A 121,896-nucleotide genomic window follows, 5' to 3' on the forward strand; every position below is an offset into this window, starting at 1 on the left:
CAACTTGGTTCCATTTTCCCCGTCACTTTCAGGCACACCAATTAGACATAGATTTGGTCTTTTCACATAATGCCACATTTCTTGGAGGCTTTGGTCATTTCTTTTTACTATTTTTTCTATACACTTCTCTTCTCACTTCATTTCATTCATTTGATCTTCAATTGCTGATACTCTTTCTTCCAGTTGATTGAGTGGGTTCCTAAAGCTTGTGCATTTGTTATGTAGTTCTCATGTTATGGTTTTCATCTCTATCAGTTCTTTTAAGGTCTTCTCTGCATTGATTATTCTAGTTATCCATTCATCCATTCTTTTTTCAAGGTTTTTAGTTTCTTTCGCTGGTTACATAGTTCCTCCTTTAGCTCTGAGAAGTTTGATTGACTGAAGCCTTCTTCTCTCAACTTGTCAAAGTCATTCTCCGTCCAGCGTTGTTCTGTTGCTGGCGATGAGCTGCATTCCTTCGGGGGGGGGGTATGCGCTCTGATTTTTTGAATTTCCAGCTTTTCTGCACTGCTTTTCCCCCATCTTTGTGGTTTTATCTCCCTTTGGTCTTTGATGATGGTGACGTATTGATGGGGTTTTGGTATGGGTGTCCTTTCTGTTTGTTAGTTTTCCTTCTAACAGTCAGGACCCTCAGCTGTAGGTCTGTTGGAGTTTGCTTGAGGCATTTAGTACTATAAAGTTCCCTCTACACACTGCTTTAAATGTGTCCCAGAGATTCTGATATGTTGTATCTTTGTTCTCATTGGTTTCAAAGAACATCTTTGTTTCTACCTTCATTTATTTATGTACCCAGTAGTCATTCAGGAGCAGGTTGTTCACTTTTCATGTAATTGAGCCATTTTGATTGAGTTTCTTAGTAGTGAGTTGTAGTTTGATTGCACTGTGGTCTGAGAGACAGTTTGTTATAATTTCTGTTCTTTTACATTTGCTGAGGAGTGCTTTACTTCCAACTATGTAGTCAATTTGGGATAAATGTGTTGTGGTGCTGAGAAGAATGTGTATTTTGTTGCTTTGGGGTGGAGAGTTCTGTAGATGTCTATTAGGTCCACTTGGTGCAGAGTTGAGTTCTATTCCTGGATATCCTGTTAACTTTCTGCCTCATTGATTTGTCTAATATTGACAATAGGGTGTTAAAGTCTCCCATTATTATTGTATGGGAGTCTAAGTCTCTTTGTAAATCTCTAAGGACTTGCTTTATGAATCTGGGTGCTCCTGCATTGGGTGCACATATATTTAGGATAGTTAGTTCTTCTTGTTGAATCGATCCCTTTAGCATTATTTAATGGCCTTCTTTGTCTCTTTTGATCTTTGTTGCTTTAAATTCTGTTTTATCAAAGACTAGGACTGCAACCCCTCCCTTTTTGTTTTGTTTTGTTTTCTATTTGCTTGGTAGATCTTCCTCCATCTGTTTATTTTGAGCCTATGTGTGTCTCTGTATGTGAGATGGGTCTCCTGAATACAGCAAACTGATGAGTTTGACTCTTTATCCAATTTGCCAGTCTGTGTCTTTTAATTGGAGTATTTAGCCCATTTCCATTTAAGGTTAATATGGTTATGTGTGAATTTGATCCTGTCATTATGATGTTAGCTGGTTCTTTTGCTCATTAGTTGATCTATTTTTATTGATTAATGTAATAAATTTTTTCACTGCTATAAAAATATCATTGGCAAGTACAAATTTTTATATTAATGTTATACAACATATTATTTTGATACATATAACATTTTTAAATGATTATCATAATGAAGTTAATCAAATATCCAATATCTCCCCTAGTTACCTTTTGTGTGTGTGATTGACATCAGAACACTTAAGAACTATTGTCTTTGTAATTTCAAGTATATTTCAAGTATATAATATATTATTAATATCTATAGTCACCATGCTTTACACCAGGTCTCCAGAACTTATTCATCTTATAACTTGCATCCCCTGACTGACATCTCTCCATTTCTCCCACTGTGCAACCCCTGCTAACTACACTTCTACTCTCTGTTTCTATGGGCTCAGGTGTTTTTTAGATTCCACATATAAATGACATCATGCAGCACTTGTCTTTTTGTGTCTTGTTTACTTCACTTACTTAATATCTGCTGTGTTTGTCAATGTTGTGAAAAAAGGTAGATTTGCCTTCTTTTTAAAGGCACAATTTAATGTGTTGCACTGTATACATGCACTGCATTTTCTTTATTTTATTTAATCACCTTTGACAGAAACATAAGTTGTTCCCATATTGTAGCTATTGTGAACAATCCTGCAAAACACGTAATAGTGCAGATATTTATTTGACATACTGATTTCATTTTCTTTGTTTATACAGCCAGAAGTGAAATTGCTGAATCCTACGATAGTTCTATGTTTAATATTTTGAGGAACCTCTATAGAGTTTTCTACAATGACTGTAACAATCTTCATTCCCACTCATAATGTAAAAGTGTTTCCTTTTTTCCACATCCTAAGAAACAGTTGTCACAGAGCACCAGTGAAATTACTGAAAAATTTATAGAGACGAAACCCCAAAAGAAGTCAGCAGTTGACAAAGAGATAACTCATTTTAGGCAGAGGCAAGACAATGCTAAGAATGAAGCCCACAGCGGCAGATTAGCCACACTAATTTGGGAGAAAAAAATAATTTTGCTCATACCTGGATTAAAGAGAACTGACGATTGAGAGCAGAATTAATAGTCAACACCATAATTAGTTAACCTTACAAGTTCTGATGGAAAAAATAATGTTAAAGCAAAATTTTCATTCAATGAGAGCCAAGACCATTGCACCCAGATGAAGTGTAGTAGACAAGAGAATAGTGCTTTTTTGTTTTTTGTTTGTTTGTTTGTTTTTGAGACGGAATCTCCCTGGATTGCCCAGGTTGGAGTGTTGTGGGGCAATCTCAGTTCACTGGAAGCTCTGGCTCCCGGTTCCCACCATTCTCCTTCCTCAGCCTCTCCAGTAGCTGGGACTTCAGGCATCTGCCACCTCACCTGGATAATTATTTTATTTTTAGTAGAGACGGGGTTTCACCCTGTTAGCCAAGATGGTCTTGATCTCCTGACCTGGTGATGCGCCCACTTCGGCCTCCCAAAGTGCTGGGATTACAGGCATGAGGCACGGCACCCGGCCAACAAGAGAACAGTTTTTAATGGAAAGTGTATTAAACAAGTGGGAACAAGAACCTGAAACATTTCTTCAAAGATCTGTAACAAAAGCTGAAACATGGGTTTATCAGTATGATCCTGAATACCAAGCATAATCGAAGAAATGACACAGCAAAGGTGGAAGTGGTCCAATGAAAACAAAAGCAGAACAGTCAGGCAAAAACATCACGGCAACAGTCTGTGAGATGGCCAAGGCATTTCACTTGTTGAGTTTCTGGAAGGCCAAAGAATAACATATACTTCTTAAGAGAATGTTTTGAGAAAGTTTTCAAAGCTTTAGCAGAAAAATGCCCAGGAAAACTTCATCAGAGAGTCCTCCTCCACCAGAACAATGCTCCTGCCCCTTCCTCTCATCAAACGAAAACAGTTTTGTGAGGATTTTTATGGGAAATCATTGAGCATTCCTATATTACAGTCCTGATTTGCCTTCCCCTGACTTTTTTCTTCTGCCTAATTTAAAAAAATCTTACAAAAGGTACCCATTGTTTCAGTTAATTACGTAAAAAAGACTGCTTAACATGGCTATATTCTCAGAACTATCGATATTTTAGGGATGGACTAAATGGCTTGTATCACTGTTTACAAATGTGTGTTGAACTTGATGGAGCTTATGTTAAGAAATAAACTGTATTTTTTAAATTTTCTTATTTTAATTCAATTTTCCATGAATATTATCAAGTGCCTTTATATATGCATGAGTTTGTTTAGGAGCTTTTAATTCTGTCTATGTATCTTTTTTGTGTCAGGACTAAACTGTTCTGATTATTACAGATTTGTAGTGTAATTTGAAACCAGAGAGCATGATAGTGTGCTGTCTCTAGCTTTTTTCTCTTGTAAGGCTGCTTTAGCTATTTGGTGTCTCTTGTTCTATATTAATTTAATTTTTTTTCCATTTCTGTGAAAGATGTGTTTAGAGTACTGACAATATTGCATGGAATCTGGAGGTTTAAGTATTGAAGACAATTTTATAATATTGATTCTTTCGATCCTTGAAGACAGGACATCTTTTCATTTGTGTTTTCTTCAATTTCTTTAATCAATATTTTCTAGTTTTCGGAGTACAGGACTCTCATCTCCTTGCTTTGATTTAGTCTCAAGTATTTTATTATTTTTGATGCTATTGTAAATTTTATTTTTTTTCAATTTCTTATTTCAATAGTTTGCTGTTAGTGTATAGAAATGTAACTGACTCTGTCTGTAGATTTTGTACACTGCAACTTTACTGAATTGGTTATTAGTTTTAGCAGGGTTTGGTGAAGTCCTTGGGTTTTCTGTGTATATATAATGAGATCATGTCATCTGCAAACAGAGACAACTGTCTTCTTATCCAATTTCCAGGCCTAATAGCTCTAGCCAGAATTTCCAGCACTATGTTGAACAGAAGTGGTGAGATTGAGCCTCTTTGTTTTTGTTTTTTTCTTTTTTTTCTGATCATAGAGAAAAATGTTTCAACTTTTCACTCTTGAGTATAATTTTAAATGTGAACTTGTGATATATAGTGAGCTTGTGATATACAGCCTTTATTGTCTTGGGGTAATTTCTTTTCTGCCTAATTTGTTGAGACTTTTTATCATGAAAGGATGTTGATTTTTGTTAAATGTCTTTTCTTTATCTATTGAGATGAATATACAACTTCTGTGTTTCGTTCTTTCAGTTTGGTGTGGAACAGTAATTGATTGGTGTATGTGTACTATCTTTACATCCCAGATATACACCCCCTTTCATTATGGTGAATGATCCTTTTAGTGTGTTGTGTTCACTTTGCAAGTGTTTTGTTGAGCATTTTTGTCTCTATATTCATGAAGAATATTGACCTATAATTTTTTTGTAGTATTCATGTGTGGCTTTGGTGTCAGTGTGATTTTGACCTCATATAATAAAACTGAGAGTTCACTCTTAAATTTCTTGACAGAATTTGAGAAGGATTAGTGTTGATTCTTTAAATGTTTGCTAGGATTCCATCCGTCGTGAAGCCACTAGTTTTTTTCTCTCTTTTTTCTTGATGATACACTTTTTATTACTTGTTCATTTTTCTTACTCATTACTGTTCTGAATTAATTTTGTATTTCTTTATGCTTCAGTAATCTTAGTGGGTTGTGGGTGGCTACGAATGTGTCTGTTTCCACTAGGTTATCCAACAGTTATTGTTGGCATATAACTGTTCATGGTGGTCTCTTCTGGTTTTTGGTATTTCTGTGTTATCAGTTACAATGTTTCCTCTTTCATTTATAAGTTTATTTGTTTGTTCCTTCTCTTTGTTTTAGTTCAGCTAAAGTTTTGTCAATCTCATTTATGTTTTCAAAAGCCAACTTCAAGTTTTGTGGATCCTCACTATTATTTTTCCAGCCTGTTTTTTTTTTTTTTTTCTGTTCTGTACCTTATTGTTTTTGTTGTTGTTGTTGTTGTTGTTTTTCCCACCACCTTTGGGTTAATTTTTTTTTTTCATTTTCTAGTTTCCAGAGATACAAAGATACTTGCTTTATTGGGATCTTCATGGAGTCATTCATGTCTCTAAACCTTCCTTTAAACTGCTTTTGTTGCATACCATATGCTTTTTAGTATGTTGCTTTTCCATTTTTGTTTGTCTCAAGATATTTTTAAATTTCCCTTTGAATTTCTTCATTGCTCCATTGGTTGTTCAGGATCATGTTTAATTTCCATGTATTTGTGAATTTCCTAACATTTCTTCTGCTGTGGTTTTCCAGTTTCATATCACAAAGCTTAAAAAATTTGTATGTAATTTCAATCTTTTTAAAAATGTTTAAGACTTGTTTTGTGGCCCAACATAAGATCTATATTGGAGACTGTACCTTGTGTACTTGAGAAGAATGTTTATTCTACTGTTGTCAAATGGAATGTTCTATGTAGGTCTGATAGGTCCATTTGTTCTAGCATATAGTTCAAGTCCAATTTTTTATTGATTTCTGTATAGACTGTCTATCCATTGTTGAACGTGGGGTATTGAAGTCCCCTACTATTATTTCATTGTTGTCTATTTCTTCCTTTAGATGTATTAATGTTTGCTTTATAGGTTTCATTGCTCCCATGTTGAGTGCGTATATACTTGCAATAGTTACAATCTATTTGTGAATTGACTCCTTTATTACTATATAATGACCTTCCTTGTTTCTTTTTACAGGTTTGACTTAAAATTTGATTTTAGTTAATGTTAGTATAGCCACCCTGCTTTCTTTTGGTTTCCATTTACATGGAACCTATTTGTTTATCCCTATGCTGTGCTATGGTCTGCATGGTAGTGCCCCTTCAAAATTTGTATGTTACATCCTCATCACTATGGTGATAGTATCAGAAAGTGAGTCCTTTTTAGGTGATTAGGTCATGAGGATCCCACCCTCAGAGACTGGATTAGTCTTTTTACAAAGAAGAGTCATGGAACTCCCCTGCCCTTTCCACATTGTAAGGACAGAGTGGGAAGGCACCATAGCGGGAAGGCACCAGTAAACAGGGAGCAAGCCCTTACAAGACATCAAATCAGTTGGCATCTTAAGCTTGAAAATCTCAGCCTCTAAAACTGTGTGAAATAAATTTCTAGTTTTTATAAATTAGCCAGTTTATGGTAATTTCTTAAAGTGGCCCAAATGTACTAAAACAATTTAGGAATAAATGTATATTCCTAAGTGTTAACACTGCTGTCAACATAACTTGCTAATTATAACAAATGTCCTTGAGGTTTTTGAAATCTGGCTTTCCTCAACTCAAGTAATTTATCTAAATCAGGATCACTAACAAGGGGACAGCCTAAGTATATAAGCCACCTGATTTTACACAATAAGATGTAATAAGGTAGCATTAAATCATATTTGTGTTGTATTTTTGATATCTTTACTTTTCATATAATGGCTTCACCTCCTTTATGAGTTTAAAATGTTCCTAGTCAAAAATGATTTTACCTAACTAGTGCTGATTAAAATGAATGAATATAAAAACTACATTTCAGAACCTTATTATTGAAATTTCCAAAACTCAGAACTCTTCTACTCCAAATATAGTTGAGGCTATTTGATGTTAAGATCATTACCAATGACATCTTTATCATTCTCAACATGCACAGCCTTGCTTGTTAGACTCATTATTTTAAAATAAATTGTGCTTTTGTTTCAAAACTGATATATGTTAAAAGTAGAAAATTCAGAGAATGCTGATATATACAAAGGAATTAAACCATAACGTTTACCCCTACTATCTCTAAACACACACACACACACACACACACACATATATGTATATACACACACACACATATATATATACACACACACACACACATTTATCTATAGTTTTAAATTTACTGGCAATATTTTTTCTAAGACATTAATTCAGGGCAAAAGTATTGTGTTTCCGTGTTTGCAGGTGAGTGCACACAAGTATGTTATAACTGATACTATATTGTTATTTTTTGTATGTTTATGTCATAATATTCATATACCAAATTACATTTTAATTCCTCTTTATGATTAGTTTGCATTATTATGTGTGCTAGATTGACATCTGATAGAAGTATCTACATTTCATCAGTTTTGGTGAATTTATGTATTGATAAATAGTAATTACTTTTATTTTATTTCCAACATGAGTTGAGACTTGACTTGGTTTTTACCTCTTTGTAAAGTTATATAATTTGGAAACCAGAGACAATGATATGTTTTCCATTTACTGTAAAATAATGAGCCTCAGAAGCTATGAAGGAAGCTTTGAGAGATTTAAGAGTGATGAACAGAAATAAAGTCGGAAAAATTGCATCTAATTTCTTGCCACAAAAATTTTATGAACTAGACACAACAGTTAGTTTTCCAAGTTTTAATATGGTGCTTTAAAGATGAGAGCCACCGGTCTCAGATTATAATTACATTTACACAAATTAACCCGAAAATGTACTAATGAATAAAAAGGAGTAAAACAATACTTAAAAAATGAAATTGAGAACTGATTTAATACTAAAGTTCTGAATAAAGGTGTGCATTTTATGATCGATAATGTCTTTTTACACAAGTTGGATACTTCAGTTTCCCATCCTGACATGTTGTTCGCAACGGGTGAGAGTTTGATGAAAGATAATATCCAGATCTACACCTAAATTCAACTGGTTCACCTGTTCTCGAATAAAGTTTCTCTTCGGCTTTCCATTTCAATGTTATGTTATATTTTTCCATAATTTCTGGGGATATAACACATGCATCTGAAAATAGAAAACAGTAAACATAAAACATTAAGTAGTATGCAAATCTTCATAGACTTTCAGGTTTTCAAGTAGTCAGGATGGTTGAGGAATTATTTCTCAAAATACTATCCAAACTGACTATGTAAAAACATCATATTGATTTAAATAAAGTTAAAATGGTAATCGATGTGAAAATGAAGTTCTGTGTTTAATGCTTGAGAATTAGAGGTGTGTTATCAAAGATTCATTACATCAGTTGTCATTTTAGGATCCCTGCATTTTAGAACTTATCATTGATGCTTTTGTTTAATTAAGATATTGGTCAAAGAGTACAAACTTTCTGCTATAATATGAATAAGAACTTGGAATCAAACACAGAGATCTAGTGATATTTATAGTTAATAATATTGTATTGTTTATTTGAAAATTGGTAAGAAAGCAGATTTTAAATGTCCTCACCACAAACACACACACACACATACGCACACACCCACCTGCACCCAATGGCAAGCATAGGTGATGAATAATGTGCTAATTAATTTGACTGTGGTTATCACTGTAGTATAAATATAGCAAAACAGCATATTGTCAAACATGAAAATATATTTTTATATGTCAACAAAATGCTTTAAAATAAAATATAAATATAATAAGAAAAATTATTTTTATTTATTTTTATTATACTTTAAGTTCTAGGTTACATGTGCACAATGGGCAGATTTGTTACATATGTAAACATGTGCCATGTTGGTGTGTTGCACTCATTAACTCGTCATTTACATTAGGTATATCTCCTAATGCTATCCCTCCCCACTTCCCCCACCCCAGGACAGGCCCCAGTGTGTGATGTTTCCCATCCTGTGTCCAAGTGTTCTCATTGTTCAATTTCCACCTATGAGTGAGAACATGCGGTGTTTGGTTTTCTGTTCCTGTGATAGCTTGCTGAGAATGACGTTTTCCAGCTGCATCCAAGACCCTACAAAGGACATGAACTCATCCTTTTTATGGCTGCATGGTATTCCATGGTGTACATGTGACACAGTTTCTTTTTTTCTTCTTTTTGAGACTGAGTCTCGCTCTGTCGCCCAGACTGGAGTGCAGTGGAGGGATCTCAGCTCCCTGCAGCTCCGCCTCCCGGGTTTACGCCATTCTCCTGCCTCAGCCTCCTGAGTAGCTGGGACTGCAGGCGCCCGCCACTTCGCCCAGCTAGTTTTTTGTATTTTTTTAGTAGAGATGGGGTTTCACCGTGTTAGCCAGGATGGTCTCGATCTCCTGACCTCGTGATCCACCCGTTCCAGCCTCCCAAAATGCTGGGATTACAGGCTTGAGCCACCTTGCCCAGCCCCACATTTTCTTAATCCAGTCTGTCATTGATGGACATTTGGGTTGGTTCCAAGTGTTTGCTATTGTGAATAGTGCCCCAATAAACATACGTGTGCATGTGTCTTTATAGCAGCATGATTTATAATCCTTGGGTATATACCCAGTAATGGGATGGCTGGGTCAAATAGTATTTCTAGTTCTAGATCTTTGAGTAATTGCCACACTGTCTTCCATAATGGTTGAACTAGTTTACAGTCCCACCAACACTGTAAAAGTGTTCCTATTTCTCTACATCCTCTCCAGCACCTGTTGCTTCCTGACTTTTTAATAATCGCCATTCTAACTGGTGTGAGGTGGTATCTCATTGTGGATTTGATTTGCATTTCTCTGATGGTGAGTGATGATGATCATTTTTTCATGTGTCTGTAGGCTGCATAAATGTCTTCTTTGGAGAAGTGTCCGTTCCTATTCTTTGCCCACTTTTTGATGAGGTTGGTTATTTTTTTCTCATACATTTTTTGAGTTATTTGTAGGTTCTGCATATTAGCCCTTTCTCAGATGAGTAGATTGCAAAAATTTTCTCCCATTCTGTAGGTTGCCTGTTCACTCTGATGGTAGTTTCCTTTGCTGTGCAGAGGCTTTTCAGTTTAATTAGATCCAATTTGTCAATTTTGACTTTTCTTGCCATTGCTTTTGGTGTTTTAAACATGAAATCCCTACCCATGCCTATGTGCTGATTGGTGTTGCCCAGGTTTTCTTCTAGGGTTTTTATGGCTTTGATCTAACACTTAAGTCTCTAATTCATCTTGAATTAATTTTTGTACAAGGTGTAAGGAAGGGATCCAGTTTCATCTTTCTACATATGGCTAGCCAGTTTTCCTAGCACCATTAATTAAATAGGGAATCCTTTCACTATTTCTTGTTTTTATCAGGTTTGTCAAAGAACAGATGGTTGTAGATGTGTGGTATTATTTCTGAGGCCTCTGTTCTGTTCCATTGGTCTATATCTCTGTTTTGGTGTCAGTTCCATGATGTTTTGGTTACTGTAGCCTTGCAGTATAGTTTGAAATCAGGTAGCGTGATGCCTCCAGCTTTGTTTTTTTGGCTTAGGATTGTCTTGGCAATGCAGGCTCTATTTTGGTTCCATGTGAACTTTAAAGTAGTTCTTTCTAGTTCTGTGAGAAGAAAGTCATTGGTAGCTTAATGGGGATGGTATTGAATCTATAAATTACCTTGGGCGGTATGGCCATTTTCACGATATTGATTCTTCTTATCTGCGAGAATGGCATGTTCTTCCATTTGTTTGTGTCCTCTTTTATTCCATTGAGCAGTGGTTTGTAGCTCTCATTGAAGAGGTCCTTCACATCCCTTGTAAGTTGGATTCCTAGGTATTTCATTCTCTTTGAAGCCATTGTGAATGGGAGTTCACTCATGATTTGGCTCTCTGTTTGTCTGTTATTCGTGTATAAGAATGCTTGCAATTTTTGCACCTTCATTTTGTATCCTGAGACTTTGCTGAAGTTGCTTAACAGCTTTAGGAGATTTTGGGCTGAGACGATGGGGTTTTCAAAATATACCATCATGTCATCTGCAAATGGGGACAATTTGACTTTCTCTTTTCCTAATCTAATACCCTTTATTTCTTTCTCCTGCCTGATTGCCCTGGCCAGAAATTCCAACATTATATTGAATAGGAGTGGTGAGAGAGGGCATCACTGTCTTGTGCCCGTTTTCAAATTGAATGCTTCCAGTTTTTGCCCATTCGGTATGATATTGGCTGTGGGTTTGTCATAAGTAGCTCTTATTATTTTGAGATATGTTCCATCAATACGGAATTTATTGAGAGTTTTTAGCATGAAGGGCTGTTGAATTTTGTCAAAGGCGTTTTCTGTATCTCTTGAGATAATCATGTGGTTTTTGTCTTTGGTTCTGTTTATATGCTGGATTGCATTCATTGATTTGAGTATATTGAACCAGCCTTGCCTCCCAGAGATGAAGCCCACTTGATCATGGTGAATAAGCTTTTTGATGTGCTGCTGGATTCGGTTTGCCAGTATTTTACTGAGGATTTTTGCATAGATGTTCATCAGGGATATTGGTCTAAAATTCTCTTTTTTTGTTGTGTTTTTGCCAGGCTTTGATAACAGGATGATGTTAGCTTCATAAAATGAGTTGACGAGGACTCCCTCTTTTTCTATTGATTAGAATAGTTTCAGAGAATGGTACCAGTTCCTCCTTGTACCTCTGGTGGAATTCAGTTGTGAATCCCTCTCGTCCTGGACTTTTTTTGGTTGGTAGGCTATTAATTATTGCCTCAATTTCAGAGCCTGTTATTGATCCATTCAGGGATTCAACTACTTCCTGGTTTAGTCTTGGAAGGGTGTATGTGTCCAGGAATTTATCCATTTCTTCTAGGTTTTCTAGTTTATTTTTACAGAGGTGTTTAGAGTATTTTCAGATGATAGTTTTTATTTCTGTGGGGTTGGGGGTCATATCCCCTTTATCATTTTTTATTGTGTCTATTGGATTCTTCTCTCTTTTCTTCTTTATTAGTCTTGCTAGCAGTCTATCCATTGTATTTCTCTTTTCAGAAAACCAGATCCTGGATTCACTGAGTTTTTGAAGGGCTTTTTGTGTCTCTCTCTCCTTCAGTTCTGCTCTGATCTTAGTTATATCTTGCCTTCTCCTAGCTTTCCAATGTGTTTGCTCTTGCTTCTCTAGTTCTTTTAATTATAATGTTAGGATGTCAATTTTAAATCTTTCCCGCTTTCCTCTGTGGGCATTTAGTGCTATAAATTTCCCGCTACACACTGCTTTAAATGTGTCCCAGAGATTCTGGTATGTTGTATCTTTGTTCTCATTGATTTCAAAGAACATCTTTATTGCTACCTTCATTTCATTATGTATGCTGTAGTCATTCAGCAGCAGGCTGTTCAGTTTCCCTGTATTTGAGCAGTTATGATTGTGTTTCTTAATTCTGAGTTCTAGTTTGATTGCACTGTGGTCTGATAAACAGTTTGTTATAAATTCTGTTCATTTACATTTGCTGAGGAGTGCTTTACTTCCAACTATGTGGTCAGTTTTGGAATGAGTGTGATGTGGTGCTGAGAAGAATGTATATTGTGTTGCTTTGGGGTGGAGAGTTCTGTAGATGTCTGTTAGGTCAGCTTGGTGCAGAGCTCAGTTCAATTCCCAGATATCTTTGTTAACTTTCTGCCTCATTGATCTGTCTAATGTTGACAGTAGGGTGTTAAAGTCTCCCATTATTTTGTGGGAGTCTAAGTCTCTTTGTAAGTCTCTAAGGACTTGCTTTATGAATCTGGGTGCTCCTGTATTGGGTGCATATATATTTAGGATAGTTAGCTCTTCTTTTTGAACTGATTCCTTACCATTATGTAATGACCTTCTTTGTCTCTTTTCATCTTTGTTGCTTTAAATTCTGTATTAATAGAGACTAAGATTGCAACCCCTGCTTTTTTTGTTTTCTATTTGCTTGGTAGATCTTCCTCCCTCCCTTTATTTTGAGCCTATGTGTGTCTCTGCATGTGAGATGGGTCTCCTGAATACAGTAAACTGATGCATCTTGACTCTATCCAATTTGCCAGTCTGTGTCTTTTAATTGGAGCATTTAGTCCATTTACATTTAAGGTTCATATTGTTATGTGTGAACTTGATCCTGTCATTGTGGTATTAGCTGGTTATTTTGCTCGTTAGTTGATGCAGTTTTTTCCTAGCATCGATGGTCTTTACATTTTAGCATGTTTTTTCAATGGCCAGTACCAGTTGTTCCTTTCCATGTTTGGTGCTTCCTTCAGGAGCTCTTGTAGGGCAGGCCTGGTGGTGAAAACATCTCTAAACGTTTGCTTCTCTGTAAAGGATTTTATTTCTCCTTCACTTATGAAACTTAGTTGGGCTGGATATGGAATTCTGAGTTGAAAATTCTTTCCTTTAAGAATGTTGAATGTTGGCCCCCACTCGCTTCTGGTTTGTAGAGTTTCTGCTGATAGATCTGCTGTTAGGCTGATGGGCTTCCCTTTGTGGGTAACCCGACCTTTCTCTCTCACTGCCATTAACATGTTTTCCTTCATTTCAACTTTGGTGAATCTGACAATTATGTGTGTTGGAGTTGCTCTTCTCAACGATTATCTTAGTGGCATTCTCTGTATTTCCTGAATTTGAATGTTGGCCTGCCCTGCTAGGTTGGGGAAGTTCTCCTGCATAATACCATACACAGTGTTTTCCAACTTGGTTCCATTCTCTCCGTCACTTTCAGGTACACCAGACAGATGTAGATTCGGTCTTTTCACATAGTCCCTTATTTCTTGGAGGTTTTGTTCATTTCTTTTTACTCTTTTTTCTCTAAACTTCTCTTTATTTTTGTTTTTAATGAGATGGAGTCTCATTCTTTCTCGCAGCCTGGAGTACAGTGGCACCATCTTGGTTCACTGAAAGCTCTGCCTCCTATGTTCATACCATTTTCCTGCCTCAGACTACTGACTAGCTGAGACTACAGTTGTCCATCACCATACCCAGTTATTATTATTATTTTGTATTTTTTAGTAGAGACGGAGTTTCACCATGTTAGCCAGGATGGTCTTGATCTCCTGACCTCCTGATCTGCCCACCTCGGCCTCCCAAACTGCTGGGATTACAGATGTGAGCCACTGCGCCCAGCCTTAAAGAGAAAAATTTCTAAACTTTACTTTCTAACATAAATATTTGGTAGGCAAGCATTCAACAGAATGATTGTTCAATAATCTGTGATTATTTTGTTACAAAGAGTGAAATTTCAGACTCATCACATTGATTTTTCCTGGGTCCATGTGGATATTAAAGTACTTACGTAAGCATTTTGGTGGATCTGACCATTGTCCGTTTCTACATGTTATTCGCTTGTTACCCTCAAGTTGATACAAGTCCTGGCATTTGTACTCAACTGATGAATCTGGAGCATATACTGACAATGGGAATGAAGTAGTGTCTCCATTGTCAATAGGTGGAGGGGGCCCACATTTTCCTGTAGAATCTAAAAAACATCATTTCATCATTTGATTTATTATGAGAGAAAATCAAACTATGAGTTCAAGTAAGGCAAATACAAACACAGCACTTTATATAATATCAACAGTTTTATGATTTCTGGTGAAAGAAATGAATCCTGGAAGAAATTTTAACCCTTGAAATTGGAAGTAATGTATTTAAGTTCTTTTCTCCTTACTGAAAGAACACATACAATATTACCAAATATTGCTGCTTACAGTAGAAAAGGATTAAGAAATGTCTTTCTGAATGAATATATGTTAAACTAGAAAACTATGACAGAGGAAGTTTCTTATTTTATATTCAACATTCTTTGGAGTAACACTAAAGGACAGAGGTCTTTAAATTGATAATGGTTTTTAAAAATCCCATATGAATTATAAAATGGAAAAGTATGTTAAACATTCTTTAAAAACAATGAATATACTTAATAATACATTGGGAGCTGACAGCCAAATAAATCTGTGAACTTGAAGAAAGAGCAATATACAATTCCTGCTCCGAAAATAGACTGAAAACAAAAAACTGAGCTGAGACAGTCAGAAAAATACAAAAACAAATAATGCAGATGCAGAAATAGAAGAGAAAGAATATTGGGCTGGAAAAATGCATAAATAAAGTGATGCCTGAAAACTTCCCATTTTTACCATAAGGCATAAACTTATATTTAAGAAGTTGAGTGAACTCCAAAGATTATAAACACACTGGAATTTATAGCAGCATACATTTTTTTAAAAACTACTTAAAAAAAGAAAAAAATATTGAAAGCAACTATACAAATCCATGCCTTTCCTTGAGGGGATCAACAATTACAGTGATGGTGAGCTTTTCATCTATAACCATGTGGTACAGTTTTCAAGTGTTTAAAGAGCTGTCAACTTCAAATTTTATATCCAGTGACACTATCCTTTACAAGTAAAGGGGTAAATACAGACATTCTTAGAGACAAGGAAACCAGGAGAATTTGTCTCCAGTAGACCTGTGCCTAAAGATTAATAAAGGAATTCTTCAAATTAAAATAAAATGATAAAAATAAGAGCCTGAGACTTTAGGATACTGAAAAAAATAGAATATTACAATGGATAAAAAGAGGAGTCAATATAACAGGATATCTTTTTCCTCATAAATTTTTTCCATTATGTTTGATGTTTGAAGCAAATGAGTTTAATATGGTGCTCAACGTATGTACAGAAAATACTAATGGCATTTATACTTAAAATGTGGAGAGTATAAATGGATCTACATGAAAATATGGTTTCCATATTCCAATTGAAGATTTTAATGTCACTACCAGTAGAGAGTAATATATTATTACATGTATATAGTATTAGCTAGAGCAACAATTTTTTAAAAGGAAGAGAAAAGCTATACAGGAGATACAATCAAAAACAATACACAATACATATGAATCAAAATTAATCTCCTTAATAATTTTCCCCGGACAGAAGAATAGGGAAATAGAACTGAAACTGAGAGGAAACACACAGAAACAAATAAATGACAAGGGCTTAAGTCTTATGTATCAATAATTATTCTAAGTGTAAATGGTCCAAGTTCATCAGTTAACAGATGATGAATGGAAGACTCACTTCAATATAAAATATAGGTAGAGTCTAAGTAAAATAGTGAAAAAAAACCCAACATTAATTTTAAAAAATAAAAGTGGGTAAGATACAATTTCCTTTGTTGGTTTCCCTTACTTCATGTCTACATATTAGAATGACCCAGGAATGTGTGATTAGACTTTTTTTTTTTATAAATACAGTCACACACCTTGAAATAAAATCTATATACTGAAGATGCCCATATTTATATCACAATCTATGATCTCTCTTCAACTGCCTATTCCATATCTTAGAATGCACACCACTTATGACTGTCAAATGCACATAATGTATCTTTTATTACATGTATTCCTGAGAAGAGCTAAGTGTTGTAATGCTTAAGATACTTTTTTTTTCAGGTTCCAAGTCTTTTAATTTGGCTGAATCTTTCTCGAAAATAATATACGCTATTACTTGTGCTCTGTTCACAAGAAGAATTGAATTTTAAGCACCATCAATCATTTTATTTGCATTTGAAAAATCTATTAATAAAAATTACCTCTTTTTATTTAAATCAACATATTTTAACCTTGCTATACTCCCCCAAAATATTAAAGGAAATATAATACTCTACCTTTGCATTGAGGTGGTTCTGTCCAGTTTCCGTTTACGCACATCACTTCTTCATCCCCAAACATTTCATAAGGGCTCCTACATTCATAACGTACTCTCTCACCAGATGCATATTTACTCATCTGTCTCGACACTATATGAGCATTTTTTACTGAGGGCGGATCCACACAGGAAGTGTCTGAATAGGAAAAAAGAAGTGGTTCCACCTCGTGTTCGTTTTGAGTAGCCAATCAACTAATACAATTACAAATATATTTCAAGATAAATTTAAAATAAGTAGATAATGTCTTATCAAATATTTTGTTGATTTTGATAAATTTAAATGTAACATTGAGGAAGAGACATAAAACTATTTTTTGTAAGGTACAAGCTTTGATGTTTTAAATTTCTTCTTCATCCTATGCTAGAACATTGTTAGACCTTTTTTTTTTTTCCTTCTGGAAACCTGTGTAAATTAAAGTTTTCCTGGATATCTCTCTTTAAGTTTGAGTACAACAAATATTATCATTTCTATTTATTTAACATTAATTCATAAAATGCAAAAAAAGTCAGCATATACAGATTATGTGGTATTGGATTGTGCTTTGCAATCATCCTGCTTATACATTTTAGCCTCTTAAAAATAAACACAAATAGACATTTTCTTAGCGAATAAGCAAAGAATTAAAAACACATTTTGAAAATGACCCAAGTTAAAAGAGAGGAAGGATGGTTAATCAAAGGATCTAAATTGGAGATGTGGAAAAGTAAAAGAAAATACTTCTACAATAATAAAAATAACTTCAGATATTTTAATTGCCAATGAATAAGGATACTATGCTGAACAATGCAAAATTCATCAGAGAGTTTCATGTTCATGTGTAGTAATAACAGGCTATAGCAATGCTTTTCACACAGAAGTGTGCATAGAATTTCCTCGAGGGGTTGGTAAAACAGTTTCAGGGTTCTATTTCGAGACTTTTGATTCTGTATGTCTAGAATGAGCTCATGGAATTTTACTTTCATTTCAAACAATCTCCAAGAAGATGATGATGCCACCGGTTTAGCAACTGCACTTTGAGAATTATTGAGCTAAGATTAATCATCAAATACTCAGTTCCATCTTTTTATTTTTAGGCATATGCCCACTTTGTCCTGCCCTAAAAAACTTAATTTATGTCCATTTTAACGATGTTAGAGGCAATTCTATATTTTATTGCCTAAGACAGTCTATGTAAATAAATTGTACTTATATATTTATTTTTATATGTATTTATTTTTTGTAGATGGAATCTCGCTCTGTCACCCTGGGTGGAATGTAGTGGCGCAATCTTGGGCCACTTCAGTCTTCACCTCCCTGGTTCAAGTGATTCTCCTGCCTCAGCCTCCTGAGTAGCTGGGACTTCAGATGTATGTCACCATGCCCCGCAATTTTTTTGTATTTCTAGTAGAGACGGGTTTTCACCATGCTGGCCAGGCTGGTCTTGAACTCCTGACCTGAAGTGATCCACTCACCTTGGCCTCCCAAAGTGTTGGGATTACCGGTGTGAGTCACTGGGCCGGGCCCATGCATTACATAAATAAATTTTTAAAATTCATCAAAGTACCTCTGCATGTTGGCCTTCCTGTCCATCTGCTATTAATGCATGTTACAGTACTGGGTCCATCCATTTTGTAATTTGTTGCACAAGTATAAGTCACTTGCTCACCAGACTTATATGAATCCTTCTTCTCTCCCATGGGTTTGGCATTTTCAAAGCTAGGTAAACTGAGGCAATCTGTTTCTGAAATAGGAAAAATATGTATTTATTCAGTAAATCTTTAAAAACAGGTTATATACAATGAATGTAATGTATTCTAATAATAGCGATATATAGAATCAATGAATACTGTACAACATTTTTCTTATAACTTGAGAAAATACACTAGCCATTTTCTCTTAATTACATTAAATTCTTCTAAATCTATTAAAAATACAAGATAGGAAGGATATTAGAAGCCTCAAGAGATATTGGTAGCCGTAGCACTTGAGATTACACATTTTTTGTTTCACATTATTTTTTGTCCATACTTGCCACCTGATATGGTTAGGCTTTGTGTCCCCACCCAAATCTCATCTTGAATTATAATCCCCAGGTGTTGAGAGAGAGACCTGGTGGGAGGTGATTGGATCATGGAGGCAGTTTCCCACATGCTGTTCTCATAATAGTGAGTGAGTTCTTACAAGATCTGATGGTTTAATAAGTGTTTGGAAGTTCCTCCTTTGCTCACTCCTCTCTCTCCTGCCACCTTGTGAAGAAGGTGCTTGCTTCCCCTTCAATGGTAATTGTAAGTTTCATGACCCCTCCTCAGCCATGCAAAACTGTGACCAATTAAAATTTTTTCTCTTATAAATTACCCAGTCTCAGGAAGTTCTTTACAGCAGTGTGAGAACGGAATAATACACCAATTATGCATGTATTGTATGTATTATTTCCAAATGTTTTGCTCCTGTCAAATGTGAAATACTTATAATAATTTTGTAAATATTTTAGAAAATATACTTATAGGGAGATTGTTGATAAACTGACAGAAGATTGAAGAATGATGAGATTGATGAGTAGAGGCAGTTGTGCCCTAAGAACAGAGATGAGAAGTCTGAGACTATACATCAGAGGATGCTTAAAGTTCACACAAGATGATGTGAAAATGAACCAATTTGGCTTATGAAGTCAAATGTTTTAATTACTAGACTTATAATTTCCCACAACAATCTAGAATATTCAAGAAAACCTTATGAAATTCTAGAGTCACTGTTTTCTTTCTTATTGGTAAGACGTACACTTTGAATGAAGAATATTTATCGTATATATAATAAACTCAATACACCATACTTATGCATGATGGAGGGTGAGACCATTTTTCTCCTAAGCATTTTGCAATTGGAGGTCCATCAATTCCAAAACCTTCAGAACATTTGTACGTAACTTCTTCTCCATACTGATAACTGTCTGAGGTGTGAGCTACAACACCATGAGAAATCTCAGGTGGAGATTTACAAGGAAGGCCTAAAAAATAAAAAACAATGAATTCAGGTTTCACTAACTCAGAAATTTAATTTTATGTGCCTGTTTTTATATTAAGTAGTTTCATTTGAAAATATACAATACAGGAGCTACTAAGACATCACAGAGAACTACACAAATGTTTCCTAAAACCAGCCTTCTGGTGTCTGTCTATCTATCCGACTGTCACCAACTGAGGAAGGACTTGAAACTAAAAGTAGCAATATATTTCAGAAAGATATCTTCAATGCCTTGGTAAGCAATGCCTCTGTAAACTTACTAGTGATAATAAGATACATATTGAGGTTTAACGGTTCCAGGTAAAACATAATGTATTGTAGAAAATCAGAAGGGGCATTGTGGGAAGAATGTAAAAGAAGTTTTAAAACATAGTGGCAAAGCAAACATGACAACTTGCAGAACAGGTTTAGGTGTGTCCCCACTCAAATCTCATCTTGAATTGCAATTGTCATAATCTACATGTGTTGTGGATGGGACCCGATGGGAGAAAATGGAATCATCAGGGCGATTATTCCTCTGCTGCTGTTCTCATGATACTGCGTGAGTTCTCCTGAGATCTGATGGTTTTATAAGGAGCTTTTCTGTCTTTTCTTTGCACTTCTCCTTCCTGTCATCATGTGAAGAAGGACATGTTTGCTTACCCTTCAACCATGGTTGAGAGTTTCCTGAGGCCTCCCAGCCTTGTGGAATTGGGAGTCAATTACACCTCTTTCCTTTATAAATTATGCAGTCTTTGGTAGTTCTTTAGAGCAGTATGGTAACAGACTAATACAGTAAATTGGTACTGCAGAGAGTAGGGTGTTGCTGTAAAGATAACCAAAATGTGGAAGCAACTTTGGAACTGGATAACAGGCAGGAGTTAGAACAATTTGGAAGGGTCAGAAGGAGACAGGAGAATGTGAAAATGCTTGGGACTTCCTAGGGAATTGGAGGCCTCAGAAGACAAGAAGATGTGGGAATGTTTGGCACTTCCTAGAGGCTTGCTGAATGGCTTTGACCAAAATGCTTATAGTGACATGGACAATGAAGTCCAGGATGAGGTTGTCTCAGATGAAGATGAGGAACTTGTTGTAAACTGGAGTACAGATCACTTCTGTTATGCTAAGAGACTAGTGGCATATTGCCCTGCCCTAGAGATCTGTGGAACTTTGAACTTGAGAGAGATGATTTAGGGTATACAGCAGAATAAATTTCTAAGTGGCAAAGAGCTCAAGAGGAAGCACAGCATAAAAGTTTGAAAAATTTGCAGCCTGTAAATGCAATAGAAAATAAAACTTCATTTTCTGGAGAGAAATTCAAGCCTGCTGCAGAAATTTGCAAAAATAATAAGCCAAATGTTAATCACCAAGACAATGGGGAAAATATTTCCAGGGCATGTCTGAGGCCTTCATGCCACCCCTACCCATCACAGACCCAGAAGCCCAGGAGGGAAAAATGGTTTGATGGACCTGGATCAGGTCCCAGCTGCTCTATGCAGCCTGAGGACATGGTGTCCTGTATCCCAGCTGCTTCAGCTCCAGCTGTGGCTAAAAGGGGCTAACATGCAGCTTGGTCCTTTGCCTCAGTGGGTGAAAACCCCAAGCCTTGGTGGATTACATGTAGTCTTGGCCTTGTGGGTGCACACAAGTCAAGAATTGAGGTATGGGAACCTACAACTAGGTTGCAGAGGATATATGAAAATACCTGGATGTCCAGGCAGAAGTTTGCCGCAGGGTTGAGCCCACATGGAGAACCTCTGGTAGGCCATTGAGAAAAGGAAACATGGGGTCAGAGCCCTCACACAGAGTCCCCACTGGGGCACTGTCTTGTGGAATTGTGAAAACAGGGGCACAATTTTTGAAACCCCAGAATGGTAGATCTATCGATAGCTTGCACTGTGCTCCTGGAAAAGCCACAGACACTCAATGCAAGCCCATGGAAGCAGCTGGGAGGGGGACAAACCACATCTGCCCAAGGCTGTGGGAGCCCACCTCTTGCATTGGCATGACCTGAATGTGAGACATGGAGTCAAAGGAGATAATCTTGGAACTTTAAGGTTTAATGACTGCCCTATTAAATTTCAGACTTCCATCAGGCATGTAGCCACTTTATTTCAGCCATTTCCTCCCTTTTGGAATGGAAGCATTTACCCAATGTCTGTATCCCCATTGTACCTAGGAGATAACTAGCTTGCTTTGGTTTTACAGGCTCATGGGCAGAAAGAACTTGCCTTGTCTCAGATGAGACTTTGGACATGAACTTTTGAGTTAATGCTGGAATAAGTTAAGATTTGGCGGACTGTTGGGAAGGCATGATTGTGTTTTGAATTGTGAGGACAATAGACTTGGTATGCGACACAGTGGAATGATAGGATTTGACTGTATCCCCAACCAAATATCAATTTGAATTGTAGTTTCCATGATCTCCACGTTTTGTGTGAGGGACCTAGTAGAAAATACATGAATAATGGGAGCAGTTATCCCCATGCTTCTGTTCTTGGGATAGTGAGTGTGTTCTCATGAGATCTAATGGTTTTATAAGAGGCTTTTCCCTGTTTGGTCAGAACTTCTCCTTCCTGCCATCATGCGTTTGCTTCTCCTACCACCATGATTGTAAGTTTCCTAAGACCTCCTCAGCCATGCAGAACAGTGAGCCAATTAAACTTTTATATATATATATATATATAAATTACCCATTATTGGGCAGTCCTTTATGGCAGCATGAGAATAATACAGACAAGTTTAATTTCACTAGATATTATTTTTTAATGACAGAATAAAGAGTGACTCTATCATGAACAAATAAAATTAACATAAATAGAGTAGATTCAATCATGCAAAAAGTATTTTAATGGCATAATGCATAAATAATTTCATATAGTCAGTAATCTCAATTATTCTTTCCCCTCATTTGATAACAAGAGATTATTTTTAATGAATTCTACTGTAAGCAGAAATTGAGTATTCATATTGTCCTAACCTTCACACTGAGGTGGAGAACTCCATTTTCCCATGTAGCATGTTATTTCATTTTCTTCAGATAGCCAGAAACCATATTCACAAGTATAACTCAATTTAGTCCCATGTGCATAACTTTCTTGTGAAGACCTGGATGAATTAATTGTTCCATGTTCTATCTGAGGTGGTTGTGAACATGGAATTTTTTCTAAATGAAGAATGAAAATCAAAGGGTCAAAAACAAATAAAATACTTAAATTGAAATATAAAATCAAACACTATTTTGGATTCTAAAGTGAGTATAATTTGAACAAATAAAATTATTTAAAAACAAAAACTTATTAGAAACTTGCAAAGATATATTCCTCTACCATATATATGTTACCATCCTCTTGTTCAATAATCCTCTTCATTCATGTCTTGTTCATCATGACAATTGAAATATGCATGAATGGAAATGTTATCTGATATTTACAAAACATTCCAAACATTTGGCTGTATTTTGTTCAAAAAACTGAAAGAGTGGTGATTGATTAATGTGCCTAGGTCCTAATTTATTTTGTCAGGATAAAGTAACAGATATAGAGAAAGAACTTCTCTTGTTTACATGAAGCACAAGAGAATATTAACCTCATTTGAAAGAATTATGTAAAACAAATTACACACTACTGACCAACACAGTGTGGTATTGACTGCCATCTTCCATCTTTGCATGTAATTTCTTCTCCTTCTTTAATTAGATAATTTTCTTGGCAAAGAAGAGATACTTTTTCTCCATCCTGATAATTCAATGTGGTTGTCATATTGCGAGAATTGGGAATCTGAGGTGGAGGTGGGCATAATTGTATTTGTGCCACTAAAAAATATTAAAAATATAATTAATTTTATAATAAAAATTAAACATAAAAATATTAAAATTAGGCTTTTAGTTTAAAAATAACAATTTATATGATTAAAATAGAATCAATAGAAAAATTCAATAACTGTTTCATAAATCATCACATATTAATTATGATTTTCTTGTATGCAGATATTATACTTTTCAACTGTGTAACAGTTACATTAAACAATAGAACTTTTGGCTTGTATTCTCATAGACTTTCTTGTAGTTTTTTTGTATATTTTTTGTTTAACAAATTTTTTATAATTTATGTAATATTGATTTAAATTATTTTGAGCCTTTAGAAAGTTTTAATAGAATTACACCCTCTTAATTACATGCATTAAATAAAAATTGATATATATGATCAAATACATTAGTATTGCATTAAAACCCTCACAAATTTTCTGCCAATGGAATCTTATTAGCCAGAAGTAGAATTATATTTAGTTAATAATCAATTTGGTACTGACACTTGGCCAATATAAGCATTAAATATAATCATTAGTATTTATAGTGTGCTATTTAAAGCTTGAAACTCCAATAGAATTTTTATTTTCTAGCTTATCTGTACTGTTTAGGGATATTTAAATGGATGTTATGCACCCACTTTAATGCATTGCACAGCCTGGCTTTAGCTATATAATCACATATAAAGACACCTTTGTAAGCTCACAGTTAAGCTCTTGTTAAACTGCGATACATCAGAAATATCTTATTTTTTCATAATATGAAAATGAAGCATGTCCTGCTTGACTGACGGGGGAGTTTAGAAGCATCTGGCAGCATTCAGCACTTTATTATCCCTTGATCTTACTTTCTCCTATTATAGTGTATGCTCTACTTCACCTAAAGCTTTCTGTCAGCATACTCCAGGAAATCATGGCAATGATTTCAAGAGTCTGACATTTTGTTATCAATTCATGGAGATGTTTGGGTGAATAAAACTTCATTAAAGGTTATTGGTAATGTCAAGTTTTCTTTTTTCACCTATGATAATTAAAGTATTTCATATTTATCAAAAGTATTTTGCCTATTTCTATTTTTCAATATTTTAATATGTTTTCAATATTCTCATCAATTTATTTTTCTTAAGATTAACGATCAACTATTTATGCTTGTATGATTCTTTCCTTCTATTTTTGTTAAGTGTATGTTCCTGTCTATCTTCTAGATCTCTGTTTCAGCTGTATCCCATTGATTTTAATGTGTACCGCAACCATTATTATTTAATTTAAAGTATTTTCTGATAGTAGGCAATTGAGAAAGAGATTATTTAACAAATTTGTGAGATGGGCAAATAAATTTAAAGAACATTGTGACCCAGTATAACCTAATTCTACATTTAGTGTATATGCATATTTTTATTTGTAAATAGAATCATCAGCAAGGTAGACCATGTGCTGTGCAATGAAAAAACTGAGTGTTTCAAAATATTGAAAATTTCCCAGTATTCTTTCACACAGCATTAAACTAGAAACCAGAAAATAATCACTTATCTAGATACAACAAATATTTTGAAATTAAACAATAAACTTCTATATAATTGATCATCAACAGACAAACCACAAGACAAATGAGAAAATATTTCAAATCAAATAAAAATGAACTCTCTCTCTCTGTCTCCCAACACACAGAACATACACACACGCGCACACACACACACACACACACACACACACACACAGAGACGTGTAACATTTTGGAACACAGCTAAAGCAGTGCTTAAAAGGTTGGAGCTTTAAAGTTTTATATTTTCAAAGTATGATATTTTATGACCATGTTTTCATTTTTTCACCCTAAGATAGAGAGAAGTGAAATTAAAATTGAAATCATTAGAAGGAAGAAAACAATAAAATCAGTGAAGAAGAGAAAACGGACAAAGAAACACAGAAAAGGGAGAAAATTAACAAAGCTAAAATCAGTAAAATATAAGAAAGCTAAAAAATAGAGAGCAATGGAGAAAATTTAAAGGTATTAAAACTGGTTTTTGAAAATATTAATAAAATTGAGGACAAAGTAAAAACAATGACCAAGATTTTTTAAATGATCAATATTGAGTATGAAAGAGGGCAGTGACATCAGCAAGATGGCAACATAGGAGTCACCACTCTCCCCCGCACAGGCACACTGATTCAATGACGACACTGGAACCAATTCCCTTTATGAGAAGTCAAGAAACCAGGTCAGAGCCTCTGTAAACCCCTAAAGTAAACAGAGACCAATATATTTTGGCTGCTTCTCCCTCAGAGAGGAAAGATAAGAGTTAACTAAGTATTTATCATCCTAGCTTTTTGGGGAGCATTCTAAAGTACTGGTTTCTCTCTCGCTTCGGTAGGAGCACTTAATGATACCTGCAACACTCTAGTTTCCTGGGAGTAAAATAAAGAGCTAGGCATGGAGTGATGTCAGCAACATGGCAGAAGTGGAAGCTCCTGACTCTTCTTCCATCCAAGAATGTCCTAAACAGATATCTATTCATGAATGAACTCCTTCTGAAAGAAAATCAAAGACCAATAAAGGGACTCCTACTTACCAGGCAAGGAAGAAAACATTCACATCGAACAAGTAAGAAAAGTTACAACACAATGGAGCATGGACCCCAGCCTTGTTCATTGCACCACACAATTAGAAAAGGAATCTCAAAAAACCCAATTTCTCCTTGTGGAGAGGAGTTTTTGGATCTCACATAAAGCATCCAAAGTTTAACTTTCCTTTTCTTTGGCCTTTAATTCACTAATTTTGGAAGCAGAGGAGATTAGACACATGAGAATCCCTCTAGATCACAGGAAAAACAGTGGTATGATACAAGTGCTGAAGAACTTCCAGGAATTTCATTCCTTAATAGCAGTTCAGAGAAGGGGCTGAAGTCTGAATTCTAAAAAAGTTGCAGTCTGGATTATAACGAACTTGCATCAGGCACTTCTTTAGCTAGTTCCCATGGCTCACCCCCAGTGACAAATCCAGGTACATTAATCACTCTTAGAACAAGTTTGTCCACACAAAACTTGAGTGCTCTAACTTTTACAACTTTCATTCAGGGACTGTATTCTAAAGCTCTTAGTTCTGGGAGTAGAAGACACAAAATATATTCAGAGTCTATCTAGAACACAGAAAAAAGAAATGGCAGTTTTTTATGGGTTTGTCAGCACTTCCAGGAGCTTCATTGCCCAAGAGCAGTGCAGAGAAAAAGTTTTTAAAATGCAGCTCCCTGTTTATCCTCAAAAAGGTTTATGTCATCCATCAAGTGCTGCAACCTTTACAGTTACCTCTAAAAGCACTCCTCTTAAAACTCTTAATTCTCACAGCAGATGATATTAGAAAAATACCAGTCTCCATAGATCATAAAGCAAATAGGTAGTCTTAAAATGCTATGTAAAAACTCCAGGCACCATGCCAAATTGGAGCAGAGCAGAAAAGGGAAGAGAAAGTTCAATTTCCACTTCTCTGTAGAAACAACTTAGGGCACATACTTCCACTGGCTACTTAAGGAACTGGCTTCTAGCGAGCTTGCACAGGGCATCTAACGATGCAAACAAACAACAATCTTCCTGCAGCCAAATCCAAAGTTTGGCACTTCATGAGTCTCACCCCAGTGATAAAATCAGATTTATCCATTCTTCCCAGACCAAGTTTAGCCATGCAGTCAAATGTCATTACTTCTATAGCTCTGACTCAAGAGATTGTCTCCTTAACAAACTCACACAGGGAGATGATAGATATTTGCATTCCTGAAAGGCCCTACATCTCAGAATACAAAAAGCTGATAATACAATGGACTCATTTCAAGCAGCTACCTCTTCAGGATCAGAGTATGCAGCCTGAATATTAGTACAGGCATTTGCCACAGATTCTTTACTTGGTGCAATACAGAGAGAGTGGGAGATTAACATGCACATTCACTTTCACTATGAAAGTAGAAAGAAGTAAATATACAGCCAAGTCCTCAGTATTTTCAGCTACATCTAGACAGCCTGGCTCCTAAGTTATTGGTACCAAGTCCTGAAAAGATGTGGTGCATTCTAACCTCCAGGGTGGCACCAAAACTAAGAGACAGCAGTCTGAACAAAGACTTGAGAGGCACATGAAAATCTCTGGCTGGAAAAATTAGTGAGATCTTTCTCCTATATGAAGCCAGTCTGATGAGACTGAGAAAGGCCATTGTCTCATCTATTGCGTAGAAACACTGTGAGTTAAAGGAAATAAAGAAATAAGAGAATATACTCCAAACAAAAGAACAAGATGAGTCTCCAGAAATTAACCTGAGGAAAGTGGATATAGGTGTTTTACTCAAGAAGGAATTCAAAATAATGGTCATAAAGATATTCACTGAGACCAAGAGAGCAATGCAAAAACAAATTAACTACTTCAACAAAGAGGTAGAAAGTATTTTTTAAAGTACCAAACAAAAATCACAAATTTGAGAATACTATAACTGAATGGAAAAGTTTTAAGGAGGTATTCATCAGCCGATCAGACGAAGTAGAAGAAGGAATTAGTGGACTTGAAGGCAAATTACTGAGAATCACCGAATCTGAGAACCAAAATAAATAAATAAATAAATAAATAAATAAATAAATAAAGTGAAGACAGCTTAAGATCCAGATGAAATATCACCATGTGGAATAATATATGCATTATCAGCATGTTAAAAATAGAAAGAGACACAAAAATATAGAAAATATATTCAAAAAAACAATGATAGAAAACTTTCAACAACTGGGAAAGAAATAGAAACTGACATCCAGAAATCTCAAAGGATATCAAGTAAGTTTAATAAAAGATAGTCATTTAAAGACATAACACAATAAAATTATCAAAATATATAGATGAAGTGCTGAAAAAAGCCAATGAAAAGTGAATGGTTACATAAAATGGAATTTCCACAAGACTATTAGTGGATTACTCAACAGAAACCTTGCAGGTCATAAGGATGTGGAATGATATACTCAAAATTCTGAAAGAAAATAACTGCCAACCAATAATTCTAGATTCCACTATTCTGTCTTAAAAACAAAGGAGTGATAAAGGCTTTCTGAGATTGAAAAAAGCTGGGAGCACCCAAGATGGCCGAATAGGAACAGCTCCAGCCTCCAGTTCCCAGCATGAGCAACACAGAAGATAGGTGATTTTTGCATTTTCAACTGAGGTACTGGGTTCATCTCACTGGGGTGTGTCAGACAGTTGGTGCAGGTCAGTGGGTGCAGTCGAACCAGTGAGAGCTGACACAGGGTGAGGCATTGCCTCACCTGGGAAGCCCAAGGGGGAAGGGAATTCCTTTTCCTAGCCAAGGGAAGCTGAGACACACAACACCTGGAAAATCGGGTAACTACCACCCTAATACTGTGCTTTACCAAGGGTCTTAGCAAATGGCACACCAGGAGATTATACCTCATGCCTGGCTGGAGGGTTCCACGCCCACAGAGCCTCCCTCATTGCTAGCACAGCAGTCTGAGATCTAACTGCAAGGCAGCAGATAGGCTGGGAGAGGGGTGCCTGACATTGCTGAGGCTTAAGTAGGTAAACAAAGTTGCCAGGAAGCTCAAACTGGGTGGAGCCCACCGCAGCTCATGGAGGCCAGCCTGCCTCTGTAGACTCCACCTCTGGGGACAGGGCATAGCTAAACAAAAAGCAGCAGAAACCTCTGTAGATGTTAATATCCCTGTCTGCCAGCTTTGAAGAGAGCAGTGGTTCTCCCAGCACAGAGGTTGAGATCTGAGAATGGACAGACTGCCTGCTCAAGTGGGTCCCTGACCCCTGAGTAGCCTAACTAGGAGACATCCTCCACTAGGTGCAGACCAACACCTCACACCTCACACAGCTGGGTAAACCTCTGAGATGAAGCTTCAGAGCAAGAATCAGACAGCAACACTTTCTGTTCAGCAATATTCTATCTTCTGCAGCCTCCGCTGCTGATACCCGGGCAAACAGGGTCTGGAGTGGACCTCAAGCAAACTCCAACAGACCTGCAGCTGAGGGTCCTGACTGTTAAAAAGAAAGCTAACAAACAGAAAGGACACCCACACCAAACCCCATCAGTATGTCACCATCATCAAAGACCAACGGCAGATAAAACCACAAAGATGGGGAAAAAGCAGTGCAGAAAAGCTGGAAATTCAAAAAATCAGAGTGCATCACCCCCTCCAAAGGAATGCAGCTCATCGCCAGCAATGGAACAATGCTGGATGGAGAATGACTTCGACGAGTTGAGAGAAGAAGGTTTCAGTCAATCAAACTTCTCAGAGCTAAAGGAGGAATTATGTACCCAGCACAAAGAAATTAAAAACCTTAAAAAAAGAATGAAAGAATGGATAACTAGAATAACCAATGCAGAGAAGTCCATAAACGAAGTGATAGAGATGAAAACCATGACATGAGAACTTGGTGACAAATGCACAAGCTTCAGTAACTGACTCGATCAACTGGAAGAAAGAGTATCAGAGATTGAAGAAGAAAGGAATGAAATGAAGCGAGAAGAGAAGTTTAGAGAAAAAAGAGTAAAAAGAAATGAACAAAACCTCCAAAAAACATGGGATTATGTGAAAAGACCAAATCTATGTCTGATTGGTGCACCTGAAAGTGACAGGGAGAATGGAACCAAGTTGGAAAACATTCTGCAGGATATTATCCAGGAGAAATTTCCCAACCTAGCAAGGCAGGATAACATTCAAATTCGGGAAATACAGAGAATGCCACAAGATACTCCTCAAGAAGAGCAACTCCAAGACACATAATTGTCAGATTCACCAAAGTTGAAATGAAGGAAAAAATGTTAAGGGCAGACAGAGAGAAAGGTTGGGTTACACACAAAGGGAAGCCCATCAGACTAACAGCAGATCTCTCGGCAGAAATTCTGCAAGCCAGAAGAGAGTGGGGGCCAATATTCAACATTCTTAAAGAAAAGAATTTTCAACCCAGAATTTCATATCCAGCCAAACTAAGTTTCATAAGTGAAGGAGAAATAAAATCCCTTACAGAGAAGCAAATGCTTAGAGATTTTGCCACCACCAGGCCTGTCCTACAGGAGTTCCTGAAGGAAGCACTAAACATGGAAAGGAACAACAGGTACCAGTCATTACAAAAACATGCCAAAATGTAAAGTCCATCGATGCTAGGAAGAAACTACATCAACTAACGAGCAAAATAACCAGCTAATATCAGAATGACAGTATCAAGTTCACACATAACAATATTAACCTTAAATGTAAATGGAGTAAATGGTCCGATTAAAAGACACAGACTGCCAAATCGGATACAGAGTCAAGACCCATCAGTTTGCTGTATTCAGGAGACCCATCTCACATGCAGAGACACACATAGGCTCAAAATAAAGGGATGGAGGAAGATCTACCAAGTAAAGGAAAACAAAAAAAAAGACAGGGTTGCAATCCTAGTCTCTGATAAAGCAGGCTTTGAACCAACAAAGATCAAAAGAGACAAAGAAGAAGGCCATTACATAATGGCAAAGGGATCAATTCATCAGGAAGAGCTAACTATCCTAAATATATGTGCACCCAATACAGGAGCATCCAGATTCATAAAGCAAGTCCTTAGAGACTTACAAAGAGACTTAAACTCCCACACAATAATAATGGGAAACTTTAACACCCTACTGTCAACATTAGACAGATCAATGAGACAGAAAGTTAACAAGGATATCCAGGAATTGAACTCAACTCTGCACCAAGCAGACCTAATAGACATCTACAGAACTCTCCACTCCAAAGCAACACAATATATATTCTTCTCAGCACCACATCGCACTTATTCCAAAATTGACCACATAATTAGAAGTAAAGCACTCCTCAGTAAATGTAAATGAACAGAAATTATAACAAACTGTCTCTCTGACCACAGTGCAATCAAACTAGAACTCAGAATTAAGAAACACAATCAAAACTGCTCAAATACGCGGAAACTGAACAACCTGCTGCTGAATGACTACAGCGTACATAATGAAATGAAGGTAGCAATAAAGATGTTCTTTAAAACCAATGAGAACAAAGATACAACATACCAGAATCTCTGGGACACATTCAAAGCAGTGTGTAGAGAGAAATTTATAGCACTAAATGCCAACAAGAGAACACAGGAAAGATCTAAAATTGACACCCTAACATCACAATTAAAAGACCTAGAGAAGCAAGAGTAAACACATTCAAAAGCTAGCAGAAGGCAAGAAATAACTAAGATCAGAGCAGAACTGAAGGAGATAGAGACACAAAAAACCCTTCAAAAAATCCATGAGTCCAGGAGCTGGTTTTTTGAAAAGATCAACAAAATTGAAAGACGGCTATCAATACTAATAAAGAAAAAAAGAGAGAAGAATCAATTAGACACAATAAAAAATGATAAAGGGAATATCACCACCAACCCCACAGCAATACAAACTACCATCAGAGAATATTATAAACACTTTTACGCTAATAAACTAGAAAACCTAGAAGAAATGGATAAATTACAGGACACATACACTCTCCCAAGATTAAACCAGGAAAAAGTTGAATCCCTGAATAGATCAATAGCAGGGTCTGAAATTGAGGCAATAATTAATAGCCTAGCAACCAAAAAAAGTCCAGGACTAGAGGGATTCACAGTCGAATTCTACCAGAGGTACAAGGAGGACAGCTACCATTCCTTCTGAAACTCTTCCAATCAATAGAAAAACAGGGAATCCTCCCTAACTCATTTTATGAGGCCAACATTATCCTGATACCAAAGCCTGGCAGAGACACAACAAAAAAATAGAATTTTAGATCAATATCCTTGATGAATATTGATGCAAAAATCCTCAATAAAATACTGGCAAACTGAATCCAGTAGCACATCAAAAAGCTTATCCACCATGATCGAGTGGGCTTCATCCCCGGGATGCAAAGCTGGTTCAACATACACAAATCAATAAAAGTAATCCAGCTTATAAACTGAACCAAAGACAAAAATCACATGATTATCTCAATAGATGCAGAAAAGGCATTTGACAAAATTCAACAGCCTTTCATGCTAAAAACTCTCAATAAATTCAGTATTGATGAAACGTATCTCAAAATAATAAGAGCCATTTATGGCATACTCACAGCCAATATCGTACTGAATGATCAAAAACTGGAAAAATTCCCTTTGAAAACTGGCACAAGGCAGGAATGCCCTCTCTCACCACTCCTATTCAACATAGTGTTGGAAGTTCTGGTTAGGGCAATTAGGCAAGAGAATGAAATAACGGGTATTCAGTTAGGAAAAGATGAAGTCAAATTGTCCCTGTTTGCAGATGACATGATTGTATATCTAGAAAACTCCATCGTCTCAGCCCAAAATCTCCTTAAGCTGATAAGCAACTTCAGCAAAGTCTCAGGATACAAAATCAAGGTGCAAAAATCACAAGCCTTCTTATACATCAATAACACACAAACAGAGAACCAAATCATGAATGAACTCCCATTCACAATTGCTTCAAAGAGAATAAAATACCTAGGAATCCAACTTACAAGGGATGTAAAGGACCTCTTCAAGGAGAACTACAAACCACTGCTCAGTGAAATAAAAGAGGACACAAACAAATGGAAGAACATACCATGCTCATGGATAGGAAAAATCAATATCGTGAAAATAGCCATACTGCCCAGAGTAATTTATAGATTCAATGCCATCCCCATTAAGCTACCAATGACTTTCTTCACAGAATTGGAAAAAACTGCTTTAAAGTTCATATGGAACCAAAAAAGACCCCACATTGCCAAGACAAGCTTAAGCCAAAAGAACAAAGCTGGAGGCATCATGCTACCTGTCTTCAAACTATACTACAAGGCTACAGTAACCAAAACATCATGGTACTAGTACCAAAACAGAGAGATAGACCAATGGAACAGAACAGAGCCCTCAGAAATAATATCACACATCTACAGCCATCTGGTCTTTGACAAACTTGACAAAAACAAGAAATGGGGAAAGGATTCCCTATTTAATAAATGGTGCTGGGAAAATTGGATAAGTAAAAAGCTGAAACAGGATCTTTTCCTTACTCTTTATACAAAAATTAATTCAAGATCAATAAGAGACTTAAATATTAGACCTAAAACCATAAAAGAACCTAGAAGAAAACCCAGGTAATACCATTCAGGACATAGGCATGGGCAAGGACTTCATGTTTAAAACACCAAAAGTAATGGCAACAAAAGCTAAAATTGACAAATTGGATCTAATTAAACTAAAGAGCTTCTGCACAGCAAAATAAACTACCATCAGAGTGAACAGGCAACCTACAGAATGGGAGAAAATTTTTGCAATCTACTCATCTGACAAAAGGCTAATATCCAGTACCTAAAAGAACTCAATCAAATTTACAAGAAAAAAACAAACAAACCCATCAAAAAGTGAGCAAAGGATATGAACAGACCCTTCTCAAAAGAAGACATTCATACAGCCACCAGACACATGAAAAAATGCTCATCATCACTCGCCATCAGAGACATGCAAATCAAAACCACAATGAGATACCATCTCACACCAGTTAGAATGGCAATCTTTAAACCGTCAGGAAACAACTGGTGCTGGAGAGGATGTGGAGAAATAGAAATACTTTTACACTGTTGGTGGGACTGTAAACTAGTTCAACTATTGTGGAAAACAGTGTGGCGATTCCTCAAGGATCTAGAACTAGAAACACCATTTGACCCAGCCATCCCATTGCTGGGTATATACCCAAAGTATCATAAATCATGCTGCTATACAGACACATGCACATGTATGCTTATTGCGGCACTGTTCACAATAGCAAAGACTTGGAATCAACCCAAATGTTCATCAGTGACAGACTGGATTAAGGTAATGAGGTACATATACACCATGGAATACTATGCAGCCATAAAAAAGGATGAGTTTGTGTCCTTTGTAGGGACATGGATGCAGTTGGAAACCATCATTCTCAGCAAACTATCGCAAGAACAGAAAACCGAACACCGCATGTTCTCACTCATAGGTGGGAACTGAACAATGAAATCACTTGAACACAGGAAGGCGAACATCACACACCGGGGCCTGTTGTGAGGGGAGGGGCATGGGGGAGGGATAGCATTAGGAGATATACCTAATGTAAATGATGAGTTAATGGGTACAGCACACCAACATGGCACATGTATACATATGTAACAAACCTGCACATTGTGCACATGTACCCTAGAACTTAAAGTATTAAAAAAAAAAAAAAAAAAAAAAACAACTGAGAGAGCATAAGTACGCTTTTCTGCCTTACCAGAAATGTTAAAAGGAGTTCTTGAAGGTGAAAGAAGAGGATGCTAATTAGTAAGATGAAGTTGTTAAAGTATAAAACTTACTGGTAAAAGTAAGTACAACATGAAATTCAAACACTCTAATACTGTAATGGTGATGGGTAAATATAGCTAGCATGAAGGTTAAAAGGCAAAGGTACTAAGAACAACTGAAGCTACAAACTGTATTAAGAGATACCAATGATTGAAAGATGCAAAGTATGTGATCAAAGACAAAACATGGAAGGAGCAGAGTAAAATTTAGAGATTTTATATGTAATCAAAATTCAGTTTCTATCAACATAAAATAGCCTTTTATAATATATGTTATGCAAGCCTAAGGATAGCCACAAAGCAAAACCTCTAATAGATACACAAAAGATTAAAAGAAAAAATCCTAAGCATATGGCTACAAAAGTCATCAAACCATGAATAAAGCAAGCAAGAGAGAAAGAAACAATGAATTTAAAAAACAACCAGAACACAATTAACGAATTGCCACTATAAATCCTTACCTACCTAAAATTACTTTACATAGGAATGGAATATATTCTATAATCAAAAGGCATAGAATGACTAAATAAATTAAAAATTAATATGCAATTATAAACTGCTTACTTAACTGTAAGGTACATTCATAGATTGCAGTGAAGGCATGGAAAAATCTATAAAAAGAAAAACTAAAAGAGAACGGGGTAGTTATACTCATTTCAGACAAAATAGACTTATGGGAAAAATTGTATAAGGGTACAAAGAAGGTTATTATATAATGATAATGTGGTAAATTTGTCAAGATAATACAACTATTTTAAACCTATATATGCACTCAACATCAAAGCAACTAAATATATAAAGGAAACATTTAGCAATCTGAATGGAGTTGTGGACTGCCACATAGTAATAGTAGGGGATATCAATATTTTACTTTCAACATTGAGACAGATCATCCAGACAGAATATCAATAAGGAAACATTATACTTGAACAATAATTTATACCAAATAGATTGGACAGACACATAAAGAACATTCCACATAACAACAAAACACATATTCTTCTCAAATGCACACAGAATATTCTCCAGAATATATTATATGTTAGGCCACAAAACAAGTCTTATCAAATTCAAGAAGACAGAAATTATATCAAGTCACTTTTCTGACAACAAAGGTATGAAAGGAGAAATCAATAATAGGAAGAATTATGGAAAATTTTAAATTAGGTGAAAATTAGACAATATGCTCTGAAACAATAATAGGGTCAAAACATTTCAAATAAATTTAAAAATATTTTGAGAAAAGGAGAATGGAAACAAAACGTAGCAAAACTTATGGGATGCAGCAAAAGTAGTTATAAGATGGACGTTTTTAGGAATAATTGCCTACATCAAGACAATGGAAAGAACTCAGATAAACAATTTACTAGTACACCTCAAAGAAGCAGAAAACCATGAACAAACTAGTCAATTCCAAAATTAGTAGAAGGATAGAAATCATAAAGATTAGAGTAAAGTAGAGCCCCCAAAGCAGTACAAAATATCAATGAAAGAATAGTTTTTTTAAGATGATAAAAAATTGACAAAGCTTTAACCAGAATAACTAAAAAAGAGAGACATGGCTTAAAGAAACACACAATTGGAGATGAAAAAGGTGACATTACAACTGATACCACAAAAATATAAAGAATAATGAGAGACAATTATTAGCAATTATACACCAACAAATTGGATCATCTAGAAGAAATGGATACATTTCTAGACACACACAGCCTACTAAGATTAATTCAGAGGAAATGGAAAGTCTGAACAGAGTAATCATGAAGAAAGAGATTAAGTCAGTAATAAAATGTTTCCCATCAAAGAAAATCCATGACCCGATGGTTTCATTGCTGAATTGTAACAACATTTTAAAAGAGCTAATACCGACTCTTTTAAAACGACTCCAAAACTTTTAAGAGATCATTTCTCTAACTCATTGTAGTGGCCCAATATTACTCTGAAACCAAAACCAGACAAGGACACAACGCAAAAAGAAAACTACAGGCAAAATCCCCTGATGAACATAGGTACAAAATCCCTCAACATTATACTAGGAAAACAAATCCTACAGCACATTAAAAAGATAATTCACTATGATCAAGTGAGTTTAATCCAAGGAATGTAAAGGTGGTTTAACATAGGCAAATCAGTAAAGGTGATGCATCACATTAACAGAAAGGACAATAACCATACGATCATTTTAATAAAGCTCTATAGAAGTGCTAAAACTATAAAACTTCAAGAAAAATCTGTAGAACATGTACACTTCACTGCATGTATATATTATTTGCTTCTTTAAGGACTCTAAACATATTGAAATGTCGATAGTAGATTAGTTTTTGTATTGGTTGTCAATGCTTTCTGTTTTTCCTAGACTGGCAGATACTGGTAAAAATATTGAAGCTAGTGAGGAAAGGAACACCACAATTGGAGAGCAAAATACATGCATCAAATGTGGGAAGACTGGAATAAACCCTACACTATTCAAGTGAAATTGTATGTGTCAATATGACTAACTTTTCAATATAGATAAACAATAAATTAATAGATAAATAGATGATTAGGTAGATGAACAGATAGATGAATAGAGAGATACATTAAATAAATGAATCAACGGAAATAAATATAGATACATACATAAATACACACATACACAAACAGATACATAGTAGTTATTGGCATAAACAGAGGTATAGGCACAGGAACATTTGTTGACAAGGAAAGGAATGAGAAGCACTGGTCCTCCAACAGTAATTATGACATGAAGTGCCTGATTTGTGTGTGGGCGTGTGTGTGTGTTTTATACTAAAGGTAACTAATTCACATGGCACAGTTAGTATTAGGAACAATGTTTTCATTAGTTTCTAAATTACCTGCCTTATTCAGGAGCATTTGTAATAATAAATAGTTAAAATTTTTAAGACACACATACATAATACTTTTCCAAATGAGAAATAGAATACTTTTCTGAAAACAAAATAAGAGCTTACTTGAGCAGGTCACTTCCGGATCCCACCTTCCATTTATGCAGACTGCGTGTAGGCGTTCTCCTTTTCCTCTACATCTGTACCTCATGGTAGAATTATGATCGAATTCCTTCTTGCTTGTTAAATTTTCCACAATTACAATTGAATTTGGTGATTTGCACTTCTTAAGTTGATCTGTTGCTATAAAATAAATATATTTTTATGAAAATTCAAATTATAAAAATAAAACCAACTATCACATAAAAATAGTTACAAAGTAAATAGTATTAGCATCATAAAATTATGAGTTATCATTATAAATTTCACCAAGTTATTCCTGATTACATTGCATCAAAATGCTATTATGTAAAAATATAAGCCCTGCATTCTGTCGCTGAAATGTTAGAGATATCTATCATAAGACATTTTGTTCTTTGGGAAATACAAAATATTATTGGATATTTCATTGGATGAATAAGTACGACTGGACATTTAGGACTCTTAGAATTAGGACCCAGGAAAATTTAGGAAATAACTCAGTTTTAGAGAAAAGTGAATGAGGGTCCCCAAGATCCTCCCGGTTAGTCATCAAGGAGGCAAAATGATTTTAAAGATTGTAAATCTCAAGTCGCACTGTAAGTGAATCACCTTACCTTCTTGCTGATCAAGACATGAGACTTACAGTGTGAAGTCCATCAATGAGATTTACGTCCTGACTCAGTCTCTGACTACCTCACGTCACTTAGCTATATCACTGACATAGAGGGCCTGTGGCCCACCAACCCTGCAGCACATTAACTTATTTTGGTTGATATGGAACAAACTGAAAAATTATTGCTTTTGGAAGCTTTAAGAGAGAAAAGAATCCTATGGGAGAGTAGTAAGTAGATATTTTGTCAACTTTGTTTCTTTGCTTTGCAGTGCCAAAAAGGAGTACCATATAATAACAATAATATTTTCATTTTATATAAAACAGTTATAATTTCTCAGTAATAGTACTCATATTTAATCATATGACAAATTTTTAATATTTTAATTTTTTAAAGAAAGAGTCTTCCTCTGTCGCCCAGGCTGGAATGCACAATAAAGCTCACAGCCATCTCGAACTCCTGGCCTTAAGCAATCATCCCTCCTCAGCCTCCTGAGTAGCTGGATTACAGGCATGCACTACCATACCTAACTAATTACACGAATTTTTTTTATAGAGATGGGCTTTTGCTATATTGCCCACACCAGTCTCTAGCTCTTGGCCTCAAGCATTCTTCTTGCCTTGGCCTCCCAAAGTGTTGGGAGTATAGGCGTGAGCAACCACCCTGGCCTAACATGACAATTTTATAAATAAAATGTTGCTTCATGCTTTTAAATATAAACAATACTGATATCAGAGGCAGAAAGAGTCATAAAATTATATTGCTAACTTTATTTTTTCTCTCTAGACACACGTTGAATTATAAACAATATGAGAAAGATTGGTTTCATTATATTGAAGACTGGACATTTTGAGCCATATCTGTAAATTTCAAAAATTCAGTTGCTAATATTGTTTTTACAATAAAAATATTAAACTTTATTAAATGTTGATTTAAGAGGTGTATTCTCACCCACACACTGAGGAAGTTGGGTCCATACTCCATGAATACACGTAATTGATCTGTGCCCAATCATTGTAAATGATTCTGAGCAATTGAACTCCACTGAATCTCCATAGTAATAAGGAGGGGAAGAAAGCTCGGAATAGCCGTGTTCAAGTTCAGGTATATCTCCACAGGTACTCTCCTCCTCTATGTAAATTTTACAAAAAAAGTTTATTGTGAAAACATGATTTATGTGTTTTAGATACAAAATACAAAAGTTTTGACGAGTCTAAATATTAATATTTTATACATTACCGATACACACTGGCAAAGTTGTCCACGCTCCATCAACACATTGAATTTTATTAGGTCCCTTCAGTAGAAATCTAGGATTGCAATAATATTCCACCACTTCACTGTGTCTATATTCTTCTTTCGTTTTTTCCTTAACATTCCCATTGAGGAGTTCAGGAGGTGGACCACACGACTGTACTTGCTCTATAGTAGAAATACTATGTAAATAATGGTTAAATTGTCTGTTTTACAATATAAAAATTCAGTAAAATGGAAAGACTTTCTTCTTTTATTCATGTATTCTTCATTATGTAACTTATTACAGCATTGTAAACAATCAAGAATGGTGTTCATATTGTATTACTTATACTAAATTGTCATATTGAAGGTATGATAAAAGGTTAAAATATACTCAGACTTCCAGATATCTTAAAGATGCAAGAAAATCAATTAGCAAATGTGGTTATGAAAATCATGTTAATTTTTACCTTTCACGGAAACATTTTGTCATAACATTTTGGAAAAATATCATAACTGAGGCAACATTTGATCAACATACTTTAAGTTTGACTAATCAATACAAGCAACTGAATTGAATACAAACTGCTTAAATATTGTTTAGACACACTCAGTGAAACTTAAGTTACAGCTCACACTATATAAAATGTCCAAAATGGATGCTGACATTTCAGGCAAAATGAAAATTTACAAAGAAATCCCTCCATTGTCAGCCATGCTATGGTTTAAATGTTTGTCACTTCTAACCCCATGTTGAAACTTCATCCCAAATGTTTCAGGCGGGGCCTAATGGGAGATGTTTGGGTCATGGGTATGGATCTCTCATGAACAGATGAATGCCCCCACTCAGGGAGAGTTCTCATTCTATTAGTTCCTGTAAGAGCTGGTTCTTACAAAGAGCCTGTCACTGCCCTGCTCTCTCTCTTGCTTCCTCTCTCATCATGTATTCTCTGGACACACTGGCTCCTCCTTCCCTTCTACCAGCATTCTGTGGCTCTCACCGAATGCAGATGCCCAATCTTGAATTTTATAGTCATGAGAACAGTGAGCCAAATAAAACATTTTTATAAATCATCCAGCCTCAGTTATTCCTTTATGGAAACATAAACCTAAAGTAGACTAAGACTGACAACACCTGTGTGTCTAAGAACACTTCTAGTACACCGTTCAAGAAACAATGGGGATTAATTTAAGTAACTGAACCTTAGGTATTCAGTACCCAACACATATCCTTCGCAGGCAAATATTTGACTTAATTCATTAGACAATAGAAGCCCAAAATAAATAAAGAAAAAAATATTTGGTATTCAAAGTTCTAATTCTTATTTCAGCAATTGTAAGATAAGCATTCACCTTTACATGTTGGGAGATCAGGAGATAATCCAAAGTGGTAGCACTGAACTGAATTCGGTCCAACTCTTGTAAATCCTAGTTTGCAGGAGAATTTCAACACCTCTCCAACTTTATACTGGTCTTTCTTGGGATCAGGAAGTAAGTGTACATCTATTTTAGGAAGTTCACATTCTCTTTCTGAAAAAAGGTAAAATAATTTCATGAGAATATACAATTAATCGTTGCCAAAGTAAATTTTACATGTGCCACAATAAAGCCAGGTTGATACTGGGTATACAGAAGGGCATCAGATAAATCCTTTTCCCTGTAAAGAATGCTACATATTATGTTTTATATACTGTCTAAATTGAAATGGAACTTTATGATAAATGTTACGGTATTGAAGTGTATCTGTTCTAAAAATTAATTTGTAAATTCAACTTATTTACAATGAAATTAGTTTTAATCACTGATATTTATGAAATTTAATATTACTTTTTTTACTCAAAACATGAAATTACTCTCTCATATTAAAAAAGACTAATTTGGCCTGGCGCGGTGGCTCAAGCCTGTAATCCCAGCACTTTGGGAGGCCGAGACTGGCAGATCACGAGGTCAGGAGATCAAGACCATCCTGGCTAACACGGTGAAACCCCGTCTCTACTAAAAAATACAAAAATCTAGCCGGGCGAGGTGGCGGGCGCCTGTAGTTCCAGCTACTCGGGAGGCTGAGGCAGGAGAATGGCGTAAACCCGGGAGGCGGAGCTTGCAGGAGCTGAGATCCGGCCACTGCACTCCAGCCTGGGCGACAGAGAGAGACTCCGTTTCAAAAAAAAAAAAAAAAAAAAAAAAGACTAATTTACAATTTTAAAAGTGCATATAGACCAGAATTGGGGCTTTTTAAAAACAAGATGGCTAAGGAGTTTGGACACCAGTTCTTCTCAGAAAGAAGAACCAAAGTTACAGGAAAATGATCATAACTTGAAAAATATCAAAGAGACGGTGCAGGAGCGTCATAGAGAAATCATGGAGAAAAGCCAAAGCATGGAAAGAGATAGAAGCAAGAGCCTCAAAGGTTGACTAGGATCCTGTGGGACTTCATAGGCAATGTAGGTAGGAGTCTTTTGGACTCCCTGCAGCTCACCATGTGGATCCAAGCTGTCGAGAGCTCTTCTGCCTTCATGAACCCACACACTGGTGTGAGTGGAGATTTGGGAACTTCTTGAGGGCATTACACCAAACTACTAGCTTGAACAGGGTCATTTGCCTTCCCCTTGGACCTAAGATACAGTGGTAGGTTTCATGCCTGTAGTGCACTCATGTGGGGACTGTATCCTACACAGGAACCTCAGCCCTCTGATCCCATAACACCAGAGCCGCACAGATATTCCCTGGCACCTGGTTGGATGTGGCAGTCCCCCATAGCTGGTTGGACCCAAGGGAGTTACAGCATTCTCAGTAGTTTAACCATCAGGGACTGCCATTCCTAATGGAAACTGCAACAAAGGGACACCCCTTTTGACAAAGAAGACTGTAGCATTCACTTTCCCGTGTGCAAGAGCAACCTGCTTGTGGGCTGAAAATGACTACACCACTTCCAGCAGACCCATAGACGCGGTGTTTGGCTCTGCAAGGGAGGAGTATAGATCCATCTCAGGGGCCCAGTGGTCCCAGTGCTTGGGCACAGATGTAGAGAGGGGGACATCTCCCCTCTGCCCAATTCTGTGGACATAGCTGTGGTCACTCGCAAAGGAGACTGGTGCAGACACACCAGAGGACAGACATTCTAGGTGTATTAAGGGTGGCTACATCTCCATTGGTGATGTGCCCAGTGAACCCAGGCTTGCAAGAAAGACAAGCTAGGGATATCTCACCAGGGTCTTCCCCTGACACCCCTGTCAGGGCTGGTGCTTGTGCTCATCCTTGGAGCATCCAAGGGTGAGCTTAGTGGTTCAGATCCACCCCGTTTTGTCCCCAGCTCCTCAGACCATTGTACCTTTCATAGATCAGTCCATTTCCTGGGGCAACAGAGAGTTTCTCCCATAAACAATGACAAGCACAGGCTCAACTGCTTCTGCTGCAGCTGGCTCTTGCCTGTCCACGCCACCTACTGTCCTGAATGTTAAACTGCACAGCCCAATGCAAAATGCTGACACTAGGGCATGATGCTGGAGAACGAAGTTAGTTTTCTGCGAAGTCTTCCATACCAGCCCTTCAGGAGGCAGTAAGCCTCGTCATGCACCCAGTACATAACTACTACAACCAGCAATTAAGAAACCCATCACACAAAAATTGTCGCTAACCAATGTACTCATACAGCGTCTTTACCATGGAAAGAACCCAGAACCTAAACCAAATAACTCTATACAACATACATCATAGTCATATTCTCAAAGGGAAAAACAAATCCTATCTATTGGAAACTACAGTCAAAAATAAGAAGAGATAGTTCATCTGGATGAGAAGAAACCATTGAAACATTTCTGGAAGTATGATTTAAAAGAGCATATTACAACACTCCCAAAGGATCACACTAACTCTTCAGCAATAAGTCCTAACCAAAATACAATCTTTGAAATATCAGATAAAGAATTTAAAACATTTATTTTAAAGTAGCTAAATGGAGTCCAAGAGAAAGTTGAAAAGCAACACAAAGAAATTAGAAAAGAAACTCAGGATATGACTGAAAAATGCACCAAAATATGTTTTAAAAAACAAACAGAACTTATGGTAATGAAAAATTCATTGAAGAATTACAATATATAGTTGAAAGATTTAATTACAGATTATATCAAGCAGAAAAACTTGCTCTCAGAGCTTGAAGACAGGTCTTTCAAATTAACCCTGTCAGACAAAAATAAATAGCAAATAGCTTTTTTTTAATGAGCAAAGGTTTTGAGAAAAATGGTGTTCTAAAAAAAAGAGAAAACTTAAGAGTTATAGGTATTCTTGAGGGAGAAGAAAGAGCTAAAAGTTAGAAAACCTTTCTGAGGAAAATTTGTCTCCTCTTGCCTTCTTGGTAGAGATATAGATGTTTGTACACTAGAGGCTCAGATAACACCAGGAAGATACATTGTGAGATGAACTTCTACAAACATATAGTCATCAGGCTATCTAAAGTCAATGTGAATGGGAAAAATTATAGAATCAGCAAGAGAACACATCTAATCAACTATAAAGAAAATCTCATAAGACTAACAGTGGACTTCTCAGCAGAAACTTTACAAGCCAGAAGAGATTGGTGTCCTATTTTCAGAGTTCTTTTCAGAAAGATTATTTCATATTTCTTGAAAAAACACCTATTAGAGTTATATTTTGTATTTTGCTAAACTAAGCTTCATAAATGAGGAATACATAAAATCTTTCCAAGACAAGCTAATACTAAGGGAATTCATCACCAGTAGAAATCCACTTTAGGAATTCACCCCACAATAAATGATCCAGGTTGTTCTGAACATGAAATCAGATGGTCAATACTCACCATCATAAAGACATGCAAAAGTACAAAACTCACAGGTCTTATTAAATAATTACACAGTTGAGACTACAAACCAGCTAGGTAACAACTAACATAATGACAAGAACAAAACCTCACATGACAATATTAACTTCTAACATAAATAGATTAAATGTTCCACTTAAAAGATACAGATTTGTGGGCCAAATTTAGAAAACAGAAACCAACCACATGCTGCTCACAAGAAACCCACCTAACTGAGAGTATCTTATACAAACTCATGCTAAATGTATGGAAACAGGTATTTTGAACAACAGAAACAAAAAGTATTTGGTATAGATATATTTATATATAAAAAAGACTTTAAATCAACATCAGAAAAAAAGACAGTGAAGATCATCATATAATGATAAAGGAAGCATGAAGATATAATAATTCTAAATATATATGCACTCAAAACTTCAGCACCCATATTCATAAAGGAAATGCTACTAGAGCTAAGTGGAAAGATAAATGGCAATATAATGAGGGCAAGCAAACTCCACACGCCCAATGACTGTACTAGCCAGATTTTCTGGAAAAAAAATAAACAAGGAAACCTTATACTTACATTGGACTCTAAAACAAATGGACTTTACAGGTATTTAAATGACATTCCACCCAGCAACCTCAGAATATATGTTCTTCACACCTGTGCATGGAACATTCTCCAAAATAGACCATATGCTAGGCTACAGCCACAAAGCAAGTTTCAAAAAACTTTAAAGCTTAGAAATAATAACAAGTATCTTATCAGAACATGGTGAAATATAACTAGAAATTAATGTCATAAATAATTTTCAAAACTATCCCTATACATGAAAAGTAAATGACTTACTTCTGAGTGATTTTTGAGTCAGTGATAAAATTAAGATGGAAATTAAAAAAAAATTAAAACAAATGAAAATACAGACACAGCATACGAAAACCTCTAGGATATGGCAAAAGCAGTGCTAATAGGAATGTTTACAGTGTGAAATGCCTGCATAAAAAGATAGAAAAGTCATAAATTAACCTAACCTTGCAACTAAAGAAACTAGAGAAAACAGAACAACTAAACCCAAAACTAGCAGAAGAAAACAAATTTTAAAAAATCATAGAAGAACTAAGTAAAATTGGGACCAAATAAACAATAGAAGATCAAAAAACACAAAGTTAGTTTTCTGAGATGATAAACAAGATTAATAGACCACTAGCAAGACTAATTGGGAGAAGAAGAAAAAAGGTTACAATAAACACAAGTACTTTACTTCCACACAAGTAGAAATAAAAAATAGAAATGTTGCAATTGATACCACAGAAATAAAAAAATCACCAGAGAATCTAGAGAAAATGAATAAATTGATTAGAAACATACAACCTTCAAAATTGAACAAGGAAGGAATAGAAATACTGAACAGATCAATACCACCAATAACAAGCAGTGAGATTTAATCTGTCATAAAATCTCTACCAGTTAAAAAAATATAAAAGCCCAGTGCCAGAAGGATAAATGGCCAATTTCTACCAGACATACAAAGGAGAATCAATATCAATCCACTGAAACTGCTCCAAAAACATCAAGGAAGAGAAAATCTTCTCTAACTCATTCTATAAACCCGGCCATCGACAACAGAACAAATAAACTAGTGTTCAGTATCCCCATTGAGAATACCTGCTAAATCCTAAACGAATACTAGAAAATTTAATCCAACAGCATATCAAAGTGATGATACATCCCAATTAAGTGGCTTTTATTTCAGGGATGCAAAATTGGTTCAATATAAGGTAAATCAATAAATGTGACTTGCCATATAAACAGAATTTTTTTAAAAATTAGATGATTATTTCGATAGATGCGGAAAAAAATTGATAAAATTCAGTATTACTTCTTAATGAATATAGTCAAGACACTAGTCGTGGAAAGAACATATCTCAAAATAAAAGCCATATATCACAAAAACCTACAGCCGACATTATACTAAATGGAAAAAGTTGAAAGTGTTCCCCCATAACAACTAGAATAGGATAACAATGCCCAGTTTCTCTGCTTTTACTCAACATAGTGCTGGAAGTCCTAGCCAGAGTAATCAGGCAAGAGAAAGGAATACACGGCATTCATATGGAAAATGAGGAAGTCAAATTCTCTCTGTTCACTGATGATATGATCTTATACCTAAAAAATCCTAAAGACTCCTCTAAAAATTCCTAAATTATGTAAATGAATTTAGTAAAATTTCAGAATACAAAATTGATGTACAAAAATTGGTAGCATTTCTGTACATCAATAATGGCCAACCTGAGAACCAAATCAGAACTCAATCATCTCATTTCCAGTAACCATAAAACAAATTAAATATCTAAGAATGCAATTAACCATGAGAGTGAGAGATCCCTGCAAGGAAAACTACAAACACTGATGAAAGAAACTGTAGAGGAGACAAAAATATGGGAAAACATCCCATGATCATGGAATGGAAGAATCAACGTTATTAAAATGGCAATACTGCCCAACACCATCTATACATCCAATGCAATTCCAAAGAAAATGGCAACATCGATTTTCACTTAATTCAGAAAAAAACTGCTCTAAAATTCATATGAAACCCTAAAGATCCCAAGTAGCTAAAGAAATTCTAAGCAAGGGCATCACGTTACCTGACTTCAAATTATACTACAAGCCTGCAGTGGCCAAAACATCATGGTACTGGTATAAAAATGGACACACAGAAAAATGGAACAGAATAGAGAATTCAGAAATAAAATCACAACTTACAACCAACTGAACTTCAACAAAGTAGTCAAGAACATACACTGAGGAAAAGAGGCACTATTCAGTAAATGGTGATAAGAAATTTGGATAGCCACATGCAAAAGAATGAAACTGGACTCCTATCTCTTGCCACATAAAACAATTAATCCCAAATGGATTAAATAATTTAATGTAAAACCTGAAACTATGAAAATCATGCAAGAAACCTATGGTAAACTCTTCCGGACATTGGATTAGGCAAAGAATTTACAATTAGGACTTCTAAAGGAAATGCAATAAAATCAAGTACAGACAAATACATCTGAATTAAACTAAAAATCTTTTGCACAGCAAAAGAAGTAATAAACAGAGTAAACAGACAACCTCAGAATGGAAGAAAATATTTGCAAACTATGAATCTGAAAAAGAACTGATATTCAGAATCTACAAAAAACTGAAACAACTCAACAAGAAAAAAATCAGGTAATCCCATGAAAAAGTGGGCAAAGGATATGAAGAGACATTTTGCAAAAGAAGACATAAAAATGACCAAGAAACATGAAAAAAACTCAATATCACTAATAATCAGAGAAATGAAAATTTAAAAATGATTATCATGTTATATTAGACACAACGGCCACTGTGAAATACTCAAAAAATATTAAATGTTGGTGACAGTGAGAAGAAAGAAGAATGCTTATACGCTGTTGGTAGCTATATAAATTAGTACAACCTCTATGGAAAACAGAACGGACATTTCTCAAAGAACTAAAAACAGAACTACGATTTCATCCAGCAATCCCACCGTGTATCTACCCAAAGGAAATAAATTATCATATCAAAATGATAGCCGGACTCATACGTTTATAGCTTCACTACTCACAGCAACAATTATATGGAATCAAACTAATGGTCCATCAACAGATGATTGGATAAAGAATATGTGGGGGGGGGTGTATATATATACACACACACACATATATATACACACACACACATACATACACACACACGTATATATATATACACACACACGTATATATATATGCCATAGAATATTACACAACTTAAAAAAAAAAAAAAAAAAAAGGAAAAGAAAAGAAAAAATCATGCCTTCAGAAGCAACATGTATAAAACTAGAGGCCATTATTTTAGGTGAAATAATTCAGATTCAGAAAGTGAAATCCTGTGTATTGTCACTTATAAATGGGAGCTAAATAAAGTGCACATACGGAGAGTGCTGAATAATAGACATTGGAGACTCAGAAAGGTGGCAGGATAGCAGGAGGGTGAAGAATAAGAAATTACCTACTGGGTGCAATGTTCACTATTCGAGTGACGAATACACTAAAAGTACAGACTTCACCGCTAGGCAATACATCCATGCAACAAAACTGCATTTGGACCCTCTAAACATATAAAACATAGAAATTAAAATTTAAAAAAGAAAAGAACGCATCATAAAACACCATGGGAATATCTTAAGAAGTTAAATTTATAATAGAACTGGAGAGGATCCTGAGAATAATGATGATATAGTATCTGTCATTGCAGAGTCAAGGATACCTTTATTTAACTGAAACTAAACCACCTTCAAATAATTCCTGGTCTCGTCATGTTTATAATTCTTGGTGATTGACATATACATCACAAAAAGGTAAATTATCATCAAAGATTTATTAGTGAAGATGTATGCACTAAGAAATTAATTAAAATTGGTATTTTTGTTTACTGTAATCAAGGAAAAAGAACCCAAAATAGCATTTCTAATATATTTTAAGTTAGAAAAACATAAAAATCACATAATTAATATATTACAAATAAAGAAAACAAACTAAGATATATTTTCAAGGTCACATGGAAAGGCAAATTCTAGGTATCCCGAATATTTATGCTAACATATAACAATTTGGGGCTGGGCGCAGTGGCTCACACCTGTAATCCCACCAGTTTGGGAGGCTGAGGCGGGCGAATCACAAGGTCAGGAGATCGAGACCATCCTGGCTAACACAGTTAAACCCTGTCTTTACTAAAAATACAAAAAATTAGCCGGGTGTGGTGGCGGGCGCCTGTAGTCCCAGCTACGGGGGAGATTGAGGTAGGAGAATGGCGTGAACCCAGGAGGCAGAGGTTGCAGTGAGCCGAGATTGTGCCACTGCACTTCAGCCTGGGTGATATAGCAAGACTCCATCTCAAAAAAATAAAAATAAAACAAAGTAATAATTTTGTTATATCTACTATTTATATCAATGTTTAATAAATTTGATAATTATTCTGATTCAAATAAGAAATGTGTAAAATTATCTCTTACATGTTTATAATTTTTAAAAACCAGCAACATTACCAAATATTATCCAAAATACTGTTTTTCTTATTCAGAATCCTCCTTTCTTGCTTGCTTAGAAAAGTACAAGCTAGAATTCAAAAATTAGAATCATACTAAAAGGAAAATTAATTACATCATAATCCCAATTATTACTATATAATTACAAAATTAGATTTAAACCTATTCTTAAAAGTAATGTCACAAAATAATAACTACAGAAATTTGCTTTTGTGTTTGTTTTAACGAGTTTTGCAGATTATTTCAGAAAATCACACTTGAATGAGAATTAACGGGATTTCTCTCCTAAAAGTGTATACCAATCTTCTACATAGCAATTCTTTTATTTGTATGGGTGTTTATTTACATTTTTTGTTGTTAATTTTCTATAAATTCTCTCTGTAATAATACTGTGAAAAGCATTATCTTAAAAAGAAAAGGTAAGATCTTGATTATTGGGTATTATTCAATTGCTGTATTTAATATAGAGGTAATAACTTAGGAAACGTGATTTAGAGAAGAATGTGAATGGACACTCCCTGAATTAGAAATATTTTTCTTCATCTAAAACTCAAAACCCTAAGTCCTAGTACTAGATATGTGAAATATTAGTATGAATTTTTAACTCTGAGGTATATACTCCTTGAAGATTATAAAACTTATTTAGCTTAAGTGCTCTGTAATAACACTTGGAATAACACTGTGGAAAATTTTCAACAAAGAGAGACCTCCTAGGACAGTTGAAATGCACTCAGATGTCTGTCAATCTGTATGCAGTTTTCTGTTACATGGCTGAGAGAAGAATATTTGAAACGAATACTAAGCTGGCATTTCTTCATTTAATGTTTGGAGGCTTGTACTACACTAGCAAATTCCTAGTTATGTGTTCAAATGATCCTAAGTCTTTGTACAGTTTGCAATAGAAAGCCATTTTCTACATCAGCTTCTACTGCTATGTCCGCCACTCCAACTTTCTCTCCTTTAGGTTTTCATTTCATGTCTGGTGATTGGAAAGACTATTCAAATAATATATTCGCGATTTTGTGTTCTTTTCTGAAGAAGACCCCTCAAAATTGTAAAAGCTTCTGGCTTCATAAAACCTAAATTTACCTATCATAACAGAAAAGAAACTTATGATTCTCTTAAATTAAGCCTCCCTCTCTCAATTAGAATAAAATTCAAACTCTTTATGATCCACGCCTACTCTTCCAGTGTTATCAAATATCTCTCTCCTCCACTAAATCCAGGATTCAGATTTTACAATCTTTGAATTTTATTAAAAGGTAAAGTTCTTTCCTGCCTCAGCTGTTGCACATACCCTTCTCACTAAATGAATGGCTTTCAACCATTCTTTGCATAGATGACTTCCTATGTAAAACAGATCTCCAGTTCCTTTCCTACTATTTTCTATCTCAATCATTGGATTTTCTATTTCTCTGAACCCAGTGATCTATAAAATATATTTTAAATATTTTTATTACTTGGATATTTGGCTTATTTTTGTTTTGTTTTGTTTTGTTTTCCACTCTCTTATATTAGAAAAAAATCTCTGGACAGGTAGACCTGTGCTTGTGTTTTCACCATTTTCTACTGTCCTATGATAGGTATTTACATCTGGAATGACTCAAATTTAACTGGGCCTTTGACACTGTCGTTCATCTATAATTTACTCATTCTCTTTCTCAGCTGCGACTATTTCAAAACTTTTCTATTCTACCTAGTACTCCTCTTCCTCCTTCACCCACACACTATTCAATCTCAGATGACCATGTCTCATACTTCCCAGAATCCATCAGCTTTTACCATTTTCCAACCTTCCTGCTCATTTTCCTTCCCATCTCCTGTCACAAAGTTGTAAGCAGTCCTGTGGCCACCTGTCACAAGGTTGTAAGCAGTCCTGTTGCCACCAAAGTACAATAACTCCACAGTAGCTCTGAATCCCTTCCCCTTGAATTTTCTCAGGGCAATATGTAAGTCATGTGTTCAGCCTTTGCAGCTTCCCTTCTGTTGTGTCTGCTCTGGTGTCTTCCATCTTTTTTTTTTTTTTTTTTTTTTTTTTAATCTTCCTTCAGTGCACAACTTTCCTCTAGCTATATTCTGAATTTCCTATTTGATGAACAGCCAGAATCTTGAAAGAGTTATGTCCGTAGTCTGTATTAAATATCTTGCTCATTATTTTATTGACAGATCCTACTTAGGATCTGTCTTTTCTACTCTATTAAAAACCATTTTTGTTACACTTGCCGTTGGCCTGTACCTTACCTAATCCATCACAATTTCTGAACAGAACATAATAACTAAATTAGAAATATTTATCACTTTGATAATGATAAGATAATTAAATTACAACTTCCTTGACTTTATTATACAAGACACTATGGCAATAAATATTTATACATATTTTAGTCTGCTAACCAAAACAATCCTTTGAAATATTAGAACTGTTTGTAAATATTGTGACATTTTACCAATAAGAAAGAGTCAACAAAGCTTCAAATAGACTTGCTGTGTTGACCAAAGATACAGGCTTAGCAAGTAGTGGAAGTAGAATTCAGACAGGATGACTTCTTAAGCAATCTGTTACACTCCCTTTTCATTAATAATTCCTTATTTTTATGTCTATGGCAACATTCTAGATTTTTTCTCCTGTTTCTCTGGGTACTTCCCCTTTTTTTCCATTTTCTTTACTGTTTATTCTTCTTCTGCCTTATTTTGAAATGTTGTAATGTTTCAGGGCTGCGTCTTGAACTCTTCGCTCTTATCATTCTGTATTCTTATCCAATTTAGTGTCATCATTTATATGATGATACTCCGAAATGCATATCTCCTCGCTAGATGCATATCCAACTCCACAGTTCACATATCCAGTTTTGATTTTCCATTGGCAACTGAACCATAATGTGACCAAGTCAAAAGTTGCAACAGCCCTCTCAAAATGCTTTCTCTCCAGTCAGTACGATTTTCCAAAATGGTATTCCCATTTACCTACATACTTGTGAGAAAACAATTAAAAACAAACACATGAGTCCCTTGATCTCACTCTTTTTCACACCCAACGTTTAGTAACATCACCTGTACTTTCCAACACCAAAATGTTTTCCAAATCAGCCTTCCACTCTGCACCTCTTCTATCATCACTCGCTCTCAGTCCCCACACTTTCTCATTCTACCTGGACTCATTGTGTCGCCTCTTGCCTACAAAAAGTACAGCATCCAGGAAAACAATTCAACAAAACTAGAAATCAAATTATACCATTTCTTTTCTTAAAACTCTTTTATGGGCTTTCATCAGTCATAAAATGAATCCAAATGATAGGATGCCCTGAGCTGATCTTGACAATTGTTTCCTTGCCTCCCATCTAGCCTCAGCAGGCTAGACTCTGCTTTATCACCTTGAAATACATTGTTTTGTTTTTACAGCTTTGCACGTATTTTTCTTTGCCTTGGAACACTCTATTTATACACTTGTTTTCCTACAGAGTCGATCCTTCTTCTAACCTTGAAAAATAGATGGCTGATTGGAAAACATAAATGAGATTCATGTAATAGTTCTCAGAACTTGTTAAAGTTAGAAAATAAAGAACTACGCTCAGAAAGTACAGAACTTAACACAAAAGATAGTAGATGTAAAATAGAAATTAAAAAACAAATTAGCTGAAGAAATTGTAACAAATTATAATTTTGGTAATGAGTGCTAGGTTCTAAATAATTTGAAAGCTTTTATTTAGGGTAACAAAAGCAATTGTACTATAATCACAAATCTGGAAGGTAGGTGGCCCATAGGAAACATTAATTTAATGCACTATTTTAGAAATATTTTCAAAACCCCCCTTCTTTTCCCAGTTTATGTTAAATCAGGAGATACCTTGATTTTAGTCAACATTCCTTAAGAATTTCTCTATATAATTCAAATTTTTAAAATTGGAACACAGATTTATTTTCATTTTGAAAAATGAATTTCTGAAAAACCAGTACTTACCATAACATACGGGTAAATCAGACCAACCATTGTCACCGCACACTATGGAGCTAGTGGTGCTTCCAGTATTGCTTTCATAACCATCATGGCATTCATAGTCCAATGTGTCATTCAGCTTAAACCATGTGATGTTATTTTTAGCTCTGGCATTCTTAAATACTGGCATATCACAAGATTCTAGTCATAAAAAATTTAGAATATTATTTCTAATGTCATATGATAAACAACCTGAGTATTTCCCATTCTAAGAATAAAAAGCTTCATTGATTAGATACACTAATAAATAAGTACTGTACAAAAATAACCTGTGAATGGTGAGAATTTATTGTCCTAAAATAGTTGCCAAAAGTGAAAGTATATGTTTCTACACAGCATTTTTTTTCATTGCTTAAGCCCCAAAATCTATTTTAGGAACATTTTTCTTAATTCATTTATATAAAGCATTTATGACAATGCTAGTAATAAAACAAGTCACTACAGGTGTATATTACTTTTTTAAAGAAAATCATAACAGAATTTTGTAAATTAAGAGTCCAGACTAATCTGTAGTTAAGACATATGTAAAAAGGAAAAAAAAGATTGAAAAGATGAATTCGCATGTTATACAAGACATTTTCTCTTTCATAATAAGAAAATCTTAAAAGAATAATTAAAAATTTAGTATAGGCCGGGCGCAGTGGCTCAAGCCTGTAATCCCAGCACTTTGGATGGCCGAGATGGGCGGATCTCGAGGTCAGGAGATCGAGACCATTCCGGCTAACACGGTGAAACCCCGTCTCTACTAAAAAATACAAAAAAACTAGCAGGGCGAGGTGGCGGGAGCCTGTAGTTCCAGCTACTCGGGAGGCTGAGGCAGGAGAATGGCGTAAACCCAGGAGGCGGAGCTTGCAGTGAGCTGAGATCCGGCCACTGCACTCCAGCCTAGGCGACAGAGCGAGACTCCGTCTCAAAAAACAACAAAAAAAAATTAGTATAAAATCAGTTTTTTATGAGGAGTAACATTTTTTGTAAACTAGACCTCATATTAAGCATAGACATTAAAAAAATGAAAACAGTGTACATGAATAACCTAGATACTCACTTTACTTAACATGAATATATTAAACATTACTTCAAATATATTACTGAAAGGCGGGCAGATGATTTGAGTTTAGGAGTTCGAGTCCAGCCTGGTAATATGGCAAAAACCCGTCTCTACTAAAAATACAAAAATTAGGTGAGCATGATGGCAGGTGCCTGTAATCCCAGCTATTCAGGAGGCTGAGGTGGGAGAATCGCTTGAACACGGAAAACGGAGGTTACAGTGAGCCAAGATCGCGCCACTGCACTCCAACCTGGACGACGACAGAGTGAGACTCCATCTCTTTCTCTCTCTCTCTCTCTTTCTCTCTCTCTCTCTCTCTACACACACACACACACACACACACACATGCACACACACACACATACATATATAAATGTAACTGAGTGGTTTTGCAAAAAAGTAAGACAAACTGAGCCAGTTGTTCCTAGAAAATCTTCATAAATATCTACATAGTGTGGTAGGAAAATCATGCAATAGAGCAGAAATTGGTACCATCTAGGAATATTTTGTCTCTCTACTACCTATATATTTGCAAAAATTTTCTAAGGGGGAAGATATTCAGAATTGGACATCTCCTACAGTGCCAAATCTACACATTATAGAGTTTAAATTATTTTGATATTATGCACTATGCACCCATATCTTCATTAAAAACATTACTTTTATATCTAGGAGCAAAGACTTTGATATAAAAGGCTAATCACATAAAACAGGTATATATAACAGTCATAAAGGTCTCAGCTAAAGCACAATCAGTTTAAACCAGAATACACATAAAGCTCCCTAACTTGTTTAACACAGAATGCTTTAGAGTAGGAAAAGCCTGAATGGAAAGACAGACTAATATTTGAGTAATTAATATGAAAAGGAAAAAATTGATGTCTGCTATGTTCCTCTAGGTTTCTTTTTCTTATCTTTTCAAATGAAATTATATCAGCCCCCCAAAAGAGACTAAAGTTAGTAAACTTTTGTGTATCATCTGGACAATCAATACAAATGTAATAAATTACTTACTAATGCACGTGGGTTGAGCTGACCATCCATTTTTCCGACAGGTAATTGATCCTGATGTTTCACCATCTGCTGTTATGTATCCTAGTTTGCACTGATATTTCGCTTGTTTATTTAAGGCATATGTATACTGAGATTCAGAAATAAACCCATTCTTAATATCTATACTTGATTTGGAACATGTTTCTAAAAGGGAAGAGAATAAGAAAAAGACAACCAAATGTTCGATAACATTTTATGAGAACTTAAATAATATGTGAATATAAAAAATAGTAAGTCATTTGTAACTGAAAACCTGGGTAATCATAAGCATTCAAATACTTAAGTCAAGGAAAATAAGTTCTGAGTTGCCAAAGATATTATATCAATACTCTTCATCATTTTTTAAAACAAGGCTCTATTTAAGATATCTATAATTCTTTCTAAGAAATTATTGGAAATCTGTTGTCTAATGGATTTGGAATTCTCCAGCATGTTAGAAGTCAATAGACAATGAATATTATTTCTGAGGACTCTTTAATCTTGCCTATTTTAGATCTTTTAGGCAATTCCAAAATTCACTTAGCCAATTGGAGTATCTGAGATCCTGTGATGATGTTAGAAAATCTGCCAAAATAACTGTCATAGCCTTTGGCTCCAAGAATTTGAAATGCCATTCTTACTGTGTGCTTCAAAGTAAATGGACATGCGGAGTTCAAAGAAGATGAGAGACAGTAACAGATTTATTTATCTTGAAAGGCCAAAATGATGATTCCTCAAATTATGTAGAACTTAACTTGAAAGAGTGGAAGTCACTGTTTCTGTAAATGGATGACAGAAATTACTGTCAGTTACTAGGTTGCTTCCCGGAACTCAGCTTCATTTATAAATAACACAGGGATAAGGAGAAAATCAGAAGAGGAAACATTAAATATTTTGAATTGAATGATAATAAGAATATATTAAATAAAACTTGGTGAGATGACACTCAAATAGTGCTCAGAGGGAAATTTATCATTACATAGCTCTAAAAGAAAATAATAACTGAAAATAAATTATGATTTATAATAAATTATAACAAAGAAAACAAAATCCAGCATGACTACAAATTTTAAAACAAATCCAAATATGAGCAGAAATCAAACAGAAATCAAACAGTAGACACAATTTAAAAAGGTAAAAGGCCAGGCAAGAATAATGAAGTAAAACAGAGTTCCAGCCACAAATAAAGAAATGGAACCAAATAGATGAAAATAACATTTTCAGACATTGGAAAACGGGAAGCACCTAATTCCAGAGAAAAAGTGACAATGAGATGAGTTCCATCATCAAAGTGACTTTATGCTGGGAGAAATTTTCCAAATAGCAGCAGAGAGGAGGAGAATTCAAGCAGAAAATGACACACTTGCTGAGTAGAAGAAACAAAAGTCAGTGTTCCCAAAGAAGATGAGGTCACTAGAATCTGCAGAAAAGAAGGGGAGGTCACTAGAAAAGAGAGTGAAAAAAAGAAGAAACTATGGAGTGAAAGGGCTCTACAAATATCCACAGCAACTCCCTGGATTATTTGGCTGAATATTGACACTCTGGAGAGTAGAGCAAAACTCCCCAAGAATGGACCAAGGATACCTATCAGATGAAGAACACTACCAGAGAACAAAAAGGTAAAAGATTCCCAGAGCACACACAACACAGGGAGACATTTAAATGGAATCAATCAGAGTAGAAAGACTCTTTTGAACATCTAGGTCATTTAGTAGATACATCAGAAGTAGCTTAACATTCTGAACAAACTGTCTGCAGGTAAACAGTTTACCTAGAACTGGGACACAGTAGCCTCCCTAAACCAGCCCTTTAAAACCTTAAAAATAAGTCTTGAAAGAACCAAGTTGACCCATAACAAACTTAGACTTAAAAAAAAATTAAAACAAGTTATCTGTGGGGTCTCACAGATGTACAGACTTTAGAAGTTCCAAAGCTGCTTCTCTTAGCTAAAATGCAGAGTGGAGTAAAAAAAAAAAAAAAAATCCACCTTTTGGCAATAATACCCTCTCCCCACCTCCCTCCAAAAACACAGTAAATCTTTTATGGAATACTCACCCTACTCCAGTCAAACACTGATGGATAAACTACACATCAGAAGTTGTGAAATGGCACTAGAGCAGTATGAAATAAATTGGTGTCACTAAATAGTTGGGATAGAAAATGACAGTGTTCCCCTTCAATAATCTTAGCCTCTACAATTAGACATTAGAAAAAATAGAAAAAAATAGTCTCAAAGTAAGCAGAAGAAATACTACAATAAGGATCAGAGATGAAATAATAAAGAAGTAAATATGTATATAAACAAGGAAACCAAAAGCTTATTTTAGATCTCTATAATTGAGAAACCTTTAGACAGACCAAATCAGAAAAAAAGATGACACAAATTGCTTATGTCAGCAATGACAGAAATGATATCATTATGGTTTTTACATATATTAAAAGAAAAATAAAAAATATTCTGAATAATGCCATGTCAATAAATTCAAGAACTTGGATTAATTAAAAAATTACTGAAGCCACAAACTATCATAGCTCTCTAAAGAAGAATTAGGCAGCATTAATAAATTATATCTATTAAACAAATTGAATTTGTAGTTGAAGGATGAAAAACAAAATATGTACTTATAAATCTAATAAAATACAGGATCTGTAGGCTGAAAATCATAAAAAACTAGTGTAAGAATGTGTGATCTTACTAAATCAAAGGATATATAATGTTCATGGACTGAAAAATTTAATACTGTTACATATCAGTTCTCCCCAGATTCATCTATGAATGTGTCCCAGTTCTGGTGAATAGCCAAGCACAATGTTTTGCACATATGGACATGCTGATTCTAAAGTCATATGGAAAGGCAAAGGGGCTAAAACAGCTAAACAATTCTTCAAAAGAAAAGAGAAGTCAAAAGCTCACATTACCAAATTTTAAGACTTAGAAAAAGCTACAGTGAGTAAAAGGATCTCCTGACACTGGTGAAAGGATAAACACACAGAACAATAGAAGAGAAAAGGGTGTCCAGAAATAGACTCGTGCATGGATTGATCCTTTAAATAGCTTCTATTGTATTTTGTTATAACACTATCAGGTTCACAAGTCCACTGTTTAGCAATAGGCCAATACACTGAGACAGTAGGGTTTGCAGCAAAGAAATGCTTTAATCAACACAAGGGCACCAAACAAGGAATTGGGAGGATTGTCAAGCCTCAAATCTGTTCTGGGAAGGGGCTATGTGCTAAAGACTTCAAGGGGATCATGGAGGGTGAGGGGCTAGAAAATTTGGGTTATCAATTGTTCAGGGTGAGGGGGATGAAATCACCAGGATGTGGAACCTGCATTATTTCCTGAGTCAGCTTTTTGCCAGGCTCTTTTGACCAGCTGATGTGTGTGTGTTTGTGTGTGTGCGTGTGTGTGTGTTTGCTTTTTGTTTTTGAGACATGGTCTTGTTCTGTTGCCCAACTGGATTTCAGTAGCATGATCTCTGCTCACTGCAACTTCTGCCTCCCAGGCTCAAGTGGTCTTCCCACCTCAGATCTCCTGAGCAGCTGGTACTACAGACCTGTGCCATGATGCCTAGCTAATTTTTTAATTTTTTGTGAAAATAAGGTTTTGTCTTGTTGACCAGTATGTTGGCAGTTTTTGTTTTTTTTCTTTCTTTTTTCTTTTCTTTTTTTTTTTTTTTGGTATGCAGAACCTGAAAGAGAAACTCATGCAGAAAGATTATCATCTCGCAACATCTTAGATTCTATCTATAGAAAAGAAAAGGTCCAAAAGGTCTTCTGACAAAGGCTTCTTTATCCTAGGGTAGTAAACAGTGACCAGTTACAGACAAGCAGGACAAAGGGAAAGCTGGCTTAATGATTACTGCTGATTGTCCTGAAAACATAGTTGAATTTTTCCCCCTTAATCAATTTTATATAATTTTCCTAGGGACACATTCAATTCCTCCAGGACTTGATCCCTTCTTAATCCTGAGGTGTAACAGCTAATATGGTGTAAATTGGGCAATGGCCATTCTAGCTTCTGTTTGCTGACAAGGGGTACAGAGAATGAGTCAGGATTAGAGGAATGAATCCGTCTTGTAACAACCTGCAAGTTGTTATACCCGGCTGAGGGTGTGGCATGAACATGCTAGTACTTCAGTCTATGGTTTTACTGTAATATTTAATTGAATAGCAGCCTATGATGTAAATTATAAGCCCTATAAACAGAATTGTGAGCTTGAACTTTCAGAGCCCTTGAAAAAAGGACTGGAAAACATGGAGTGTGCAGGGGAAAATCTCAAAAAACTACTCAGACATAGTGTCTGTGGTAGAGACGTATGGTCTCCAGTGAGACTGCTGAAAGATTTTCTTTAGCTTGGCTTTTACTTTACCAGAAGCACTGATATAAGTACAACAGGTGGTATTCATCACTGTACAGACTCCTCTCTGTAAATTCAAGAGACAATCAAGTGTAGTTCTGTTGTCAAGAACTATCTGGGCAAGTAAATTTGAAGAGTTTTCTCAGCCTTAATGTTCTTAGCAGCCTCTTTTGCAATTATGTCTATGGTTGCCAATAAGTTTCTGATCACGTCCCAGTGAGTGTATACTCCATAGCTAGGACTCGTGATGCCTAGAAGGCTCTGCCATCCGATATATTGATATATGCCTGGTAGTCCTTTTTGGAGTCCGTGGGAATCTTTTGTCATTAGCATGAACTGAGAAGTATCTCAATAAGTGAGAGCCCTTAATATACAGGTTATTGAGACACCAGTGGGCTTGTCCTAACAGAGGAGGGTCTGATCCTATGCCACAAAAAAAAAAAACATGTACCAAGGGGGCGCACAGGTAAAGCCCTCAAGGGTGCATTTATTGATGGATTTTTTCATGGGGAATGTAGACAAATGGAATTGAACTATGAATCTTTTTTTATAGGCTCCCCAGAATTTGATATTCCCCACTGTAAATATTTTTGGCATAGTAAGGAGAAACTTTTAGTTGCATTTCCTTTCTCCTGGCTGCGTTTGTCTGCCCAGTATGCCATGGGCCAGGGAGGGCCTATGTAATGGAATGACTTTCCATTTATGATGGGGAAAGAGAGATTGAAACATGGGGTAGTGATTTCTTGGTGTACTACTAGTTGGACCTGGAAAGTAGCCATGGAAAGAAGCTGGTGCACATAGGTAGTCGTATTTGGGGCACCCAGAAGGTCAATGCCAAATATGACTAACAGAAAATGCTTATGTTGAATAGTTTGGGGGAGTAACTGACAGATCGAACATTTTGGTAAGTTTCTTCCAGTGGCAATACCTTGAAACAGTTGAGCTACAGTGTTGTTATGCCTGTCTAGGCATTGTAGTAACAGGAAAGGTATAATTAGAAGTTTTAAAACAAGAGTGACCATTTCTAAATGTTAGAATGTCCAAATAATGAGGGGCAGACTAAGTTAGCATGGCATAGGATGTCTAGCAAATCGGTAAGTCTAACAATTGTAATGACCAAGACAATTATGAAGTAAAATTTATAAATGTAGTAATTATAATGACTTAGGCAATTATAATGACCAAGTAAATATATGGGTTATGCATTCAGTAAGGCAGGGAATAGACAGGAAGTTATCTCACCTTTCTATATAAAATAATTATAATAACGAAAATTCCTATTATGTTCAAAGTAACTATTGTAGTAGTCAAGAGGACATGTGTTTTGTCTAATTTCATTAAAGTTAGTTATTTATCTGATATTTTTCTTCAAAAGATATTTGAGGTCCATCAAAGGATTTACTTATCCATTCAAATAGGTTTGAGACAGTCTCTGAAGTTGAAGACACTCTCTACATTTATTGATAGCTCTAGTGTCTCGCGGGGTGGGTTTTATATGGCTGTGGTGAATCCAGGGTCTACGTCCTTCAAGCTGAAGAGAGAAATGAGTCACCAGTCATGCTTTGCATGGCCTCGTTCACTGTGTTTTTAAATGGTCCTCAAGATGTTGAGTTTTCCTGGTCTTGAGCAGAACCCAGTCTCTGGGTTGGAGGCGATGAAAGAGAATGTCAGCTGGATACCACAATCTGCTGGAACCACAAACTCATTAATAGCAATTAAAGTGCAAGCTAAAGATTGTGTATATTTGATAATATCTAATTTCTTTATGTGTACATTATTGGCATTCCTTAGTCTGAGAAGAGAACAGAAGAATGATCTCCCATATAAAATTTATAAAGGCTTAATTTAAGCCCACTGTTGGGGGCCACCTTTACTCTGAGCAGGGCAATGAACAGAATGTTATTCCAGGCTGTTAGTTTATTGGCAAATCTTAGCTAAAGTTTGTTTTGTTTTTTATAGTATGATTTATCTTTTCAGTTTTTTCAGTAGACTTCAGTCTCCGGGCTATATGAAGATTCCAGATTATGCGGAGAACCTGGAATACATGGTGTCCTAGGCTACAAAAGTGGCAATATATTCACACTGGATGAAGACAGGCCATCTAAACCCGAGAATAATCTTCTCTATGAAGGCTTTCATAACTTCAGACATTCTCTTGGTCTTGCAGGGGAATGCTTTCATTTATCTTGAAAATATATCTACAAATACAAACAAGTATTTAAAATTTCCTGCAACCCTTGGCATCACAGTATAATCAATTTGCCAGTCCTCTGTTAGCCTTGAACCTCTTGCTTAAATCCCTGGTACTTGGGGTGGAGGACCAGTCTTAAGATTGTTCTGGACACAAAGTAGGTATTTAAAAATTATCTTTTGGATCACCTTCTTTAAGTGTGTCCCAAAGACGTAGTCCTGGATCAGTTGAAGGGTGGCATGCCTGCCATACTGTGTGGTATCATGTATGTCTTTGATGATACCTGTCATAGGATACTTGGGTACCAGAACCTTTTCTTCTGTGTTACATATCTACTCAGTTTGGGTTCTTTGATTGGAGTCAAAGCCTCAATCGAGTGATTTTAGATCTTCTTCCAAATAGGTATGGACTTTAGGCTGAAGTTTATTTCAGGGATTAATGGCATTAGCAAAGCTTTGGGCGTTTTTTTCTCTGGTCACCCTTTTAGTGGCCTGGTCTGCCTAGTGATTTATTTTCTTGCTACCAAATTGTCCATCCACTGATGTCCAGGGTTGTGTATTATAGCTACTTTCTTGGGTAACAAGACTGCCTTTAGTCAGGCTAAGATTTCTTTAGCATGCTTATTTTTTTTTTTTTTTAATTATTAAAGGTTAAGAGTCCCCTTTCTTTCCAAATAGCCCCATAAGCATGGACAACAATAAAAAATACCTGGAAGCAGAGTAATCGGTGACTCAGGAGTCTTTACCTAGTTGGGATGCCCTGATTACGATTCTAAGTTCTGCCTTCTGTGCCGATGAACCTCGAAGGAGTGTCTCTGCATCTAGGATCTGTCACAGGGTTACCATAGCATACTCAGCCTCTGTTGTCCATGGTTCATAAAGCTGCTTTCCTCAGTAAATATTTCTAAGTCCAGGTTTTTAAAGGGAATTTTGGTCATGTCTGGTTGAATAGAACACACTTGCTCAATAATTTATATACAATCTTGTATAGGTTTATTTAGCAGGAATTAGAGTAGGAACGGCTCTCAAAGTAACACTAGGATTATCCAGGAGGATGGCCTGATATCTATTCATTCTTCTAGAAGTAAATCAGTAGCTCCACTTCTGTTCCAACAAATAGCATACACAGTGTGGGGTGTGTACTGTGCTAGGTTAACCCAAAGTGAACTCTTCTGCCTCCTGGAGAAGATCACAAGTGTGCCAATGGCTCAGAGACAAGAAGTCCAACCCATCATAACAATGTCCAGCTCTTTTGAAAAGTAGGCTACAGGTCTCATGATATTCCCAAGTCTTGGGTTAGTACTCCTAAACCCACCCCTTCTCTCTCATGTATGAACAAATTAAATGGCTTTCTTAGTTCAGGCAGTCCCAGTAGTCAGGTCCATTAATAATTTTTATTTAATGGCTAGAAACGCCTTTTGACATTCCTTAGTCCATTCTAGGAGTCAAGTGTCTGGTCTTAGGGCTTCATAGGGACATTTTGCTATCAGCCCAAAATAATAAAATAAAATATGGCAACATCCAGCCATACCTAAAAACCCCTCATAGTTGCTGCCATGTCCTGAATCTGGCCACCCTGACAAGAGTTTCTCTCCAGTCCAAAAGCAGATTGCTCTGCTCCTGAGGAAGTTCAAACCTAAGATACGTCACTGAGGGTTTCAAGATTTGTGCTTTTTTCTTGGATACTCTGGATCCTCATCCAGACAAAAAATGTAAAATCAGTATAGTATTCTGGTCAATTTGCCTTAGTTGTGCCGGCTACTAATATGCCATCAACATATGTAAGCAAAGTCTCATTTTTCAACTGAAGGTCCAAAAACTCCTTAGCATGTATTTCCCCCAGATGGTTAGTGAGGTTTTGAAGCCTCGAGGAAGCACTGTCCAACAATACCATCATTCAGCTTTGGTGTCAGAGTCTTCCTATTCAAAGACAAACACTATATGGGACTCTGGACTCAGGGGAATACAAATGAAGGCATCCTTCAGATCCAAGACTGAACACAAGTACAACTCACTGGTTAAAGTCATGAAGAATGTATAAGCATCGGGTATCACCAGATAAATGGTTTTGAAAATTTGGCTAGTAGCCCTCAAATCCTGTACAAACCAATATTCCTCAGTCCCATTTCTTTGTCCTGGCAAGACAGGTATATTTCATGGGAAATGAGGAATTCCTCCTGTATTGCAGGAAGGCTATTAGCAGAGGTTAAATGCATTGCTATGCCTTTTCTCTCAAAGAATACTGCTTTAGATTTGACAGTGCTACTCCTGCACAAAACTTGGCTTGTACTGGAGATGCAGTTTTTGTTTTCCCTGGCCTCTCATCTGCCCATGCTTCTGGATTAACCTTTTGGAGTATCTCTTCATGGCTGCAGACACTTTCATGGATCTCCAGTTGTAGTAATGTGGCCTGCAGAACACATACTTGGTCTGAAAGCACCTGGATGTCCAATCATCCTCAGAGAAAAAGTAATCTTAGCATTTAGTTTGATTAAGAGTACTTGCCCCAACAGGCCGGGGACGGTGGCTCACACCTGTAATCCCAGCTCCTAGTACTTTGGGAGGCCAAGTGAGGCAGATTACTTGATGTCAGGAGTTCGAGACCAGCCAGGCCAACATGGTGAAACCCTGTCTCTACTAAAAATACAAAAATTTGCTAGCCATGGTGGCATACCCCTGTAATCCCAGCTACTTGGGAGGCTGAGGCAGAATTGCTTGAGCCCGTGAGGCGGAGGTTGCAATGAGCCGAGATCGTGCCACTGCACTCTAGCCTGGGCGACAGAGCAAGACTCTGTCTCAAAAAAAAAAAAAAAAAAAGGACTTGCCCCAACAAAGGGATAGGATATTGGCAGATGTACAGAAAAACTCTGCCTTTTTTTTTTTTTGAGACAGAGTCTTGCTCTGTCTCCCAGGCTAGAGTGCAGTGGCATGATCTTGGCTCACTGCAAGCTCTGCCTCCCAGGTTCACTCCATTCTCCTGCCTCAGCCTCCTGAGTAGCTGGGACTACAAATGCCTAACACCATGCCCAGTTAATTTCTTGTATTTTTAGCAGAGACGGCATTTCACTGTGTTAGCCAAGACGATCAGGATGGTCTCGATCTCCTCACCTCACGATCCACCCACCTCAGCCTCAAATTGCTGGGAATACAGAAGTGAGCCACCGCGCACAGCCAAAAAGCTCTGCTTTAAATGATCTTGCTCTAGTTGACAATTCAAAATTTGGAGGAATGACCTCATCAGAAATTTTTCCAAGATTTCAGTCACCTTCATAGTTTCTGAGGAAAGTTTAGACAACCAGATATTTAACACCAAATAGGAGACACCATGTCTACTAGAAAGTCCAGAAGCTGATTTCTCACCATCATCAGGATCTGGAGTCCCATATGTGAAATATGGAGGGTGTTGTTTGGGTCAGGAGAAGTCCCCGGATGCCACTATTTCTGGTCTTTTTCTTCAGTATCTCTCTCAAGCTCCCCAGCTATCCCAGGCATTCGGTGGGCAGAAGGCTGACTCTGTTTAATATTAGGCTTTGTAAGGCGTGGGCAATTTTCCTTTCAGTGTCCCCCCTGTTGCAGTAAGGACACTGCTTAGGACCTGCAATGGGATGTGCCTTTTTATTGGCTTTTGGGGGCCCAGGTGGTTCTACCATAGATGGAGTGTCTGATGGCAGCCCTTGTTGTGGTCCAGGGACTACTAGGGTCAGAGTCACAGCTAACAAGTCAGCTTGCCTCTTCATTATTCCTTATGTTTTGTGATCAGTAAATACATTAAAACCAGTCTTCACTAATTGAGACATAAACATGTCCAAAGCCTCAGCTACATTTTGTAACTTTCTCTGCATAGCTGGGGCACTTTGTTGGATAAACATCATGTTAGCTATCATTAAATTTTCTGGGGCTTCTGGGTCAATATCCATTTATTGCCTGAAAGCTTCAAAGACTTGTTCTAAGAATTCCAAAGCAACCTTCATTAGGCTTCTGTTTGATCTCCTGGATCTTATTGAGGCTGCTTTGCTTGGGCACTCCTTTCCAGAAGCTGATCAAAATGCAGTCTTGATTATGTTTGAGGTTAAATCTATCTCCAGTGTTTATATTCCATCCCAGGTCAGAGGTGGGAACTGCAATCTGAGCACTCTCCTTACTGGATTACTGGGAGAGTGAGTGTGAATAAGATCAGCCTTTTCCTTAGTTTTATCTAAAACCATACTTTGCTTCTCTGAACTCAGCAAAATATTGAGCAAAATTTGAATATCTGCTCAAATAGGGTTGTGGGTGGCAAATACAGAGGAGAATAGATTCTTCATATACTTTGGATCTTTATATATATATATTTTTTTAATCCTGTTCCTTCTGTAAACTTTAGATCTTCTCAATAAACAGGCGTATTAGTTTTCTAATTAAGTAGGTTGGAAGTGGAGAACAGAGAATAAACCAGGATAAATCCTATAGGCTGACCTGTGGCAGCAACACCTCCTATAAGCAGTTGTTATGAGGAAACTGCCTCTCAGAACCAGAGTGACACCCTGGCTAAATGGTGTCTTATACCCTGTTGGGTATAAGAAGCAGAGATCATACCTGTTGCCCTGGATTTGTGACTTTTTGGTGGTAGGGACTCTGGAGAGGTGCCAGTAGTGCTGCTGCAGCTCCCCCATAAGGTGGAGGGGGGTAAGTCATAGGTTCCTTTAACTGAACCACCATAGCATCATCATCTTTTTCTTGTAAATCAGTCCAAACAGTTTTTAATTTCTTGCTTTATCATGATTTTACCTTTTTATACATTGTTCTACTTTTCCAAAGCAACATAAAACATTATACATAGAGGATTTCATCTCATTCCTCTTCCTTCTTACAAAACAAATCTAGCTACAGGATGGTACTGTAAGCATGAGAAACATGCAGGGGCCACCGTTCTCTGAAATCCAGCGGGTATTAAAGTCAAGCTATGCTACAAAATAAGATAATCTTTTTTTGTTTCACAGAATAATAGACAAAGGTCTTTCAATTTTGGAAGCTGTAGCCCATCAGGGTTGCATTGTGGGTTACTTGGGGAGAACTAAGGGACAGCCCTTAGCTCATCGGAACTGAGAAGTCACTAGGGCTTGTCTCTGGGTCTGCCCCAGTGGCAAGGGGGCACTAGGCTGTGAGTAAATGCCCTCAAGGAGAGTGACCTCTACCTGACCTGCCACAAATAGTTATGAGATTGTCAGATTTGTATGCCTGCTGCACAGCAACAGAACAATACACTGAGACAGTGGGGTTTGCAGCAGAGAAAGAGTTTAATAATCTCAAAGCCACCAGCCCCATTGGGCTGCCTGGAGGAACTGAATTAGCTTTTCCCATTCTGGCTGGAATAATACAGACGTAACAAAACACAGATACTAGTCACCATACTCAGGACCCAAGTATTGACCTGGCAAGGCTCAAACTTGGTTCCATTGGCCCTTGTCATCTTTGATCCACTCAAGCTGGAGAGGGATGGCCTTTGATCAGGAGTTCAGTGGGTGAACCCTGGGAAAGAATGAAGAGCAGACGGTTACCCTGAGTTAGGCTTGCTGAGATTCCACTAGCAACTCCTTCAGGACTAACTGAATGTGACTGACCAAACAGGAAGAATTTCCTGAGTTAGTAATTTCTTCCACTGGTAATTTCCTCAGGGATCCCCTCCACAAACATAAAAACATATAACAAGACAAAGACAAACAAAAGACCTTTCCATATAAAGTTTCAGATTCCAAAATCTAAGACCATTTCTCCCAAGCAATGCCCTCTAGTCTTTTTCCATCTGAAGGGAGATCTCCTCAAATAAATCCCTACCTAGACTTAGGGAGTTCAACAAGACCTCAGAAGAGGCCACAAGACCTCTAAAGTTGAAACACACACTCGTGCGCACTCACACACACACACACACACACACACACACAAACAGACACACAGAAGGAAGTGGGGTGCCAGCTGCTCTGAGAAAACTCACCTGAGACTTCTTCTTAGACCAGAAATGGTTTCTCTGCTGCAGACAAGGTTATGTGCTGAAATTCAGCACTGCCCTGCCAACAAAGAAGGCCCCAGCAATGGCCCTTAGCTCATCATAACTAAGCAGCTGTTTGGGCTTGTCTTTGGGTCAGTCCCAGTGGGGGCTTGCCATGAATTTTTTTTTTTTTTTTTTTTTTTTTTAAGAAAGAGTCTCACTCTGTCTCCCAGGAAGAAGTGCAGTGGCAAAATCTCGGCTCACTGCAACCTCTGCCTCCCAGGTTCAAGTGATTCTCCAGCCTCAGTCTCCCAACTAGCTGGGATTACAGGCATGGGCCACCATGCCTGGGCAATTTTTGTATTTCTAGTAGAGACAGAGTTTTGTCATGTTGGCCAGCCTGGTCTCGAACTCCTGACCTCAAGTAATTTGCCCTCCGTGGCCTCCCAAAGTGCTGGGATTATAGGTGTGAGCCAACATGCCCAGTTGCTTGCCATGAATTTTTACAAGATTGTAAGGTTTGTATGCCTGCTGTGCAGCAACAGAACAATACACCGAGATAGTGGGGTTTGCAACAGAGAAATAGTTTACTAATTGCAAGATCACTGAAAAAGGACATGAGAAGAATTCTCAAGACTCAAACTCATTTCACTGAAGGTTTCTGGGCAAGAGATCTTTGAAGGGGGAGTGGCTGGAAAATTGAGGTCATCAATTGATTTGGGCAAGGCGGCTGAAATCATTAGGATATGGAAACTACATTCTTCCCTAAGTTGAGTTTCTTGCCAAGCATTTCAGAAGGGCTGGCATCAGTAGTTTTGTTAGTATGAAGAACCTAAAGGATAAATTCAAGTGGAAAGATTGGCATCTCTTAGTGTTTTATGTTTTATCTAAAGAACAGAAAGAGAACAAAGATTCTAGTGACAAAGATTATGTTATCCTAGATTAGTAATCAGTGACCAACTATAAGGAAGTGGGTCAATGGAAAGCTGGCCTAATGATTACCATTGATTTTCCTACAAACCTAGTTGAATTTTACTTTTTCTTCCTTAACTGTTTTTACAAGACTTTTTTGAGGATGTTTTCAATTTAAAAAAGGAGCAATGACAATTCAATAAACAAAACATAGTCTTTTCAACAAGTGATACTGGAACAGTAAGGCACCAAATGCAAAATAATAACCCTCTACATATTCTTCATACCTCGTACAAAAATTAACTCAAAATTGGTCATATAGCTAAGTGTAAAATGTTAACTTCTAGAACTGAATATGTCTCTGGTTTAGGCAAGGAAATTTTAGGTGACACAAAGAGCATAATCTATAAATGAAAAATTTGATAACATCAAAATTACATATATTTGCTCATTGAAAGGAACAGTTAGGGGAAAGAAAAGTAAAGCTACAGATGCAAGAAAAATATTTGCAGAATATTTATTCATTGAAGGACTTGTAGTCACAATATATTATGTAGTCTCAAAATTCAGTGATGGAAGAAACAACTCAATGAAAAGTGGGCAAAATTTAGACAGTGTTCACCAAAGGGGGTACATAGATGGTAAAATAAGTACATAGAAGACGCTAAGCAGCATTAGTCACTAGGGAATGCAATACTATCACACACGTATTAGAATAGATAATTTAATGGAAAAAAACCCACTATCTCAAAGGCTGGCAAGGTTGAGAAACAATTGGAATTCGCATACACTGAGTATGTGAAGGTAGAACATATGATCACTCAGGAAAACAGTTTGTCTATTTTTTATAAAAATAAACCCACATATTTAGTATGATATTTGCTGTGGGTTTCTAAAATATAGCCCTTATTATTTTGAGATATGTTCCATCAATACTTTGTTTATCGAGTGTTTTTACCATGAAGGATGTTGAATTTTATTGAAGGCCTTTTCTGCATCTATTGAGATAATTATGTGGGGTTTTTTTTGTCATGGGTTCTGTTTATGAGATGGATTACATTTATTGATTTGTGTACGCTGAAACAGCCTTGCATCACAGAGATAATGCCAACTTGCTCATGGTGAATAAGTTTTTTGATACGCTGCTAGATTCACTTTGCCAGTATTTTATTGAGGATTTTCGCATCGATGTTCATCAGGGATATTAGACTGAAATTTTCTTTTTCTCTTGTGTCTCTGCCAGGTTTTGATATCAGGATGATGTTGTCCTCATAAAATGAGTTAAGGAGGAGTCCTTTTTCTATTGTTTGAAATAATTTCCAAAGGAATGGTACCAACTCCTCTTTGTACCTCTGGTAGAATTTGGCTGTGAATCCATCTGGTCCTGGGCTATTTTTGGTTGGTAGGCTATTAATTACTGCCTCAATTTCAGAACTTGTGTTTGGTCTATTCAGTGTTTCAACTTCTTTCTGCTTTAGTGTTGGGAGTGTGTATGTGTCCAGGAATTTTTCCATTTCTTACAGATTTGATAGTTTATTTGTGTAGAGGTGTTTATAGTATTCTCTGATGGTAGTTTGTATTTCACTGGGATCAGTGGGGATACCCTCTTTATCAGTTTTATTATGTCTATTTGATTCTTCTCTCTTTTCTTCTTTATTAGTATGGCTAGTAGTGTACTTTATTAATCTTTTCAAAAAACCAGCTTCTGGATGCATTGATTTTTTGAAGGGTTTTTCGTGTCTCTATCTCCCTCAGGTCTGCTCTGATCTCAGTTATTTCTTGTCTTCTGCTAGCTTTTGAATTTATTTGCTCTTGCTTCTCTAATTCTTTTAATTGAGGTGTTAGGGTGTTGATTTTAGATCTTTCCCACTTTCTGATATGGGCATTTAGTGCTATAAATTTTCCCCTAAACACTGCTTTAGCTGTGTCTCAGATATTCTGGTATGTTGTGTCTGTCTTCTCGTTGGTCTCAAGGAACTTATTTACTTCTGCAGTATTTCCATTATTTACCCAGTGGTCATTCAGTAGCAGGTTGTTCAGTTTCCATGTAGTTGTGTAGTTTTGAATGAGTTTCTTAATCCTGATTTCTAATCTGATTGTACTGCGGTCTGAGAGACTGTTTGTTAAGATTTTTGTTCTTTTGCATTTGCTGAGGAATGTTTTACTTCCAATTATGTGATCGATTTTAGAATAAGTGCTATGTGGTGCTAAGAAGAATGTATATTCTGTTGACTTGTGTTGGAGAGTTCTGTAGATGTCTATTAGGTCTGCTTGGTCCAGAGTTGAGTTCAAATCTGGAATATCCTTATTAATTTTCTGTTTCGTCAATCTGTCTATTATTGACATAGTATTGGAAGTTCTGGACCATGCAATTAGGCAAGAGAAAGAAAGAAAAGGTATTCAAATAGGAAGAGGAAGTCAAGTTGTCTCTGTTTGCAGATGACATGATGGTATATTTAGAAATCCCCATCGTCCCAGCCCAGAAACTCCTTGAGCTGATAAGTAACTTCAGGAAAGTCTCAGGATACAAAATCAATGTGCAAAAATCACAAGCATTCCTATACACCAATAATAGACAATCAGAAAGCCAAATCATAAGCGAACTACCATTCACAATTGAAACAAACAAACAAACAAAAACCTAGAAATACAACTTACAACGGATGTGAAAGACCTCTTCAAGGAGAACTACAAACCACTTCTCAAGGAAATAAGAGAGGGCCCAAATAAATAGAAAAACCTTCCATCCTCATGGATAGGAAGAATCAATATTGTGAAAATGGTCATATTGCCCAAAGTAGTTGATACATTCAATGCTATTCCCATCTAGCTATCATTATCTTTCTTCACAGAACTAAGAAAACTACTTTAAACTTCATATGAAGTCAAAAAACGGTCCCATATAGCCAAGAAAATCCTAATCAAAAAGCACAAAGCTGAGGGATCAAGCTACCTGATTTCAAACTATACTACAAGACTACAGTAATCAAGGCCGGGCGCGGTGGCTCAAGCCTGTAATCCCAGCACTTTGGGAGGCCGAGACGGGCGGATCACGAGGTCAGGAGTTCAAGACTATCCTGGCTAACACGGTGAAACCCCGTCTCTACTAAAAAAAATACAAAAAAAAAAAAAAACTAGCCGGGCGAGGTGGCGGGCGCCTGTAGTCCCGGCTACTCGGGAGGTTGAGGCCGGAGAATGGCGTAAAAACCCGGGAGGCAGAGCTTGCAGTGAGCTGAGATCCGGCCACTGCACTCCAGCCTGGGTGACACAGCGAGACTCCGTCTCAAAAAAAAAAAAAAAAAAAAAGACTACAGTAATCAAAATAACATGGTACTTGTACCAAAACAGATATACAGACCAATGGAACAGAACAGAGGCCTCAGAAATAACACCACACATCTACAACCATCTGCTCTTCAACAAACCTGACAAAAACATGCAATAGGGAAAAGATTCTCTATTGAATAAATGGTACAGGGAAAATTGGCTAGCCATATGCAGAAAACTGAAACTGGATCCTTCCCTTACACCTAATACAAAAATTAACTCATGATGGATTACAGGCTTAAATGTAAGACCTAAAACCATAAAAACCCTAGAAGAAAACCTAGGCAGTACTATTCAGGACATAGGCATGGGCAAAGACTTCATGACTGAAATACCAAAAGCTATGGGAACAAAAGCCAAAATTGATAAATGGGATCTAGTTAAACTAAAGAGCTTCTCCACAGCAAAATAAACTATCATCAAAGTGAACAGGCAGTCTACAGAATGGGAGAAAATTTTTGCAATCTATCCATCTGACAGAGGTCTAATATCAACAATCTACAAAGAACTTAAACAAATTTATAAGAGAAAAACAAACAACCCCATCAAAAAGTAGGCAGAGGATATGAACAGACCCTTCTCAAAACAAGACATTTATGCAGTCAACAAACACATGAAAACAAGCTCATCATCACTGGTCATTAGAGAAATGCAAATCAAAACCACAATGAGAAACCAATTCATGCCAGTTAGAATGCCAATCATTAAAACGTCTGGAAACAACAGGTGCTGGTGAGGATGTGGAGAAATAGGAGCACTTTTACTCTGTTGGTGGGAGTGCAAATTACTTCAACCATAGTGGAAGACAGTGTGGCAACTCGTCAAGGATCTAGAACCAGAAATACCATTTGACCCAGCAATCCCATTACTGGGTATATACCGAAAGGATTATAAATCATTCTACTATAAAGACATGTGCAAACCTATGTTTATCACAGCATTATTTACAGTAACAAAGACTTGGAACCAACCCAAATGCCCATCAATGATAGATTGGATAAAGAAAATGTGGCACATATACACCATGGAATACTATGCAGCCATAAATTGAATGAGTTAGTGTCCTTTGCAGGGACAGGGATGAAGCTGCAAACCATTATCCTCAGCAAACTAACACAGGAACAGAAAACAAAACACCACATATTCTCACTCATAAGTAGGAGTTGATCAATGAAAACCCGTGGACACAGGGAGGGGAATATCACACACCAGGGCTTGTTGGGGTGTGGGGGGAAAGAGGAAAAAATAGCATTAGGACAAATAGCTAATACATGTGATGTTTACAACCCAAATGACGGGTTGATGGGTGCAGCAAAACACCATGGCACATGTAACAAACCGCACATTCTGCACATGTATCCCAGAACTTAAAGTATAATAATAAGAAAACACACACACACACACACCATTTACCCAACAAACCCACTCCTAGGTGTGTATCCATGTTGAATAAATTTGTGTTTATATAAAAACTGTAGATGAATATTTTTCTTACCAGCATGATTCACAAATGCCAAAAACAATGCAAATGGCCTTCAACAAGTGAATGGATTAACAGACCATGATACATGATACAATGGAATAATACTTAGCAATAAAAAAAGGTGTTCTGGGTAGTGTGACAAAATCCTATGCCATTCAGCTCCATTCTCCCCAGAGCATGAATCCTTTCTTGTCTAGTGTATCCATAGTTTATACCACCTGCCTGTTAGTTACTTAGTAGTCTTCCAAGTTATCAGGTGGAAAAACATAGTCTATTTGGGTTTTACACTATTAATCATTTCAAGAATCTACTGGGGAGCCTGGAACATATCCCACATGAATAAGAGGGACTAATGCAGCCTTTTTCTTTCACACGTAAGGAGAGACTACTCTATCTACCTTCAGAAGAATCATTCAGATGGCACTAGTAATTCAAGTTTTACAAGTCAAGAGAAATTTATATTCTGTGATTTATCTGGCAATTCTTTTCTTTAAATGACTATTTTAAAGGAAACTGCAGCCAGTTTGCACTCATACAGGATACACCCCCATATATGTCTACTGTACTCACACAAGTATATTTAATTATTTTTTTCTTTTTTTTTTTTTTTTTTTTGAGATAGAGTCTCGCTCTGTCACCCAGGCTGGAGTGCAGTGGCACGATCTCCGCTCACTGAAAGCTCCGCCACCTCCCGGGTTCATGCCATTCTCCTGCCTCAGCCTCCCGAGAAGCTGGGACTACAGGCGCCCACCACCACACCTGGCTAATTTTTTTTGTATTTTTAGTAGAGACAGGGTTTCACCAAGTTTGCAAGGATGGTCTCGATCTTCTGACCTCATGATCCACCCGCCTTGGCCTCCCAAAGTGTTGGGATTACAGACGTGAGCCACCACGCCCAGCCAAATTTTTTTCTGCATATTTTCACAACATGGTTATGAGGAATTTAGATTTTATTAAATTGAAAAGTACTGTGATTCACTGACAATTGACTGTCCATTGAAAATATAATGTTGATATCTCAATCTGAAGATGAAGTTAGGACTTGTTAATTATGTGACCACTGTAAAGCAGCTAAACAACCTGACTAAAGTACAGGGTCTAGCATGAAGAGTAAAATAGAAACATTCTTAAGAATAACTTGAGCCAGAAAAACTTGGGACAGAAGGAAGGAAGGAAGGAAGGAAGGAAGGAAGGAAGGAAGGAAGGAAGGAAGGAAGGAAGGGAGGGAGGGAGGGAGGGAGGGAGGGAGGGAGAAGAGGGAGGAAGGAAGGAAGGAAGGAAGGAGGGAAGGAAGGAAGGGAAGAAAGAAAGAAAGAAAGAAAGAAAGAAAGAAAGAAAGAAAGAAAGAAAGAAAGAAAGAAAGAAAGAAAGAGAGAGAGAAAGGAAGAGAAAAAAGAGAAAAAGAAAGAAAGGAGATAAAGAAAGAGAAAAAAGAAAAACAAAGAGAAAGGTAAACAAAGAAAGGAAGAAAGAAAAAAGAAAGAGAGTAAAAGAAAGAGAAGGAAAGAAAAAGAAAGAAAGAAAGAAAAGAAATGAAGGAAGGAAGGGAGAAAGAGAAAGAAAGAAGAAAGAAAGAAGAAAGAAAAAAAGAAGAAAGAAAGAAAGAAAGAAAGAGAGAAAGAAAGAGTAGTTGACTCTACAATCAGCTCCAAAACCAAAGCAAGAAGCATAAATCTTGATTGAGTTGTTCAATATCAGGAGAAATTGCATATCTTATCAAGGCATATTATTAGCCTCAATTAATCTATGAAGAAAAAATGAAAGCAATGGTATCATCTGACACTGAATGATGAGACACACAAAAAAACTGATGAAGCAAAAATATTTGGGTGAAAGGTCATTATTAGAGTGAAAAGTCATATCCATACTTATTAAAAACCTATCTTAATTAAAATTCAGGAAGTGGAGGTTGCAGCAAGGCGGAATTGTGACATTGCACTCCAGCCTGGTTGACAGAGTGAGATTCTGACAAAAAATAAAATAAATAAATAAAATTCAACAGAGGGTTACTGCAATGCTGGTTTAAAAATTATTTACTAATAGTGGAGAATATTCAGAATAATAGTCATTGTGTGTGTATATACATGCACAATGTACAAAATATACAATAAAAAATATACTGTATGAGAAAGGTACTACAAAAATTGTTAGGGAAATGTTGAGTTTACCATATTTTATTTAGAAATGAAATACAGCCATTATCATGAATAAAATCAACACAAAATATTTTTAAAATTTGAAAAAAGATAACATATAAACTTTTAGAATAAAGAATAGTATAGTGGCTCTGTGTTTTTGAAATATTCCTTTAAATAGAAACAAAAAACATTCATCATGAAAAAAGATTGACTATTATGTAGTAAAATGAGCAACTTATGTTCATAATGCATAAAAAAGGAAAGAAAAGTACTAGCCACAAAGAGAATGCATTTGCATTACATATAATTAAAAGAGATTTTATATTCAGAATTATTAAGATGATTCCAACTAATAATACCAAAACTCCCAAAAAGGTAAATAAAAAAAAAATCAAACTGCATTTCCAAAGATTAGAATCATTAAATACCAAGTAAACTGTGAATATATATTCTAAACCCAGTTGGTGGTAAAAGAAATGCAAATTTGGGGGCACGCCCAAGATGGCCGAATAGGAACAGCTCCAGCCTCCAGCTCCCAGCATGAGGGACACAGAAGACAGGTGATTTCTGCATTTTCAACTGAGGTACCGGGTTCATCTCACTGGGGAGTGCTGGACAATCTGTGCTGGTCAGCTGGTGCAGCCCGATCAGCGAGAGCTGAAGCAGGGCAATGCATCACCTCACTTGGGGAGTGCAAGGGGGAACGAAATCTCTTTTCCTAGCCAAGGGAAACTGAGACAGACAACACCTGGAAAATCGGGTAACTTCCACTCTAATACTGTACTTTACCAAGGGTCTTAGCAAACGGCACACCAGGAGATTATATCCCACACCTGGCCAGGAGGGTCCCACGACCATGGAGCCTCCCTCATTGCTAGCAGAGCAATCTGAGATCTAACTGCAAGGTGGCAGCAAGGCTGGGGGAGGGGCGCCCACCATTGCTGAGGCTTAAGTGGGTAAACAAAGCCACCGGGAAGCTCGAATTGGGTGGAATCCACTGCATCTCAAGGAGGCCGGCCTGCCCCCTAGACTCCTCCTCTGGGGACAGGGCATAGCTAAACAAAAAGCAGCAGAAACCTCAGCAGAGGTAAATGCCCTTGTCTGATAGTTTTGAAGACAGCAGTGGATCTCCCAGCATGGAAGTGGAGATCTGAAAATGGAAAGACTGCCTGCTCAAGTGGGTCCCTGACCCCTGAGTAGCCTAACTAGGAGATATCCCCCACTAGGTGCAGACTGACAACTCACACGGTGGGGTACACCCCTGAGACGAAGCTTCCAGAGCAAGAATCAGACAGCAACACTCGCTGTTCAGCAATATTCTATCTTGTGCAGCCTCCACTGCTGATACCCAGGCAAACAGGGTCTGGAGTGGACCTCGAGAAAACTCCAACAGACCTGCAGCTGGGGGTCCTGACTGTTAAAAGGAAAACTAACAAACAGAAAGGACACCCACACCAAAACCCCATCAGTATGTCACCAACATCAAAGACCAAAGGCAGATAAAACCACAAAGATAGGGGAAAAGCAGTGCAGAAAAGCTGGAAATTCAAAAAATCAGAGTGCATCTCCCCCTCCAAAGGAATGCAGTTCATCGCCAGCAACGGAAAAAAGCTGGATGGAGAATGACTTTCACGAGTTGAGAGAAGAAGGCTTCAGTCATTCAAACTTCTCAGAGCTAAAGGAGGAACTATGTAACGAGCACAAAGAAACTAAAAACCTTGAAAAAAGAATAGATGAAATGATAACTAGAATAATCAATGCAGAGAAGACCTTAAAATAACTGACAGAGATGAAAACCATAATACGAGAAATATGTGACAAATACACAGGCTTCAGTAACCAACTCGATCAACTGGAAGAAAGAGTATCAGCAATTGAAGATCAAATGAATGAAATGAAGCGAGAAGTGTGGAGAAAAAACAGTAAAAAGAAATGAAAAACGCCTCCAAGAAATATGGGATTATGTGAAAAGACCAAATCTACATCTGATTGGTGTGCCTGAAAGTGACGGGGAAAATGGAACCAAGTTGGAAAACACTCTGCAGGATATCATCCAGGAGAATTTCCCCAACTTAGTAAGGCAGGCCAACATTCAAATTCAGGAAATACAGAGAATGCCACAAAGATACTTCTCGAGAAGAGCAACTCCAAGACACATAACTGTCAGATTCACAAGAGTTGAAATGAAGAAAAAATGTTAAGGGCAGCCAGAGAAAAAGGTTGGTTACACACAAAGGAAAGCACATCAGACTAGCAGCAGATCTCTCAGCAGAAACTCTCCAAGCCAGAAGAGAGTGGGGGCCAATATTCAACAATCTTAAAGAAAAGAATTTTCAACCCAGAATTTCATATCCAGCCAAACTAAGTTTCATAAGTGAAGGAGAAATAAAATCCTTTACAGAGAAGCAAATGTTTAGAGATTTTGTCACCACCAGGCCTGCCCTACAAGAGATCCTGAAGGAAGCACTAAACATAGAAAGGAACAACAAGTACCAGCCATTGCAAAAACATGTCAAAATGTAAAGTCCATCGATGCTAGGAAGAAACTGCATCAACTAATGAGCAAAATAACCAGCTAATACCATGATGACAGGATCAAGTTCACACATAACAATATTAACCTTAAACGTAAATGGAGTAAATGGTCCAATTGAAAGACACAGACTGGCAAATTCGATAAAGAGTCAAGACCCATCAGTTTGCTGTATTGAAGAGACCCATCTCACACGCAGAGACACACATAGGCTCAAAACAAAGGGATGGAGGAAGATCTACCAAGCAAATGGAAAACCAAAAAAAAGCAGGGGTTGCAATCCTAGTCTCTGATAAAACAGACTTTAAACCATCAAAGATCAAAAGTGACAAAAAAGGCCATTACATAATGGTAAAGGGATCAATTCATCAGGAAGAGCTAACTATCCTAAATATATCTGCACTCAATACAGGGCACCCATATTCATAAAGCAAGTCCTTAGAGACTTACAAAGAGACTTAGACTCCCATACAATAATAATGGGAGACTTTAACACCCCACTGTCAACATTAGACAGATCAACGAGACAGAAAGTTAAAAGGATATTCAGGAATTGAACTCAACTCTGCACCAAGCAGACCTAATAGACATCTACAGAAATCTCCACCCGAAATCAACACAATATGCATTCTTCTCAGCACCACATATCACTTAATCCAAAATTGACCACATAGTTGGAAGTAAAGCACTCCTCACAAAAAGTAAAAGAACAGAAATTATAACAAACCGTCTCTCAGAACACAGTGCAATTAAACTATAACTCATGACTAAGAAACTCAATCAAAACCTCTCAAAGACATGAAAACTGAACAACCTGCTTCTGAATGACTACTGGGTACATAACGAAATGAAGGCAGAAATAAAGATGTTCTTTGAAACCAATGAGAACAAAGATACAACATACTAGAATCTCTGGGACACATTTAAAGCAGTGTGTAGAGGGAAATTTATAGCACTAAATGCCCACAAGAGAAAGCTGGAAAGATCTAAAATTGACACCCTAACATCACAATTAAAAGAACTAGAGAAGCAAGAGCAAACACAGTCAAAAGCTAGCAGAAGGCAAGAAATAACTAAGATCAGAGCAGAACTGAAGGAGATAGAGACACAAGAAACCTTCCAAAAAATCAATGAATCCAGGAATTGGTGTTTTGAAAAGATCAACAAAATTGATAGACCGCTATCAAGACTAATAAAGAAGAAAAGAGAGAAGAATCAAATAGACACAATAAAAACTGATAAAGGGGATATCATCACCGACCCCACAGAAATACAAACTACCATCAGAGAATACAATAACTGCCTCTATGCAAATAAACTAGAAAACCTAGAAGAAATGGATAATTTCCTGGACACTTACACTCTCCCAAGACTAAACCAGGAAGAAGTTGAATCCCTGAATTGACCAAGAGCAGGTTCTGAAATTGAGGCAATAATTAATAGCCTACCAACCAAAAAAAGTCCAGGACCAGATGGATTCACAGCTGAATTCTACCAGAGGTACAAGGAGGAGTTGGTACCATTCCTTCTGAAACTCTTCCAATCAATAGAACAAGAGGGAATCCTCCCTAACTCATTTTATGAGGCCAACATCATCCTGATACCAAAGCCTGACAGAGGTACAACCAAAAAAGAGAATTTTAGAACAATATCCCTGATGAACATCGATGCAAAAATCCACAATAAAATGCTGGCAAACCGAATCCAGCAGCACATCAAAAAGCTTATGCACCATGACCAAGTGGGCTTCATCCCTGGGATGCAAGGCTGGTTCAACATATGCAAATCAATAAACATAATCTAGCATATCAGCAGAACCAAAGAGAAGAACCACATGATTATCTCAATGGATGCAGAAAAGGCCTTGGACAAAATTCAGCAGCCCTTCATGTTAAAAACTCTCAATAAATTTGGTATTGATGGAATGCATCTCAAAATAATAAGAGCTATTTATGACAAACCTACAGTCAATATCATACTGAATGGGCAAAAACTGGAAGCATTCCCTTTGAAAACTGGCACAAGACAGGGATGTTCTCTCTCACCACTCCTATTCTACATAGTGTTGGAAGTTCTGGCTAGGACAATGAGGCAAGAGAAAGAAATCAAGGGTTTTCAGTTAGGAAAAGAAGAAGTCAAATTGTCCCTGTTTGCAGATGACATGATTGTATATTTAGAAAACCCCATTGTGTCAACCCAAAATCTCCTTAAGCTGGTAAGCAACTTCAGCAAAGTCTGAGGACACAAAATCAAGGTGCAAAAATCACAAGCATTCTTATACACCAGTAACAGACAAACAGAGAGCCAAATCATGAGTGAACTCTGATTCATAATAGCTTCAAAGAGAATAAAATACCTAGGAATCCAACTTACAAGGGATGTAAAGGACCTCTTCAAGGAGAACTACAAACCACTGCTCAGTGAAATAAAAAAGGACACAAACAAATGGAAGAACATATCATGCTTATGGATAGGAAAAATCAATATTGTGAAAATGGCCATACTGTCCAAGGTTATTTATAGATTCAACGCCATCCCCATCAAGCTACCAATGACTTTCTTCACAGAATTGGAAAAAAATGCTTTAAAGTTCATATGGAACCAAAAGAGAGCCTGCATTGCCAACATACTCCTAAGCCAAAAGAACAAAGCTGGAGGCATCATGCTACCTGACTTCAAACTATACTACAAGGCTACAGTAACCAAAACAGCATGGTACTGGTACCAAAACAGAGATATAGACCAATGGAACAGAACAGAGCCCTCAGAAATAGTACCACACATCTACAGCCATCTGATCTTTGACAAACCTGAAAAAAACAAGAAATGGGGAAAAGATTCCCTATTTAATAAATGGTGCTGGGAAAATTGGCTAGCCATAAGTAGAAAGCTGAAACTGGATCCTTTCCTTACTCCTTATACAAAAATTAATTCAAGATGGATTAGAGACTTAAATGTTAGACCTAAAACCATAAAAACCCTAGAAGAAAACCTGGGGAATACCATTCAGGATATCGGCATGGGCAAGTACTTCAAGTCTAAAACACCAAAAGCAATGGCAACAAAAGCTAAAATCTACAAATGGTATCTAATTAAACTAAAGAGCTTCTTCACAGCAAAAGAAACTACCATCACAGTGAAGAGGCAACCTACAGAATGGGAGAAAATATTTGCAATCTACTCATCTGACAAAGGGCTAATATCCAGAACCTATAAAGAACTCAATCAAATTTACAAGAAAAAAACAAACAAGCCCATCAAAAAGTGGGCAAAGGTTATGAACAGACACTTCTCAAAAGAAAACATTCATACAGCCAACAGACACGTGAAAAAAATGCTCATCATCACTCACCATCAGAGAAATGCAAATCAAAACCACAATGAGATTCCATCTCACACCAGTTAGAATGGCAATCATTAAAAAGTCAGGAAACAACAGGTGCTGGAGAGGATGTGGAGAAATAGGAACTTTTACACTGTTGGTGGGACTGTAAACTAGTTCAACCATTGTGGAAAACAGTGTGGCAATTCCTCAAGGATCTAGAACTAGAAATAACATTTGACCCAGCCATCCCATTACTGGGGATATACCCAAAGGATTATAAGTCATGGTGCTATAAAGACACATGCACACTTATGTTTATTGTGGCACTATTCACAATAGCAAAGACTTGGAATCAACCCAAATGTCCATCAGTGAGAGACTGAATTAAGAAAATGTGGCACATATACACCATGGAATAATATGCAGCCATAAAAAAGGATGAGTTTTTGCCCTTTGTAGGGACATGGATGCAGCTGGAAACCATCATTCTCAGCAAACTATCACAAGAACAGAAAACCAAATACCGCATGTTCTCACTCATAGGTGGGAATTGAACAATGAGATCACTTGGACACAGGAAGGGGAACATCACACACGGGGTCCTATTGTGGGGAGGGGGTCGGGGGGAGCGATAGCATTAGGAGATATGCCTAAAGTAAATGATGAGTTAATGGGTGCAGCACACCATCATGGCACATGTATATATATGAACAAACCTGCACGTTGTGCACATGTACCCTAGAACTTAAAGTATAATTAAAAAAAAGAAAGAAATGCAAATTTACAGTACAGTACTATAACATTTCATAGTCACTCAATTTGTAAATATTAAAATGTGACATCACCAATCATTAACAACATGTAAAAAAAGAAGGAACTGTTGATATAAATGTATATTAGAATAAACACTGTAGGAAACCTTCTAAGAGTAGAATATGCACAATATCCCAGAATACCCATTTGTACTTACATATACTAGAGAAAGTCAAATAGCTTTACTGTAAAAATGTCATATCACTGCTTGAATATATGAATTTTTGGCTATCACTGTATTTACTTCCTATTTTAAAATAAAATTGTATAATTACTTTGAGTCAAATGATTGATTCCAATGTACATATTAATATTGATATAAGAGTTAAGAAAAAATTGTTTAGGCAGATAATGAGGGTACAGTTGTCAATGGTAAGATTTTTCCTTCTAATGAAAAGCATCCCCCAAATCATTTTCTTTCTAATAAGAGGAGCCTATAAAATTGAACTGCAAACATAGACACGCAAGCTGGAAGCTTGCAAGGTGAATGCCAGCAGTTGTGCCAATAGGAAAAGGCTACCTGGGACTAGGCATGTTCATATGGCAGCTGCATCTTCCCTTCTCTTTGCCAGCCACGTGTACAGTAAGGAGAAGGCAACACGACGCTGGCCAGGCAAAGATCCCATTTGCTTAATAACATTAGGGTGTGGCGGCCAGCTTCCCCGCATATTATGTAAATATCACTCCTGGTCTAACCAATCTTTGGGCCCTATTTAAATCAGACACTGTTTCCTCAAGGCTGTTTATAAAATCCAGTGCACCCCACCGGGGGCAGGGATTCACTTTCAGGTGCGTTCTCTCTCACGAGAGAGGAAGCTGTCCTTTCTCTTTCCTTTGCCTATTAAACCTGTGCCCCTAAACTCACTCCGTGTGTGTGTCCATGCCCTTAATTTTCTTGGTGTGAGATAATGAACCTCGGGTATTTACTCAGACAGTGATGCCGCTTCATTATGACTTAATTTAACCAACAAGTATTGTGTTCAAATTATTTTACTGTATTCTTGACTAATGCCCATTAATAGGATAATTTATTTTACTATGTACTTATCAAGAAATTTGTATATTTATTTATACACAATTGAAAAACCAAAAATGAAATAGGTCTGCTGGCAAAACAAGTTGACATAAACATTTTGCCACAGTTAATATAGATGAGTCTTAGAATGTCATCTATGTTATTTAGAAAGACATGAACATGCTGGGATCTCAGAGCAGTGTACTTACTGACACGGATGCATCTGGGATTAGGAGACCAGCCATTCTCTGTACATGTAACTGTGGTCTGCTCTTTTGGAAGACTGTAGCCAGGATGGCAGGCAACTTCTACAGCGTTACCCTGTACAAACTTTCTTCTATTATATTCATTATATCCATTTTCCAAATAAGGAAAATAACATTTTCCTGAGGACCATAACAATGATAAATAAATAAAGGAGAAGCATAAATTTGCTCAAAATAGCATATGAAAATTATTTTTACAATATTTAAATAAGATTGCAAAAACATCCAAAAATAATGTATAACTGAAGACGAACTGAAGTGACTAACAAAGGTTTGTACAAAAAGAAATATCAATATTCAATATTACTTATCTTTAGTTTTTGTAATTAAAAGATGTATAAATTACATAGATATTCTCATCAAGTCCCTATATTTATTTCTCCTGTGATTTTCAAGAAGAAATCCTCATAATAGGAAAGAACTATTTTGGTCATTTTGCTTGAACAACTCTTTTCTTGGCCCTATTTCTGTTACATAAGACAAGTGTAATCACTTAAGTGCCCTCCTCTCTTCGATCTTTGAAAGTTTTATACATGTATAGCAGTTTAGAGGTTTACTTACTGAGGCATGGTACTGCTGGTGACCACCCATCTTGTGTGCAATGAATGTAATCCCAGTAACTTCCTGAAGGAGTCTCAAAAGGTTCATCACAGTAATAGGAGAAATATTTTCCTACAGGTACTGGAAAGTATGGTCTACGCATGCTCTCATAATATAGTCCTCCATGTTTAATGTCTGGATAATCACAAGGTCTCACTTGCAACAAAAATTAAAGAAAGTATAAAGAAGTTTTACTGTAACAAATAATCATATTAGAGATAAATTTTTATCACTGAATTATATTCTCTTCTTAGTATAATTACACATTCCATTAGGGTTTCTAGGTCAAAACAAATGATAGAACTGATGACTGAGATATGTGATGAGAGGGTCTTTGTTAATGAACATGAAATTATGTCTGTGGATCATATGATGCGTAAATTTGTATGAAGGCGCTCCAGAAAGAAAAATGTACAGACCTATTTAATGTATTTCCCTTAAATACACATACCTTATCTCTGGCTAATTAAACAAGGTTTTCGATTGAGAAATATGTCAGTGTTACTGCTTAGCTCATGTATTTCTTCTTTTTTTTCTATTCTCTTCAGTAAACAAGAGTCCTGCATTTTCTTCTCAGAACAACTCAATGTAAGGAGGTAGTATTTTGAGGGATTTAAGGTTTTTATTTGTTTTAGATTGAATTCATGGGCTGGGCGCAGTGACTCACACCTGTGATCCCAGCAGTTTGGAAGGCTCAAACAGGCAGATCTCTTGAGGTAAGGAGTTTGAGACCAGTCGGGCCAACATGATGAAACCCTGTCTCTACTAAAAATGCAAAAAAAAAAATTAGCCCAGTCTGGTGGTGCGCCCCTGTAATTCCAGCTACTTAGAAGGCAGAGGCAGGAGAATCGCTTGAATCCAGGAGGCAGAGGTCGTAGTGAATCGAGATTGTGTCATTGCACTCCAGCATGGGTTACAGAGCGAGACTCCATCTCGAAAAATCTAAATAAATAAATAAATAAGGCGCTTTCCTATTTATTTAAGACAATGTAAAAATATACAGAAACACAAAAATTTTTCCTTGATGATGCCACACAGAAAAATAACATAGTTAATTCATGCCTCAAACAATTCATTGAGCCAAATTCTCCAGTCTTTATTTAACCAGAGAAACAGACTAGAAATATTTCTTCATATCCAAATAGTTAAGCTTTTGATGAACATTTTTTGTTTATTCCCAATTTTAATTGGACAGCAAAATAATTTTAATGTCATAAACTATGTTTAAGTAAGGTACAATATAATTACATTTTACCGAGTTACTATATATTTATTTTGACAAATACATTTGAGTGCTATCTTGCTTATCATATTAACAGGTTTATATATTTTTCAGAAAATTTGCTCTTTTCATGAGATTATTTACGACCATCTAGCACTTTCAATAACAAAATGGTATTAATGTTTTCCATGAAAGTTGATTCAGTTTTAATAAACCTTATGCAATAGGTTAAAAAGAATTTCAATACACACATACACACACACACACTCATATAAATATTCTTTTTCATCTCCCTCTTTCTTAAATTCAGTGATTTATTTTCTTTGGTATTTGATTAGAGAAATTTTCATGTAGTTTCTACAAATATTTATTATGTGGATTATAAACTGAATAATTGTATATCCTAAGTGTCTTTCTCTAACAAAGACTAGTGAATGATACTTCTTTCAGTATAGTTTCTTGGCCTGCAATCCACATATCTTGTAATTGATAGATTTTTTTCCCTATTTATTGGAAGCTCCCAGTGTTGAAATTAAAACATTTACTTAGTCTTATCTCTTTTAAGTAACATTCTACATTTTTCCCCATCACTTTTTAAAGATTTGGAATGGTTTCTATTTACTATTGGACTTTGCTTAACAATAATTCTGCATTGGGAAAGCTTGAGTCTTAGATTTGCAGGAACTGTGTCTTAAAGATTTCAATTGAATTTCACATTAAATGGTAGAGCAGAGATTTGAAAGCTTGTGGTTGATTTCAAAACAAGTATGAGTATCCATCTTATTACGGGTTTTCCCAGAATGTCATAAAATAAAATTATCCACTGAGATTTCTTTCCAAAAGGAATAAAAAGGAGGTATAATTAAAAACATATATCATTACCACAGGCTCGAGCTATTTAGCTATTCTCTAATTTTGTCACATTTACATCTGTTTTTATCCATTTTACAAATTGATTCCTTGAAGCAAATATTAGTACCCACAGAGGGTCTCATCAGGACTGAGAATAGAAGGACTTCAAATAGCCTCATTTCACTTGTTACCCTTCTGCAAATGTAGTTTTTGGTTTCACAGCATTTATGGTGCTTCCATCATAAAGTTGGCTCAGACAGATCTTGAAATTGATAAAAATATTCACTAATTTTTATAACTACTGCTAATATATTAATACTGTAATTTATTTGACCCAGGCCCAGGATCTTAGAATCAACATTGTTAAATTTCATCTTATTAGATTCAGCTTAGAACATAAGATTCTCTTTGAATGCTGAATCTGCCCTATTGCAGATTCATTATCATCGCCTGTATCATTCCAATTGTTAATTTGTACTGCCCTTCCCCTAAATCATTAAAGTGTTCAATGACACAGTGAGTAATGAAGCAGGCCTGAGAATAAAGTCTTGCATCTGATAATTAGATACGGCTTATTTAATGAAATTACAAACTGATAAACCATATAACTGATCAACTTCTCTATCTTGTCCATGAGAACTCCAAATGGTTCATTGTTGAACATTAATAACTGAAATCCAAATATAGTTGGATCTAGGTTTAGATACATTTGGGCTGAACTACATTGTATAAGCCAACCATAAAATCATTAAATATTTTCCTTATAATTCTTATGCACATTGAAATCTGTTTCATACTGATAATAGCTTCCTCTCTTAGGGACTGGAATTATGCCAGGAATTAGAGTTGAAGTCATTGATCAATCATTTGTATCGTATTTTTCTTTCATGGAATATATAGTTTAAGTGTGGTACATCTTGTCTATGTACTGCTAGATAGAAAGAAAATAAATTTGATTGTAGAGATAGGAAAAATATTAAAAGGGGGTAAAGGAGCATCCCAGAAATAAAATACTCTGTTGGCTTGAGTGGTATTTTGCTACATGTAATGGTTTTAGGAAATTACCTCCAACACTAGGAAATGACTAAGACTTGGAGTCCTTCAACACTCCTTCCTCCAAATAGTGGTGCCTAATTTCTCTCCCCTTGGATATATGCAGGACTTAGTGTCTCACTTCGAAAAAATAGATATGACTGTAGTTAACGGTGTGTGAGTAGATAATTGATATGGTTTGGTTCTGTGTCCCCACATGTATCTCATGTTGAATTCTAATTTCCAATGTTGAGGAAGGTGATTTGATCATGGGGGTGGATCTCCCCCTTGCTGTTTTCATGATGGTAAGTGAGGTCTCATGAGACCTGGTTGTTTAAAAGTGTGTAGCAGTTCCCATTACTGTGGCCTGGGCCATGATCCTGGTTGCAACACAAGAAGACAGTCTGATTCTCAACTACGTATATAAGCCATTTTCAGATTCTTGACCGATAGAAACTGTAAGATAATAAAGGTTAGTTGTTTTAAGTAAATATATTTCTGGGGTATTTTGTTACAATGCATTAAATAACTAATATAGTATGTGTTAGATGACATTATTTTTATCTGGTATTTTAATTCAGATATTGGAAGAATTTATTAATAAGGGTAACATACATTCATAAAACACATACACATTTAATTTTGAGTAGCGAAAAAATTGAGTTTTGGCAACTTCGAAAACTAAGGAATACTTCCAACAACCTTACTTTATATACACAATAAGACAAATATTTGGTTTTATTGAGTCCCCATTTTTATGCATTTAAAAGAAATTTCAGAATTAAGAAACGGGTCAAGATATGAATGGAACTTACAGGAACATCTTGGAGCAGGTATCCAGCCAGTGCTTGTGCATTTTGCTATATTTCCCCGGGTTGCAGGATAAAAACCATTTATACACTGGTACCTGATTTCATCTCCAGTTCTGTGTTTAATCCTTAAAGGTGAGTAGACACCATTTGGAATATAAGGAACATTACATGTTTTTTCTGAAAAGAAAATGGATGTGTGGATAATGTAGAAATATCCATTAAAATTCATCATTTATACAAACATTTAAAAGTAGGTGTTATTTATTTGTCCTTAGCATAATACAAAATGGCATTAAAATGAACATATCATAGTATCCTTTCTGGTACGTCACTTATTTTTTCCTTCACTATATTGTCATCTGACATATTTGTACCTCCTGGGCTCTTAATCCCTTCTTCTCCAAAGTCATTCCATACTTCATGACTTTCCATAACTGGCAATGATCTCATTACATATAACTTCAATTCTTACTTTCATTTTCCTTCTATTCTTTGGTTTCTGTGGTTCTCATAAGGATTGTTTACGAATATTCAGGATTTCTTTTTTTTGGACAATTGATAGGACTGCACAACCCTTTCTCTTTGAAGTAACTGTGGCCATGCGATTGCATAAGAGACTATAATAAAAGCGGAAGTAGTATCTTTCACTTTAGAGAGAAGTTTTAAAAGCCATTGTGTTAATTTTTATTTTCTCTTTCCCAATGACACCGTGAGTAAAGAAGGACATGAAAAAAATGGTGTTTCTGTCACCTGATTCTTACAATTAATACAATGAGTAAAGTCCCTTCTGATCTACATTGAAAGTGAACATGAATGGAAATAAACTTTAGCCTTAATATCTTAAACACTGAGATATTGCATTACATTTTTCTTACTATAATAGGATAAAATAGCAGAGGGTTTGGAAAACCTTTTCTGTAAAGGGCCAGATAAAAGGTCTCTGCTGCAACAACTCAACTCTGCCATTACAGTACAAAAGTAGTGATAGACAATACATAAACAAATGAACATGGCAGTGTTTCAATAAAACTTTGTTTACACAAAGGGGGCAAGTTGTATTTTACCTGCCGCCTATAGTTTGCCATCCTTTGGCCCAGTGTGTCCTAATCTATAAAGCATCTTCTCATTCCTTTCCATTAACTCTGCTATATCTCAATATTGGATCCATTTGCAATATTCCTTTTAAAATAAAATACTATGCATTTTAAGTATTGTAGAAAAGCTATATGACCACTTATATTGGAGTCATATTTTATTTTGCACTAAAAAGCTGTGGTGGACATTCAGCATTGCTTGAAATCACTTTATATACCCCCAATTTATTTACTATTTGATTTCCCACAGTAAATGATCCATAGTCTCCTCACTTTTCTCAAGTCACCTGAAACAATTGCCTCTTCATCAACAGATAATAAGTCTCCATTCACACAAAACAATTGAGACCACCAGTAGTGAGTTCCCTATACTTCTTTCCAGCATTCCTCAACATTATCTGTATCTATACTGATTTAAGTATTTTGTTTAGTCTTCAATGGTAAGGTGTTGCTTTCAAATTCAGGTTAGCTTTAATTCTTTCATTTTCCCCTGTATTTAAACCATAGTTTATTCCTTTCTTCTTTCTTACCTTATCAACCATGCTCTTAAATTGATATGGAAGCTTTTGCAGTTTGAATCCCTTCTCTCAACACTTTGTTCAAATTTAGCTAATGTACTACATTTCCCCACCCCTTCAAAACCAAAATCCTTAAAATACCATTTTGTAATTGCTATCTCCACTTTCCAGTCTCACATTTATTCTTCAACTCACTACTGCCTAGTTTCTGACACCTCTCTTTTGTTGTCATTGCTCTGATAAAAGCTACCAATGAGCTCCAATGTCCAAATTCAGAAATGCTTTGCATTTCACATATTCTAGTCACTGGTATATACTATGGGCTTCCTAATTATTTATTGAACTGAACAGATAAAACTCTGTAATATTTGACTCTGTTGATTATGGACTTTTTGGTGTTCTCCATTACCTCATATATTTATGTTCTCCTGCTTCTCCTTGTCTTTGTCTAAGTGATGCTTTTCTTTTATATTTCATTATTTTCCTTTACTTTGTATTTTTTGCTTCTCGTCTTCTACTTTACTTAATTTTTAGGCCCTGCCTACTTGTCACATCTCATCTCCTGCCATTTTCCTACTTCTTCTCTATACTACCACCATTCCTTTCTTATAACTTGTATATTTAGTCAAACATAAAATTTTATAAAGTTTTAATTATTCATTACATATTTCCTCTTCTCAATACCATACTTCCACTGTGTCCATTCAGCTCCTAAGTTTATACTTCATTCTGCAGAATAAACTTTAATATATCTCTATAGCTAACAGGATAATATATCTAGATTAGCAATAATAATGTGAGAAATAATATGTATGTGACTTAGTATACAAGTTTTAAAGTTTTACTATTTTAAAATTTTACTATTTTATGTAAAATATGTCTTCAGTGTTTGATGTTGACACTAACTTCAAATGAGTCTTAAATGTATTCCTTTTTCCTTTTTTACTCTGTCACTTCATTCTTCTCTATCATATTTTCATATACTCATTAAAGTTCAGTTTATGTATCTTCAATTATTTTTCCTTATGATATAGCTCAGTTTAATACCAATTTTTGAAGTCAAAAGCTATGAGATACAAAAAACAAGAGTTTAACTAAGAAATCAATAAAATAAGATGGAACAATTTTGTTAATTAAGAATAGAAGGACTTCTGGTGATTATGCTCGAGCAGTAGACATAAATCCTGTGATAAACCTTAATTTCTTATACTCACAATCATTTTTAAAATAAATCATGTTATTAAAACATTGTTCAAACCTGTACCTTTATCTAAAATAATATTTGAGATTATCCATATTTTCCTACTATTGGAAACAAGCATTAGTCATTCGAAGTTAGAATACTAATTCAAGGTTAGCGCTCTGTGTTTTGAACCAATAGAAAATCCAATCTGTACAGGGAAGAAATAGATTTGGATCAAAGATAGGTTTAATTTAACAGTTCTTGGTACCTTTGATTGTTTCTGTAAATAACTTTCTGTTACAGATTGTTCCTATTGGACACAGAGACCAAAGTTTTGACAATTCAATCAGTCCTCTGACATGTATGTGCCATAGACCAGATTGAAGAAAACTTAAGTATTTAAAATTTAAGTAGATTATTTTACTTTAGTGTTATCTTATTATTTAGTTCCAAACTTCTTATAGATTTAGAAGCAACAAAGAGAGTTTGAAGTTACCTGATTTCGGAGAAAATGATGTGTATAGATTTTGAATTCATCTTATATCAGAAAGTAGATCTTTGCTTTGTACCAAGAAAATAGTCATGTTTATGCTATATTGGCATACAAAGAGTGGAATTCTTTTATTAAGAAAGACTTCTCTATATCTAATCAGTGTAAAATATATTTCAATAAAATAAAACATGGTGAGACAGTGTATGCTTAACTAACTTGGGATGAATTTTCCCTTATTTATATTGATTATTAGTGAACTGTCTTCTGAAAAGGAGTACTCAATCCCAGTGCCTTCTCTTGGTATCTTTTTTCCTAAAGAAAGCAGGACCCTCAAGCATAGCCTTGAATATTCAGGTTTTACTTGTATTTGTGACTGAGAAATGGAAAAAAATATATAAAAGAAAAATGCTTTATAAATATAGAGTCTTTGGTTTGTGTGTGTGTGTGTGTATGTGTGTGTGTGTGTGTGAATCAATCAGTGTTCAAGAGAAGCAAGAATAGAAATGCAGTAACACATTTGGGAAAAACAGATGAATTTCTCATTGTGAAAACAAATATGTGCTAAGGAAGACTTTTAAGTAGGTAGCAAAGTGAACAAGTAAAAGAGGTGAAATGATCAGATGACTACAAGGGGGTAGTCATGCTACAGAGTTACATGTTCAAATAAAACTAAATTCCCAGAGTCTTATTTTGAATTCATTGAAAGCTGAAATGGTGGTTTATTGTAATGTTTATCTTCAATACACAGCAAGGCTCTGATGTTAAATAAGTGGTTTATAAGTTACATTTTGATTACTGGATCAATAAATTCGATAAATTCACTGTAGATTTGAGAGGGGTTCTGGAAGTAATATACTTCAGGTAGAAGTTAATGCCAAAGGACTTGTGCATGCACTTCCTTTGCTTAGGAACTATGAATGCCATGAAGACAAATAGTTGGACCCCACACACCATTAGCCAAACATAGATTTGATGTGGGTTATTACTGTCTCGTGTTCTTTTTTTTTTTCTAAAATATGTTCTTAACAGTGCCTAAAAGTAGAGATCACGCAATTGTGAAGAAAAATATGTTTTCCAAGGAGACACTTGTGAGCTCAAACCAAAAATTTTTAGTGTATAAAATTAACCCAAAATTAACTATTCTTTTTATAAAAGAGGATTACTAAAGCACAGTTTAAACATGTATTTATGAATCACGGGATTTAAAGTTCAGAGGGCTCTTAAGAGTTCAACTCTTCTTTCTCTCACAGTATGGCAGTATCACCCGTTTAGATTTCTGGACCATATGTGGTAACACTGTTCCTCGTTTCACTCATTGTAGGAGTCCTCATCAAAAGCAAACTCACTCATTTTATAAATGTTTGAAAATACCTCAAAACAGTTATCACCACACTATAGCTATAGCTTCTTACTGTACTTCTTATGGCATAATTTCTTAAAGTCCGCCACTGTCTATATTCTCTCTTCTTGGCTATGATAGTTTGAAACTTTCCCTTTTAAAATGAAGTGGGTTAAGTAGAACACTCTATTCCAGATATACTTTTTGGTGGGCAAAGAGCACAGTTGAAATGAACTCTTTGGCTCTGTATAATATCCCTCCATAACGAAACTTAAGAGAGTTTGGGGTTTGTTTGTTTGGTTTTTTTTGGTTTTTCCATTTTCCAGCACCATTATCACTGTTGAGTCATACTGAGCCTGTTGTTAACCAAAACATTCATTTCCTTCCACTTAATTCCATTGTCAGTTGAGAGTTTCCTCACCTGTTAGTAATACAAGTTACTTTTAAAGTATTTTAAAATATTAATATAATTTAAATAAATTCTGGGCATTAGTAGAGCAATCTACTTGTTTGAGAGTTGTATGTTACTGAGAATTAGGAAGTCTATTATTGTCCTGGCTCTACTCCAGACATGATTTTTGATTATAAATCAATGACTTAATAAGCTACTGAACTCTTCTGGCCCTGTTTATGTCTGTTTTCAGAGTGTGTGTATCGTATGAAGTGTTCTCAAAATGAACCTTGAACACAGAAAATTCTATGTATTTTTAATAATAGTTTATTTACATAAATTAGCACTCTATTCTTGATTAAAATAAGTGGCTTTATTAAAAGAATTAATTAAAATATGTGATAAATTTGTATAGATCCAGAAAATAAATGTAACATTACCTTCACATGAAGGCAACGGATGCCATCCAGATTCAGTGCATACAGAATCTCCTCTTTCACTGTATTCATAACCCATGTTACATTTATATTGAAATCGTTCATTCTCCTTATAAATAATCTTCTGAGATATAGGAGATCCATGTATAACATCTGGGGATTTGCATGAAATTTCTAAATAGAAGGGATTAAATTCCAAAATGTTTATTGCAAATTAAAGGACTGTGACCAGGACATAATTATATGAAAACAGAAATGTTTCCATCAGGTAAATCAGTCAACCAAACAAAAGTTCTGTTTTGACTTGACCACTTAATAAATGATTTATCTGAAGAAAGTTAAAATTTTGATTAAAATTATTCTTCTAATTTTATTTAGTTTCAGGACAAATTAGCCTTCTTGAAATAAATAGTGACCAGTAACATTCATCAAGTGTATATATAAAATTGACCATAAATATAGTTTTGTGATGTTTTCACTGAATGACCTGCAAAAAATAACACATCTTCAAATTATTGATAAGACAGCAATTATCAACAGGACTCTTTGTCAAAGACATTGATTTAACTCATTGTCATTATATCTCTGAAAAGTAACTGACCTGTTTTTGTGTCATCACCATTTAGCCAAGATTTCCTCAGGAAAAAAAAAAAAAAAAAAAGGCCATCATCTTTTATACACACTTCTCTCAAATATTTTTACCTGGAATTATGCCAATCATAAGTAGTTTCCCAAACTCTGTTCTCCCATTTTCTAATCCATTTTCCTTGTGTGTAGCTTAATGACCTCTCAAGTAGACACATCGTAACTCCACTTGAAATCCTTCATTGATTCCCAAACCAGTCTGAATAAAAGGCGTGTTCTTCAGCATGGTGCATGCAGCACTCTGTATTGGCCCACCTTCTATTTATCACTGACTCATTCCCTACTTGCATTCTACACTAAGGTGCCTAGGAACAATGGACAAGAATCAGTGGTGCTTCATGCTCCTTAAAACCTTACTGCCCTTCCACTTCCCTTTCCCTGAACTCTGGTATGCTTTTGCTCTCATTTTCATCTACCAAATCTCATTTTTTTCTTTAAGACTTAATCATAGGCATCAGCCATTCCAGGAAGGTTTCACTAACCACAAGAATCTAGTTGTAAGGATGTAAATTCCGTCCATGTACTTCTAAAGTACATGATATTTGCTATGCTGAATAAAAATATTAGTTTTTAACATAAAGAACTATTGTTGTTAGAAAGAGTTCTTAAGAAGAGAAATTCTTTTCTCTGTATCTAACTATAAGATAGAAAAGACTTTAAAAGTAAAAATAATTTAGAGATTTTAGATAATATTAAAATATAAATATAACAGAAACTTCTGCCAAACATTTATTGGTAAAATGAACTTGCACTATGGTACTACTAAACAAATCAACCACGATTTTTACCACAGCAGTCAAAATCATTGATTGGTCATGATGCACAAGTTGGCAGTATTATGACTAAAAATATTCTGGCTTACAGTTTACTATAAAACTTCTTTTAAGAGGCAATGATTTATTTAGTGGATTCTGTTCATTTCAGCAACACTTATAGTAAACTTGCAGTACAAATATAAAACAGGTCTGCTTCCCAGAAGTGTTATTCAAAAATGAATGTCATTTTAATGTATCTCTGGAAATACATAATGAATCTATGGCTTTCAAAATTAAAAACAAATGTCTATTCCAGAGGTCTTACAACTTGCAGCAAAAATGCTCAGCATTCTCTTTCAGCCTAAGAGGCAACTACAATGGAGTTATGGTTAAAGCATGGACTCTGGTGTCAGATAACCTACATTTAAATCCTAACTTGACTCTTTATGCCATGATAATCCAGGGCATGTATTTAACTTCTTTGCACCAGTCTCCTCAATTATAAAATAAAAGTGATGAGTAAATAAATCATGGAATTTTTTTGAAAGGTAAAATGAAATGATGCATGCAAAGAACTTAGCTCAATTACAGGTAGATAGTAAGTGCTCAATAAACATTAGCTATTGTTAATATTGCTGATACTCCTTAGAATGAATGATGTTTTAAATGTATATTTACATTTGAAAAGCTAAAAATACTAAAAGAGTAAGTGTATCTTACCCACACACTTTGGTTTCTCTTTACTCCAAACACCATCTTCTGAACAATGCATTTCGTTATCTCCTTCAATCTTGTAGCCTGAGTCACATGCAAACCGTACTACTTGTCCAAAATGGTATTCCCGATCTGGTTCCATTGCACCACTGATAATTCTTCCATTCTCTGGTGGTTTCACTGGTAAACACTTCACAACTGAAGAAAATACATACAATGTTTTCTAACAGAATTTCAAAAGTTTATTGTGAAAAATATGTGTATGCATAAAATCATCCTCAGGATAAGATTGGAGGAATGTACTTAAATTATTTTTAGAAGCATTTGATATACCTGTTTGCTAGAGATACATGTTTCTAAGAAACAAGCAAATGGAATGTTTATTCCTGATTCTTTTCTATGGGAGTGGACAATGAAAATTACTACTTTCAATGCTAGCTTGCATTTTTGTAGTAACAAACAAATATTTTTAAATAATTAAGAAATATAAAGCTTGAGATAATTAAATACAACATTTTAATTTATGCCCCAGCATAATATAACACCGCATGCCTAAAAGATATAAAAGCAAACGTTATGACATTAACTTCAATAGAGAAATCATCCTTAATTTTCCATCCTCTTCGACTTCAGTGTTCAAAATAATTTGAGTACTTCTTTTGATTCTACTTAATATTTTCCAATTTCTCTAAGATTGTGGTCAAACTTTATCGTACTATCGAATGACTCAGGATGCCTGTTAAAATAAAAGTTTTAGGGATATCTTCCTGTATGCTCACGCCAAAGATACTGATTCAGTAGGGCATTTTTTAGTAACCAAAGATTTTAATTTTTAACAAGCATCCCAGGTGATTTCAATGTAGATGTTCTCTAGAACATTAATGTTCTTCCTCTCATCTTCATAGATGAAAAATATCTTCCATTCTTTTCTGTAGTTGACAGAATTTTTGAATGATTATCACACTTCTTCTGTATCTCTCTCCACTTACTACTTACTGTGGAATTAGGAAATACTACTCTGATTGATTTCTTTTATTTCCATAATGACTAGGGATTTGAATTATTAGCTCACAGCATGAAAACAGAATCTACGTTTTCTCATTTTCACTGTTTGCTTTACAGAACAGTAAGAAATAACAGAGCTCGCCCTTAGTTTATTCCTCTTTTTGGTAAAGGTAAGTTCACAGGCAACCTCCCTTGGTGGGAGGTCTCAGTCATGTTCTCCACTTCAGCTGTTACCATAGATCCCTGCATTTGGGTGGTTATTGGGTGAGTGCCTCTTCATTAATAAAGGTAAAATTCTGGTCTTCATTAGCATAGCTAATGAAGCATAGCTAATGAAGCATAGCTAATGATGCTTATATGCATTTCTAGCCATTAAAATCCAAAAGGAAATAAAAATGAGTTTTAGATTCTCTAATGTCTAATACTTCAATTATTAGATTAGATCAGGTTGCATTCATATTTGGCTTTTGAAACACCAAGAATATAGTCATAAAATGACTAGATTCCCACTCTACATTATATGAGAAACAAAAATAAATAAATAAAAATATTTAATTAGAGACTTTAAGATATTTCAATGTAAGACATTTTAAAAAATCTTAGATTATTTAAGGTATTTTGATATACTTGTAAATACATTTTATGTCTACCTTCACATATAGGAATATCATTGGTCCATCCATCTGTGTCACATTCACGGTAATTAATCTCACCTAGCAATTGATACCTGAAAACCCAAAAATAACAGTGTTGAGATAATGTGTGTTTATATGCAGTTTTAAATTCAATGCCATTCTGAGTGTTAAGAAACTCCATAATAAGGAAAATGAACAGCATATACATTTTCTTGTTTCTTGTCTTCCCTTCCTCCTTCTCTTCCTCCTTCACTTTCTTAGATTTCTTAAGTTTCTCTCTTTCTTAATCTCTATCTCCCTTTATCTTTCTCTCCTTGGTGCATGGACTGAAAATAATCATAACCTTTGGTTCATGACAAACTCATTATTGTTTCATACAAAGTGTCCTTATTTTTCATTGAATTATCTAATTAGTTAAATTCAATAATATAGTAAGCTCCATGAACTATCACCAAAACAAAAGCTAAAAATATCATAGTAACCAACAGCTAACATTATGTTTCCCTCTCCTCCAGTCTTAGACCATATTTCTGTCCTCCACGATTCTGATATTTTCTAAACACCTTAGGCTTTCTACATAATTTAAGATAGTGCCAGCAAAAAGTTGTTAGTGTGTGATTTAATTTCAGCACTTGCCTCCATCTCCCCATCTCTATCCTAGACCTTTTTTCCAGAGAATACCCAGTGAATCAAATCTGCTTATCCAATCCATCTAATGTTGAACTTAAGTAATTTTAATAACCCATGAAGCCTGCCCTTTGAATCTAAAAATGCTCTATTTGAATATGAGCTCCCTGGGGCATGTACAAAATGTGCAATCATTGCTAGAGGCTTCAGATCTATGCATTTTTATCTCCTTAGCCAAATCAAGTGCTGAACTTAAAGAGAGGACACAAGTCTGTGATAAAACAAATATTTCAGAGGTGACGAAGGTAGCAAATTAAAAAATTCAGCCCCAGGAAATTACAACCTATTTGGTTATGTGTGATAAGATAAGCAGTAATGATTGAAGGGCTAAAAATGTATTTGAAAATCCTCCCTGAGGTAGTGACTAAGGAGAGAATAAATTCATAAGAAATAATACTTATTTGGTATCTACAATATCTCAAGGTCTCTTCTAAGGGATGCAGATGTGTGTCTTATTTATTTTTCCTACCAATCCATGAAGCACATGAAATGTGTCTGTTTTGTAGGAAAGGAAATGGTAGTGAAGAGACATTTTTTTAAATACCCATAAATGTTAAGTGGAAGAGTTTTGAAAGGCAGGCTTACTCCAGTGATTGAGTTTTAAGCTATTATATTTTATTGCTTCGAATTAAGAAAAAAAAATGAGGAAAGAATGATGTTATTCCATTTGTAATATTTGGTTACATTTATATTTATGAAGTATAAGATCATAGTGATCTAATCCTAGTTTTCCCATATATAGATTTTTCTTCAAAATAATTTTTGATCTAGCGGAGAATAAGGGGGATAAAAGGACACTGAAACACTGAGGATACACAGTGATGATTTTGGCAATGAAAACCCAGCAGTTGGTTAGAAGGAGCAGAGTCAATGATTCTGAAAGAGTAGTATTTTTAGTCCATGTGGTAAGAATAATTTGCAGACCTGGGACATTAAGTAACATTAGTTGTAAATAAAACTTATAAGCAGGTAAAAGTCTTGCTTTCCTTAAATTTTATAAAATCTGTCAAAACAGTTATCATACAATATAAATTGGTTTCAATTCCTATTGTTCCTGACACATTGAACTCCCATGATACTCTGCACAAAATAGAATGTCATGAAGACTTGTTGGGTGAATACTTATATATGTGCATACTGTTTTCCCACTCTCCTATAATTATACTCTACCAGAGAAGTTATACTTCATTTAAATTTTTCAATGTTAAGGAGAAAATATGTTATCCAGATTTAATTATTTTCATCATAGTTAAATTTTCAGGTACTTGCATGTTACATTTTAAAATGTCCATAGAAAAATATAATAACCTTAAAATATATAAACTAGTACAGTTCCTATTTACTATCTTAATTATAAACCTCTTTTTGTATGGACTACATACCCCTCATTACATGTATACACAGCTTTTACACCATATTCAAACACATTTCCTCCTATGAGGCTAAAATAACCAAAGGGAGTATCTCCAGGATGTCCACAGGGCCTTTCTAAAATGAAAACAAAAAAAGTTATAAATTAGTATGTAATAACAAGGAATATATTTTATGTAGGAGTGGGGGTACAAGTATATTTGATATTATATAAGAAGACAGATTGAATACAAGGAAAATTAAATATAGTAGAGCTATTATTTCATAATTGAACTTAAACTATATGCTTGCTTTTTTAATTTTGGAGGAAGACCACCCCTTTTTGAAAATGATGATGTATTGGCTGGGCACAGTGGCTCACACCTGTAATCCCAGCACCTTGGGAGGTCAAGGTGAGTGGATCACGAAGCCAGGAGTTCGAGATCAGCCTGTCCAGCATAGTGAAACCCCATCTCTACTAAAAACACAAAAATTAGCCAGGTGTGGTGGCACGTGCCAATAGTCATAGCTACTCGGGATGTTGAGGCAGGAGAATTGCTTGAACCAGGGAGGCAGAGGTTGCAGTGAGCCGAGATAGCGCCACTGCACTCCAGCCTGGCAATAGAGGGAGACTCCATCTCAAAATTGCACCACTGCACTCCAGCCTAAGTGACAGAGCCAGACTCCATCTCAAAAAAAAAAAAAAAAAAAAAAAGATGTATGATGTATTATTTTGTATTTGAGCAGCAACAGTGATATAATTCAGCCATAATTGCTATAATATTAAATCTTAAGTATTTTTACAACCAAAAGTTTTCATAAATTTCACAAATGTATGAAGTACTTACTCTGACATTTCCTTAATGGATTAAGAGCAACCCATTCTCCCTTCCTGCATACCATTACTATATTTCCAAGAGATCTATATCCAGGGCGGCATTTATAGGTAGCCTGAGTGCCTTCTGGATATGTATGGTCAGGCCAGGAACCTGTCAGAATTTCTGTATTTTTTCTTGGAGGAAGTTCCTTGCAATCTAAAAAAAAATAAAAACAAAATAAGTGCATAAAGTATCTATTTAAATGTACAGTATGTTTGGGTAATTGTTGCTTTTAAAAATGTCTAGACAGTTACAGACCTACCTAAATTTTCTTCTCTCTCTCCTACTCCCATATCTATGGAGTAAACATACATTTTATGCATGTACTGTAAGTATACCTTTCACCTTATAAAACTTGTATCTACATAATTTTATAAGAATGTTTACTGTGGAAGAATACCTTAAAAACTTTGCAAAGCAATAGATATATTTTGTTATACTACTCTTAATTGCTGGAGAGCATTCTACTATTCTTCTATTAATTTGGGAAATATTTATTGAGCACTATTGTAAGTTGTAAAGCAAAAACAATGAAGAAACAAGTTATCTGTTCTCAAAGCATTTCCATTCTAGTAGGGAAGCCAGTTATTTAATAAATAGTCAAAGAGATGTAAAATATGAATTACAGGTAGAAAAATTCTATTTACAAAAATGAAGCATGATAAGTTAATACAAAATTATATGAGCTCTCCAAATAAGATAGAATAGGATGGAAAAGAACAACGTTTCTACTCCAGATTGGAACAACAACAAATTGTGTGTGCATGTGTACACTCAAAGTTGTGGGAGCAAAGAGGAGTAAATGAACAAAATCCAAGTAGGAAGGACCTGTTTCAAGTAAATATAGGGTCTCTGGCCATTTTTTACCTGGTTATGTTTGTCAACTCTGGATATGGATTGAAGATCCTTCCTCTGAATGGAAGAATGGTAACGAGGTAAGAAAGAACCAAACATAAGGAGGTTATATCTAGCATGAAAAATTCTGAAACTTTGCCAAATCAGGTTGCTTTGCTACAGTCTAGGTAGCTTCTGACAAGAAGACTGACTTTCCCATTGTCTCACAGAAAAAAAGTCTCAATAAGAAAAGGGATCTGACTCAAATACACAGCTAGCATTCTCATCAAAATATGCCATATTTGAAAGTCACTCTGGGTGATATTTAAGAGCAGTTGTCAAAACAGCAGAAAAGCTGTATACATATATGTATTTATGTATATACATACGTATATACACATGTATTATTTATATACAATAAAAGTTCTTTATATATATGTTTGCTTTTCTGCTGTTTCATATATATATGAGCATTTAAGATTATATATATAAGAGCAGATGTCAAAACAGCAGAAAAGCAAACATATATAAACAACTATTATATATATATCATATGCTCACATACATAATATATATGTGTTGGCTTCTTCTATCTCAAAAGTCTAATATATATACACACACACATATAGTATAATATATACATATATGTATATACTCTGTGTGTGTGTGTGTGTTCGTCTTTTGGGATAGAAGAAACCAACCAGACTCTAGATTTTAAAAACCCAAGAAGGTTTAATCTTTGAGACTTTAGAAACCAGAAGTGGAACTGACTCAAACTAAAAGTGTTACCCAGGTCCCTCTGAGTTAAATTTTTGAGTGGCTCAAGAAAGAGCAAACAATCTTGTTGGTGAGAGTAAGTTACATAAACTTTGCTCATTACATATTTTTGTTTAAAAATACGATCTTGAATAAAAATTAAAAGATACATAAAGAAGCAAAACAGCTGTGAACGAAAAAGAGAAAATAAATATTCAGTAGAACTAGACACTCAGATTCAGATGTTAGAATTAGTGTTAAGGTCTTTATAACAGCTATTTTAGGGACATTAAAGGAACTATAGAAAGTAGATGTAAATTTTAAGAAGATATTCAAAATAAAATTGACTCATAATAAATCAGTGTTATCTTAAAATTGCATAAAAAATCAGAAATAACAACTTGTCAGATGGTGTTAAGAATCAAATGGACATAGCACAATACAAACTTGTTAAACTTAGAGGAAGTTTAATGTAAAAATATCCAAACTGAAGTATGGAAAGACAAAAGTGTATAAACAACAACAAACAAAACAGAGTACAAAAAAAATGTGGTGTAAAGTTATAAAACATGTGTAATTGGAATTCTAACAACACAGAAGAGAATGAACATAGGCAATATTTGAAGAAACAATAGCTCAAAGGTTTCCAAAATTGATGAAAGAAATCAACTCACAAAATCAAAATTTCAACAAACCCCCAAAATGCTATATACCAAGAAAACCTATACTGATACTCTGCTGAAAACCAAAGATAAAGGCAAAATCTTAACAGCAGATTGTATTAGTCCATCTTTGCACTGTTATAAAGAAATACCCAAGACTGGGTAATTTATAAATAAAAGAGATATAATTGACTCACAGTTTCACATGGCTGGGGAGGCCTCAGGAAACTTACAATCATGGTGGAAGGGGAAGCAAGGACCAGACCTCTTCACATGGGGTGGTGGGAGAGAGAAGTGCAAACAGGGGAAATGCCAGATGTTTATAAAACCATCAAACCTCATGAGAACTCACTCACTATCATGAGAACAGCATGGGAGAAACAGTCCCATGATCCAATCACCTCTCACTGGGTCCGTTCCTCAACACATGGGGATTATCGGGATTACAATTTAAGATGAGATTTGGGTGGGGACACAGAGCCTAACCATATAATTCTGCCCCTTGCCTTTTCCAAATCTCATGCCCTCACATTTCAAAACACAATCATGCCTTCCCAACAGTCCCCCAAACTCTTAACTCCCTACAGCATTAACTCAAAAGTCCATGTCCAAAGTCTCATCTGAGACAAGGCAAGTTCCTTCCACATATGAGCTTGTAAAATCAAAAGCAAATTAGTCATTTTCAAGATACAATGGGAGTACAGGCATTGGGTAAATGCTCCCATCCCAGATGGGATGAACTGGCTAAAACAAAGGGGACAAAATCTCCATGAAAGTTGGAAATCCAATAGGGAAGTCATTAAACCTTAAAGTTCCAAAACAATCTCCTTTGATTCCATGTCTCACATTCAGGTCACACTGATGCAAGAGGTGAGCTCCCACAGCCTTGGGCAGACCTTCCCCGATGGTTTTGCAGGGTATGGCCCCCTTTCTGGCTGCTTTCACTGCTGGCATTGAGTCTATGTAGCTTTTCTAGGCACATGGTGCAACCTGTCAGTGGATCTACCATTCTAGGGTCTGGAGGATCGGTGGCCCTCTTCTCACAGCTCTATTAGGTAGTGCCCCAGTGGGACCTCTGTCTGGGGGCTCCAATCCTACATTCTCCCTGCTCATTGCGCTAGCAGAGGTTCTCCATAAGGCCTCCTCCCTTTCAACACACCTCTGCCTGGACATCTAAGCATTTCTACACATTCTCTGAATCTAGGTGGAAGTTTAGCATTCTGTGTACCCACAGGACCAACACCATGTGGAAGCTGCCAAGGCTTAGGACTTTCATCCTCTGAAGCAATGGCCCAAGCTGTATGTTGTCCCATTTTAGACATGGCTGCAACTGGAGCAGCTAGGATACAAGTCACCAAGTCCTGAGACTGCACACAGCAGTGGGGCCCAGGCCTGCAAAACCATTTTTCTTTCCTAGGCATCTGGGCCTGTGATGGGAGAAGCTGCCTTAAAGATCACTAACATTCCCTGGAGACATTTTTCCTTTGTCATGGTGATTAACATTTGACTCCTCATTCGTTATACAGATTTTTCCAGTGGGCTTGCATTTCTCCCAAGAAAATTGAGGTTTCATTTCTATTGCATCATCAGGCTGCACATTTTCCAAACTTTTATGCTCTGCTTCCCTTTTAAACATAAGTTCCAATTTCAGATCAACTTTCTCAATGTTCAAAGTTCCACAGATCTCTAGGGAAGGGGCAAAATGTTGCCAATCTCTTTGCTAAATGATCTTTGCTCCAGCTCCCAATAAGTTCCTTGTCCCCATCTGAGACCACCTCAGCCTGGACTTCATATTCCAGATCACTATCAGCATTTTGGTCTAAAGCATTCAACAAGTCTCTAGGAAGTTCCAAGCTTTCCCACATCTTCCTATCTTCTTTTGAGACCTCCAAACTGTTCCAACCTCTGGCCATTACCCAGTTCCAAAGTCACTTCCACATTTTGAGGTATCTTTATAATAGTGCCCTACTACTTCAGTACCAATTGACTGTATTAGTCCATTTTACACTGCTATAAAGAATTACCTGAGACTGAGTAGTTCATTAGAAAAAGAAGTTTAATTGACTCACACTTTCACATGGTTGGGGAGGCTTCAGGAAACTTATAATCATGGTGGAAGGTGAAGAAGAAGAGAGGACTTTCTTCACATGGTAGCAGGAGAAAGAAGTGCAAGTTGGGGAAATGCCAGATGCTTGAACCATTAAATATCATAAGAACTCACTCACTATCATGAGAACAGCATGGGGCAAACAATCCCCATGATCCAGTCACCTCCCACTGAGTTCTTCCCTTGACATGTGGTGATTATGGAGATTATAATTTAAGATGAGATTTGGGTGGGGACACAGAGCCAAACAATATCACAGACAGAGGAAACATTTTTTTTTTCAGGAGAATAGTAAAAATAACAGCCAAGTCTGTGGAAGTAAATACTGAAGTCTGAATATATATGTCTTCGCATCACTAAAGTGTTGAAAATTAAAAGTCAGCAGAGAACTCTATAAATGGTGAAAATATACTTCAAAAATGAAAGAGCATGCAAACACATTCTTAAGCAAACAAAAGCAGAAAGAATTCGACAAGAGCAGACTCAGCTATATAAAAATACTGAAAAAGTTATCTGGGCTGAAGGAAACTGATCTAAAATATAAGCAAAGTAGTACAAAAAGGAATAAGCAGAACTGAAGAAAATAAATAGATGAGTAAATAAAAAAGCTATTGAAACATGATAAACATGCTATGTATATTTTACTCAAATGAAAAAGAACCTAGACTGTTTAAATCAATAATGACCATGTTTAATAGTGTTTTTAATAAATTCAGGAGTATAATATGAAACAATAATAGGAAAAGTGTCAGGAAAAGGTAAAGCAAATAAAAGTGTTGTGATATTTTCCCCATAGTATTGATGTGGTAAAAATATTAATTTAGGATAAACTGTAATAATTTAAGTATGTTTTGTTGTAATTGCTAGGTTAGCCACTAAACCAAAAATATTGAGATGCATAAAATAACTAGTATACATGATGTAATGAGATAGTCAAGATTATTTGATTAAAATAAGAGAAGGCAGGAAAAGAAAAAAGAAAAAATGAGGCAAAAATAAATAGCAAGATGCTAGACTTAAACTGAAGTGTATCAGTAATTACATTAAATGTAAATGGATTCATCACCACACTTAACATGCAAAGATTGTCTGACTGGATAAAAGCATAAAAGAAAACTCAAATATATGATGATTACTTTTAATAAAATTGTACATACAAACTGAGAGTAAATGATAAAAACCAACATGCTAGAAAAGTATCAACTAAAGTCAGAATGATATTAATGTATTAATATCAAGCAAATTATCAATTAAGTTAGAAAGTATTACTAGATAAAAAGAGAGTCATTTCATATTAATAAAAAGGCTACTTTAACAGAAAGACATAATAATTCTAAATGTGTTTGAACAATGTTTACTGGAGCTGGCTCATACTGACTCATAGGAGTCAATTATACACATCTTTTGCTAAAACAATGTTCACTGATGACACGTTGGTAACTTGAAATTGACCATATTGTGAGAATTTACACATGAATCTCAGCAAATTTTACAAATCTTGGTTGTTTCCTTTCCTTTCAAAAAATAGTTGGTTGTTTTACATTTACCAGCATGCTTCTTTGCATAAAACTATTAATATATCTTCCAAATATAACAGAAATAAAAGAAGTAAGCAATCTACCATCATAGTTTGAGATTTAAGCACACTGTTTCCAATATCCAATAGACAAAGAAATAGAAAAATAAGGATATACAAGATATGAGCAACATTATTAACCAAATTAAGCTTTTTTATATTAATAAAACACTGCCTTCAACAATTGTAAGGTGCATATTCATTCCAAGCAAATCTCTACCAATTTCAAAAAATTAAAATCACTCTAAGTATACTCCCTGACCACTGGACATTACTAATAGAAAATAACTGGAAAAGTCACAAAATTTTTGAAGTTAAGCAACGCTGTTTTTGTTGTTGTTGCTGTTTTTTTTTTGTTTTTTGGTTTTTGTTTTTTGTTTTGAGATGGAGTCTCGCTCTGTCCCCCAGGCTGGAGTGCAGTGGCCCAATCTCGGCTCACTGCAACCTCCGCTCCCGGGTTCACACCATTCTCCTGCCTCAACCTCCCAAGTAACTGGGACTACAGGGGCCCACCACCACGCCCGACTATTTGTGTGTGTGTGTGTGTGTGTGCTTTTTTACTAGAGACAGGGTTTCACCATGTTAGCCAGGATGGTCTAGATGTCCTCACCTCGTGATCCACCCGCCTCGGCCTCCCAAAGTGCTGGGATTACAGGCATGCGCTACGGCGCCCGGGAAGCAACACTTACAAATAACTCAAGAGTAAAAGAAAAAATACAACATAAATTAGAATATGATTTGAAATAAACAGTAATGGAAATATATGTTAAAATTTGTGGGCTGATGCTGAAGCAGTGATTAGAGAGAAAAATATATATAACCTGAATGAATTAGAAATAAAAAAACTGTTGGAAATCAATTATCCAAATTTCTAATTCAAGAAACTAGTAAAACATTAAATTAAATCTAAAGAAAATAGAGGACTGCAAATAATAGTGATGATCACATAAATCACCCTCCAAGTTCAAGGTGACTACTAAGGTATTTAAGGATACCCAATTCTGTTGTTACCCAGCATGGATGTGATCTATACTGGCATCAACTTTCATCCTTCTTCAGCAAAATTATCTTATGGAATGGTTAAGATATCAGAAGCTGAGTTTGAGTACCTGAAATCTCCATCAAGCTGTTCTTGTGCATTCTGCCTTTATCTTTATTCTATATTTTCCTTGAAACTGAGTAACGTTGACAATGGGTAAGTCTATTGTACTGTGTAACCTTGGACAATCTCAAATTGACTCACTCTGGCAGTCTTGCAATTAAAACCCAAGGGAACCGGGTACGATGGCTCACGCCTCTATTCCCAGCACTTTGGGAGGCTGAGACGGGCGGATTGCCTGAGGTCAGGAGTTCGAGACCAGCCTGACAAATATGGTGAAACCCGTCTCTACTAAAAATACAAAATTAGCCAGCTGTTTTGGCACATGCCTGTAATCCCAGCTATGTGGGGGCCTGAGGCAAGAGAATCTCTTGAACCTGAGAGGCGGAGATTGCAGTAAGCCAAGATTGCACCATTGCACTCCAGCCTGGGCAACAAGAGGGAAGCTCTGTCTCAAAATAATAATAATAATAATAATAACAATAATAAAAAATAAAACCCACTGGAAATGAAATGGAATAAATTTGAATCCTTACTTTATTTGTAAGCATGCACAGACACATGCACACAAATGCCAGGTAGATTAAAGAATTAGGTTTAAACAAATTTAAAATACATATATGTTTCATTCTTTTACATTTTTTAAATTGTCTGCTATATTTGATGGTGTGTCATTTTTAACTTACTATTATCTTAGTGCCATCTATCTATAATCATATTTATTTTATAAATATATTTATTAAAAAGTATGAGTAAATATCAAAAATGTAAGGCTTAATGCATAAAGCAATTTGCAAACAGAACATATACACATTACAACATTTTTAAATTAAAAACTATATTTGTGAAAAAATTATATATACAAAATTTAAAGAAAATTTAGCTGAAAAATTATTCTTAACACAAACACCCTTCTTGCAGTAACAAAAGCACTAAACACTAACTAAAGAAAAATGTTAGAGTAGAATAGATCATTTACTTAAGAACAGGCATTTTTAAAAGAGATAAAAATTAAAAGAAAATTATTTTTTGACCAATTTTAATGACAAAAATGTAAAGGAGATGATATTCAATTTTGCTGGAAAATTAGGTAATATAAATATTATTATCAAATAAAAATGAAGTATAAATGACTATTACCTCACTAAAAAGCAACTTAGCCATAAAGAATCTTAAAAATACTAGTATATTAGTTGATAAAGAATTTCAATTTTTTAAAAGTAACAAATAATAATTAAAGATTTTGTGAAATATTTAGGTACAGAGTGTTTATTCCAGCATTTTTAATAACAGATATAATTAGAATATTTATGAAAATTGTCAAATTATGCTACACCCATCTGAATTAAAAACTGTGGTTTGGGTAATATTTAATTATGTGCATAAAATTTACAATAGTAAGGAGGAAAGGTAGTATATATTTTCGGTTATAGTGAGATACATTAGGTCAGGGGCCAGAAAACTAACCTGTGGGCCAAATTCCATCGCTGCTTGTTTTGTAAATAAAATTTTAGTAGAACATAGCTATGTTCATGCATTTATATGTTGTCTATAACTCCTTTTATGTTACAATAGAAGAGCTGAGTAGCAAGACATTATGACACATAAAGTCTAAAATATTTATTGCCTGGCTATTTCACAAAAAGTTTGAGTGCCTTGAGATGCATTATTTCAGATTAATCTTATCACTTAGGACATCTTCACAATAAAACCAGGTGGCTGGCCATGGTGGCTCACACCTATAATCCCAACATTTTGGGAGGCTGAGGTGGGAGAATCCCTTGAGCCCAGGAGTTTGAGACAAGCCTGAGCAATATAGCAAGATCCCATCTCTACAAAAAATTAAAGGAACAAATTAGTTAGGCATGGTGGCACACACTTGTTGTCCCAGCTCTGTGAGAGGCTGGGACAGGAGGGTCTCCTGAGCTCAGGAGTTTAAGGATGTGTGTGAGCTATGATCATGTCACTGCACTCCAACCTGAGAGACAGGGTTAGACCCTGTCACAAAAGGGGAAATAAAAACAGGAAAACATATGTTTTGAAATAAATACTTTCATAGAGGCATTTAGAAAGTTGACAAGACAGTAAAGAATTGCCATAACAAATCTTCATATAATCAGAACCCAGAGAGGAAAAGAAGCAGCCAAACTTTTTCTGCAATGAGGGCATTCACCGTTTGGGGAAGATAAGAGCTTGCTTTTTGATAGCCGTGTTAGGCTAAAGCAACAAAATTCAAAGTTAGAAAGCTAAACGAATTCACCCACAGGATAAAGGAAAACTGGAAGTAAACTACGCTCTTCTTACAGGAACCCAGCCTTGAATTGCTTAGAGGACCAAGGAATTTCAAAACACAAATTTGGCTTAAGGTAGTCTTACACTGAAAGTTCTCCTAGCCACCCAGAAAAGATAAGTTGCAACTTTAATATGAGGAAGATTGTTTTCTTAAGTACGAAATTATTATTACAAATGTCAAAGACATTATAGGGGAAAAAGCACCTTGCTACTGTAAACTTCATAAGGAAAAAAATAGATATTTGATATTGGAACAAATGTATATGGACTATAATGAACAATACTAATTCTGTGGTTTAAATGTAAGAGAAAAGATTGACCAATGATGTCTGAGGAAAGAAATTATAACAAAGTAGTATCAGATTTTAAAAAGAACCAAATGTAATTTCTAAAAGTGAAAAAAAAAACTTTTTAATCATCAATGGACAGCTTAATAGCAGATAACACAGTTGTAAAAAGAATTCATGGACAGGAGGGCAGGTCGAAAGAAATAATACAGGATGCAACATGAAGACACAAATATGTGGAAAATACACAAGATGAGCTAAGAGTCAATGAGGATAAAAAAGCCACAGCAATGTTGGAAGAGAATTTTTAAAAATGAATGGAACATACCAACTAATAAATTCAAGAATTAAAAAATTCCAATCAGTAAAAAAAAAATGCACCTATATGCATCATAAGGAATATTTAGAAAACCAAAGAGAAAATATCTTAATCTTGTTAGAGAAAAATATTAGTTTAAAAGCAGTAATGGTAGATTCACAAGGACTTCTCAATGGCAATAGCAGAAGCCAGAAGATATAAATGACTTCCATTTGCAGGAAGAAATAGCTATCTATATAGAATTCTATGCACATAAATAATTTTTCTAGAATACAGTTTTTGATTCATAGCATTTATTTTATTTTATTTTTTTGACAAGATCTCTATTGCCCATGCTGGAGTGGAGTGGCGTGATCTTAGCTCACTGAGGCACTGACCTCTTGGGCTCAAGTGGTCCCTGCCTCAGCCCCCCAAGGAGCTGTGACTACAGTCACAAACCACCTCTTCCGGCCAATTTTTGTATTTTTTGCAGAGACAAGGTTTTGCCATTTTGCCCAGGCAGTTCTCAAACTCCTGGGCTCAAGCAATCCACCCACCGTGGTCTCCCAAAATGCTGGGATTACAGAAGTGAGCCACCGTGCCTGGGCTGATTAATACAATTTGAGATAATCTGCCAATATAATACACACTAAGGAGAGAAAAAAGATATATTTCAGAAAACTGAAACCGATCCTAAATATAAGGTCTTAGGATGAAAGAAGAAATGAAAAACGAAGAAAATGGTAAATGTTCAAGTAAATATAAATGAATACTAACTATAAAACAATAAAAATATTACCTTATATGGTTTTAAATACAAACATGTATGTGTACACACCCATATACATAAAACACATGACAATAGCGTGTAAAGTGTGAGAAGAATAAATAAAATTAATATCTTTTAAGTTCTTCACAGTATCCAAAAAAACAGAAAGGTATTAATGAGTTGTGATAGTTTTCTTAATAAGTCATCTTGGTTAAGTCAGCATCCCCAGTTATTCAGTCCAACTAATCTAAATGTTGGTGGGAAAATATGTTGCCAGGTATACTCCCAATCAGTTGACTTTAAACAAGCTGATCATTCTAGGTAATCTAGATAGACCAGATCAAATCATTTGAAAGGTGTGAAACACAGGGCTGAGGCTCCTTTGAAAAACAGAGGGAATTCTGTGGAAAGCAGCTTCCTTTCCTGTGAGTTCCAGCCTGTCTGTAATCTTCTTTTCTGACTACCTGCCCTGTGGATATCAGAGTTGCTTGTCTCATGCTCACAATTCCATAAGGCAATTTATTTTTTAAAAAAACTCGTTTTAAGTAGCTAGATAGGTAGATTGGTATGTCAATCGATTAATTGACTGATAGTTAGGTAATCTCCTACTTCTACTTAAGCTTCCCGCTTTGAACCCTGAGTGATAAATTAGTATTGGACTTTGGTAAGTTAAGAAGGCATATGCTATGCTCTGAATATATGCAACCTCCCCACAACCTCCAATTTATATGTTTAAACCTAATTACCAATGTGATAGTATTAGGAGGTGAGGACATTGGGAAATGATTAGGTCGTGAAAGTGGAGCTGTCATGATTTGGGATGTGTGACCTTATAGAAGAGGCACCACAGAGCGGCCTTGTCCCTTTCATCATTGGAGTACACAGTCAAAAGGCACACTATCTATGAACCAGAAAGTAGACCCTCACCAAACACTGAATCTGCTGGTACTATGTTGCTCTTAGACTTTCCAGCATTCAGAAGTGTAAGAAAAAAACTTCTGTTGTTTATAAGCTATGCAGTTAATAATATTTTGTTGTAGCAGCCCAAAGAGACAAGTTTTAGAAGTGCCCATTAACATGGTGGAACATATCCATGTGAAAACATTTTGCAATATTTCATAAGAAAGTAAGCTCCATATAAAACTATATGTTACAAAATAAAACAAACGCTTATGAAAGTTGTCATGGGCACTAATTTTCCCTTGAACATTTTGCAAGTTTCTGATACATTTGTGTTAGTGAACTCGTGTAATATGTGATTCTACATTGCGCTGTTTCGATGTTTATAATAATTTCAGTAAACATATTCTACTCCACTAGATGGTGCTAATACTCTATCATAACAACACAATCCCCGGCCCCTTCCGCACAAAAGGAAAACGGTTTAATTACAAGCTGATACGTGTGTTTTTCACTTTCAAAATTCAGATCCACTTGATGATGTTCAGGTTACTGGAAAAAAAAAGTAAGTTAAGTAATCCGTCAATAGTTTAGCCCGCTCACTTCCCGGTGAGAAGTAAATGCTTTCCCTTCTGGTTATTATTATATTTCCAGATGATATATTTGCGCCCCTAATTCTTGATTTCCAAATATAGTTAATTGCTTTTAACCAGATGTAGAAAATAAGGATACATCTCTTCCGCAAAATCTTCCTGCCAGCTTTTCACAATATTTACTCCGTGAATATGTTTACTATATATAAAGAATTCTCATATTGATTACCTTTATTCTTCAAATAGTACTTAAAATTCTGGTGCTTTTCCATCAATGTTAAATGGCATCTTTTGATTCTGCTTGTAAGAAAAAGATATGATCTTCCCTGTTCTATTTTCCCATGTTCCTGCTACCATCTTCAAAATCTTAGTTCAGATCATCAACTGTCACCTTGGTCATGAAACTGCCTGCTAACCAGCCTCCAGTCCTCTACTCTCCTGTTATTGCAGTCTATTCACAGAGTGACAAGTGATTTTTGCAAATCTGGTCATGTCATTCCTGTGATTAAAATTCTTCCATGACTTCCCTTTTTACTTATCCATCATTGCTAACTCCTTCCCTTGGTTTGGGACCCCCTTATCTGGCTCTTGCCACTTCCTTGGATCTCATGTTAAATCTTGCATGTATTCACCATGCAAAGCCACGCTGATTTATTTGTTTATATTTTGTTGAGCATTTCAAACTCGCTTTTTCTCTTAGATCCTTTGCACAGGTTATTTCCTCCTCTTAGAATAATTTTATGACAGATTTCTGATGACTGGCTTTGTCTCATCTTTCAGGCCTCTACTCAAATGTTCTGTCCTCAAAGTGATCCACTCATTCTAGTCCCCAGGACCAGCCCACCTAATGTCTCTACATACTACCATCCACATCTCTTATTTTCTCTTAGGCCTTACTTTACCTCCTTCACAACATTGTTCACAATGCTATAACTATTTTTGTTGACTAAGTTTTCTATCTATCCCCTCACATCAAAATGTAAGCTCCCCGCAATTGAAGAACAATGTTTTTCACAGTTAGTGGAAGAATTTTCATCAATGTCTAGGTCTTCTCACTTCAAATACACTTTCCTGCCTGCTTTTGTTCTAACCATTATTATATTCAGTATTACTGAGGTAGGAGATGGGACTTGGACCCTGGACCAAATTGAGGATTGTCCAAAACAGGTCTGGGTGGAAGTCCCTCCCTGTAAGACACACACACCAGTGTGCTATGCCAGTTTACCATTACCATAGCAACACCCAGAAGTTACGAGCCCTTTCCACAGCAATGACCCAACAACCGAAAGTTACCATCCTCATCCTGGCAATTTCAGCATTAACTACCTCTTAATTTCCATATAATTAAAAGTACGTATAAATATGAGTGCAGAACTGCCTCTGAGCTGCTACTGTGGGCACACTGCCTATGGGTAGCCCTGCCCAGCAAGGAGCAGTACCTCTGCTGCTGCTATATACACTGCCACTTCAACAAAAAGTGTTGTTTAACACCACTGGCTCACCCTTGAATTCTTTATTGGACAAAACCGAGAAACTTCCCAGGCAAGACCCAATTTGGGGGCTTGCTGTCCTATATAATTATCAACTCATGCCATAGCAAAAATATTTAAGGTAATGATTCACTGCACTGAGTTCTAATAATAATTACATATATCTTGTAACATGACTTTTATTTGCCTGAATTGACTAACAATCGAATGTTCAAGCTCAGTTAACGCCCCTTCTCAAAGACTTCCAATTAGACAACCAACCGTTATTTTGGCCCAAGTAGTCAAACTCTCAGCATATATGGACAACAGCCACATTTGCTTGCCTTAAATTGGCAATTCTTGAAGGAAATAGGGCACAGGCTTATTAAATAATAGGAAACATACAAATTCAAAGGCACAGAAACATTTTTTGAGATGTGATTTATCTTAAAACTTTTTAAAAAATAGCCATATCATTTTTCTCATTCTAGATTATGAGTAGACTAGGTCATCATATCTAAGTATTTGAGTATTCATTGTTTAAATGAATACTTCATCTTACGTTTATAGTCATTTAATTGCCAGTTAATTTTGTTTACAAAACACCACATTGTTGAAGCTTTAATTCATTTGGCTTTATTTTACAATTTAAAATTATTTTTAGTCTGGATGCAGTGAGTCATGTTTATAATCCCACCACTTTGCATGCCAAGTTCAAGAGGATCAATAGACCCAGGAGTTTAAGACCAGCCTGGGCAACATGGAGAAACCTTGTCTCTACAAAGAATTTTTAAAATCACATGAGCAAGGTAGCTGTAATCCCTGCTACTTGGGATGCTTAGGTGGGAGGACTGCTTGAGCCCAGGAGATCGAGGCTGCAGTGAGCCATGATTGCACTACTACACTGCAGCCTGGGTGACAAGGTGACTCCCTGTCTCAAAAAAAAAATAAGAATAATACTAAACAAAACATATATTTTTTAAGCCCACGTATTAGGAGTGTGAATATGTTTAGCTACTGGAAAAGAGTAAGAACATTTTTATTATAATTTGAGGAAAATAGTCATATAATTTTGGTTCAAGCTAAAAATCAATGTTACTTAATATTTTTTACAACCTTAATTTACCTAATTTTTTCACTTTCAAATTTTAAGGGGGCATATTGACATACAAACATAGAATTAATTACTTATTTTCAATGTCAATATGTCTTTTAACTGTTACTTGAAAAGTGTTTCTATTCAAATGAAATAAATCATGATAAAATTATATATTTGCAAAAACTTTAATCAAATTTGTGCCAGATTGTTTTGGTAGACTAAAATTGATCTCTTTGTTCAATTATTCTATTTTTCTAAAATTATTTTGTGGGTAAAAAATCAGGACCTATTACTTCTTAAATAGCCTACTTCTAAACTTAGTAGATATCAGAATATACTATAAAGCAAAACTACAACATCAATTTGGAAAAAAATAAAGCAAATGAACAAAACAGAAATAGCAAAAATAGGTATTTTGCATTAAATTTCTTTCTTATCTTCTCACTGATCTATATTAATACTATTTATTCAATCATCCTTTGGTATACACAGGGTATATATATTTCAGGACTCCCACATATGCCAAAATCTGCACATATTTAAATTCTACACTTGACTCTGTGGAAACCGCATGTACGAAAAGTCAGTTTTTCCTATGCGTAAGTTTTGTATCCCAGCAATACTATCTGTTTTACCTTGGTTTAGTTGAAACAAATTCACATAGTAAGCAGACCCCTGAAGTTCAAGCCCATATTGGTCAAGGGTCAATTCTATATGCATATATATATATATGATATGATCTAATTAGCATTTCAAAATAAGAAATATTCAAATTATTTTATAAATAACATGAGAGTAACTAAAGATCATTTCAGAAGTAACATATATACCTTTGTAAAGAGAGTAAAGAATTGTTTAAAGAAATAAACTCTAGACAAAGTGGAATAGAGATTATGTCACACTTAATAGGCATTTGAGAAAGCAAAAGAAAAAAGAAAAGATAAAAATGTAGCTAGGTGTGGGAGGTTGAGGCAGGAGGATTGCTTGAGCCCAGGTGTTGGAAGCTGCAGTGAACTATGATCACACCACTGCACTCCAGCATGGGCACTCCAGCCTCAGGCAACAAAGCGAGACCCTGTCTCAAAAAAACCAACTAACCAAACGAACAAACAAAAACCTTAACAGTGAAAAGAGCATGAAGAACATTCCAGAATCATAAAAAGCAGATGAGAGAATAGCCGACGGTCATATGAAGTTGGATAGAATAACAAGTTTGTCATAATTAGAGATAAAACAAGATACTATCAGAACATGGGTTGAAATTCCAGAACTTTCTTGAAATGTGTAGTATTTAGTTAGCTAATTTATAATGCCAGTTACTGTTCCAGTCAGGAAAAAGGAACTCAGCCACAAAGAGACAGTACAATTAGGACCCTGAAAATAGAGAGAAAAAAAAAACACAACACACATTGTACCAAGTATTACTAAGTAGTACTTGAGGAAGTTAAAGTGATGGAAAAATGAGCGAAAGAACAGATGAGTAACAACGAAACGATTTGGAAGCCTTTCCATTATATCTGTAGATTATGGACAGCCTGTGGAATACATCTGACCTATGTGTCCTAAGCTTAAATTTATGTCACAGTTTAGGAATTTCTGAAAGAATATTTCTTTTTCCTTTTCTTTCTTTCTTTCTTTTTTTTTTTTTTTTTTTTTTTTTTTTTTTGAGATGGAGTCTCCCTCTGTCGCCCAAGCTGGAGGGCAATGGCATGATCTCAGTTCACTGCAACCTCCGCCACCCGAGCTCAAGCAATTATCCTGCCTCAGCCTCCTCAGTAGCTAAGATTACAGGCGCACACCACCATGCCCAGCTAATATTGGTATTTTTAGTAGAGATGGGGTTTCACCATGTTGGTCAGGCTGGTCTCAAACTCCTGACATCATGATCCACCCACCTCGGCCTCCCAAAATGTTGGGATTACAGGCATGAACCACCGCGCCCGGCCTGAAAGAAGATTTCTATAATCACTTTTCCATCTATTACATTTCCAGTTAACAAGGTTTATGAAAAACTTGGCTAAGTTAAAATGTCAGAAGAAATAAAAGTGTTCTGTCAAATGTTTTTTCTTTCCTTTTTATTGTTTCATTTTTTGATGTTCAGTTACTTTATTTCCTCTGAGCTATCTTTTTATGACTCCTTATAATTTTAAGCTAAAATGCAATACTTTTTTGTCAATTACATCATCCCCTTTCCACATACTATGGTTTTGTGAGGAAATGGGTAAAGTACACATTAGTTAACTGAGCACAGGATAGATTAGGTGGCAGAATCTCGAAGGCCTAGGCAGGTGGGGGATGGTGTGTGGGGGAGGAGGAGGAGGCATAACTGGGGAGAATGAAAAGTGGCAAAAGACTGCAGAATAAACAACCAAGCATTAAACAAATAAAAGTGGGTCAATGTAGACTGGCTCAGATCTTAGAAACCAAAGGCCACACATGAAGAATATTTACCGATCTGCTTTTGCACTTATATTTGGGAACTTACTTCTACCTAAGAATAATTTTAGTTAGCAATACTTAGATATTTCATTTTTAGTTTAAATTATATGTAGGCAAAAGAGTAGCATATGCATTCCCAGGATATGCCTAAATTTAAAATAAGCAAAGCTTGCCTTGGCAGACGTCTCAGGCTCGTGCCATTTCTGTGGGCATTTTCTCTACCCCTTCTCTTGTAGCACTCACTATAACACTTCAACCAGCAGATCTGTCCTACCTGGGAATACCTCATCTTCCAGAATCACTTTGTCCTATCCTTACCCTCATCAACATCCATTTCTACCCTACCCCACCCACTGAAATTGTTCCAGGGAAGTTGTCAGATGATAATAATTCAAAGTAAATTATGAATAATACTAAATTTAACTATCCTAAAACACATATTCAGTGTATTTGTCATTCTATATAAATGACAGATTGGTTAAATTTATAGTAATATTAATATGAACATGTAAAATATTTTAGGAGGAGATGAGATATTGAAGCCAATTGGGCCATTGCAAAACTTTAAATCACACCATATAGGTAACTACCCATACTGCTATCTCTGAAAATGTGGGGGTTTTGGGGGAGCAAGGGGGAATTCTTATTTATCACACTGAAATTCAAACATACAATTTGGAATTTTAAACCACTATTCTCCTTTTTCTGATTGTAATGGAATCCATCAATCTTTGATCTATAATGTCTTCTAGGACCTGAAATAATATTTTTGCACTCTAAAATCTCTAGGATTAAAAAACATGTCTGCCAAACAACGCAGCCAGTATTTACTTGGACATGTTTCAGTAGAGTTTTAATTTATTCACTTTAATCATCTTGGAATTTCTGGGCTGTGGCCTAATTTCATACAGTACACAATTGTTACACCCTAAATCTAAAAAATCTGCTTGATCATAATATGTTCAAAAGCTTGGTCATAATATATTTTGAAAAGGTGAAATTAGGTGGTATGATTAAGAAACTGTTATTTTAAACTTTCCTGTAAATCTGACCCAATTCTTAGTAGCCTGCAGTGATTCCCTGAGCCACAGACCGTTACAACAAGGAAGCAATTAACGTTCTTACATAATTGGGAATGTTACTGTAGACAATGTATTGCATTAAAAAGGTACTATGTAATACCCAATATATTAAAAAAAGAAAACAAATAGAAAGCTGAAATCATAAATTATTCCTGCTGGCTAAAATTCTTTCTTAGTAATGAATAGTATTTTTTTTAAGAAAATTCACTCTTAACAGAGCAGAAGTAATGCTAAAATGTTATGCAGTTGAGTAAAGCAGATTGTGATAGTATTCAAACTATCTTTTCTCAATTTGGTATTCAGTATTCAATGTGGAAAATATAAACAGAAGCAAATATTGAAGTATATGTGAGTATTTTTCATGATCAAGGCTACTCTGTTAAGTAAAAATTTCTTAGAGATGGTAGATTAACAGAATTGATTGAGTATTTGGGAAACGAGGAATAAAATGGGAGTTTGATATCCACTGGAAATTCATGTAGTTTTTCTCCATTGGCTTTTTACAAGTGCTTTTATGAAAATTATGAGACTGACCTAAGCATTGCTTTAAATACTGAAGTTGTGCTTTATCTTTTAGGTCATTTTCACCATAACATATATAGTGCTGATGTTCAATTCACCAGTAGAAACCGATATCACATTTAAACACACATTGATGAAAAATAAAATTCAAGTGAAATGAGTCAACAATAATCAATTATGTAAATAAGATGTTTAAATCACTATAGTTTAATTACCACATATACTTTGATGTACTCTATTTTAACAATATTTCAAATTCAACTTTTAAAAAAGTTATACTGTTTATTAAACTTGCCATTGATTCTTGATTTTAAAGATTAGAAATAAAACAAATCTCCCTCATATTACAAATGATATCTATGTAAAACCTGAGTAAACAGTATGTAAGTATGAAATATTAGAAACGTTCCCATAAATTTAGTAAGAAAAGACAAATTTTGCACAAAGAAACAGAAAAAGATGTCTGTTATGATTGGTAATATGAACATTGGTCTGGAACTGTTTGTAAATATAAAAATGTTTCATTTCAAAATACTAATGATAATATTTATATGTACAAGGAAATAATTGTCTTCTTCATTTAAAAAGTGGCTACATATAAAGTTTATAAGCCAAATAACAAGCAATAACGTTAGAAAATATAGCTGAAAAAAGTTCAACCTTTCAAAAGGTATTAAACATATTTGAATATTTTTTAAATTACTGAAATATATAAATATAAATACATATGTGCCTTTATTTTCTAGATTGGAAGACTCAAACAGAGATTTTGTGTTATTTGCTAATATTCTTCAGTTCCTAGAGGCTATGTAATGGTCACTCAATTAAAATTTCTTTACTAATTGAAAATATTTTGGAAATTATGAATAATATGTAATTCATTTAGTTTAAAAATGTTGATCAAATATCTATCACATAACTGGTTACCTATCATAGACTAGGAAAGCAAACCTCCTCCAAGAATAAGCTTTTTAATCTATCAAGAAGCAATGATATAATTAAATTTTATTATGAATCCAGAAATTGTCTTACTGGAGGTCAGAAAAAAACTCCTACACTCATATTCACTACTTCAAAAGACTGGTCTTCAAGAATATATGTTATATACAACTACAGGAAAAAAATCCCTATTGAACAACTTAATTGTTACGAATATTGTATATTCAATTGTGTTTCAAATTTGTATAATATTTTTATTCTGATAATACAAGTAATGCTTGTCTACAAGAATTCTAAGGTCATGACAATATCAGTTGTAAACAATAAATAAATTTTTCTTAAGGAAGAGTTAAAATCATATTTGAAATAAATCTAATCATTATGATTTGACAGCTTTTATTGACTGTATATTCACATCCTTCTTAATGCTTTCACATGATACATTTTGGTTATACTTCTAAGCAAAAAAAGTAAGTTACATTTTATGATAATTACAATGGAAATGATTATTCCACATTATAGTTTTTCAGAAATGATCATTGAAATATTTTATTCTATTTTATATTAAATACAATTATGATGAATATTTAGACATATCGCTCAAATAAGGTACTTTTAGTTTTTTAACTCAAAATGTCAAAAGTCACTCAATTGTCAAGCTACAAAATACTTAAGCACATTTTCTAAATCAAATTTTTATTACTACTGTGTTTAAAAGCATCATTAGCAAATGTTTCATAACACAGTTTTAGGAAAAGAGACTCTTTTAATCTTACCTTCTGCTACACAAATAGCCCATAACATAAGGCAAATAATCTTTGCTAGAAGTTTCATTTTTTGAATCTTTTATGAGGACATTTACCAGCTAACTCTGTTCACAATGTCCAATTCTCCTCTTCCAAGAACTGTGATTAGTGCAGGAAAGAACTTGCTGCAAAAGGAAGTTGAAACTAGATGCTCCGCCTATCAGGAACTTTTGCAAAGTAAATAAAAAATCAACCACAAGCCACAAGCCCAGCAATGCCAGAGATTGAATCTGATTCTCGCTGCACTCCCACTGAATGTTAATGCTGTGACCTGCTCTTGGACTTTTATTTATTAAGCTAAGTAAATTCTCCATTGGAAAATGTTCATGTCCTTGGTATGTGCAAAGCAGCAGCTGGTGATACCCTCTGGATTTCATAAATCCTTCAATTATTCAAACTCTATTCCGGTCTATCGTGTATAAACCTCAGAACAGGAAATAAGAGAAACTTTAAAAGAAATCACATACAAAACTTTGGTTTAGGCAATGTTTTCACAATCAGCACCCAGGCAATGTGTGGAAACTTTGCCAAGA

The 121,896-nt window shown here is 35.7% G+C and overlaps 1 protein-coding gene across 4 annotated transcripts; it reads right to left on the reverse strand.

Moving 5' to 3' along the window:
* Positions 1–7,959: 7,959 nt before the first annotated feature.
* Positions 7,960–121,675, reverse strand: CFH (complement factor H). 4 transcript variants are annotated; one of them, XM_050782512.1, is made up of 22 exons: positions 121,334–121,675; positions 100,805–100,990; positions 99,989–100,094; positions 97,935–98,011; positions 96,286–96,477; positions 94,169–94,339; positions 88,714–88,887; positions 84,754–84,948; positions 84,136–84,312; positions 55,847–56,029; positions 53,749–53,925; positions 41,241–41,417; positions 39,891–40,073; positions 39,603–39,782; positions 38,026–38,202; positions 23,529–23,711; positions 22,878–23,063; positions 19,728–19,901; positions 18,462–18,638; positions 16,877–17,053; positions 14,502–14,684; positions 7,960–8,353 (listed from the first exon to the last, which is right to left on the reverse strand). In XM_050782512.1, exons 1-22 carry the CDS (start codon positions 121,389–121,391, stop codon positions 8,139–8,141), a joined length of 3,708 nt encoding a protein of 1,235 aa, XP_050638469.1. In that variant the 5' UTR covers positions 121,392–121,675; the 3' UTR covers positions 7,960–8,138. The 4 variants fall into 4 exon arrangements, with proteins under 4 accessions (XP_050638469.1, XP_050638470.1, XP_050638471.1 ...); XM_050782513.1 differs by having other exon boundaries at positions 18,564–18,638; positions 121,334–121,652; XM_050782514.1 differs by lacking the exons at positions 7,960–8,353; positions 14,502–14,684; positions 16,877–17,053; ... (8 more) ...; positions 53,749–53,925; positions 55,847–56,029 and adding an exon at positions 59,499–61,910 and having other exon boundaries at positions 121,334–121,652.
* Positions 121,676–121,896: the final 221 nt, after the last annotated feature.

This window comes from Macaca thibetana, chromosome 1 (assembly GCF_024542745.1).
Source record: "Macaca thibetana thibetana isolate TM-01 chromosome 1, ASM2454274v1, whole genome shotgun sequence".
In the NCBI taxonomy this organism is placed as follows: Eukaryota; Metazoa; Chordata; class Mammalia; order Primates; family Cercopithecidae; genus Macaca; species Macaca thibetana.

Bases quoted from the DNA above. Each gene is read 5' to 3' on its own strand.
- CFH (XM_050782512.1), bottom strand. From the start codon at position 121,391: ATGAAACTTCTAGCAAAGATTATTTGCCTTATGTTATGGGCTATTTGT. The intron at 98,012-99,988 runs GTATGTAGTCCA...TTGGGTTTTCAG, and splicing joins GTGTATACATGTAATGAGGG to GTATCAATTGCTAGGTGAGA. The intron at 94,340-96,285 runs GTAAGATACACT...CCTTCTATTTAG, and splicing joins AGAGAAACCAAAGTGTGTGG to AAATTTCATGCAAATCCCCA.